This window comes from Miscanthus floridulus, chromosome 1 (genome assembly GCF_019320115.1).
Source record: "Miscanthus floridulus cultivar M001 chromosome 1, ASM1932011v1, whole genome shotgun sequence".
NCBI lineage: Eukaryota > Viridiplantae > Streptophyta > Magnoliopsida > Poales > Poaceae > Miscanthus > Miscanthus floridulus.
Window position 1 is genome coordinate 204,125,096 of NC_089580.1, and position 142,295 is coordinate 204,267,390.

General features: G+C 47.3%; 7 protein-coding genes and 1 pseudogene across 7 annotated transcripts in view; 5 read left to right on the top strand and 3 right to left on the bottom strand.

The window, feature by feature from the left end:
- Positions 1-31,032: 31,032 nt before the first annotated feature.
- On the bottom strand, positions 31,033-32,907 carry LOC136470477 (uncharacterized). Its single transcript, XM_066468316.1, has 4 exons — positions 32,664-32,907; positions 32,355-32,549; positions 32,091-32,240; positions 31,033-31,490 (listed from the first exon to the last, which is right to left on the bottom strand). Exons 1-4 carry the CDS (start codon positions 32,905-32,907, stop codon positions 31,033-31,035), a joined length of 1,047 nt encoding a protein of 348 aa, XP_066324413.1.
- Positions 32,908-49,049: 16,142 nt separating this feature from the next.
- Positions 49,050-54,761, top strand: LOC136451123 (SUMO-conjugating enzyme SCE1). The gene is made up of 5 exons (XM_066451874.1): positions 49,050-49,207; positions 49,312-49,395; positions 54,021-54,173; positions 54,253-54,366; positions 54,477-54,761. The coding sequence occupies exons 1-5, from the start codon at positions 49,139-49,141 to the stop codon at positions 54,537-54,539; spliced, it is 483 nt and encodes a 160-aa protein (XP_066307971.1). The 5' UTR covers positions 49,050-49,138; the 3' UTR covers positions 54,540-54,761.
- Positions 49,404-53,993, top strand: LOC136451120 (uncharacterized). Its single transcript, XM_066451867.1, has one exon. It carries the CDS (start codon positions 50,130-50,132, stop codon positions 51,222-51,224), a length of 1,095 nt encoding a protein of 364 aa, XP_066307964.1. The 5' UTR covers positions 49,404-50,129; the 3' UTR covers positions 51,225-53,993.
- Positions 54,762-59,330: 4,569 nt separating the features above from the next.
- LOC136509942 (transmembrane 9 superfamily member 11-like) lies at positions 59,331-61,438 on the bottom strand. The gene is made up of 2 exons (XM_066504527.1): positions 59,888-61,438; positions 59,331-59,789 (listed from the first exon to the last, which is right to left on the bottom strand). Exons 1-2 carry the CDS (start codon positions 61,436-61,438, stop codon positions 59,331-59,333), a joined length of 2,010 nt encoding a protein of 669 aa, XP_066360624.1.
- Positions 61,439-64,631: 3,193 nt separating this feature from the next.
- LOC136509953 (phragmoplastin interacting protein 1-like) lies at positions 64,632-66,348 on the top strand (annotated as a pseudogene).
- Positions 66,349-113,461: 47,113 nt separating this feature from the next.
- On the top strand, positions 113,462-117,638 carry LOC136509963 (B-type cell cycle switch protein ccs52A-like). Its single transcript, XM_066504543.1, has 10 exons — positions 113,462-114,202; positions 114,451-114,573; positions 114,654-114,758; positions 115,274-115,453; positions 115,606-115,668; positions 115,767-115,961; positions 116,636-116,737; positions 116,818-116,880; positions 116,967-117,035; positions 117,128-117,638. Exons 1-10 carry the CDS (start codon positions 113,606-113,608, stop codon positions 117,185-117,187), a joined length of 1,557 nt encoding a protein of 518 aa, XP_066360640.1. The 5' UTR covers positions 113,462-113,605; the 3' UTR covers positions 117,188-117,638.
- Positions 117,639-132,304: 14,666 nt separating this feature from the next.
- LOC136451130 (homeobox protein knotted-1-like 3) lies at positions 132,305-139,404 on the top strand. Its single transcript, XM_066451884.1, has 6 exons — positions 132,305-133,356; positions 133,493-133,613; positions 137,953-138,143; positions 138,259-138,390; positions 138,693-138,826; positions 138,953-139,404. Exons 1-6 carry the CDS (start codon positions 132,979-132,981, stop codon positions 138,954-138,956), a joined length of 960 nt encoding a protein of 319 aa, XP_066307981.1. The 5' UTR covers positions 132,305-132,978; the 3' UTR covers positions 138,957-139,404.
- A 657-nt stretch (positions 139,405-140,061) lies between these two features.
- Positions 140,062-142,295, bottom strand: part of LOC136451137 (uncharacterized) — a 3,137-nt gene continuing 903 nt past the window's right edge. Inside the window, exons 3-8 of the mRNA XM_066451892.1 lie at positions 141,925-141,981; positions 141,748-141,829; positions 141,227-141,322; positions 140,991-141,115; positions 140,889-140,907; positions 140,062-140,788 (exon numbers count right to left, since the gene is read on the bottom strand). Of these exons, the coding sequence (XP_066307989.1) occupies positions 140,408-140,788; positions 140,889-140,907; positions 140,991-141,115; positions 141,227-141,322; positions 141,748-141,829; positions 141,925-141,981 (760 nt within the window). The 3' untranslated portion in view covers positions 140,062-140,407. The remainder of the gene's footprint in view (positions 140,789-140,888; positions 140,908-140,990; positions 141,116-141,226; positions 141,323-141,747; positions 141,830-141,924; positions 141,982-142,295) is intronic.

Genomic DNA, 142,295 nt, shown 5'->3' on the forward strand with positions numbered 1-142,295 from the left:
ACAAGAAACTAAGCTTGGTGTAATCCCCCAGACAATCGTGTACTCTATGTTGGGCATTGCGTTCGCGTACTTACCAGCGTCCGACACTCGCGGTGGCATCCTCATCGCAGGGCGCCAGCCGGATGTGCACTTCTCGGAAGTTCTAGTCGGTTGCTACTCGATCACGCTCTCGGTCGAGCTTCCCAGTCCTGCAGGTGATGGACCGATCAGATGGTGGCTAACCTCCGTGTATGGGCCGCAGGAAGACGCTGACAAGATCCTCTTCCTTGAAGAGCTTGAAGCCATCAGAGATACATGCCAGGGTCCATTGGCGATAACCGAGGACTTCAACTTAATCTTGAATGAAGCTGACAAGAGTAACGAGCGGATCGACAGAACCAACTTGCGTAGGTTCAGAAGAACGGTGGCGGCACTGGAGCTACAGGACCTACATCTTCATGGTCGGTGCTTCACATGGAGCAACGAAAGAGAACATCCGACGCTAGTCCGCCTTGACAGAGTTCTAGTCTCCATTGACTGGGACACTCTGTTCCCAAATGCACATCTACGCGGGTTGAGTTCTACTTCTGATGCATCAGATCATGCCGCCTTACTGTTGCAAACGAACTTGGGCCAAATGAGCAAGGCCCGGTTCCACTTCGAGCTCTTCTGGCCCAAGTTCGATGACTACATCGATGTCGTCCTGGAGGCCTGGAAGCGACCGGCAAATATACAGGACCCGATGTTGCGCCTCGACGCGATGCTGCGAAGCCTGGTTCGTGATCTGCAGCGACGGGCGGCGGAAAGAATCAGCGAGATCAAAGCACAATTGCTCATGGCGAGGGAGCTGGTGCTACGACTGGACTCCGCCCAGGAACGCCGGCAACTCTCCGAGGCGGAGAACGGGCTTAGGAAACGTTTGAAGATGAGATGCCTGGGGTTATCGTCGTTGGAGCGGACCATGGCCAGGCAACGCTCACGAGTCAGACAGCTAAGCGAGGGAGACGCCAACACCGCTTATTTTCATCTCATCGCCCGAGGAAGGAAACGGCAGAACTTCATCCCGGCCCTTTCTGTGGACGACCATATCATCACCGATCATTGCGGCATGGAGCTAGCTCTGCACTCGCACTTTGCTGGGGTGTTCGGTTCAGCTGCTAGAGGGGGGCATTCGCTGAACTTCGAGGCTCTTCGCTTCCATCAGCTAAGCTTGGAGGACCAAGACGCGCTCAGTGCTGACGAAGTCTGGGCCGCAATCAAAGCAATGCCAAGCGATAGAGCTCCAGGGCCGGACTGCTTCACAGGTGCGTTCTACAAAACGGCCTGGCCCGTCATCCAAGTGGAGGTCATGGAGGCAGTGCATGCGTTCGAGGCTTCGAGCAAGGGAACACCAGGAGCATGGATCGGCTAAACAACGCTCTGATTGCACTTCTACCAAAGAAGGTCGGCGCCAGCTCACCATCAGACTTCAGGCCGATCACAATGATCCACAGCTTCCCAAAGCTAGTCTCCAAGATCCTTTCCCTGCGACTCGCGCCAAGACTGACCGAGATGGTGAGCAGGAACCAAAACGCCTTCATCCGAACCCGCTCAATCCATGACAACTACAAATATGTACAACGTGCAGCAGTGCTAATCCGGAAGAAGAAGGTCCCAATGCTTTTGTTGAAGCTGGACATTTCAAAGGCATTCGACACGCTCTCCTGGCCCTTCCTGGTGGAGGTCCTGCAAGCGCATGGGTTCAGCGACAAATGGTGCAGCTGGATTGAGACACTACTCAGCACGGCTTCATCGCGGATACTACTGAACGGACACCAAGGTCCGTCCATCAGGCACATGAGAGGGGTACGTCCGGGCGACTTACTGTCCCCAATGCTTTTCATAATTGCGATGGACGTGCTGCACCGCTTGTTCCACAAGGCTGCACAGGACGGAGTGCTCAGGAGGATGGCACCGCCGGAGATCAAGTTCCAATGCAGCCTGTACGCCGACGACGCCATACTCTTCATCCGCCCAACTATCCATGAGGTTAATGCTGTAAAGGAGATCCTGAACATCTTCGGTCAGGCATCGGGGCTGCACACCAACCTAGCCAAATGCTCAATCACTGCCATCTATGGAGGTGAGGACACCCTCCCTGAGATAGTGTCCATCCTTGGCTGTCAAGTGCAACCCTTCCCCATCATGTATCTGGACCTGCCGTTAAGCACGCGAGCAATCCCGAAAGCACATTATCAGTCCCTGGTCGAGGCTGTTGCTAGGAAACTACCACCGAGTCACGGCACGTTAATGGCAAGGAGCGGCAGATTGGTTTGGGTCAAGTCCGTGCTCCGGGCAGTTCCCATTTACGCCATGATGGTAGAACATCTGCCACCGTGCGCAAGAAAGGATCTAGATGACATCTGCAGAAGGTTCTTCTGGGCTGGAAATGACCAATCGGTAAGAGGGAAATGCATGGTAGCATGGCAAACCTGTTGCAGGCCGACGCAGCTAGGAGGACTGGGGATTAGCGACCTCAGGCTTGCTGGTTTTGCTCTTCAGACGCGATGGTTATGGCTGCAGAAGACTGACCATGATCGAGCATGGAGCCAGTTGCCGATCCGAACATCCAAAGAAGTTCAGGCCTTCTTCAAAGCTTCAACGTTCACAAGACTGGGTGACGGACAGACGGCACTGTTTTGGGAGGACGGATGGATCGATGGCCAAGATGTCTCCACCATCGCCCCATATCTCCACCAGAGAGCACCTCAACGAATACGAAGCAAGCAAACCGTCAGTGATGGGCTTCAAGGCAGAGCCTGGGTGCGCTGCATATCCGGAGGGCTCTCAGTGCAAGAGCTGACAGACTTTCTTCATCTTTGGGCAATAGTTGACAGCATCCAGCTCTCCGATCAGCCGAACAAGACCATCTGGCGCTGGACCGCAGACGGGGTCTACTCCGCTAAATCGGCTTACAATATGTTGCACATCGGCTCAATCACGATGCCCGGCCATAGGTTGATCTGGAAGACTTGGGCGCCTCTTCGAGTAAAGATCTTCCTATGGCTTGCCATGAAGTGCAGGCACTGGACAGCCGACAGAAGGGCGAGGCATGGTCTTGACTCTTGAGGCCAGGGAGCTATGCTACCTATGCGACCAAGGTCAGGAGACGATTGATCACATCATCGCCGTCTGTCCTCTATCCAGGGAGGTCTAGTTCCCTGTCCTGCGAGCGCTGCGGCAAAATCTGCCGGCGCCCTCACAAACGGCACTAGCCTGGTGGCGCAGCCTACGGTCCATGTTCACTGGAGACCGGAGAACCGGCATGGACTCTCTCTTCGCCCTCGTCTCCTGGCAGCTGTGGAAGGAGCGGAACGCTATATGCTTCCGGGAAGCGACAGCGACGGTAACCGACCTGCTGCAGATCATCAAAGCCGAAGCCGATCAGTGACTCAGGTGGGAGCAAAAGGGTTGAGGGCTCGGGCACAGGGTTAGCTAGCCACATGTTTGTCTTAGCACAGGAAAGTTTGTTTTCACAATGTAGCGTGTAAAAAAAACTAACGACGGGGAGCGGCACTCGTGTATTTCAAACTCTATTCCTTCTAATACAATGATACGCACACTCGTGCGTATTCGAGAAAAAAAAAGTGTTTCCTTTGTTTACAAAATATAAGAAAGGTTGGAGGAGGATGCACCTAATGCTAGGACTAGGAGGAGGAGGCAGGCACGGGGGCACCACATGTGTGAAGCGAGGAGCTTTTCGGGCGTCACAACTCACGAGTCACAGGCAGCAAGGGTTGTGACGTGCCGTGGGCCGACAGCAAGCTGTCCATGCTGCGCAGCTCGCAGGTGCAAGGAGCCAAGGAGTCATCCGTGCATGGTGGTCTGTGGTCTCGCTGCTGCGACTGATTTTGCCCGTGGCGGCACGCCGGTCGCCGGCCCTCTGGCGTCACAGTTCATGGGAAGCAGCCGGGCACGCAACGCATTTGGCAAGGGACCCTATTTTCTTTTTAGAGTTCAAGGGATATTTTCTCACCCAGGTCAGATGCTGTCCAGTCCACTAGGCCACTAGCCACAGCAAGCAGGCAGGCACCTTATCCATTGCTCGCTGTAGCCCATGTTTAGTTAAAAAAAAAACTTCCCAAAAAGTGCTACAGCAGCCATCACATCGAATCTTGCGATACGTGCATAGAGCATTAAATGTAGACGAAAAAATAATAATTGCACAGTTTGGTTGGAAATCGCGAGACGAACGTTTTGAGCCTAATTAGTCCATGATTGAACACTAATTGTCAAATAAAAACGAAAGTGCTACAGTAGCCAAATTCCAACTTTCCCCCAACCAAACACGCCCGTAAAATCTGTGTGCGAAACCCATGGACGCCATTCTCCTCATGGCACAGTATTATTTTCCAAGGCAGTGTTCGGCTGGCTGGCCAGCCACCTCACGAAATTACTGTTCACGTCCTGCCAGAATATTATTTTTCTCAAACAACAATCAACTGAAATAGTATTTTTCAGTCCTGCCCACCAGACGCCAACTTGTTGGGCAACGAACGAAGGCGTGTCGACGCCTTGGCATTAGTTGCCAGCCAAACGAGCGAGAGCGAGCAGCGGCATGACGAGCTGGGCCGCGCCATGCCCACATGCGAAATGGAAGATACTCCGTATACCGTATATACTAGAGGCCACCATGACTCCGGCCGAGGTGTGGCCGTAGATCCAACACGACGCCGAAAGGACGACAGCGCGAGAGCAATCGATTAGGTCTCTCACCACACTTGCCAAGTTGCTACTCCATTCCGCCATCACACTTGCCAAGTTGCCACCCGGCCGTCCCTGCATTATTCCCAGCCTAAGCGCTGTAGGATACATGCGCGTCAGCGAAACATCACATCGGACATGGATTTTTTTTTAGTTGTGTATCTATGTTTTTAGTTGGATTCGTATTACGCACTGGGATGTTACAGAATGCTGATATAAACTGGACACCTAGGATTTGAACCCACGTTCGGATAGCTACTCGATTTGATTTATATCAAATATTTATTATTTGCATTTACCTATGGTTATAAGAGAGAAAAAAATCATCGTACAAGCTAAAGTAGCGATCAAAAGCATATATGCATGCATATACACGCTTCCTTTGGTTCCCGCCCTCATGCGCTCGAGCCTAACACATCCCTATTTTTGTCTTGGTTCGGATGTATTCTTACTCGTACAAGTTTTGACAACATTATTCGTGCATGGTCCTCTTCTAGCACATCCTGACACAGTTAGTCATGCAGCCTGTTCGTTTCGGTTTATACGATCGTAGATTATAAGCTGTAACAGTATTTTTCTCTCACATCAAACCAGCCAGCAGTACTTCTGGCTTATAATCCACGATCGTTTCAGCCGAAACGAACAGGCTAATGAGACTCAACTGGCTAATTGCTTGTTCGGTTGCTCTGGATTGAGTCACTGAAATGATTTCAGCTGGAATTTGTTCACTAATTTGCATAGTTTTGAAAAGCTCAAATAGTTCCCGGTTCAAATCCAGGGCAACCCAACGTATAGCCTAAGACAACTTATAAAAAGCACAAGAGGAAATCTGAAAACACTTAACACTTGCAGGTGCTAGATGGTACTAATGAAGAAGTGATTTGCTGGGTTATCTTCCATGCAAGTTTTCACGTAATATATGTCAAATCAAAATAACATATAGCATGACTTAGAGACTTATTTTATTCTATGTGGAATACATATAATAATATCGGATATATACCATGTACGGATCGGAGGGAAATTATTCGGGATACGAAATGGAAGACAATGAAAAACGAATTTACTTGCTGCTGTTTTGAAACAGATGCAGAGATCTCTAAACATAGCTCAGAGCCTCAGACAGATGCGAACAGTTGACAGTTGAATACCTGTTTCATCAGAAACTGATTGGCAAATATGTCTTGCAGACTACAATTAGGGCGCGTTTAGTTGGCAAATTTTTTTTGTTTTGGCTACGGTAGCACTTTCGTTTGTATTTAACAATTAGTGTCTAATTATGGACTAATTAGGTTCGAAAGTTTCGTCTCGCGATTTTTCACCTAACTATACAATTAGTTTTGTTTTTCGTCTACATTTAGTACTCTATGCATGTGCCGCAAGATTCGATGTGACATTTTGGGGTGAAAATTTTTGAAATGTAAACTGGGCCTTAATATACTCGTTGTACTAGCAATTAGCTAGCGGGTGTTTCCCAGGTTCATGCATGAGCTGCAGTCTGCAGCCGCAGGCGCAGGCGAGGCCGGGTCACCTTTGTCGCTCGCTGCGCCTGCGCCACTCCTCGTGCCCGACGATCCCACGCCACAGTTTCGCGCGTGGGCGGTACCGGTGGTGGGCCGCGCGCACGACGTCGCGGGGGTGTCCAGCCGTCCAGGCCAGGGGCGGGACGGGAGCCGCGTGCAGGCGGACGCTGCTTGATTGGCCTGTTGCCATCGCCGGACGCCGGTGTCAGCTTCAGTGCGAGTCCCTGTCCTCGCCAGGTGGGGGAGAGGGGAGACAGGAGAAGCCACCCAGGGAGGAGAGGAGTGTCCAGTCTCTTTTAGTTTCGCTCAAATTTAGTTTATGCTGATGCTTATGCTGATTTATTGTGAGAGAAAAATATTGTTCGTTCGCTAAAAAGTACTGCTGAAGTATGCGGAACTGATTGGCTCTGCCGCGTACTTACTCCATATTTGACAGACTGAAAAAAAAACTTACTGTACAGCTATACGAGGATATCATACCTACAACTGTCATGATTATTGTCTGCCAGCGACTGCATGATTCACCTCCTGAACTTTAATCGTTGACCCATCAAATGTTTAGATACATGCATGGAGTATTAAATATAGACTAATTATGAAACTAAATGCACCGATTAAGACGGTTTTGCGAGACGAGTTTTCTAAGCCTTATTAGTCTATGATTTAACAATATGGTACTACCGTAAACATGTGCTAATGATGAATTAATTAGGCTTAATAAATTTATCTCGTGGGTTACTGATGGATTCTCTTATTTGTTTTTTTTATCAGTATCCGAACACCACATGTGACAACCACATGTGTCGTCCCTGGTCGAACACCCCAGCCCTAGGAAGTTGGAATCGGTTGCCATTACTCGCTCGCCGCAGCAGTACCAACCCCGTTCGCTAGGAGGAATTTGGAGGGAGCCTCGTTTGCGTGCCCTTAAATCCGGCTTACCCGCTTCTTTTTTCATCGGAAACAGTATTTTCCTCTCACAAATTCCTCCAGATTCATCCAGATCCCTTCAAATTCCTCCTAGCGAAATAAACGTGGCCGTCCCTACCATTTCAGGCTTGCAGCTATGCGCTCCTGCTACAAAGACTACTACTACGGAATACCTGATCCGACACCTGTTGTAGATAATTAACCTGTTCGTTTGGGCTTGTTTGATTTATAAGCCGTACTTTTTTAGCCAACGAATAATTTTTTTCTTACACCAAATCAGACAACGGTACTTTCAGTCATGGCTTATCAGCCAAACGAGCTCATGCGAACATGACGAATTGCTTCCCGCTGCAAGCAACCAAGCTGCAGAGGCAAATTAAGGCCGGTACGGTCAGCCACCGAACACTAACGGCGTGTTTGGACTGAGGAAGGCACCAATCCAAAATCACCCGAACCTAGATTATTTGTTTGGTTTGCAGGTCGAGTTGAACCAGTCTGGTACCAAACTGTCCTCTACAGTGTTCCTCCTAGCGTAAGTTTGCAGCCTGTTTGGTCTGGAGATTGGATCGGTTCCACATGGATTGGTCAGGCACTGGCTCATCCGAGCGATTAGTGTTAGAATTGATCTCATCTATCTTAACCCAACGGTCGAGACGGACCCTTTGACCGCGTCCTGATCGGGGACGTCCAACCAACTAGTGGCTGGTAGGCCCCCGTCGCACAGTGCCTATAAAGAGGAGTTGGGGTAAACGGCTCGGGATACGAGGTTCACCGCCGCCACAGCCCCACTGTCCTAACCCTAATCCGATCCAGAGGGTGGCACTATCAGTGGCGGGAAGCGCCACTGCCTCCACCACCACCGATCTCCACAGCTACACCAAACGTCGCTGCCCTAGCGCAGATCATCACCGGCGAACCAGCGAAGGCAGGGAGCTCCTCCAACCCCTCCGACGGTCAGATGTTCCTACATTTCCCTCTCTCTCTCTCTCTCTGTCTCCTACTCCCTCTGAATCTCTAAGTCACTAATTATCCCAAATACAAATAAACACCCACTGAATCTACACCTAGACGATCTAAAGAATATAACAATGGTATCGGAGCCGCCGATCTAGTGTGTGGATCTTGTCAGGGGCAAGAAATCGATTAGAAAAGAAAAGATAGACTAGATCCGTTCGGATCTAGACAGAGAAGGGGTCAGCCGAACCCTAATCCTACGAAGAAGAAGAATAGTCTCTAACCCTAACTGGGTGAAGACGGAAGGGGCTCGGCTTCAAGACCGCTTGATCCGAACCCTAAACCCGCGACCAGATCTCGGGGAAAGAAATAGAAAGAAAAGAGAGAAGAAGGTGATTCAAATCGACCCGAAATTTCACCAAACCCTAACCCTAAAATCCCTAGTCTAGTTTGTAGATCTAGATCGGGGACAGGAAAAGAAAGAGAGAAAGATTGACCGATCCGGATCGGATCGGGAAAGAACAGACCGTAACCTTACCCCTAACTGTGATCTCGAATCAAGAAAGAAAGGACGGATTGGAAGGGGTTTTCTCCTACCTAGGGATCCCCTGCGCCGTCACCACCGCCTGTCGTCGCACTGGACGCTGCGCGGGGAAGTGGAACATCGCCGACCGTTGTGGTCACGCCGCCGCGCGGCCACGCCTCGGGCTCGGCGGTAAAGGGCACCACCACTAGACCGCTCGACGACGGCGCGTCCACCTCGCGGTGGGCGCGCGCACCGGCGAGGGGACTGGCGGCGGCGCCGCCACCGACTCCTCCTCTGATCGGCCATTGGGCCACTGCTGCTCCTCTGAGTGCGGCACGAGAGAGAAAGGAGGAGGGGAAGAAAATAGAGGGGGGGGGGGGAGCCGCCACTGGGACCACTCCAGGCGGCGTCTTCCTCACCGGCTAGGACGGCCGCCCCGACCAGCGCTGACGGCAACCACGGCTGCCGCGGCTGTCGTGTGAGGCGTGCGAGAGAGAAGGGGAACGGAGCAAATGGACCTAGGGTTTGGAGGGGTGCGGCCGGGGTGGGGGTTTTTAGCCTCCCAAAAATGGAGCTCGACCGTCGAATCTAGATTGACGGCCAGCGTTGCTCCGGGCCGAATAGAGCCCAGGCGGGCAAGAGGAATCCCGGCCTAGGCCCAGGTTGCGGCCTGGGCGCGGGGGAGACGCCACGAGCACCACGCGCTACTGCTACTTGCGGGCCGCGCGTGGCTGTAGCAGCTGGGCCGCGGGCACTGCTGCTGCTGGGCTCAGGGCTACACAGTGCTGGACCGGGCCAGAAAGCACAGTGATGATTAAGAATTGTTTTATTATTTTTTCAGAAGCAAATTTTGATGATTTCGTTCAAAGAATGATTTAAAATCTCTGATAATTTTGCACCAACGTGTTAGAATTTTCAAAGACTAGAAAAGTACAGAAAAATGCTTCTAAAAAGTAGGAAAAGAAATTTTGTCAAGTTTCCGCTGCAAAGTTAAAGGATTATTGTCTTCTAATTTGAAGAGCAGTTACAGTTATTCAGTAAATGATGAAAAGTTTATCCTCCAGTTAAAATTAGAACCAGCTAGAAAATTTTTAATTGGAGGAATAGTCGGTTGATAGTTAAGATAAATTATAATATTGTTATTTTCTGACCAACGTTGATGATAACAATATTATAAGTTTATTTATGCGTTTAAGTTTAAAGTTAAATTATGGTATTGTTATTTTCTGACCAACGTTCATGATAACAATATTATAATTCTATGAGTTTTATGTTTAAAGTTTAAATCTCTGATGAATTTTGCATCAAAGTGACCAATTTTCCAGAGAAAAGATAAAGATCAAGAAATGCTCTTAAACTAGAGAAATGTATTTTCATGTTTCCGCTGCAATGAAGTTGATTGTCTTCTAATTAAATTTGAACCAACGGGAGAATTTAATTTTGAGGAGCAGTTCTATGTTTTCAAGATTATTGAATTTCTATACGTTAATTCCATTTCTGTCCAACGGTGATGTGGAATTAATGTAGAAGAATGTTGTTTTATTCTATTTCTGCCCAACGGTGATATAGAATAGAACATAATGACTTAGAGAACTTTAGATGTTAGCACAAAATGACTTAGAGAACTTTAGATTGAATAATTTGCATGTTTTTGTGACTAGGTAGAGATGTAGAGTCGTGGGTAGTCTTGATGCTTTGTTCAGATAGGTTTTGGTCCATGAGTCGGCTAGATGATATTGGGCATGTGCATTTGCAATATTGCAACTAAACTCTTAAGATTAGCTTGGGCTCCATAGTTCTCTGTTTTGTGCAGAATTAAGTGCAATCTCCATGTGTCAAGGAACCTTAGATATTAAGTGCATCACATATAAATATCAATCTTGTCTCACACATGTAATCTCTTCTCTTTTGTGCAGAATCAATAGGCGGCATCAAATAATCAGCCTTAAGATCCGGATTTGTCGCAGTGGTTCCAAGGGCATCCGCGGTGATTGCATTTGCATTTGTGGCTTATTGTGACTTGTGATGATGGTTTATTATGCCTGTGATGATGGTTTATCGTGAAGTGTGATGATGGTTTATTGTGAATTATGATGATGGTTTATTATGCCTGTGACATATAATTATACCAGTGATGATGGTTTATTGTGAATTGTGATGGTTTATTGTGAATTGAGAGGGGTCCGTTATACGTGACAGATTAGTAAAAAAGGGGTTTGTCGCTTTGCCGAGTGTAACACTCGACAAAGAGATGCGTTGCCGAGTGTCAAGCCAAAACACTCGGCGAAGAGGCAAATTTCTGTTATTCTAGGAACCCTCTTTGCCGAGTGTTTTGGCTTTGCCGAGTGTATTATACTGGACACTCGACAAAGTGACCATAAAATCTGGCCGTTGCGCGCTTGTTTGCCGAGTGTTTTGGGCGTGACACTCGGCAAAGTGTCTAAATATTGCCGAGTATTTTTGCGTTGACACTCGGCAAAGTTTAGAAACTTTGCCGAGTGTTTTTCCGTCGTGCACTGGACAAAAACACCGTTACCGTGCCATCCCGTTAACCTTTTTTTGCCGAGTGTCCAAGACACTCGGTAAAGAGCTCTTTGCCGTTAAATGTACGTCACGTGCTCTTTATCGAGTGTTACACTCAGCAAAGCCTTTGTCGAGTGTTTTTGGGCTTTGTCGAGTGTCCCTAGCACTCGGCAAATCTATTGTATTCCGTAGTGACTGTGTGCCTACAAGAAACTAAGCTTGGTGTAATCCCCCAGACAATCGTGTACTCTATGTTGGGCATTGCGTTCGCGCAGTTCGCGTGCTTACCAGCGTCCGACACTCGCGGTGGCATCCTCATCGCAGGGCGCCAGCCGGATGTGCACTTCTCGGAAGTTCTAGTCGGTTGCTACTCGATCACGCTCTCGGTCGAGCTTCCCAGTCCTGCAGGTGATGGACCGATCAGATGGTGGCTAACCTCCGTGTATGGGCCGCAGGAAGACGCTGACAAGATCCTCTTCCTTGAAGAGCTATAAGCCATCAGAGATACATGCCAGGGTCCATGGGCGATAACCGGGGACTTCAACTTAATCTTGAATGAAGCTGACAAGAGTAACGAGCGGATCGACAGAACCAACTTGCGTAGGTTCAGAAGAACGGTGGCGGCACTGGAGCTACAGGACCTACATCTTCATGGTCTGTGCTTCACATGGAGCAACGAAAGAGAACATCCGACGCTAGTCCGCCTTGACAGAGTTCTAGTCTCCATTGACTGGGACACTCTGTTCCCAAATGCACATCTACGCGGGTTGAGTTCTGATGCATCAGATCATGCCGCCTTACTGTTGCAAACGAACTTGGGCCAAATGAGCAAGGCCCGGTTCCACTTCGAGCTCTTCTGGCCCAAGTTCGATGACTACATCGATGTCGTCCTGGAGGCCTGGAAGCGACAGGCAAATATACAGGACCCGATGTTGCGCCTCGACGCGATGCTGCGAAGCCTGGTTCGTGATCTGCAGCGACGGGCGGCGGAAAGAATCAGCGAGATCAAAGCACAATTGCTCATGGCGAGGGAGCTGGTGCTACGACTGGACTCCGCCCAGGAACGCCGGCAACTCTCCGAGGCGGAGAACGGGCTTAGGAAACGTTTGAAGATGAGATGCCTGGGGTTATCGTCGTTGGAGCGGACCATGGCCAGGCAACGCTCACGAGTCAGACAGCTAAGCGAGGGAGACGCCAACACCGCTTATTTTCATCTCATCGCCCGAGGAAGGAAACGGCAGAACTTCATCCCGGCCCTTTCTGTGGACGACCATATCATCACCGATCATTGCGGCATGGAGCTAGCTCTGCACTCGCACTTTGCTGGGGTGTTCGGTTCAGCTGCTAGAGGGGGCATTCGCTGAACTTCGAGGCTCTTCGCTTCCATCAGCTAAACTTGGAGGACCAAGACGCGCTCAGTGCTGACGAAGTCTGGGCCGCAATCAAAGCAATGCCAAGCGATAGAGCTCCAGGGCCGGACTGCTTCACAGGTGCGTTCTACAAAACGGCCTGGCCCGTCATCCAAGTGGAGGTCATGGAGGCAGTGCATGCGTTCGAGGCTTCGAGCAAGGGAACACCAGGAGCATGGATCGGCTAAACAACGCTCTGATTGCACTTCTACCAAAGAAGGTCGGCGCCAGCTCACCATCAGACTTCAGGCCGATCACAATGATCCACAGCTTCCCAAAGCTAGTCTCCAAGATCCTTTCCCTGCGACTCGCGCCAAGACTGACCGAGATGGTGAGCAGGAACCAAAACGCCTTCATCCGAACCCGCTCAATCCATGACAACTACAAATATGTACAACGTGCAGCAGTGCTAATCCGGAAGAAGAAGGTCCCAATGCTTTTGTTGAAGCTGGACATTTCAAAGGCATTCGACACGCTCTCCTGGCCCTTCCTGGTGGAGGTCCTGCAAGCGCATGGGTTCAGCGACAAATGGTGCAGCTGGATTGAGACACTACTCAGCACGGCTTCATCGCGGATACTACTGAACGGACACCAAGGTCCGTCCATCAGGCACATGAGAGGGGTACGTCAGGGCGACTCACTGTCCCCAATGCTTTTCATAATTGCGATGGACGTGCTGCACCGATTGTTCCACAAGGCTGCACAGGACGGAGTGCTCAGGAGGATGGCACCGCCGGAGATCAAGTTCCAATGCAGCCTGTACGCCGACGACGCCATACTCTTCATCCGCCAACTATCCATGAGGTTAATGCAGTAAAGGAGATCCTGAACATCTTCGGTCAGGCATCGGGGCTGCACACCAACCTAGCCAAATGCTCAATCACTGCCACCTATGGAGGTGAGGACACCCTCCCTGAGATAGTGTCCATCCTTGGCTGCCAATTGCAACCCTTCCCCATCAAGTATCTGGGCCTGCCGTTAAGCACGCGAGCAATCCCGAAAGCACATTATCAGTCCCTGGTCGAGGCTGTTGCTAGGAAACTACCACCGAGTCACGGCACGTTAATGGCAAGGAGCGGCAGATTGGTTTGGGTCAAGTCCGTGCTCCGGGCAGTTCCCATTTACGCCATGATGGCAGAACATCTGCCACCGTGCGCAAGAAAGGATCTAGATGGCATCTGCAGAAGGTTCTTCTGGGCTGGAAATGACCAATCGGTAAGAGGGAAATGCATGGTAGCATGGCAAACTTGTTGCAGGCCGACGCAGCTAGGAGGACTGGGGATTAGCGACCTCAGGCTTGCTGGTTTTGCTCTTCAGACGCGATGGTTATGGCTGCAGAAGACTGACCATGATCGAGCATGGAGCCAGTTGCCGATCCGAACATCCAAAGAAGTTCAGGCCTTCTTCAAAGCTTCAACGTTCACAAGACTGGGTGACGGACAGACGGCACTGTTTTGGGAGGACGGATGGATCGATGGCCAAGATGTCTCCACCATCGTCCCATATCTCCACCAGAGAGTACCTCAACGAATACAACGCAAGCAAACCGTCAGTGATGGGCTTCAAGGCAGAGCCTGGGTGCGCTGCATATCCGGAGGGCTCTCAGTGCAAGAGCTGACAGACTATCTTCGTCTTTGGGCAATAGTTGACAGCATCCAGCTCTCCGATCAGCCGAACAAGACCATCTGGCGCTGGACCGCAGACGGGGTCTACTCCGCTAAATCGGCTTACAATATGTTGCACATCGGCTCAATCACGATGCCCGGCCATAGGTTGATCTGGAAGACTTGGGCGCCTCTTCGAGTAAAGATCTTCCTATGGCTTGCCATGAAGTGCAGGCACTGGACAGCCGACAGAAGGGCGAGGCATGGTCTTGACTCTTGAGGCCAGGGAGCTATGCTACCTATGCGACCAAGGTCAGGAGACGATTGATCACATCATCGCCGTCTGTCCTCTATCCAGGGAGGTCTAGTTCCCTGTCCTGCGAGCGCTGCGGCAAAATCTGCCGGCGCCCTCACAAACGGCACTAGCCTGGTGGCGCAGCCTACGGTCCATGTTCACTGGAGACCGGAGAACCGGCATGGACTCTCTCTTCGCCCTCGTCTCCTGGCAGCTGTGGAAGGAGCGGAACGCTATATGCTTCCGGGAAGCGACAGCGACGGTAACCGACCTGCTGCAGATCATCAAAGCCGAAGCCGATCAGTGATTCAGGTGGGAGCAAAAGGGTTGAGGGCTCGGGCACAGGGTTAGCTAGCCACATGTTTGTCTTAGCACAGGAAAGTTTGTTTTCACAATGTAGCGTGTAAAAAAAAACTAACGACAGGGAGCGGCACTCGTGTATTTCAAACTCTATTCCTTCTAATACAATGATACGCACACTCGTGCGTATTCGAGAAAAGAAAAGGTGTTTCCTTTGTTTACAAAATATAAGAAAGGTTGGAGGAGGATGCACCTAATGCTAGGACTAGGAGGAGGAGGCAGGCACGGGGGCCACACATGTGTGAAGCGAGGAGCTTTTCGGGCGTCACAACTCACGAGTCACAGGCAGCAAGGGTTGTGACGTGCCGTGGGCCGACAGCAAGCGGTCCATGCTGCGCAGTTCTCAGGTGCAAGGAGCCAAGGAGTCATCCGTGCATGGTGGTCTGTGGTCTCGCTGCTGCGACTGATTTTGCCCGTGGCGGCACGCCGGTCGCCGGCCCTCTGGCGCCACAGTTCATGGGAAGCAGCCGGGCACGCAACGCATTTGGCAAGGGATATTTTCTCACCCAGGTCAGATGCTGTCCAGTCCACTAGGCCACTAGCCACAGCAAGCAGGCAGGCACCTTATCCATTTCTCGCTGTAGAATCTGTGTGCGAAACCCATGGACGCCATTCTCCTCATGGCACGGTATTATTTTCCAACTTGTTGGGCAACGAACGAAGGCGTGTCGACGCCTTGGCATTAGTTGCCAGCCAAACGAGCGAGAGCGAGCAGCGGCATGACGAGCTGGGCCGCGCCATGCCCACATGCGAAATGGAAGATACTCCGTATATACTAGAGGCCGCCATGACTCCGGCCGAGATGTGGCAGTGGATCCAACACGACGCCGAAAGGACGACAGCGAGAGCAATCGATTAGGTCTCTCACCACACTTGCCAAGTTGCTACTCCATTCCACCATCACACTTGCCAAGTTGCCACCCGGCCGTCCCTGCATTATTCCCAGCCTAAGCGCTGTAGGATACATGCGCGTCAGCGAAACATCACACCGGACATGGATTTTTTTTACGAGTAGTTGTGTATCTATGTTTTTAGTTGGATTCGTATTACGCACTGGGATGTTACAGAATGCTGATATAAACTGGACAGCTAGGATTTGAACCCACGTTCGGATAGCTACTCGATTTGATTTATATCAAATATTTATTTGCATTTACCTATGGTTATAAGAGAGAAAAAAATCATCGTACAAGCTAAAGTAGCGATCAAAAGCATATATGCATGCATATACACGCTTCCTTTGGTTCCCGCCCTCATGCGCTCGAGCCTAACACATCCCTATTTTTGTCTTGGTTCGGATGTATTCTTACTCGTACAAGTTTTGACAACATTATTCGTGCATGGTCCTCTTCTAGCACATCCTGACACAGTTAGTCATGCAGCCTGTTCGTTTCGGTTTATACGATCGTAGATTATAAGCTGTAACAGTATTTTTCTCTCACATCAAACCAGCCAGCAGTACTTCTGGCTTATAATCCACGATCGTTTCAGCCGAAACGAACAGGCTAATGAGACTCAACTGGCTAATTGCTTGTTCGGTTGCTCTGGATTGAGTCACTGAAATGATTTCAGCTGGAATTTGTTCACTAATTTGCATAGTTTTGAAAAGCTCAAATAGTTCCCGGTTCAAATCCAGGGCAACCCAACGTATAGCCTAAGACAACTTATAAAAAGCACAAGAGGAAATCTGAAAACACTTAACACTTGCAGGTGCTAGATGGTACTAATGAAGAAGTGATTTGCTGGGTTATCTTCCATGCAAGTTTTCACGTAATATATGTCAAATCAAAATAACATATAGCATGACTTAGAGACTTATTTTATTCTATGTGGAATACATATAATAATATCGGATATATACCATGTACGGATCGGAGGGAAATTATTCGGGATACGAAATGGAAGACAATGAAAAACGAATTTACTTGCTGCTGTTTTGAAACAGATGCAGAGATCTCTAAACATAGCTCAGAGCCTCAGACAGAGGCGAACAGTTGACAGTTGAATACCTGTTTCATCAGAAACTGATTGGCAAATATGTCTTGCAGACTACAATTAGGGCGCGTTTAGTTGGCAAAAATTTTTGGTTTTGGCTACTGTAGCACTTTCGTTTGTATTTAGCAATTAGTGTCTAATTATGGACTACTTAGGTTCGAAAGTTTCGTCTCGCGATTTCTCACCTAACTGTACAATTAGTTTTGTTTTTCGTCTACATTTAGTACTCCATGTATGTGCCGCAAGATTCGATGTGACATTTAGAGGTGAAAATTTTTGAAATCTAAACAGGGCCTTAATATACTCGTTGTACTAGCAATTAGCTAGCGGGTGTTTCCCAGGTTCATGCATGAGCTGCAGTCTGCAGCCGCAGGCGCAGGCGAGGCCGGGTCACCTTTGTCGCTCGCTGCGCCTGCGCCACTCCTCGTGCCCGACGATCCCACGCCACAGTTTCGCGCGTGGGCGGTACCGGTGGTGGGCCGCGCGCACGACGTCGCGGGGGTGTCCAGCCGTCCAGGCCAGGGGCGGGACGGGAGCCGCATGCAGGCGGACGCTGCTTGATTGGCCTGTTGCCATCGCCGGACGCCGGTGTCAGCTTCAGTGCGAGTCCCTGTCCTCGCCAGGTGGGGGAGAGGGGAGACAGGAGAAGCCATCCAGGGAGGAGAGGAGTGTCCAGGCCTTGTTCTCTTTGCAAATTTTTGCAACCTGATGAATAGTACAACTTTTGTCTTATTTGGCAAATATTGTCCAATCGTAGACCAACTAGGCTCAAAAGATTCATCTCGTGATTTCCAACTAAACTGTGTAATTAGTTATTTTTTTTACCTACATTTAATACTCCATGCAAGCGGTTAAAAATTGATGTGATGGAGAGAGAGTGAAAAAACTTGGAATTTGGTGTGCATCTAAACAAGGCCCCAGTCTCTTTTAGTTTCGCTCAAATTTAGTTTATACTGATGCTTATGTTGATTTATTGTGAGAGAAAAATATTGTTCGTTCGTTAAAAAGGACTGCTGAAATATGCGGAACTGATTGGCTCTGCCGCGTACTTACTCCATATTTGACAGACTGAAAAAAAAACTTACTGTACAGCTATACGAGGATATCATACCTACAACTGTCATGATTATTGTCTGCCAGCGACTGCATGATTCACCTCCTGAACTTTAATCGTTGACCCATCAAATGTTTAGATACATGCATGGAGTATTAAATATAGACTAATTATGAAACTAAATGCACCGATTAAGACGGTTTTGCGAGACGAATTTTCTAAGCCTTATTAGTCTATGATTTAACAATATGGTACTACCGTAAACATGTGCTAATGATGAATTAATTAGGCTTAATAAATTTATCTCGTGGGTTACTGATGGATTCTCTTATTTGTTTTTTTTATCAGTATCCGAACACCACATGTGACAACCACATGTGTCGTCCCTGGTCGAACACCCCAGCCCTAGGAAGTTGGAATCGGTTGCCATTACTCGCTCGCCGCAGCAGTACCAACCCCGTTCGCTAGGAGGAATTTGGAGGGAGCCTCGTTTGCGTGCCCTTAAATCCGGCTTACCCGCTTCTTTTTTCATCGGAAACAGTATTTTCCTCTCACAAATTTCTCCAGATTCATCCAGATCCCTCCAAATTCCTCATAGCGAAATAAACGTGGCCGTCCCTACCATTTCAGGCTTGCAGCTATGCGCTCCTGCTACAAAGACTACTACTACGGAATACCTGATCCGGCACCTGTTGTAGATAATTAACCTGTTCGTTTGGGCTTGTTTGATTTATAAGCCGTACTTTTTTAGCCAACGAATAATTTTTTTCTTACACCAAATCAGACAACGGTACTTTCAGTCATGGCTTATCAGCCAAACGAGCTCATGCGAACATGACGAATTGCTTCCCGCTGCAAGCAACCAAGCTGCAGAGGCAAATTAAGGCCGGTACGGTCAGCCACCGAACACTAACGGCGTGTTTGGACTGAGGAAGGCACCAATCCAAAATCACCCGAACCTAGATTATTTGTTTGGTTTGCAGGTCGAGTTGAACCAGTCTGGTACCAAACTGTCCTCTACAGTGTTCCTCCTAGCGTAAGTTTGCAGCCTGTTTGGTCTGGAGATTGGATCGGTTCCACATGGATTGGTCAGGCACTGGCTCATCCGAGCGATTAGTGTTAGAATTGAGCTCATCTATCTTAACCCAACGGTCGAGACGGACCCTTTGACCGCGTCCTGATCGGGGACGTCCAACCAACTAGTGGCTGGTAGGCCCCCGTCGCACAGTGCCTATAAAGAGGAGTTGGGGTAAACGGCTCGGGATACGAGGTTCACCGCCGCCACAGCCCCACTGTCCTAACCCTAATCCGATCCAGAGGGTGGCACTATCAGTGGCGGGAAGCGCCACTGCCTCCACCACCACCGATCTCCACAGCTACACCAAACGTCGCTGCCCTAGCGCAGATCATCACCGGCGAACCAGCGAAGGCAGGGAGCTCCTCCAACCCCTCCGACGGTCAGATGTTCCTACATTTCCCTCTCTCTCTCTCTCTCTCTCTGTCTCCTACTCCCTCTGAATCTCTAAGTCACTAATTATCCCAAATACAAATAAACACCCACTGAATCTACACCTAGACGATCTAAAGAATATAACAATGGTATCGGAGCCGCCGATCTAGTGTGTGGATCTTGTCAGGGGCAAGAAATCGATTAGAAAAGAAAAGATAGACTAGATCCGTTCGGATCTAGACAGAGAAGGGGTCAGCCGAACCCTAATCCTACGAAGAAGAAGAATAGTCTCTAACCCTAACTGGGTGAAGACGGAAGGGGCTCGGCTTCAAGACCGCTTGATCCGAACCCTAAACCCGTGACCAGATCTCGGGGAAAGAAATAGAAAGAAAAGAGAGAAGAAGGTGATTCAAATCGACCCGAAATTTCACCAAACCCTAACCCTAAAATCCCTAGTCTAGTTTGTAGATCTAGATCGGGGACAGGAAAAGAAAGAGAGAAAGATTGACCGATCCGGATCGGATCGGGAAAGAACAGACCGTAACCTTACCCCTAACTGTGATCTCGAATCAAGAAAGAAAGGACGGATTGGAAGGGGTTTTCTCCTACCTAGGGATCCCCTGCGCCGTCACCACCGCCTGTTGTCGCACTGGACGCTGCGCGGGGAAGTGGAACATCGCCGACCGTTGTGGTCACGCCGCCGCGCGGCCACGCCTCGGGCTCGGCGGTAAAGGGCACCACCACTAGACCGCTCGACGACGGCGCGTCCACCTCGCGGTGGGCGCGCGCACCGGCGAGGGGACTGGCGGCGGCGCCGCCACTGACTCCTCCTCTGATCGGCCATTGGGCCACTGCTGCTCCTCTGAGTGCGGCACGAGAGAGAAAGGAGGAGGGGAAGAAAATAGAGGGGGGGGGAGCCGCCACTGGGACCACTCCAGGCGGCGTCTTCCTCACCGGCTAGGACGGCCGCCCCGACCGGCGCCGACGGCAACCACGGCTGCCGCGGCTGTCGTGTGAGGCGTGCGAGAGAGAAGGGGAACGGAGCAAATGGACCTAGGGTTTGGAGGGGTGCGGCCGGGGTGGGGGTTTTTAGCCTCCCGAAAATGGAGCTCGACCGTCGAATCTAGATTGACGGCCAGCGTTGCTCCGGGCCGAATAGAGCCCAGGCGGGCAAGAGGAATCCCGGCCTAGGCCCAGGTTGCGGCCTGGGCGCGGGGGAGACGCCACGAGCACCACGCGCTACTGCTACTTGCGGGCCGCGCGTGGCTGTAGCAGCTGGGCCGCGGGCACTGCTGCTGCTGGGCTCAGGGCTACACAGTGCTGGACCGGGCCAGAAAGCACAGTGATGATTAAGAATTGTTTTATTATTTTTTCAGAAGCAAATTTTGATGATTTCGTTCAAAGAATGATTTAAAATCTCTGATAATTTTGCACCAACGTGTTAGAATTTTCAAAGACTAGAAAAGTACAGAAAAATGCTTCTAAAAAGTAGGAAAAGAAATTTTGTCAAGTTTCCGCTGCAAAGTTAAAGGATTATTGTCTTCTAATTTGAAGAGCAGTTACAGCTATTCAGTAAATGATGAAAAGTTTATCCTCCAGTTAAAATTAGAACCAGCTAGAAAATTTTTAATTGGAGGAATAGTCGGTTGATAGTTAAGATAAATTATAATATTGTTATTTTCTGACCAACGTTGATGATAACAATATTATAAGTTTATTTATGCGTTTAAGTTTAAAGTTAAATTATGGTATTGTTATTTTCTGACCAACGTTCATGATAACAATATTATAATTCTATGAGTTTTATGTTTAAAGTTTAAATCTCTGATGAATTTTGCATCAAAGTGACCAATTTTCCAGAGAAAAGATAAAGATCAAGAAATGCTCTTAAACTAGAGAAATGTATTTTCATGTTTCCGCTGCAATGAAGTTGATTGTCTTCTAATTAAATTTGAACCAACGGGAGAATTTAATTTTGAGGAGCAGTTCTATGTTTTCAAGATTATTGAATTTCTATACGTTAATTCCATTTCTGTCCAACGGTGATGTGGAATTAATGTAGAAGAATGTTGTTTTATTCTATTTCTGCCCAACGGTGATATAGAATAGAACATAATGATTTCAAAGTTTAATGAGCATTATTGTTGAATATTTTTTCAGACAAAAGACCTCCATGCTTTCATTCTTGAAGGCGGTAAGAGAAATGAGCTGGGTACTTATGACTCAGATGATGAAATGCCTAAGGGCAAGTTATGTATGAAAGAATGCCATTATTTAAGAGACTGTGTTCTCTTTAAAGAATGGCTTCAAAAGAAAAGAATTCTAGGATATTGATCCAAGAAAAGAGATAGATCAATGAGAGTCTTCATTGAGAAATGTCTTTTATGTACTCTCTATGAAGAAGAACTTATTTTTAGTTTCACTTATGAGAGTTGTAAAAGTCATATACATGGATTAAACATGTGTTAAAAGAATATTTGGATTTATTTCTGAATTTGATGATTGAACACGAGCCAATCCTGGCAATTATGAACGTTCAAGGGAATTATCTCGCATGGCGGGAAAAGGTTGTGATAGTACCCGCATGGCGGGAAAAGTTTGAGAAAATACCCGCATGGGGGGTGAAGTTGGCATAGTACTTATCCCGCATGGCGGGAGAAGGATATGATGACTCATGTGCTCTAAGTGTATTCCGCACATGGAGAGAAGTTTGGGGTAGCTCTTATGCTATCCTAGAATTGACCGTACACTCTAATTGTGTCATGGTCATTAAGTACTCAATGAGTTTAAGAACAAAAGAAAGTTGCATGTGAACCAAAAGATAAGAATGATATGCAAGTGTGACTTGCAGAAGTATTGATAATAATAGACTATGTTGAGTTTTGAAGTGTAATGAGGAAAATATACTCCCAAACGAATTTTGTTTGCATGATGTAATCATGTGGATGAAGTAAGTAATCAAAGTTTCCTCATTCACAAGAGTTCTGAATGTTTCGAAATTGTGGTAGAAAAGTCCATACCATATTTCGAGGGGAAGAAATGTAAGATTAATTAAGAAAGACAATTAAGAAAGATACTTCCCCATACTTCAGATAATGCAATGCATACTATGCATTGAAGGTAAAAGTGATCTATAAAAGATGAATGTGATCGTTGAGGGAGTAAGACGGTCATAATAACGATACCCCTAAAGTAAAGAAATAGCTAAATTCCTGGACTTTTTATAGTTCCGATAGGAAGATAGCATAGTCGGCTAGTATCCATACTGGACGAGTTCAGAGTTATCAAGGCGGTGCTAAACGCACCGTATGAGTTTTTTAGCGGATTAAACCCAAAATAAGAAATTTGAAGATACACAATCTTTACAGAAGATGGAGTAATCTAGGGGAGCATGGTATGTAGATACCTAAGGCTTGAATAGAAGTGAGATTACATATCCACTACAGTGTTTTTAAAGCAACAAATTGCTTTATACATGCTGATATTGTATGACATATATAACACCAGATGTTAGCTCTTAAAGAAGATAAATAAGTAAACAAGGATCTTGTGATACAGGAGGCTATAGAACAATTGCCTTTTGACAATGAAGAGTAACAATAGCCCCATATGAAAGAAGTGCCACGAGGCCCAGAAGGTCTCAAAGAATAAGAAAATCAGATATTTCTGGTGACTAAGGAGTCAATGTTAAGAAAGAAATTCAAATGGAGAGTAATTCCACCTCGTTTGAAAAAGCCATGAGTGGCGTTCACTCGTCTAAATGGCAGGAAGCAAAGGAAGATGAAATGAAATCGATAAATACCAACGATGTTTGGGACTTAGAAGAAATTCCTAATGGAGCCAAAACAGTAGGCTGTAATGGGTCTACAAGAAAAAAGTGACTCCAAAGGGAATATAGAAAGATATCCAAATGGTATATTGAAAGCTATAAAGAACCACTTATGGCGAAATGATTTACACAAAGAGAAGGAATAGATTATAATGAACATGCAAAGATTCTTTTAGAATCATAATGGTGTTAGTGGCACATTACGATTTACAGTAATATCAGAAGGATGTAAAGACACATTCCTCAACGGAGATTTGTATGGAAAAATTTACATGGCATAACTCAAAAGGTTTTATCATGAAAGAAAAAGAACATAAGGGATGTTGCCTAAAGAAATCCATTTATGGATTAAAGCAAGCTTCAAGACATTGGTACTTGAAGTTTGACAGTACAATAAGAAAGTTTGGGTTTTAAAGAGAATGTAGAGGACAATTGTATTTATGCATAGTTTAAACATGGGAAATTTATTTTCCTAATCCTGCATGTGGGTAGCACCTTACTCGCTAGTAATGGTGTTAATCTACTGTTGGAGAAGAAGCAGTTCTTATCCTCAAGTTTCAATGAGAATGGTCTTGGTAAAGCATCATTCGTTCTAGGAATTGGAACTTACCGAGATAAAAGGAAAAGGGGTATTAAAACTATCTCAAGTGTATACTTAGAGAAGATTATAAAGAAATAAAGTATATATGTGAATAAACCTACGTCTGTTCCTATAGTCAAGAGTAATAGTTTTGGGAACTTTCAGTGTTCCAAGAACCAATGTGAGATCGAAAGGACGTCCTATATGCTTCAGCTGTTGGAAGCTTAATGAGTGCTTATAAGTAAGAACTTACCCTGACATAGTTCATGTATCCGGTATGTTTTGGTAGAAGTCCAGTCCAGATATAGATCACTGGAATGGAGTTGAGAATGTTTTGCAATTATGCAAAGATTTATAGGCCTCATGGTGAGTAAAAAAGAATAAGTACTCTCAAATAGTTATGGGTATAAATATTAAATTTTGGTGAGATGTTTAGTAAAACTCACATAGTAGCTAACACTCGCAGTTGGAGTTTTATTGTGGAAAAGCTCCAAAGAAACAGTTATGGTGTCATCAAAGATGCATACCCACAGTATAGCTTGTTATGAGGCTTAAGGACAGGCGAAATGGTTAAAAGAACTTACACCCGAAATTGATAATGGTATACAACAGCAATAACCATTGAAGAAGTTCGCTCCTATAACAACGGGTCAAGTGTGCTGCCAAACACATTGACGTTAAAGTTATACGTTGTGAAGGAGAAAGTCCGAAATCATACTGAAAGTATTGAACATAAAAGTAACAAGCAAGTGCTTGCGGATCCGCGTACAAAAGACTTACCACCCATTGTGTTTAGAGAACACACAGTCGACATGGGTTTATGGTATAGCCTATGATTTTCGGACAATAAAGGGCCCAAAAGTTAAAGAATCTGTTTCAGAACAGAGACGTGTATTGTAGCTGTTAAGTCTATCGACGATTGACCATGACGATGAAGCATGCTCTATGCACTAATCCGTGATGGAACAAATAAAAGTGAAAGGGATTAAAGTCAAAGTTTAAAGTTAAAGTATGAGTTGAGATCAAGGGGAAGAATGTTAGAATTGATCTCATCCGTCTTGACCCAACGGTCGAGACGGACCCTTTGACCGCGTCCTGATCGGGGACGTCCAGCCAACTAGTGGCTGGTGGGCCCCCGTCGCACAGTGCCTATAAAAAGGAGTTAGGGTAAACGGCTCGGGATACGAGGTTCACCGCCGCCACAGCCCCACTGTCCTAACCCTAATCCGATCCAGAGGGTGGCACTGCCAACGGCGAGAAGCGCCACTGCCTCCACCACCGCCGGTCTCCACAGCTACACCAAACGTCGCTGTCCTAGCGCAGATCATCACCGGCGAACCAGCGAAGGCAGGGAGCTCCTCCAACCCCTCCGACGGGCAGATGTTCCTACATTTCCCTCTCTCTCTCCTACTCCCTCTGAATCTCTAAGTCACTAATTATTCCAAATACAAATAAACACCTACTGGATCTACACCTAGACGATCTTAAGAATATAACAATTAAGCTGCTTTTGGTTCACGGAAACACCGCATGTGGAATAGCTTCATGACGGACGAGTTGATGACGTGCCGCAAACCAAACGTCTTAGCTAGGCTGGGATAATTCCGGACTGCTTCATGACTTAAACCAAACACGCTGTTGGTGGACCGACTGATTCCTCAAAAAAGCATCGGACGACGCGGCTCCGACCTCTGATGGACGAAATGATTCCCGATGTAGTGGTGCCGCAATCCAAACAAGCTGTAAACATTTGACCCTGTGATTGTGCTCGGTTCAGCTGGCAGTGTCTACGCTACTACACCTGCACCGGCCTGGGCACCTCGGCGCCGACCTGGCAATTAGGCAATAGCATGCCTACAGAGTACACACAGGGAAGGCTGGCGACCGGCGTTACCAGCGCTCCAGCAGGGAAGAGCACCTCTATCGAAGCCGAGTATTATACGTACGTCCGACGCCGTATTGCTCTCCGGACGAACGGCCCAGTCTGTTCTAAAGCCCAGGGCCTGCTCAACCGCTTGCAGTCTGCGTGCGAGATGCCATATTGGGCCTGTAGGGCCTACGGTACCGTGCCGGTGGCGTGGTCAGTTCCTTCAGCTCAGCCCGGCTCTCCTACCTCGCGCTCTCGACCCATGTGTCATGGACCACGTATGTCTTACCACTGGTGCCCGCTAACTTATCAGTCATGGTATAGCGTTTCTCTCTCACAACAGAACAATATTAGTCGGCTTATCAGCCGCAAAAAACCATCAGACACAAAAGAAGGGGAAAAACTAACCTTTGAAGCTTCAACAGCACGGGCTAATTATACTCCGCAAAAATTGACAGAATACATGTAAAATCAAGTCGAGAAGGAAAAAAGCGGGGAGGGGGGGGGGGGGGGGGGGGGAGTTACACTCGCCTAATTGAACACCAAGTACATCTATTTCTTTTTTTTTACATTTGTATTTTCAGTCAAAAAGAATTAAGAAGGTAAGTTAGATGTACAAAATGATGATAGCTAAAAGGATAAAATGTTTTTGTTATGAATAAGATTCTATGGTATTCAGTGAGAGGACTGCCAAAATATTTTTTTGCATATTTTAAATAGTATATAGATATTATTTTGTCTAACATATACGTTGTAAAAAAAGATATTTATGGTGAATTTATCAATCCGATGTTTTGACACCATTTGAAAGAGGCCGTTTATGGTGATCTATGGAATGTTCGTTGCAATTACTACTGCATTGTTGCTACACAACAATATCCGAGCGCAAATTACATTGCAAGTAAGTTCATAGTCTTGAACTGGACTCTACACTGATGACATATCTAATATTTCACTCCTATTTTTTATACCAAACTAGCAAATATGCTTGTATATTATAATAGGAAATTCAGCTTGTTGTGTGGTTGCCTGAACGATTGAGATCTATTCGACTATCGAGTCAAGCATTCTAATTTGTCTTAGAGTTGAACTTTGCACCAAGTCCGAACGTGTGCTGCTCTAACTCATGAGAGCATGGAAGGCTTGGAGATTTATTCAACTCTCGTGTCATGCACCCAATTCGTCTTAGGGTTGGACTACGTATTGTTGTTCATTTATGGGGGTTTTCCCTTTTATTTTCTATTGGAAAATGAAGAAATGAATAATAATAAAATAATAAAATAATAAAAAGGGAAGAGAGCTAACCGTGCTAGGCCACTCAAGGCCCATCAGGCCGAGCAGCCCATCCGGCTAGCAGCTGACCTTTTCCTCTCGCTGGGGCTCCTGCGGCGGCCGCAGCTTGTGCGCATCAGCGTCAGCAGCATGCTCGCCCTGAGGAGCACGCTCGGCCGAAGCTTGCGCGCATCCACGCGATGCGCTGGACCGGCTCCTCTACTTCAGATGGGTGCGGCTCTCTTCGTTTTTTCCTCACCTGAGGCCTTGTTTAGGCGATTTTTTTTTGGAAAATGGTACTGTAGTATTTTCATTGTTATTTGGTAATTAGTGTCCAATCATAGTCTAATTAGGCTTAAAAGATTCGTCTCGTGAATTTCGTCTAAACTGTGTAATTAGTTTTATTTTTTATTTATATTTAATGCTTCATGCATGCGTCCAAAGATTCGATGTGACGGGGAATCTTACAAAATTTTGCAAAATGAAGTGCAACTAAACAGGCACTGAAACCACGGCTTCTTCCACTTGACACCTCTCTGAAATCCACCACAACTCCGACGGAGCTCTGACCGATTCCAACCGGGATCGACGTGTTCTCTTGGGGCTCGTACCTCTGGTCGTGCGGTGCCGGCTCTTCTGGCTGGTGCCCGGCGCGGCGACTTAGGTCCCCTGGTTTTACAATTCGTCAAGGTCTATGAGTGGTGCTGCATGGCATTCGCGTACTAGCGCGGGTGTCGCGTTCGTCGAACTCTGTTCGGTGACCTGTGAGTAGGGTGAAGATGGTACGGATATTTTCCGACCGTATTCGAGACAGAATCCGTTTAGAGGGGTTCAGATCTGTCCATATCTGAGTCTGGGTATTCAACATCCGACACCGTATCCGTATCCGAATACTCAAATCGTATATTTATGGTGTTGATATTAAATCATATCATATCCGACGTGGTTGACACTATCCGTATTCGAATCCGAATCCGGACAGAAATATAAAAACAAATGTAACATCAGTGATATCCGTCCGTATCCGATCCGTTTTCATCCCCGTGTGGTACCGGTAGTGGTGGTGCTGTGGTGTTGTGCTGCTGGTTCTGACCGGCGGCGTGCCGTTGCTATACGTGCGCCTGTGTGGTGCCGTTCTGCTTTGTTCTGGTGCTGTCAACCGTGGCTTGGTTCCTGGCCTCCCTACTGCGCGGTGTACCTATGCTTCTTGGGTTGGTGCCGTGGACGTCACCCTCGGCTCCGACAGCGGCTCTAGTATCTCTGTCTACCACCCGCCTTGTAGGCTCGGACGTGAGCGGCGGAATTGGTTTTCTGGGACAGAACCTTGTGTTCGCTTGAGCCTGTCTTCCCATGTAGACAATCTACGTGCTGTGAGTTACCCGTTGCTCCTCTCGGTTTTCAGTTCAGATATTTACATTTGTGCAATCTGCTAGTACTGTGTTACTTGGGTGTGATTGCAATTGCGTGGGTGGATTAAATTGCTTGATGATACAATGCGGTGTAGTGAGACAACGTGACAGTCAAGAGTTTTAGAGTGTTGATTATTTTCAGCATTGTCTTATTACCTGCCTAGTATTTTTTATCTCTGCTGTTGAACTGATTACTTGCTGATAAGTTAGTTAAACCTGTGAGCATATAACCTGTGTTACTTTTAATATTTGGGTATTGTTCTAAAACTTCAGTAACCTGATACTCGATTATATTGCTGTTTTTCTAGGCATTTAATCTTTGGTCTAAAAACCATATAATTTGCTAAGGAGGACTGTCACGTTCAACAAGCGTTTAATCTTTGATCTAATAACCCTATAATCACCACAAACGTTGGAAGGCTACCTCGTGCAGCAACCCGCTGATTTGAGAGCAAATATAAATAAACAAATATATTTATGTTGTTTATCTGCCTTCTTCATCTACATGCCATTTTTAATGTTGATATGAGCCTGAATAGCTGTATTTATTCTATACAAGCTTTCGAATACCTCCTGTGTATTTATATCACATTTTTATATGGCCTTTCTCTAAGTAATATGCTTGTTATATTTGGAATTAGATTATTTAATTTATTTAAATATGTTGGAAGCATGTCACTTATATCTGCAATATTACAACACGTATCACGTTTGGAGGTACGTTGTTCTAACTCATATGGACATAAAAGTCTGGAGATTTGCTTCAATGATTATGTGTCACACGTTTCAATTCGTCTTAGGCCAGTCCTAGTGGAAGTTCTATTCTTGTTCATTAAAATCACACATCATCAGCAGAGGGGTGAGAGGAGATGAGTTTCGTCCAAATAAAACTCGTTGCGCACGGTTACCAACGCATTGAAAATAGTTAAACTCTACTGGAAGCGTTTTGTTTTACCTCCACGTGTTGGGAACTAAGTGAAACTCCACCGGGAGCATTTTGTTTCATAACATCATGCAACCATTAAATGTGTATGTCTATAAAAACAGTATAATGAAAATCTAGCATTGAGAATGGTCTTAGACTCACAAGCAGCTTGGTTCAGCGCTTTTCGCCTGCAATGATCAACAGCGCCACCACCTCACGTTGCTTGGTGTTTGGTTGAGCTAGTAGTCTAGTACGTAATCTATTATTGGAGGGACCCAATACGGGCCTGTACAACCCGATGCCGCTGTTAAGGGCCTGTTTAGATAGGCGGTTTAGCCCCTTGCCAGGATTGCTGGATGCACCCTGCTCATCAGTCTGTTCGGTTGGCTGGTTCATATCGTTGCTGGTTCGTGAAGAAGTACTGCTGGTTGGTTTGTGTGAGAGAAAAATACTATTCTGGCTGAAAATTTACGATCGTTTACGACAAGCCACAGCCAAACGAACAAGCTTTGGTTGCCTGTTTAGGCCTCTTAGTTAGGCTTAGCTAGTGCAGGGAGAGCCCCTTAGCCAGGCTTAGTGGAAACGCAGAGATCGGTCGTTCTCCCGTAGCTAGGCTAGTCTAAGCCGCAGAGGTGAATCGCGTCACCTCCAATTCACCGACTCGCGCCGCTCTCCTCCGCCGCCGGTGCGATCTCGTGTTGCCCGCCGACGCCATCGACGTGGGCTCACACCGCTCTTTGCCATCGCCGGCGCGAGCTGCAGCGACCCGGAGGAGCGATGTGGGCTCCCTGCAGCAAAAGGGACGCGGACGAGCGAGGTGGGCTCCCTGCCATCACCAACGCTGGTGGATCGTGGTCGAGCCCGCCACCGCCTCTATGTTGCCGGGGAAGAAGATGGAATTTGCGGCGCTGGGGAAGAAGATGGAGTCCGCGGCGGCGCACGTGATGCAGACTACTGCCCCAGTCTTCTTCTACGTCCTCATGTTCTCCCACGCGGCCGAGTTTTCCTGCGACACCACCAATACGACGGACCAGCAACGTCCTCATGTTCTCCGGCGCGGATGTCCAGTCCTGGGCGCTGCGCGTGCGCGGCAACGCGCTCTGGGCCGACGACGTCAATGCCACGGCCAGGGCTTCGTGGGAACCTCGACGGCGAGGACGGGGAGGACGACGCTGCAGTGTCCATGGTGACAGCAGAGGTGCTCACTACATCCAGATGGCGGAGGTGCCCGTGACATGTTCGACAAAATGCCTCAATGAGATAACCTTACCTGAATGGAGATGAGGTGACTGTATTCGAGCAATCCAGTCAACCAAACATGATATGAGTAAGCCAGACTTAGCTAAGACAGGGAAACCAAACAACAGCACCTTGCATTGGAAGAGCCTCTCTTGTGTTGCCCTGACTTAGTTGGCTAGCCAAGCCAGGTCTAGAACGCAAACCAAACGCACCCTAAACGATTACGCTTGAATTCTCATTTCTCAATCCCACGTGCCGTTACTTTATCTCACTAAACAAATCTGACAAGTGATCCCATCATCTATTCCTCCCGCAATTCATTTCCATTCTCATTGTCATTACCAGTTTACCTACCAAACACTACCTGCCAGTCTCAGTGGGAGCACCGGCGGACCCAGGATTTTTGCATAGGGTATGCGCCGTAAAAAAAAATTCTTATACAATTCGGTAAACCATTTACAATTCGGTAAAACCATATTATAATTCGGTAAAACGACGTCAAATCTTAATATAAATTGTTCAAATGAAATACAAATACTTTGAAATATAACAATAGGAGACTTACAATATTACTTGTTTATCCGCCGCTTTCTCAATGACATGAATGTCTCCATTATATCATCTTCATTAACTTGGAAGAAAATATCCCGCTCAATAAATGTGACTAGACAATCATCCAAAACAGTATCACCTATCTTATTCCTTGACTTTGTTTTCACTATAACCAATGCAGAAAATACCCTTTCAACACTCGCAGTTGCCACTGGTAAAAGCAATATCAATTTGAGAAGCAAGTACACCATATCATACACTTTGTGCCTCTTTGTTTCAACAAGCTTAACTGAGAGATCAACAATGTTATCTAGACCTTGGAAGCTAGCATCTTGTAGCATGTCATCAATATAATTATCAAGTTGCAATTCAAGTTTTAACAAATCATTGTTGGAGAAGTCCTTAGGATAAAATTCAGCCAATCTACGTACCTTCCGTGCATCAAAAGAAGCAAAGGAGTTGGAAGGACTGAAGGCTGACATACAAGAGAGTAACTCTATATTGATCTCATCAAACCGATTATCAAGCTCTTGATTAATTTGATCAATGACACCAATGTATACTTCTCTTCAGAAATGGTCATCATTTGTTTGGTTTTGGGCACGAGCATATCGTGCTGATTTTCCATAAGGCACATAAGCACCATCCATAGCAGGAACTTCAACACCATGTTTAATACAAAAAGAAGTGACCTTCTAAAGAAAATTATCCCAACCATTAGACCTCAACTCCTGCATTCTGCTCTTTGCCACATTAACAAGTGAGATTGCATTAAGAATATCTTGATCCCTTCTCTGCAAGCACTCGGATAACTCATTTGTATATCCAAGAATAACATACATTAAGTGCACAAAGAAAACAAACTCAAAGGTTTCAAATGCTCCAAGCACAAAATGTATCTTTGTCCAATCTTCCTTATATGTATTATCAGCACCAAGTTCAATGAGCACATCATGAATTGAGGAATATATAGTGATGATGCTACATATAGTTTTGTAATGAGAGCCCCACCGAGTGTCACCAGGCCTAGGCAAACCCATCTCTTGATTTAATCCACTCCCTGATTCAAGCTCACCACACTCTAGTGCTTTCTTGACATTCTCAAGCCTAGCATTTCGAAGCATATCATGACGCTTGCAAGAAACCCCAACAATGTTCAACAAGATAGATACTTGATCAAAAAAAGTCTTGCAGTCAATATTTCCTTTGGCAACAGCAACAAGAACTAGTTGGAGTTGATGTGCAAAGCAATGAATATAATAAGCGGAAGGTGATTCTTGCATGATTAAAGTTTTGAGCCCTTTAATATGTCCTTTCATATTGCTAGCCCCATCATAACCTTGACCTCTAATCTGCTGCATACTCAATCCATTACTAACAAGTAAAACTCCAATTGCTTTCTTAAGTGACAAAGAGGTAGTATCGTCTACATGAACAACTCCAATAAAGTGCTCACATGGCCTTCCAAGTTTATCAACATAATGCAAGCAAAGAGCTAGTTGTTCTTTATGTGATATATCAGTAGACTCATTAGCTAAAATTGCATAGGGCTCATCACCAAGTTCCTCAATTATTTTCTTTCTAGTTTCTATGGCACAATAGTGAATAATTTGCTTTTGTATCTTTGGGCTAGTCAAAGTGCAATTACCTGGTGCATTGTTCAAGACATACTTGTTCACTTCTTCACTATTTCCTGCAAGAAACTTTAAAAGTTCAATGAAGTTGCCTCTATTGCTAGACTCTTCACTTTCATCATGTCCACGGAATGCCAATCCTTGATGCAAAAGAAACTTGATACATCTAAGTAAATATGTCAATCTTTTCTTGTAAAGACGAAGCTCCTCCTCACTCCACTTGTCAATGTTATAATCAATTGCTACCTTGGGATTCATAAAACCAATGTACCTCTCTTGAGCTGCTTTATGTGCCCTAGAACCAGAATGTTTGAGAAGTGTTGTGTTTCCTATATTCCAATTATTCCATCCATCAACAATAAAAGTTTTTGACCCACTGCCCTTCTTGAACAAGTAGCATTTGAAGCAAAATGCAGAATCCTTCTTGACACTATATTCAAGCCACTCATATTTATACAACCATTGTATACTGAATCGACAAGGTACGCCTCCAATGTTTCGGTATGGAAAATCATGTATATAAGGTTTGCAAGCACCTTTATTAATATATGCTCTACGGATTGCATCTTGATCATTAATAGGATAATCTTCAATGGGCAGCCTTTCACCTAGATCATATGGTAGGCGATTGTCGATGTTTCACCACCGATAGCCTGCCACGGGGGTCCTCGGGGCAGTATTGTTCGGGCTTCAGCGTATGCAGAACTCGACGGTAAACGCAAGAGACAGTCGATTTATCCTGGTTCAGGCCCTCGATCGTAGATCGAGTAATAACCCTACGTCCAGTCGGCGTTAGCCTTTTACGTTGGATTGATTGTGATATGTTGTGTTGTACAATTGTTGTCCCTTTCTCTCAGGAGCCCTGCCCTCCTTTATATAGTCAGGAGGCCAGAGTCCTAGTTGGTTTACAATGAGATTTCCTAGTAGGATTACTTAATAGTTTTACTACTAAGATTACATGGGAAGAATCCTAGTTGAACTAGATCTTCTCTCTCCCTTGCGGGGTATCCTGTGGGTCCCGCATCGACAAGCCCCCGAGCACTTCATGGTTGAGCTCTGAAAGTCTCGCTTTGCTCCTTCAAATCTTGTTGAGTAGGAACAAAATGTCATCCGAGTGCTTTCTGGAGTGAAACCTTGTAGCGCTTCTTGGGATCTTCGAGTGGTGAGTGCTTTTTGAAGAAAAAGTACATCCATCTGGTTGTAGCCCCCGAGCCTCTTGCTATTTGGAACAAGTAGCTGGAGGATCTTGTCTTGAAGTTGCTCTGATTGTTCGTCGAAGTGGCTCGTTCCGGGTTCTTTTTGTCATAATGTCTTGAAGTGGTCTGCGTTGAGGAAGTCTTCTTTTGGTGACGTGCGCTTTTTCGAAGAAAAAAGTGCACTCACTGAGTGTAGCCCCCGAGCCTCTTGCTATTTGGAACAAAAAGTTGGAGGGTCTTGATCGTTTATGTTGTTTGAAAATTTGTGTTCTGAAGTAGTCCCCGAGACTTGGATTATGTCATCATCCGAGTAGTTTTTGCGGCATCTTTCCGAAGCGGCCCTTTAGTCTTGGATTAAACCATCATCCGAGTAGTTTTGTGGCATGCAGCCTCCGAGCTTATGTCCGGGTTCTTTTTGGGTGGGTGCAATTTTTCGTAAAAAAATTTTCGTAAAAAATTGCACTCACTGAGTGTAGCCCCCGAGCCTCTTGCTTTGGCTTGCAACAGTTGGAGGGTCCAGATTCTTGTCTTCAAAAAATTCTGGGGCTATGTATCCCGCAGCCCCGTGCTTTCTCCGAGTTCTTCTCTTTAAAAAAGAAGTCGGATGAAGAGTCTTGATGTGTCATCGTCGTTGTAGTCTTGAGTTTCTTGTACTCTTGGTCCTTTGTCTTTGGTTCCGAGCCCCCGAGAGTAGTTGAAATGAAGGCCGAGCTCCCTAGCTTAGTGTTGATTAAGCTATGATGCTGGCCGAGCTCCCGAGCGTATATCCGTGTTGTTTTGTTCAGGAAGAACTCGGATGCGAGGTCTTGGTGTATTCTTTGATAGTCTGCTATTGTCAGATGTAGTTGTATGGTGGTGGTTGAGTGTAAATGCCTTTTGTTCATGGGTTGTACTGTGCTGGTATATTCTTCCGAATATGCCCGTCTTCGAGTACTGTTTCCTCTCGCCTGAGTCATCCATTATTGAGTCCTGTCTTTTCACTGTGTCCTTTGTTAGGCTTATTTCGTTGGTACTCCTAGTCCATGTGCGCCGCTCCTTTGGTCTATAAATACTGTCCCGGAGTGCTTGTTTTCACCCATTGGACATTCTGTTGAAACCTTCGTGGTCATGAACATGGTAGTTTGTGAAGTAGAGCAGCCCCCGGGCACATTCTGTAGTTCCTGTGTGTCTTGTCGTAGCTGGAGGAAGTCTTGTGATAGGGATTAGAGGTAGGCTAATCCCGCGACAGCATTGTGCCAGGATGTACGTGGTGGTAGTTGGAGGAAGTCTTATGATGTGGGCTTCGTTTCTTCATCTGGCAGTTCTGGGTTGATCCTCGTCGCCTGTCTTGAGACTGTCTGGTGCAGATCAACACCATATCCAGCATCACATCGGTCTTGGGTAGACAGATGCCCGCCGGCCTTCTCTGCTCCATGTTGCCTTGCCGTGCTGCCAATTTCCGCCTTGGGTGCACTGCGTCCGTCCTTTGAAAAAAATAGTGTAGCTGATGGCGGTTTATCCTTCCGAGTAGCAATTTGGGACACGTAGTCGTTCCAGAGCCTAGTCGTGTCCATGTTCCTCTTTGCTACTTTGCTTTTCGTGGTGCCGAGTTCGTTGGGTCTTGTAAGATTTGTAATCTTCTACTTTTGAAGTCGCTTGTAATGTAACGAATCTTGTCTTCTGAGTCGTGTTTTACTTTTCTGTTGTGTTCCCTGTCGTTCATGAGATTACCGAGTTCTTTCTTAAATAATCGGGTTCTTTTGTTCCTTGTGAGGTAGCCCTTTCTTTCTTCATTCTTTCTTCTTGGTTTGACGGGTTGTTCTTGTAGCGATCTGATAACCCTACCGTGGTGCTGGACGGATAAGTCTGAAATCTGCCCGTTGGTTTGTACCGTTGTGTGGATTTGTGCCCTCCGTCGTTTTAGCTGCGTCGGTAAATGGACCGTTGCGTTCCCACACTGTGTTTTAACGGGCCTTGTGGGCCATTTGTATCACTGAAAAATCTATTTAAAGACCTTTTATCTTCCTTTCCCTTGCTGCCCAGCTCTTGCCTTTAAACCCTAGCTTTCAGAAATCCACCGCCGTCATCGTCGCCGTCACCCGAGAACCATCATCCTAGCTTCATCTTCTTTAGTGCCTTTTTTGCTTCTGCCAGTTCATGGGAAAGAAGAAAACCGCAAGCAAGTCTCAGGCGACCTTCATGGACGAGGAGTCATCCCTTTCTTTGATTGAAAACTAGGAGTTCGTGGCCATGAGGACTGCTCAGAAGGTTTGGCCGGCTCCAACAACAAGCGAAGACCAGCTGCGCGAGCTCGTTAGCGATGGCTTGATCCAAAGCAAAGTCATCGCTGAATGGAGAGTTTCGGGCGAGCATCGGGTTCCAGCTCCGGGTCCTGGTGAGATTGTCCTCTTCGTTTCCTTTGTCCGCGCCAGACTTTGCCTTCCTGCTTCCGCTTTCCTTCATCAGTTTCTTGGTTATTACGGGGTTAGTCTGAACCACCTAACCCCCAATGCCGTTCTCCATCTTTCTGTTTTCGTTCATCTTTGCGAAGCTTTCCTTGGAATCCCTCCTTCTCTGTCTCTTTTTTGCTTTTTCTTTCGTCTGAAACCTCAACCCCGCCGTGAAGAAACCAGCGTTCTTGGCGGTTGTGGGATTCAGTTTCGTCAGGGTCTCAAAATTAAGTTTTTTGACTATGACCTGGTCGATTCTATAAAAGATTGGCGTGCCGAGTGGTTTTATGCTGCCAATTTGATCCCTTCCCTTGTCGTCCATTCCGGATCTGGTCCTGTGGTGAATGACCGATGGGACAAGAAGCTTGAGTCACCTGCTAAGATTCAAGTGATCCAGCCACTCCTTGATAGGATTAGCATGCTGAAACAGCAGGGTTTCACCGGCTTTGGTATTGTCTCAAGCTTTCTCCGTCGCCGGATTCAGCCTTTGAAAGAGCGGGAGCATCTTGGCTTTGAGTATTCTGGGGCCGAGGATCCTTCACGCATGGTCCCAGCTCTTGAGCTGACCGGTGAGGAGGTACTCGAGCGTCTCCAGAAGATGCTGAAAGGAGTGAGCGTCATTCCTCCTGCTGTCTCCGAGTTCTCAGCCAACAACCCGCCCCCAACTGTGAGTTGTCTATCTTTTTGTTTGAGTACTTTATGTACTCTTGCTGCATCCGTTCTTGCTTAGCTTTTCTTTGTCTCAGTGTTTTATCCTTTTTCGTAGGAGCTTGGGTGGAACTTTGTCGACCCGGTCCCTCTTGATGTTCTCCCCGCCATGGTGGAGACTGGGGATAAACTTGCTGGAACTTCTGCAATTAGTAAGTCCCAAACCTCTACCGCCCTTCCTGGGGTTTCTTCCGGATTTGTTGATGTATATGAAGAATATGTTCCTCGTCTAGTCCCTCGCGGTCCTCGCAGTGTCCCGAAGAGGGGGCGAACGGATGTGTCTTCATCTGGCCTGCCTGTCTCCAAGAAGCCTCACAAACCAAATACTCCCTCAGGTACTCCAGTTGTTGCTAGCATGCTCTTAGGTGAGCACATTTAATACTCTTTGTTCCTTTATTTTCCTGTTTCTCTCTTGAACCGAGTACTTTTTATCCTCTTTTCAGTAGGTGCTCTGGTTTCCTTGGCTGAGGAAGAAGAGGATGATGAAGTACCCCTCATCATGCGGCGGTGAGTTGTTTTTCATATTCATGTTGCATTGAATTTCTCTCCTTTGTCTTGACTTTTAGTCTTGAACTTTTTGAAGTAATCGGAGGTCAGGTGTGAGTTCTTCTGAGGCTCCCGTGCTGACTTCTTCTGAAGCTCCGGTGTTAAGTTCTTTGGTAGCCTCGATACCAAGCTCTACCGCTCCTCCAGTGCGGAGTTCTTCCACGGCTCTGCCTCCGGCTTCTTCCGCGGCTCCGTTGTCGGCTATCTCACTCCCGTCGCCGGGTGGCGCGGATGTTTTCGCCGTCGTGGTTCCCCCTGCGAGGCCTTCTCTTGGCTTCGCAAGGAAGAAAGTGGTTGGGTGAGTAGATTCTAGCTTTATCTTTTTGGCTTCTATCTTTCTTCCTCTGGTTCTTATCGGCGCTTCCTTTTATCACTTTTCAGTGTTTCGTCTTCTCTCATTTCTTCATCGACTTCTTCTCTGCCTTCCGCCGTGCCAACGAGTTCTGAGCCTCAGGACTCACAACATTTTGTTGATGAAGTTGCTGCGGGGGCCTCAGAGCTACCTGGCGAAGCTGTGGACTTGGCCGCTCCAGAGGTGACTGTGGCCGTCGCGCCAGGTCCTTCTGAGGGTTTGGCTCTGGCTTCCCTGGAGGTTGCTTTGGTCGCTCCTTCTTCGCCCCGGCCGGCCTCTCCTTCCCCTTCTCTTGCTTCCGGCGGTCCCTCTTTTTCTAGTGACGTGGTGCAACAGTTCGACGCCACCCATCGGTTATCGGAGCTGACCGCAGCCTGGGGGAGCTTGTCGACCCTCGTGACTTCTTTTGGTGAAAAGCTCCAGGTAGGTTTTACTGCCACTCCTCTTTCGCATGCTTGTTTTTCTTCTGTCCTTATGCCTTGTTTCTCTTTGCCTCTTTTTGCTCAGTCCTTCTCTCGTGATCATTCTGGCTTCTTTTTCTCATCTGAAAATGAGAGAAAGTTGTCTTCGGAGGTGGATGCTCTGAAAGCCGATCTCGACCTTCTCCGGGCTGAGTTGGAGACAGAGCGTCAAATGCACCAAAAGGAGGAGAAGACCCTTCGTGCCCGGGTGGTGGAGACGGAGAAGCAGAGAGATGCCGCGGTGGAGTCCGTGAAGAATGAATGCAAAGGTGCTGCGGGTTCTGCCTGTTTCTTCTTGTATTTTGACTTCTCTTTTTTGCTGACTTGTTCTTGGGTGTCTTGTCTAGTCCTCCGAGTTGAGAAGCAGAAGCTCTCGGAGAGTATTGAAGAAATGAAGGCTCTTGTCCGCTCTAGTCATAATAAGGCTGAGGAGGTAATTACTCATGCTGAGGAAGAACTCGCCCTTGCTAAGCTGATTAGGCGTGGAGATGACAGAGATCTTGTGCAGGCCCAAAAAACTATTAAAGGCTTGTCCAGGAAGCTGGCGACGGCTACCAAAAATTGGAACGTTTTGTGAAAATCTTTTCGTTCAGTAGCTGATGTTCTCCGGACTCCAACGGATGACGGGCAATCTTGGGCGCAGTTCATTCCTCAGATTCCGACTCGTTTTCAAGAGTTCGCGAAGAAGTGTGCTCAAGTATGTACCAATAATGTGCTGGCCCAGGTCCGGGTCCTTGCTCCGGAGGCGCCTCTGTCCAAGATAGCAGAGGAAGCTAAAAGCCAAGAATACCTTGATGCCGTTGAGAGGATGGAGCCTGAGGTCGAAGGTTTAGCCAGTAGGGTTGTAGACAGTCTAAATATTGATATTTCCCTTCCTGATGACAATGCCTGATCCGATTGACCAGTCCCTTGTAATATTACACTCCTCTTTAAATGAAGATTCTTTTATTTTCGTTGATGTATTCTTTGCCTGGGTATGGTCGAAGTTACTTGACTCGCTGAGTACTTTGTCCCATTTTCGTCTCTGCTCCGCAAACGACTCTATGCGTTATCCTGACGAGACCCCTCGATTTGTCGAGTACTTTTCTTTTCTTCCTCTTTTGTGATTCGTCGAGTGCTTTGTCCACGCTATGACTTGTTAGATGTAAGTCTTTGTGTTGACAACCTTTCGTCTGTGCTATGTAAAGACGACTCGGCGTGAAATGTTGCTTTGACAGCTATCGATGTTTCACCACCGATAGCCTGCCACGGGGCCTTTCGTCTGCGCTATGTAAAAACGACTCGGCGTGAAATGTTGCTTTGACAAACTTTGGCATCCGAGTGCTTTTTTTTTGAGTGGCGCTTGTGCTTTTCTGAGGAAAAAGTATTCCTATCTGGATGTAGCCCCCGAGCCTCTTGCTTTTCAGAACGAAGAGCTGGAGGGTCTTTTGAAGCTCAATTTCGGTTGCTCTCGGCCGGGATGCTCATGCATGTCTTCAGCCATTTTGCTTTTTGTTTCGGGTGTTAGCTTTTAGCTACCCTCATCGGCGGGCTCAAGCGTCTTTTCACCTATTTTGCTCTCGGCCGGGATGCTCAGGTATGTTTTCAGCCATTTTGCTTTTTGTTTCGGGTGTTAGCTTTTAGCTACCCTCATCGGCGGGCTCAAGCGTCTTTTCAGCTATTTTGCTCTTGACCGGGATGCTCAGGCATGTTTTCAGCCATTTTGCTTTTTGTTTCGGGTGTTAGCTTTTAGCTACCCTCAACGGCGGGCTCAAGCGTCTTGTCAGCTATTTTGCTCTCGGCCGGGATGCTCAGGCATGTTTTCAGCCATTTTGCTTTTTGTTTTGGGTGTTAGCTTTTAGCTACCCTCATCGGCGGGCTCAAGCGTCTTTTCTGCTATTTTGCTCTCGGCCGGGATGCTCAGGCATGTTTTCAGCCATTTTGCTTTTTGTTTCGGGTGTTAGCTTTTAGCTACCCTCATCGGCGGGCTCAAGCGTCTTTTCAGCTATTTTGCTCTCGGCCGGGATGCTGAGGCATGTTTTCAGCCATTCTGCTTTTTGTTTCGTGAAAACAACTCGTTGGAAGTCATGACGAGACATGCTGTGGATGAATATCATCTTTATTGATCATGAATATAAACTAATACATATGTTGTCGAAGAATATCATGTTGGTCCCTTGTGGCTTGCATATCTGTTTTATCTTGAGTTGTTTTTACGCGTAGAATCTTCTTAGCTGGCTGATGTGCCATGTATTGCTGACTTCTTTTCCATCTTCGGTTATTAACTTGTATGTGCCTGGTCCGGTGACTTTTGAGACAATGAACGGACCTTCCCATGGACTGAGTAGCTTATGTCGTCCGTCAGTCTTTTGTATCCTTCTTAGCACTAAGTCTCCGACTTGCAGTGATCGAGGATGGGTACTCTTGTTGTAGTGTCGTCTTAAACCTTGTAGGTATCTGGCTGATTGGAGGGTAGTGTTTACTCTGACTTCTTCTGAACTGTCGAGTTCTAATCTTCTTGTGTGTTCTGCTTCTCCTTCATCGTATTGTTCTATCTTTGGTGATGTCCAGATCAAGTCGGCAGGCAGTACGGCCTCTGACCCGTAAACTAGGAAGAAGGGTGAGTAGCCTGTTGCTCTGCTTATTTGAGTTCGTAGCCCCCACACTACTTTTGGTAATTCTTCAATCCATTTGGACCCATAGTCCACTAGTTCTTCGTATAACCTTGGTTTTAATCCGGCTAGTATGAGTCCATTGGCCCTTTCTACTTGTCCGTTGGCTTCTGGATGTGCAACAAACGCATAGTCTATACCGAAACCACAGTCTTGTGCCCAGCTTTTGAATTCTATAGCTGTGAAGGGGGAGCCTAGATCTGTGATGATTCGATTGGGCATGCCGAAGCGGTGCGTAATGTCTTGGATGAACTCGACTGCTTTGGTTGCGCTGTACTTCGCAAGTGGTTTGTATTCAATCCACTTGGTGAACTTGTCGATTGCTACAAAGATGTACTCGAAGCCGCCTTTCGCTTTCTTTAGGGGTCCTACTTGATCTAACCCCCAGCAGGAGAAAGGCCAAGCGGGTGGGATGCAGATAAGATTGTGAGCTGGTACATGGGCTTGTCTTGCAAACATTTGGCAACCTTTGCATTTTCTGACAAGTTTTTCTGCGTCTTTCAAAGCTGTTGGCCAGTAAAATCCGGTGCGGAATGCTTTGCCAACCAGTGTTCTTGAAGCGGCATGATTTCCATAGCATCCTGAGTGTATTTCGTCTAGGATTTCTTTGCCTTCTTCAAATGAGACACATTTTAGGAGTACTCCTGATGATGCTGCTCTTCTGTAAAGTCTATCTCCTACTAGAACGTAGTTTTTGCTTCTGCGAACAACTTGGGTGGCTTCTGCTTTATCTACTGGCAATTTATTTTCTTTGATATAGTCGATGAAAACTTGGCTCCATGAAGTGTTGATTACCAAGATCTGAACGCTTTTAGCCTTAATTTCAGGGTTTGTCTCACCGGGTTGTTTGATAGAGGGAATTGATAGCTCTTCTATGAATACGCCGGGTGGAACCTTCGCTCTGTCTGATCTGAGCTTGGCAAGGACATCTGCTGCAATGTTGGAATCACGCAGGACGTGTAGAATTTCTAATCCTTGGAAATGTTTTTCGAGTTTCTGTATTTCAGCACAATAAGCACCCATGTTTTCTTTGGTGCAATCCCAATCTTTGTTGACTTGGTTGATGACTACTGCAGAATCGCCGTATACGAGTAATCTTTTTATTCCGAGGGTAATTGCCACTCGTAACCCGTGGATGAGGGCTTCATATTCTGCTTCGTTATTTGTAGCTTGCCACAATATCTGAAGGACGTACTTGAGTTGTTTTCCTTCTGGAGAAATGAGGAGGACGCCTACGTCGGCTCCGCCTAGTTTGAGTGACCCATCAAAGTACATCTTCCAGTGATCAAGTATTGTATCTGATAAAGGCTGTTGAATCTCTGTCCACTCGGCCACAAAATCGGCAAGGGCTTAAGATTTGATTGCTTTCCACGGGGTGAAATTGATGTTAAGAGCTCCGAGTTCAACTGCCCACTTTGATATACGTCCCGTCGCATCTCGGTTGTGTAAGATGTCTCCGAGCGGGAAGTCTGTCACCACGATAATCTTGTGGCTTTCGAAATAGTGGCGGAGCTTGCGTGAGGTGATAAGTAGAGCGTAGAGTAGTTTTTGTACATGCGGGTATCGGATTTTCGATTCAGATAATACTTTGCTGATGTAGTATACGGGTCGTTGTACTTTATACACGCGTCCTTCTTCTTCTCTTTCTACGACTATTGTCGTGCTGACCACAGCAGTAGTCGCCGCAATGTATAGCATCATATCTTTGTCTTTCCTTGGGGGTGTGAGAATTGGTGAGGATGTGAGGTATGCCTTAAGTTTCTTGAAAGCTTCGTCGGCCTCTTTTGTCCACTCAAACTTTTCTGTCTTCTTTAGCAGTTTAAAGAAAGGTATCCCCTTTTCGCCGAGTCTTGATATGAAACGGTTGAGGGCCGCCATGCATCCTGTTAGTTTCTGCACATCTTTGATGCTTCTGGGTGGGCCCATCTCTGTTATAGCTCGAATTTGCTTGGTGCTGGCTTCAATCCCGCGCTGACTGACCAAAAATCCGAGTAGTTGTCCCGAGGGAACTCCGAATACGCATTTATTTGGGTTCAACTTCCATCTCCATCGCTTCAAGTTTTCGAAGGTTTGCTTTAAATCTTCAATCAGAGTGTCTAGGTTCTTTGTTTTCACTACTACATCATCCACGTATGCCTCCACATTTTCACCAATTTGATCCCCAAGGCAAGTTTGGATAGCTCTTTGATATGTGGCGCCAACGTTCTTTAGTCCAAACGACATGGTTTTGTAACAGTAAGCACCGAACGGAGTAATGAAAGACGTCTTGCTCTGGTCTTGTTCTTCTAATGCGATCTGGTGATACCCTGAATAGCAATCGAGAAAGGATAATAGTGCAGACCCTGCTGTTGAGTCGACTATCTGGTCAATGCGTGGTAGCCCGAACGGATCTTTTGGGCAATGTTTGTTGAGATCTGTGTAGTCGACGCACATGCGCCACTCGTCCGTGTTCTTCTTCTGCACAAGGACCGGGTTAGCTAGCCAGTCTGGATGAAGGATTTCTCTGATGAATCCTGCTGCCATCAGTTTTATGATTTCCTTTTTGATCGCTGCCTTCTTGTTGGGTGAGAATCGTCGTAGTCATTGCTTTATAGGTTTGGAGCTTTCATTAACATCAATTCTGTGCTCAGCCAACTCTCTTGGGACACCTGGCATGTCGACCGGCTTTCAAGCGAAGATATCTTTGTTGTCCCAAAGAAAGTTGGTGAGCGTGAATTCCTATTTTGCCAAGAGGTGAGCACTGATGGTTGCTGTCTTGGAGGTATCGCCGGTGCCCAAGTCGATTTGCTTGACGTCGGCTTCTTTTGGTGGTGTGATGATGCTGGGCTTTTTAGTCGGTATTTCTAATTCTTCTTGGCTCATCTCCACAACAATTGTGGCTATTTCTTTTCTTCCATTGTCGGCTTGTGCTTTGGCCGCAATTTGGATTGCCTGAACGTCGCAGTCAAAAGCACACTTCAAATCGCTTCGAAGAGAAAGGATACCGTTGGGTCCTGGCATCTTAAGCAATAAGTACGGATAATGTGGTATTGCCATGAATTTTGCCAGTGCTGGGCGTCCGAGGATTGCATGATATGACGAATCGAAGTCTGCGACCTCAAATTTGATAAACTCTGTTCGGTAGTTCGAAGGAGTTCCAAAAGTAACGGGTAAAGTAACTTGTCCGAGTGGCATGGCTGCTTTGCCGGGTACTATTCCGTAAAAAGGAGTGCTTGTTGGTGTAATCATCCCGGTGAGTTGTAGTCCCATCTTCCTTAGTGTTTCTGAAAAGATGATGTTGAGTCCAGCTCCCCTGTCGATTAGTACTTTGGTGACAGTCATACCGGCAATAGTTGGGTCTAGAACTAGTGGGTAATGGCCTGCGTTCCCTACGCTAGTCCATTGGTCTTCTCTTGAAAATTGGATTGGATATTGTGACCAATTGAGATATCTTGGTGTAGCCGGTTCTGCCGCCATGATAGTCCGTAGTGCTAGTTTTTCTTGATGTTTGCTTTTGCAATCCGGAGCCCCTGAGAATATCACTGCTACCGTTCCCCTGGGTTTTTGAAATCCTTTGTCCTCGTGGTTGTCTTCATCTTTCTTCTGATTGTCCTCTTTGGTGTTCTCCTTACAATCTTTTCTTGTGTATCGATTATTGAAAGTGTAGCAGTTTCCGATGGTGTGTCTCCCATTAGGGTGCAATGGGCAACATATGTTTTCAATGTCATTATATCTTCTGGGTTTGAAAAACTTCTTTGATTTGTCGGCCATTGCCACGGTATTGTCTGGTCTATGTTTTCTTTCTTGAGGTCTGCTATTTTGATGATTTTGCCTGTCCGGGTTGTCCTGGTTGCTTCTATCCGGGAACCTTTCTCGTGTTTTTTCTTCTGCAGTAATCATTTTTTCTACTGTTCGTCTGAACTCTTCATTGTTTCTTGGATTTTCTTTGCAGAAGTCTTGAAATTGCCACCTAGCCATGATTTCGTGAGAGAAAGCTTCAATTACTTCTCGTTCGGTGATGTCATGCACTTGAGCCCGCAGTTCGCCGAATCGTCGATAGTAATTTCTAAGACTTTCACCCCCCTTTTGCTTGAGTCCTTTCACTTCTGCATGAGTGATCAGGTGTGTGATGATACCCGCGAAATTTTCACAGAAAGCTCTTTGCAAGTCTTCCCAAGTTCTGATCGACCCTGGGTTCAATTTATCGAACCATTGGAGGGGCATCGTTTCCAGTGCCATGGGAAAGAACAAGGTTTTGATATCATCGTCTCCTCCGGCTAGTTCAATTGATTGTGAATATATTCTGAGCCATTGTCTTGGTTCGGTTTTGCCATCATACTTGGAGTGGTTAGACGGTTTGAATTTGTGAGGTAATCGTACTAATGCCAACCTGTTCGCAAAACAGGAGAATCTGTCGTGCGTTCTGGCTTCTTTGAATTCGAATTCGGCTCCTTCTTCTGGCCAAGTGTTGTTTTGATGGGAATAAGTCTACGAGGCTGTCTGGGTAGGCACCCTACTCCTGGTCTTCCTTGGTTGTTCAAATTGGTGGCCCCGATTATGTTCCTTCCTACTTTCTCCGTTATGGCTTCCGCCTGGCCCAAGTCTTTCGAAAGCGGACTTCCTTTGATTTTGATCTTCTTGCCTGCGGGTTGTTGATCTGGCGGGTAGTCTCGATCGGGCTCTCTCTTCATGCGTTCTTGGGATCGTCGACCGGAGCAAGTCCTGGAGCTATTCGTACTTCACTCCGTGATGTGAAGTTGCCCTGAGTTCTTCTAATGCTTCTCGAATCTTATCGTAGGGTGTATTCACCGTGCGTCTTTCTTCGGCTTCTTGTTGTGATTTTCTTTTATCGTATTCGGCCAAATCTGACTCATATTTGATCCAGGCTTCTCTGCGCTGCCTAGCGCGGTGTTGGCGCCCTTGCTTCAACTTGTTTTTCCTTTCTCTAGCCTGTCTCTGACTCTCGGTTTCTCCATCGTAGCCCTGGGCAAAGGGTGATATGTTGGACTCTGATTCATCTGATGACCTGACATCGGGTGCTTCTGGGGGATTTAATGGTGACCGAGGACGTCGAACCATGAGCACCTCCCGTGCGTGAGCCATTCTGTTATTGGTGTTAGTTTTCATACTGTCGGAGTTGCTGATGACTTCAGTAGGCACCTCGATGTCGCAGATCGAGTCTCCTTCTTGGTAAGGTAGAATAGCTGTTGTTGTTGTGCCGACTAGTTGGGTTCCGCTATCTTCAGGAACGGAACCTGGCCAGTGGATGATACAGTCTTGCGATGTTATCGTTAGCACGAGACCCTCCTGAGCTCCTGTCAGTGGTATCCCAAGCATTGGATTGAGAGACCTTTTGAACTGTCCCTGATAGGATTTTGTCGTGTTGTCGAGCCCAAATGGAAAAGAACTCGACCTTTTGAAAGAACTCTGAGGATAATCCGAGTTGTTTTGGGTTGTGCTCTGGAATCTTGCCAAAAAAGAACTCGATTTCTTGAAAGTACTCGAATAAGACTTCATCTCGGACACGGAGCTTGAATTCGAGTCGGATGTGCGTAGCCGTGAAATCTTATTCGAATCGGATATTATGAGCTGCGCGAATCTTCTAGTGAGCTGATCCATCGTAGTTGTTGAAAATAGGAAATTCTTTATGATGATCCGGATCCTTGAGGAGATGGCTTTGAAGCCTGCCGTAGTTGTCCGCCTCGCAGATCCATGAGCCGAAGATGCAAGTTAATCCCGTCGGGAAGATCATGTTATCGAGGTCCATCGAGCTCTCGGATGCAAAGTCGCTGAAAGCCCCTACCTGGCACGCCAGCTGTCGATGTTTCACCACCGATAGCCTGCCACGGGGGTCCCCGGTGCAGTATTGTTCGGGCTTCAGCGTATGCAGAACTCGACGGTAAACGCAAGAGACAGTCGATTTATCCTGGTTCAGGCCCTCGATCGTAGATCGAGTAATAACCCTACGTCCAGTCGACGTTAGCCTTTTGCGTTGGATTGATTGTGATATGTTGTGTTGTACAATTGTCGTCCCTTTCTCTCAGGAGCCCTGCCCTCCTTTATATAGTCAGGAGGACAGAGTCCTAGTCGGTTTACAATGAGATTTCCTAGTAGGATTACTTAATAGTTCTACTACTAAGATTACATGGAAAGAATCCTAATTGAACTAGATCTTCTCTCTTCCTCGTGGGGTATCCTGTGGGTCCCGCATCGACAGCGATTGATGTCATACGCCGGCGGCTTTGATGCGGGCGGTGGTGGTGATGCTAGCGGGGGCGAGGGCAAATGATCTGCAATTTCTTCAACTTGTACTCTATCTTCTTCTTGATTCTGCTCTTCCACAATATTTTCATCCGGAGGTGGGTCAATAGCAGCCGCCTTCTTTGCTGCTTTCTGAAAAAGGGATCAAATGTCTCCGTTTCTTTTCATAATTCAAGACTCAAGAGTTCTAGAAAAAACACTCGCCAATTAGCAAAACTAACGATCGGAAGAAACCTGGAACTGAGGAAGGACGGGGATAGACGGGGAGTATCACCTGAGGAACTAAGGAAGGACTGGCGATCAGTCTTGTAGGCGATGGCAGCAGTCCAGGGCTCCAGGCCAGGCGAAGCGACGGGCGATGCCGATGCGCCGATGGCAGCAGTCTAGACTCGACGGGGCGACGGGATCGACGGTAGTCCAGGCGACGCGCTATCTAACCTGCCTTCGATCGATTTGGAGTTGGGCCAGCCCAGCTGCACGCGCACGGGAGGGAATCCGCTCCGCGTGACCGCGTCAGTTGCAAATACGAAGGGCACCGGACGCCGGACGACTTGTTTTTTTTTTAATTTTTTATTTGTATTATGTATGGTTGACGGGTGGCCCACAGGGTGGTTGGTGGACCACCCTGACCACCCACTAGGTCCGCCAATGAGTGGGAGTATTAATCAGAGTTTCATTTGTATTTAATGAACTGCCACATAAGTATTTTTTGATGATGTGGCAAGGCTTTTAAGAAGAGAGAAGTGAGTTTCATGAGAATAAAAACTCTTTTGGCACGAATACCAACTCTATATGACTCAAGAAATTTAATGTCTGAAACTATAGAATAAAACTTTCCATTGAGAATGTGGTTTCATCCATGTTTTATTTTATTCTACATAACGTGGCAGTCTTGGACACAATGCCATGAAACTCTCCACGGAAACTGGCCTTAGAGTCAGACACCGTATTATGTTTGATACTCGCTGCTCTAATTTCTATGGACGCCAGAGCTAAACCACACATTTTTATGAAAAAATTCTTTTGGAAGTAGATGTACGGCGGCTCCGCCATAGAATGTCAAGCGGCGAGATAAGAGGGAAAAAGGGCAGAAACAATTTTGCCATGAAATTTCATGCCGCACTAGTAGAATCTCAACCGTCGAGATAAAAGAAAAGAAAAGAAAAGAAGAATCTCAAGCGGCAGCAATTCAAGTCCAAGTTCGTCTCCTCCTCCGCAGGAAATTCTGCACACGCTGCTATCGATTCGGTTCCACCATGGGTCCACGTCCATCCTGGGCCGTTGGGCCACTTTGCAGATTCGAAAGCAGGAAAATGGCGTGGAATTCGAACCTTGGACTCTTCCGGCGCATCGGGCCGCCGGCCCCACTCGGCCAGCTGGAGCACACCGTCACCGGCGTCGGCTCCGGCTCCACCTAACGGCAACGCTGACTGCCACGAAAGCCACGGGCGAGCACGAGACCCGCCGGTCGGAATCCAATGCGCCGAGCAACAGGAAAGAAAGCGGGATCGCCCTAACCGTCTCTGCGAGGTGGGCCCAACCTTAGCCTCTCCAAGCAAGAAAGGAACGTGATACCCGCGCGGGCGTGGTCCCCACCCCGCAGTGTGATAGCCTGATAGGAACACGGACCCATCGCGCGTCACGCCTCGCCTGCCCCCGTCGCAAACGCCACCCGCTTCCCTGACACGCTGACCCCGCAAGCAAGCGCCCTACTGGAGCCCACTCGCCAGGGAAAAGACGCAGGAAATTCGGGTAAGAAACACGAAAAAGGAAAAAAAAAAGGAGGGCGTTAAATACGAACGGCCCGGGCGAAGCGGCACTCTATTCGCGCAACCGCGTAGGAAGCCCAGTCCCCAAACTCCCCAGCGGAGGAAGAAGAGCCGCCGCCGCCGCAGCAGCCGTAGCTATGTCGGGGGGAATTGCCCGCGGCCGCCTCGCCGAGGAGCGCAAGGCCTGGCGCAAGAACCACCCGCACGTACGCGCCCCTCGATTCTCCCTCCGCCCTGCCCTGATTCCGCTTTGCTGTCGCCGCCTGGCCGGGTTGTCTGATCTGTTCTGTTTGCTGTGGTGCTGGCGCAGGGTTTCGTCGCGAAGCCGGAAACGCTGCCCGACGGGACGGTGAACCTGATGATCTGGCACTGCACCATCCCCGGCAAGCAAGGGGTAAGCGACCTGCGCTCAGGAACCCTAGCTATGTCTTGAGCAATCGGTGCTGGATCGGGGCGGGTCGGTGCCTACCCCTCCAGCTGCCTACTGTTTTTATCAGATCAGATCCCTCGTATGGTGAACAAGTCTTGTGTATATGTAGTAGCATCCAGTATGTACCGTGGCGTTTTCAGTTCCTTCCTTGTGTGCCATGAGTTTCAGAGTATGATTGGGATGATTGGGGCATTAGTCCATAGGTTCAGTGGACTTTGTGTATCGTAATCTGATGCCATTAAATTAATTTTGAGGGTAGCTACATTGTTTTCACCGTATTGTATAGGTTCTATATATGACGCAGGTACATTTTTTTAGGCTTTTTCCTGTGTGCCATTATGAAAGATGCTCCATTCCTACATGCCACTAAAAAGTTCACACGGACCCTGGTGCCATGACGCTAAACTTTCTTGTCCTCCATGCCATTCCGTTCGCCTTCTGTTAGATTTCACCCGTTTGCTAGCCCTGACATACGGGCCCGACCAGGGAAAATGTCCAGAATACCCTGACATATGGATCCTCGAGCCCAATTTCATATGTTTCATTTCCGATTTTGAGGTTTTGGGTGGTGGGGATTCTTGGGCTCCCTTTGCTTTTGTTTGACCGACTCTGACTTGGGAGTGTGTGCTGCTGTCGTTAGCTCACTCCCCACCAGAGACCACGCCTCGGTCGTCGGCTGCCGCGCCGCGCACGCGACGATGCTGGTCCCGACTGCGTCCGGACCCTGCCTCTCCTCCCCGGCTCCGCCGACACCCACGTCCACAACGGCGCCTCCTCACCTCATCCGCCTCCCTCACCTCACCACCCACCCCCGCGGGCGCCGGTGCCAGTGTCGTGCCAGGCCGCCGAGAGCAGGACCGGCACCCACGCCTCCACCGGTGCCGTCGTCTCGGCCGGCGAGGGATCGCGTGATCGAGTTCGGCAAGCACAGGGGCCAGATGTTGGGCACGCTGCCGCCGTCGTACCTCCGGTGGGTCGCGGCCGAGCTCGACTACGGGGACACCGCGCCATGGGCGGGCCTCGCGCGCGACGTCCTCGACGACCCCGTCTACGTCGACCGCGTCGAGTGGGAGCACGCGCACCGCTTCCTCCGCGGCGATGCTGACGGCTACGACTACGCTTTTGACGACGGCGGTGACGGGCCGCTCCAAGAGATGGCCGAGCGCTTCAGGTGGGACCTATCTGACGAGGAGGGGTGGGGCCGCCTCGACTTCCACCTCCTCGGCACATCCTACGGCGGTCGCATCCCAAGGAAGGGCGCCCGGAAGAAGCAAAGCAACAGCTCCACCGGTGGCGGCGCCAAGAAGGGCTCCCTGTTCGACGCCCCGGACGGCGCCGGGGGGAAGCGCGACGAGAGGAGGGAGCGGGTGCGAATGAGGAGGGAGGAGCAGGTGAGGACGGCCAAGCGGCGCGTGCGGGAGGTCATCCACATCGACGTGGAGGCCGCCTCAGCTCCGACGCGGGCGGCGCAGGCGCAGGCGCTGGTGCTCTCGAAGAAGCGGTCACTGTCGTCCCAGGCGGCGCTCGTGCGGCGCCGCGCCTTGAGGGCCGGGTTCCGGCGGCGTTTCCCTGGCGTGCGGCTCCGGCCGTGGGGCAAGTTCGCGGCGGAGATCCGCGACCCGCCCCTCAGGGGCCGGGTGCCGCGGAAGAAGACAGAGAGGCTCTCGCCCCGGCCCCGGCGGCGGCGGCGGCGCCCGCATCGCTGGATCCACAGACGGTGGACGGCCCCACCCTGGTCTGCCTGTTCGCGGCGCCGACCTCCGTTCTCCATTATGCCGCCGACGAGGTGCTAGCCGCACCCGCCTTGCCGGCGTTCGAGTTCCTCTATCCTGAGGCATGGCGTTGGAGGGGCAGGAGCGCGACGTGCGTGGGGAGGGATTGGGAGAGAATGGGGCATTTTGTACATTTTCCCTGGTCGGGCCCACATGTCAGGGCTAGCAAGCGGTGGAAATCTAACAGAAGGCGGACGGAATGGCGTGGAGGACAAGAAAATTTAGCGTCATGGCACCAGGGTCCGTGTGAACTTTTTAGTGGCATATAGGAATGGAGCATCTTTCATAATGGCACACAGGGAAAAGCCCCCTTTTTTGTTAAAGTTATCATGTAGTTCCCCCACTGCCATGGCCTGAATTGAGCTTTCGTTTCCTTATAGCTCACTATGACAAAAAGGTGGTTTCTTTATCGTGGGTTGAACTGTTAACACCTTGCTACACTATTGATCAATTTGAATGCTTGTTCTGCATAAACAAATTTGTGGATGAGTTGTCTATTTGCTTCAGATGAATTGTTCATTTTTGTTAACTACAGTTTCATACTACAGTCGACTGGGATACACTTCAATTGTTGAACTGGGAGTTAATTTAAGTTTCAACTAAACACAGGCGGTTTCTTTGAATATTGTTGTGTTCATATGTTTCATTTTTAATCTGTACAGTTGTCTTTATTTCTGTAAAACTAATATGTTGAGAAAAATGGCATAGAATGCTAAAACCCAATAGAAAAGGTTGCAATTTGGTTTAAGCTGCCTCTTAAGTAAGTTCTTGAGAAGTTTGTGGTAGGCCTAATGCTGTAAATGATGGTAATGTTTGATCTTTGTCTTTGGTTGCTTACTAAATGGCACCTCGAATTTTGGATTGTGGGGGTACCACTCTTAGTTTAGGTTTACTAAACTTTGTTGAAAAATCTAAGTAACATCGGTGTTCTTTAGTCGAGCAAGGGTTTTCCAGCGTGCATATTGATCATTGTAATTCTACTAAATTAGTGAGTCCTGCCAGCCAGCCAGCCAACTTGTAGTGAGACCTGAAGTCTGGTCATAGGAAATCCAATTTTGGCTCATTTGCTCTTTTTACTATCAAGTGTGAGCAATGGAGGTACAACTAGGTCAAAATAGGATTCTTTTCTTTTGATGAACTAAATTGTTTGATTTACTTTGCCTCGGGGACATAGCTATAGTATGGTTAACCAAGCTGCTCAATCATATTTTTCGATCGAACAAGATGTCTGACGAGTGGAGAAGTATATTGGTACCGATCTACAAGAATAAAAGGGATATTCAAAGTTGTACTAATTACCGGGGAATTAAGTTGATGAGCCATACTATGAAGCTATGGGAGAGAGTTATCGAGCATCGCTTGAGAGCAATAACACGGGTCTCTATGAACCAATTTGGCTTCATGCCCGGAAGGTCAACCATAGAAGCCATTTTCTTAATAAGATAAGTTATGGAGCGGTATAGGGAGAAGAAGAAGGACCTACGCATGGTTTTTATTGACTTGGAGAAGGCGTGTGATAAAATACCAAGGAATGTTATGTGGTGGGCTTTGGACAAACATAAAGTCCCAACGAAGTACGTTGGGCTCATTAAGGACATGTACAACAATGTTGTGACTAGTGTTCGAACAAGTGATGGAGACACGGATGACTTCCCGATTAGGATAGGACTACATCAAGGGTCAGCTTTGAGCTCTTATCTGTTTGCCTTAGTGATGGATGAGGTCACAAGGGAAATACAAGGGGACATCCCTTTGTATATGCTTTTCGCGGACGATGTAGTGCTAGTTGATGAAAGCCGGATAGGAGTGAATCAGAAACTGGAGTTATGACGGGAGACTTTGGAGTCCAAAGGTTTTAGACTCAGTAGAACTAAAACTGAGTATATGAGATGTGACTTCGGCACTACTACTCGGGAGGAGAAAGATATTAGTTTGGAAGATCAAGTAGTGCCTAGGAATGATACCTTTCGATATTTAGGAGCAATGCTACAGAGAGATGAGGATATTGATGAAGATGTTAGCCATAGAATCAAAGCAGGGTGGATGAAGTGGCGTTAAGCATTTGGTGTCCTATGTGACAAAAGGGTACCACAGAAGCTAAAAGGCAAGTTTTATAGGACGGTGATTAGACCTGCTATATTGTATGGCGCAGAATGTTGGCCTACGAAAAGACGACATGTTCAACGGATAAGTGTCGCGGAAATGCATATGTTGCGTTGGATTTGCGGTCATATAAGAAGGGATCGAGTTCGGAACGATGATATACGTGATAGATTAGGGGTAGCACCAATTGAAGAAAAAAGCTTGTCCAATGCCGGTTGAGATGGTTTGGACATGTCCAACGAAGACCTCCAGAGGCACTGGTGCGTAGTGGAATCCTAAGCCAGGATAGTAACGTGAAGAGAGGCAGAGGAAGACCGAAGTTGACTTGGGTAGAGGCAATAAAAGAAGACTTGAAAGTATGGAATATACCCAAAGACTTAGCCTTAGATAGGAATGCTTGAAAAACAGCTATTCACGTGCCTGAACCTTGATTGCTTCTGTTGGGTTTCAACTCTAGCCTACCCAACTTGTTTGGGACTTAAAGGCTTTGTTGTTGTTGTTGTTGTTGTTGTTGTTGTTACTTGATCTCTGTATTGGATGCTTTTAATTCTTTGTTTCAGGTTATATCTTTGAATTTGTGCAAGGCTAGGATTCACCAACTTTAGTTGACAGTTGTTTGCATATTATTGTCATGTGTATGTTTATCGGAGCTGTCTGTAATAAGATAGTGCAGTTTGAATATTTAACTGATTCCCATCTTTATTTCTTTTGCAGACTGATTGGGAGGGTGGATACTTCCCTCTCACCCTTCATTTCAGTGAGGATTACCCTAGCAAGCCTCCCAAGTGCAAGTTCCCTCAGGGTTTCTTCCACCCAAATGTCTATCCTTCTGGAACAGTCTGCCTTTCGATCCTTAATGAGGACAGTGTAAGCTTTGCAATCATTATGTAGTCCTGTGTGATGCTGTACAGATTTCATGGCCTTACCGTTCCTTTTTTTTTGTCAGGGTTGGAGACCAGCTATTACTGTTAAGCAGATTCTTGTCGGGATCCAGGACTTGCTAGATCAGCCAAATCCTGCTGACCCTGCTCAAACAGATGGCTATCACCTTTTTATCCAGGTTAGTTAAAAGTGATGGACCACAACAAAGATATTGTTTGCCCAAAACCTTACTCAGTTTTGAAGGTCAGATAGCCAATCATGTTTGTAACATTTTATTTGGCTTTGCAGGATCCTACAGAATATAAGAGGCGTGTTAGACTGCAGGCGAAGCAGTATCCCGCCTTGGTCTGAGAATTTCGCCCTACTAGGGATCCATGCTGCACATCCGCATAGTTGGTTGCTAGTATCTTGAATGGAAGACCAAATGTAACATGGTGCTTTGAGAAGTACCTATCGTTCTTGTGAACTGTGTCTTTTAACAGTGCTATTAACTGTTTGGAGCGTGTGCTTTGCGAGATGATGTCAAAACCTTGATGTCTGGTTATCAAGAATTGATGTGTGTTGTCTGACAAATCTAAATCTATATCTGTTGGATACCCATTACCTATATTCAAATCCTTATTTGGGTAGGGTGTTGGTTTTTTTATCCAATTGAAATAGCTAGTGGACGATATGGGAATCCTTATTATTTTGGTTTGGTGGTGTGGTGTTATCCAATTGAAATGTGTAGGGGACGGTATGGGAAGTAGATTATCTATGGCTAAGCTAAGCCTTTCGCTGAAATCATCAATTAGCAGAAATATAGGGATCAAGTAATACAATCATCTATTATTAGAAATATGTAGATCAAATAATACAACTATATATTATTAGAAATATGTTGATCAAACAATACAAATTTTGTTTTAGTTGTTTTTATTAGATCCACATGTTTATCTTACTGAGTTAGTGAAAATCCTAGGGTGAGAACATGACATTCTTAATTTTAATTTTATTGTCCTTTTGTTTTAGAGCCTACATTTAAATCTAGCCGTACCTGTTTGCATGAAGTAGCTGCCCATTATAAAAAAAATCATCTCTAACTAATTTTAGTCAATTTTGATAAAAAATTTATGGTGTGGATGAGAGTTTTTTTTTATTTTAGGATCTACATTTAAATATAGACGCACCTGCATGAAGTAGCCGCTATCATACCGAGTTATCTTTGAAAAAAACAATTAAACGTGAGAATTTTATTTCTAGGTTTCAGCTTTTGACATGTAGATCTAGTTGTTAATTTGCATAGAGTTGCAAACTATTGTAATCAATTAATCTAAGCAAGTTTTAGTCAATTTCAATAAAATTTAAGTTGTGGATGTTATTTCCAGGGGTACAGCTTTGACATAAAACTTACACACATATAGAGCACGGATATATGTATAAAATGGTAGAATAGAAGCTAGTAGTTCAACAAAAAGCAATAAATATGAATAAAATTAATCGTTATCCAATGGGTATGGATAAGATTAGGGATGGTGAGAAATAGATAATGGTGATATGGGTTTGAATCATGGACAAGCATGAACTTGATCAACCCTTCTAGCTTCTAGGTATTAGGTTTATTAAAACTTGCTCAGGTTTCCTCGTATGAGAACATTGGAAGCATTGGTTGCTGAAATATGTTGAACTGTTGATGTATGTTTTCTAAAAAAGACATCAAGCTTTTTAGAAACTAACGTGCGGTTTACTTTACTTGGGTTGATGCCGCTGCCACCTCCCACGTATCGCCGCACGACCCTCTCGGCTCGCCATCATCGCTCCTCTACATGCAGGATTATTAACTTTTCATCATTATTAGGATTGGCACCTCCTCGGATAACAACTTTACTATTACCCTTACATTTTTGCAAGCATAGAGAGAAAAAGTTTACAAATTTACCATATTTGCTCGCGTGGCACGCCAGCCACGCACGCCAGCATGAATACGAATCAGCGGGTCACGTGAAATATCCATCCTGACCCTCCCCTCTTCCTGATCCACTCGTCTGCTTGCCCCATTCTCCCAGATGAACGCCATCTTCCGTGGGTGGTGAAGATGATTGATAAGTTGCTACCTACCGTTTGCATCTCACTACCTTAGTACGTACTGTACCTTCGTATTTGTTTGCTGTCATTGTGACCTTTGATTTGTGTTTCCCATTCATGTAAATGCCATTGGGGATTTCTCGGGATGCTCCCTCTTCTATTTATCGCCTAATATTTTTTTGGTTTGATTTTTTTCAATGCCTATATAAATTATGACCGAGATATTTTTATGGTATATTTAGTCTGCATATTGATAGGCCTGGATATCGAGCCAGCTCGGCTCGTTACAGCTCGGCTCATTAATATACTGGCTCGATTCGGCTCGTTATACAAACGAGCCAGCAGAGTAGCTCGGCTCAACTCGCTAAAAAGCTCGAGCTAGCTCGTTTGGCTCGCGAGCCAAATCTTAAAAACACGATAACACCAAACTCCTTCGCAGATTGAACACTTATCTCCTTGAAATACTTCCAACAACCAGCCCTCTTTCCTCTCTTTACCTTGGTCTTAGAAGGAGATAAATGAATACCAGCCCCAGCCTTCAATTTCTTCCGCCCTCTAGCTGCCTTTGAAGAATTTGACAGCACGCTTACATCATCTCCATCCTCCTCCTCCTGACTTTCATCATCATCTGACGGCATGCTTACAGATATAGCGGTAGCATCATTCATGTCAAAGTTCTCTCCGCCATCCTCATCCTCCGCCAAAGGCTCCATGTGCTGCTACATAGATTACATACATGTCAAAAATCGATTTTGCTGCACAACTAGCGTACAGACTACGGTCTACGGAATACACAAATCACATATGCTCACATGAATAAACATAAATATATTGGCATAGTGGCATCCTGCACGGTTGCACATGTTCACACGAATCACACACATGACACATTCTAGGCTACATCTCCTACAGATCAAAGCATCAAGAAAAATACATACCGTGTCTGTTTCTACTGATATGGAGGCCGATGGAGTAGTGGACTTTGTGGCTACGGATCCTCGACCACGACCGCGGCCACCACGATTGCCTATCGAGGGCGGCACCATCTTGTGTTTGCTCCTCGATTCAAGACTTGCCGCCACCGGAGGAAGCATCCCTCGGACCTCTTCCTCATCCTCCATGACCAACTCGAGCTCGGGATGGGATGGGGCAAGCCGGCGAGCTACGTGTGGAGATGGGAGACCAGAGAGGAGCTGCGTGCCTGCGTGCGGTGCGGTGCGGCCGAGCGCGTGCGGCGTGCGGCGGCTCGGGGTCAGGGGTCGGGAGGGGGACGGGAAAAAAACGTGACTGTGACTACGGTGGAAGTGGAGTCGACTGCCTGCGTGCTGCGGCTGCTGGTGTGCTATACTGCTAGTGCTATATAAGGTTAGGGTTTCACGAATGGGCTGGGCGAGCTGCCTAGGGATGTATGGCCATATGGGCCGACCCAATTTCAGTTGCTGGCTTGATAATTGACTGGCTCAGTATGGCTCGCGAGCAGCTCGTGAGCTGGCTCGAGCTGGCTCGTTATAAACTGAGCTGGCACATTATAAAACGAGTTGGCTCATTATTAAATGAGTCGAGCTCGAGTCAAGCCATTAACGAGCGAGTCGAGCGAGCTAGCGAGTTTCGAGTTTTTCGTCCAACCTTACATATTGATGCAACTTAATTACTTATGGTATGATTTAAAAATAATATTATTCCACATTTTAGTGGGAATTTTATTACTCTTGAACAATTCTGCAAAATCATTAGTGCTCAGTTTTCTTAAATTTATATTTATCGTTACATATGCACCTTTTTTCAAATACAAAGTTACATTAGTTTGTTTTGTTGTTCCAAGAACCTTCATGCATATAGTAATGACATCTGGATGACATTTGCTTCACTTTTGACATTGCCTATGGTTTCTTCTTAATTATGTTTTACCTTCTCCTGTAGTTTTGTGCAAACCTCAAAATGCTAGCTTTGGGGCCACAAAGGAGTTATTGGATGATGACATCGACGATGAGCAGGAGGCACAAAAGATGGGGTGGAAGTGGAAGACTGTCCAATAAGAAGCTGGAGCACATGATGAAGACAGCATACCTCAAAGCCAATCTGAACAGGCCTGATTGTAGAGTTGCTTGTGATTTTGTTTGACAATTGTGTATACAATATTATTATAGTTATATGCTACCGAGATTAAGTTTTGTTCGTCTAATATTATGTAATATTACTCTTGGATATATTTAATAACAAACAATGGCGAATCAGATTTTGTAATCGATCCTTAAAACAATATTTGCATATTTACGTTTTTTAGAAAATAAAGCATTATGATTTATATCAATATCAATGTATGAAGCAATTCTTTGATGAACCTGTTGAAATTAAGACCGTGGACAAGGTGCCCTTGGGCCGAGATGTTCTAGTAGGAATGTATATTTAACTTTTTTTTATACGATGCATGTTGTTTGATTATTGGTGTGTATTATGTGCCTTTGGACTTGTGATGCCGTATTGTTCTCTTGTTTCTTTGTGCGAGTTGAAAATATAAGCTATCTTTCTCGCGTGAAAAGGAACGATGAGACATCTCTGTTTTACGAAAAGGTTCAGAGTTTCAGGATGGATCAAGCAAAGTCGTGGACTTTGATTCCCGTAAGACCATGAGATCTTAAGCAAGGCGAGGTCAAACTGATAGGCCGTAGCCTCATTATTAAGAAAGGTAACCAAAGTTGTGGATGGTAATCTTAAGCAAGGGGAAGTCACACTTAACATAGTAAGACAATTTTAATTTATGACAGTATATTGATTGTTTCAGTTTTACATTATGGCTATCCTACTACTACAGTTTGATGACCTGATTTGAATGTGCAGTTTCAACAATCTAATGTTAGCGAATATAGCTAGCTTGCAGCCAAAAAATCATTTCATTGTTGATTGCCATAAAATGTTATCTTCATGTTGTGGCCATTCAAATTCAAGAAAAAAAAATTATCACACGTACTATTTAGAAGAAAAAACTTATTCGACAAAGTAAAAGAAGCATGACACGTCCGGTCACCATAGCACATGGGCTACGGCGGCAACTCAACTTGTACCGTCGTACGACACGAATCAGTCCAGCTTGACGGTGGAGAATAGGTAGTGGACGAAGCAGAAGGACGCGCCGAGTCCGACAGCGCCGGTGGCGAGCATGACGGCGAGAGCCATGAGCAAGGAGTAGCCGACGTAGAGCGCGGCAGAGACGGGCCCGGCGAGGCTGTGCAGCTCGAATACCAGGTAGTAGACGGCGTAGCCCAGGGTGTAGAGCGCGACGGAGCCGGAGGCGAAGAAGGCGCGCCACCACCACCGCCAGTCCTCCACGCACAGGCCCATGTACGTGAGCACCACCGACACCTCGGCGCACACCGTCACCAGCAGCGCCAGCACCACCAGAAGGAACCCGAACACGTAGTAGACGCGGCCCAGCCACAGGCTTGACATGATGAAGAAGAGCTCGATGAACAGCGTCCCGAACGGCAGGGTCCCGGCCACCACCACGAACAACCAAGGCGAGCACTGTGCCGCCGGCACCTGCCATGCATCATGCATGTATTTAATTTTGGCAATGTCAGCAGTAACATTCATACCCATGCATGCTCTTCAAAGAAGAAAGAGCGAAGGTTAATTACCTGGCGGGCGACCTTGTTGGTCTTGACAGGAAACTCAATGTGGCGAACGCGGGAGGCGAGGAGGCCGCCGACAAGGGTGAGGGGCACGGAGACGAAGAACCACAGGAGGAGGATGACGACGAACAGCAGGAACGGCACGGCTCCGGTGCTTCCGTTGTACCAGAGCACGCAGTTGAGCACGGTGAACACGGCGAACCCGAAGCCCGGGAAGGCGAACGACGCGCGCCACGCCACGGACTTCCACCCGGCGGCGTCGCCCTGCCGAACCGTCTTCCAGAGACTCACGGCCGTGTACCCGGCGGCCACGCCTAGGACGAGGTAGAAGCACAGCATGCCGGTGACCAGTGCGCCGCGGCACGCGGGCGACATGAACCCGAGCGCGGCGAAGACGATGGTGACCACGCCCATACCCAGGATGCGCACGCCATCGCCGACGAGAACGCAGAGGAGCACCGGGTGGCTGGGCTCCCGGAACACGTCGCCGGCCACGAGCTTCCACCCGGCTAGCTCGTCCGCGTGCGTCCCGGACTCGCTGCCGCCGAGCTCCTCGTACTGCGCGAGGTCGCGCCGCACGGTGCGCAGCAGGATGACGAGCACGATCGCGGCCAGGAACGAGACCACCACGATGGAGTTGAGGATGGAGAACCAGTGCACCTTGGCACCGCCCATCTCGAGGTACGCGTCCCAGCGCGACGGCCACTCGATGCCGCTCTCCACGAAGGCCACCTCGTAGGAGAAGACCAGCGGCCTGTTGTCCTGCACGCGCATGCTCACCACCGACGGGTCGCAGCCGGCGGCTGCCTTGGAGGTGATCTCGTCGTACATGGTCTTGTTCTTGACAGCCGCCGCGTCGTGCTCCACGCTGCACGGGACGACCTCGAACCCGACGACCGTGTAGCCGCTGCCCTCCTTGCCGCCGGTGAAGCTGAGCAGATCGGCCCCGTCGGCGGTCGCCATCAAGGTCTCCGCCCTGGTGGTGGTGTTCTGCTTGTTCACCAGCACGGTGAGCTTTATGTGGTTGTACACGTAGTACTCGCCGTCGTCGGCGCAAACACCGACTGGGAAGCCGGTGGACTGGAGGAGCACGTCGGGAGCGACCGGGTTCTTCACGTAGCGCATGACAGGGAGGGTGTCGAGGAGGAGGTTGACCTGGTAGGCGTCATCGATGCGGGACTTGATGAGCTCGGCGGTGCCGGGGGACAGCGGGTCGGTGCGGCAGAGGAACAAGGGCGTGGCGGTGTTGTTGAGCATGGAGAAACGGTACGGCGACGTCTCGATGCGGTCGCCGAGGAGGAGCTCGCCGAGGCTCTCGGCGGCGTGCCGGGCGCCGTGTTGCGGGGCGCAGAAGGGAAGGGAGTAGTAGGGGTAGGGGAGCTTGGAGGACGGCGAGGTCAGGGAGTTCACCTTGGCGGCAAGGGTGTCGCCGGGGCGGTACCGCTGAGGATAGCTGCCCGGGAGGTAGAATGCAGCGGCCGGAGAGTGCCCGGAATGGATGAAGAGTATGAGTAGGAAGGCAGTGATGGTGGTGGTGGACGTCCAGAGAGAAGCCATGGCTGTGGCCTGTGGCCTTCCACTTCCAGGTGGAGGACAGGAGGAAGCGATCGAGCTGCTGGACTGGAAGGCGATCAGCTGAATGTGTTCTGCATTGCATGGTGTTCTTATGATGACTAGTGCTTTGATTATGAACCAAGAAAACTAGAAAAGTGAACAAAGTTTAATGCAGCTCAACTCAAAGTGCTCAGTAGTCAACTGATGAGACTCTCTTAGAGCGAGGCTAATAGTACAGCTGGCTGCTGGTTGTATGGAAACTTACAGCTAATCTATTAGTCCACTCATATAATAGTTAGTTGGCTTACAATACGCTTGTCTGTCTCACAGAACTTTTTGGTTCTTGTGCATAAGCTTACAACTCGCTTCTCTTCTCTCTCCTCCCCTCTCCTCCACGTCAGCAGACAGCCCACTTACTACCCCTTATTATACTTGCTCTTCGCCGAATTTGAACATTATATAAATCGAGCCCAAGTTAACACTGTGCCATCACTCTTAGCTATGCTCATAAATCGAGCTCATGGCTAATCTATGAGCATCAACATTCGAGTTCGTGCTCCCATGAGCAACCAGACATTTAAGGACTACGGAAGACAGTGAGAGAGGCAAAACATCTCCACTCGGCCGTTGTTACAACTCATGCCACCAGCCTTTTGAAATTCTCGTTTTTTCTCGTACATCCCCTTGCAACTTCACATCACCTTCTTGCTTTCTTGGCTGCGTCACCTGCCTCCTCAGTTTTGTCCGAGAAAGTAAACTGAAAGAAATAGAAAATAAGTTAGCACAAGTTTTAAAGAACCTTTAGTGACATGTTTTAAGGTAGTACTTATCACTTTGTGTTTAGCAAGAAATGACTTCAAATCTTGACGACGGACACAGTAACCCATCATGCCATTGAATACACCATGGTACAGACCAGCGCAATCAGATTGATCGTTTATAATCTTGTCTCCAGAAAATCCATTGGTCGCCACCATCCCATGAATCTCCAAAAACTTCATAGCGTAGTCTGCTCGGTTGGCTGGTTCGTATCGTTGCTGGTTCGTGAAGAAGTACTGCTGGCTGGTTTGTGTGAGAGAAAAATACTATTCCGGCTAGAAATTTATAATTGTTTACGACAAGCCACAGCCAAACGAACAGGCTGTTGGTGGCGTCGTATGTCCAAACATTGTGAGAGACCTGTCCTGGGGCCAAAGACCTGCACCTCTGTGACGGCCAACCAATGAGAGTAAACTTGCTGAGCTCGGTAGGATCCGACGGAGACAACTTGATCGCAGGGTGTCTAGCGCTGCATGTTTCTTCTTTGTTTCCTTTGAGTTAATCAAGCTCAACTTCCAAAACTAGAAGATCTAGCTTTGTGTCCACGACAACAGCCCATGCTTAGTGTAATGCTCCTATCACGGGCGGAAGGCATCACACGGCTACGCATCTGAACGATCTCGGACTAATGGCGCACGCAATGGACATCAAATCAGAACACTCTATTTAGATCTTCGATGCTCCGGCTCATCCCAAAAGTGAAAACGTCATCCATGGAATGAGCACTTGTCAAGATCCTTAGTATGTTATACTTCACTGTGACTGCAAACCCCGTTGAATACCTTTCTCCCGTGCCAGCCGTGGTGGCATCTCTCGAAATCTCAACACCTCTAGCAGTTTCATTTTCTTCATAGTCGTCGTAAATTGATACTACTTTTCTTCGCAGCGGGTACACAGAACGGTTTTGATTGAATTTTATTCATCTTGGTAGGCGCCGCAAAATTTGCTCTTTTTTTAGAACAAAACCTTATTATAAAAAAATACGAAGCATCTTTACTCCAGCGCCTTAGGCTCATGTGTAGAGTGCTCTGTCAGCTTTGAATCGTGAAGAATCGGTGTTAAGTTTTTAGTGCGACGAACAAACAACAGGCATGACGAACTGTGAGACGGATTGTTTACCACACAATTATATGTTCCACGGTGCATCAAACAAGTATAGCAATACCAATAATTTATCTGTTTACATAGTATAATAGGCAGACAGCCTGTTCGCTAGTTGGTTACAGCCAGCCCAAACCAGCCAGTCAACAGTGTTTTTCTCTCACAACAAATCAGCACCAGCCAGCTCAAACCAGCCCAGAAACCAACCAGCGAACAGGCCGAGAGTTGGTGAATTAGCCTCTAGCTGAATTGGTCAGTTGACTTGAGAAGCACTTCTCAAATTCTAGGTTTGACGGGTGGGGCAGGGGTTTGAGAAGTTAAGATTGCAAATAATTTTTCTCTAGTTTTTTTTATGAGTTTAAAGGAGGCACCAGCACCAAACCCTAGTTGTGGGTTTGTTAGGCCAGTCTCAATGCAAGATTTATTTTAGTCTTTCGCTGGTCCCACCTGTCTATCTCTCGTTTCCCTCTCTCTTCCCCCACCGGAGCCACGGCCGACAGAGGTCACGCCCACGGCCGGCGTAGGAGCCCGAGCCCGGCGGAGCCGCGCTCGCGACCGGCGGATGAGCTCACGCGCGCGGCGGAGGAGCCCGCGGCCGGCGGAGGAGCTCGTGTGCGCGGCGGAGCCGCGGGGAGCTCGCGCGTGACGGAGGAGCCTGCGCCCGTGGCCTGCGGAGGAGCTCACGCGCGACGGAGGAGCCTGTGCCCGTGGCCGGCGGAGGAGCCCGGGATGAAACGAACGAAGGTTGTCAGTGGGGGTTTCACCCGGTTTTCAACGTTACCGCTCACTCGTTTCGTCCCATGAAACGTTTCCTTCTCTCTCTTCCTCGGTTTTCAACGTTATCGCTCACTCGTTTCGTCACATGAAACGTTTCCTTCTCTCTTCCTCGATACATACACCGCACAATCGTTTTGTCCCCATGAAACTTTTCTTTCTCTCTCTTCCTTGTACATGCAAACCTCTATTTCTGCTGACGTGGCATCCTATTTAATGTACATGAAACCCCATAAAACCTGCATTGAGACTGGTCTTAGCAACCGGAAACTTGGGGGAGAAGAGAACTATAATTGTTTGTCTCTCTCTCACCACTCACTATATACGGCTCTTCGCTTGGTTTATAAGCCGTATTTTTTCAGCCAACGAATAATATTTTTTGCTCATAACAAATCAACCCACGGTACTTTCAGCCATGGCTTAGACTCCATTCTGGGCCGGAGATTCTGAAACTGGGCTGGCGATCTCGAACGGGCCGAGCCTGGTCTTCTCGAGCACCTGTCGTTCTTCCTTCAGAGAGAGAGAGGTCGGAGCCATAGGGGAAGCACCGAAGCAGGGCTGACAGGTTTGCGGCTGCGGCGCAAGGACGAGCCGCCGAGAGGACTAGGGTTTAGCCATGGCGGCCGAGGACCAGACTCCTTCTACCAAGCCCCGCCCCGACAAGGCAAAGAAGCGGAAGAAGCCCAAGAGGGACAAGTGGGGCCAGCTTATCGCCGCCACCGCCGCTGAGGAGCCGTCGGTGGAGCCGGAACAAGAGCACCCGGCGGGGGAAGTTGAGGCGGCGGTACAGGTGGAGAAGGCGGAGGAGGAGGTGGCGGCTGCGGCGGCGGAGGTCTATGAGCCCGGCAAGGTGGTGGCGAGCGGCTTGCCCTACACGACCACCGAGGCGGACATCCGGAAGCTGTTCGAGTTCTACGGGCCCCTCCAGTCGGTGCAGCTCTCTCGCTTCCCGGACTCCGGCAACTTCCGCGGCCTTGCCTTCATCTGCTTCGAGGTCCATACTCCATACCCACCACACTTCCTTCTGTAGGCATCGCAGTACTGCTTTCTTCTTGATGCTGAAGTAGTAATTCGGTGGTGATAGAGTAAGAATTTGTTGAAGTTGCCATAGAGACGAGAAATGGTGTGACGCTTGCTGGATACTGTTGAATTGCTATGCTGCCATGATCGACTAGGATGCTGCTCTGCTCTTATCTTTGGTTTTGTTAGTTCCTGATCCAGTGGTCCTCTATTGTATTCCTTGAGTTTCTGTGCAGCATAGATCTATGTATGTGATGCCTGAATTGGAAGGATGCAAAGCTTTTAATTCCAGAACCTCTGTTATCATATTTTCCATCTGTGAAGATACTTAGTTTTGTCTGTTTATTAGTGGTCATGGGAGATGAATTTGGTTAGTATCTATAAAAAGAGTTCAAAGCTGAAGAAACTTGCAAAGTTGGATCTTGCAATGTCTGCTATTTCTTGTTATCTTTGACAAATCTGATTTTATTTGATTATATCATTGCAGTCAGAAGAAGATGCAATAAAGTCTCTTGAGCTTGATGGATTCAAAATGTAAGCTTTCTAGCATGCATATATCGATTCCTCTGGCACACTGGCCAAAATAGTTTTTCACTGATATACTCTGGTATATATATTACATGTACAGTGGCAGCAGATATATGAGGGTTGAAAGGTGCAGAGTGACGGCTACCTCAAATAAGAAAAGGAAGGCAGAGTTCCAAACGGATCCCAAGAAGTCCGAAGGCTGCCTCTCGGCATATGTTGGCAATCTCTCATGGAATGTCACTGAAAAGGACTTGTGAGATTTCTTCGGATCGTCGAAGATTGCATCAGTAAGGTTCGCCATTGACAAAAGAACTGGAGGTTCTCGTGGCTTCTGTCATGTCGATTTTCAAGACGACGAGTCGCTCGAGAAAGCCGTAGGAATGAATCAGTCTGAACTGCAGGGTAGGCCTGTCAAAGTCGCGTATTCAGTTCAGTAACAGGGGCTGAAGAGCGATGATTATCCGTCACCAGTGGTTTGTACCAGTGAGCTTGTAGTGTTATGGTTTCGCTCCCTCAGTTTTGGCTTAAGCTTTTCGCCGCTTGAAACAAGATTTTTGAAATGAAATCCATGATGCCAATTATTGCACCAAACATATGGCAAATGTAACCCTTGTGTAACGAGTTTTGTAAACCTGCCTCTCTTGGTTTTGTCCCTGAATGAATGTTTTTGTCCGTTTTTTTTTTTTTTGAGCAAAATGTTTTTGTCAGGTGCTGTACTTGTTTGCAGTGCAGGACATTAGAGGGCCCATGTGGTGGAGCTTGGGCCGGTTCTAGCTCCGTCTCCAACATATACATTGTAGTAAGGCCCCGTTTAGTTGAAGCCAAAAACCAAAAATTTTTGCATAGTATCCGTCACATCAAATCTTGCGGCACATGCATGGAGTACTAAATGTAGACGAAAAAAAAAACTAATTGCACAGTTAGCCGAGAAATCATGAGACGAATCTTTTAAGCCTAATTAGTCCATAATTGGACAATTTTTGCCAAATAAAAACGAAAGCGCTAGAGTAGCCGAAAGCCAAAAATTTTCGGAACTAAACGGGGCCTAATATAAGCCGATGAAACTATTTTTTTTCTTGGCCTGCTCCAACTCCTCCATGCACTATTATATCAAGGTTACCTATATGTTGTAGTGAGCCTATGGTAATGAAACCAACTAACCCAAACATGCATTTGGAACACGCCTTGTGCTGGTCCATTTGGGCGTGCTTCCAGCATATGATGGATTGGGATCACCGATCGGCTGATGGTTTTTGTGACCGGCTGTTTTGTTTGAGAGAAAAACACTATATCATGACTTATAAACCGGGCTGATAAGTTCAAACGAACAGGGCGCGGCAGGATCCATTCCAACCTGACCGGCTTTCAGTTCACTAGGACTGCAGGAGCGTTCTCTGGTCCAAGCTGAGAAGGCCTGCCTTGTCGGTCGCCACCCTGCTCTCCTCCGGCGATCATCGCCGACGGCTGACGTCCTGTAACAGCTCTCGACAATCTCATTGTACTGTACTCGTCTGCAGGGGACGCCAACCTGGGACACTTCACACCTGTGCTGCTGCTGGCCTAATTGCTCCTTGAAGTTTGTATGTACGTTTGTGACCTGTTGGGCATCATTGCGTTTGCCCGATCTGAGCAAAGAAACAAAGGTGCGCGACGACGACTCGGCACATCATAATGCTGGAGTGCACGGCCGGCAACCCTCGTTCGACGGCACGAGCGGGTCACGGTCATTTGATGAGCGATGACCCACGACAGAGCGATGTGCTGCGCTGCTCGCTGTTGCTGGCCCATTTGGATGGCCAGGCGTGCGTGCCTAGGAGCTAGGACCAGGAGGCGGCGGCGGCGGCGGTGGAAGCTCGCCGGCGTTCTCAGGGGCCGGCCGGAAGAAGACACGTCACACGGTATAAACTGTCGTGTAAGCACATTCCCCCTTTGCATATCTTTTTACACAAGAAGAATAACGGAAGACATGTTTACAGACAGCAGAGGACCGCAGGTACAACAGTACTAGTCGATGAAAGTAAACTGCACATGCAGTACGCGATTGGCCCATCATTTTTTCTGGTGGCTGGGGCCCATCTATGCCCGGCACCGTCAGCGACCAGCGGCAGGCAGGCTTTAGAGGTTCCTGACAAGATCATGTTGGAAGGAAGCGAGATGCCCGTGACTGACGTGTTTATATTTATGCCTCCCACACGCGGCCGGGACGACGCGACGCGATCCATCCATCGATCGGTGGTCGGGAGATGGAAAGGGGTCAAGATCGGTGGCCGACGCGACGCGACGCCATTTGCAGCGGCGCGACGCGTCCACGTCGGGTGCAGCTAGCTCGGTGCGTCGTGCGGGCCCGCCTCAGGTTCTCCCCATCCGTGCGTCGCGTCCGCCGGCCCACGCGCCAACAGTCTTGGCAACTGGCGCCCCGTGCGTCCCCGTACTCCCGTCCCGTCCCGTCCCTACTCGGCGGCACGTCCACCAACACCAACAGCAGGCGCCAGGCGGGGCCGTCCGGACGGCGTCGCGGAACCTTGGCGCTAGCTGTGCCGTGCCGCTGAAGACTGGAGGAGTGAGTGGTCACCGCACAGGCCGGCCGCGCTAGTAGCACTAGCAGATCGTGCCGTGGGTTTCCAGAGGCGAAGCTGACGGGATCACGATTCACATCTCTTGGCAGCTGCGCTGCGACGATCAAGATCTGAGCAAGTGTGTGCGACGATTGCAAAGAGAAAAGGAAAGGGGTCAAGATCTGCGAGTTGTACGCAATTATATATACTACTAGTATTCGCGTTTCGTGATATGTTCCCCATCTGTGAAGATGCCATCATGCCGCTATGCTTGCTATGCAAACTTTCTTTTTTGTTTCGGTCTCTTTTATGTAGGGATGCTGGAAGCAAACATGCAACCGCCCGCGAGAGCCCACTCGGTCCGCCCCACTACGCTTGATGAAGTATGGAGACGGATCCTGTTTGTTTTCCTTCTACATGTAGCCTGCATCAGCCATGCCTCCTCTAGTCAGGCTGGTGTGATACAGATCATTATTATTTAGTTGTCTTAATCTGCAATGACAGGATGCATAAAAAGAACTGCATTAATTGTCTGTTATTTAGTTGTCTTAATATAATATGCAACACCAGGATACATAGAGCATTCCATCTATGCTTGCGACATAGTACATCGTCGCGCTCTCAAGTGCACGCTCACACTACCCGCACGACCTGGAAACACCTGCCTGTCAGGTTGCATTGCGAGGCGTCAGCTGCATGTGTCGGGCCAAACCCAGAGTTTTCTTAGGGATGCAGGACTTGTTGTTCATTAGGGCACTTCTAATCCAGGAATCATCATAGTTTCTATGGATATTAATTGTACTGTCACCTAAGCATTTTGCTGATATGGCAAGGTAGTTATTGAAGAGAGATAGCAAAAATCATAGAAACCGGGTCTAAGTTAGAAACTATGTCTATACGAGAACTAAGACATGAAGGGATGTGATTGGTAGAGAATGGAGAGAGAATATATGTGATTGGATAAAAAATTATTCTGTAGACCATGGTTTCTACATGTAGTGTCTATAGAGATTAATAAGTATAGAAACTACATGTAGTTTCTAGCATTGGGACTGCCCTTAACCCATAAATAGGCTTCATTAATTTTAAGAGTTGCCTATATATCCTGCAAAATTAAACTTATTTATGGGTTCACGGACAACCCACATTGCATCTCTAGTTTTCATACGTGATTTATGACCATGAAGATATTAGAGGACGAACAAAAAGGCTGAATGTAGAAGAAAACTTAAGGAGCACAGGTCTATATAGTTGGCACAATTTGATAAAGTTGTATGTAGTAGGGTCAAACTCACGGAAGAAAATTAGGTGGACATAGGACCCAAACCCCTCCCATAAGCCACTAATGTTGGGCGACGCACTAGAAAATTAGACGCTTGTTGGGCGACGCACTTGGAGGCTATAGTCAAGGACATGTGTGTAACACCCTCGGTGTTACGCTGTACAGACTTTAGCTAAAACACTGCATGAGCATCATATTTATGTGTAAATATATGAAATATAATGTGTAACTCAATTTCTGTGACTCGAAACGTTCATCGGAAATGCGAAACGAATGTTATAGTTCATGTCGCGTTATGTCACTTAGGGTTCTAAATAAATTTTTATTGAACGAGAATGCTATAGAACGCATATACGAAACTTTAATAAAGTTTGTAGTGTAAGCTTCGTAGGTGGCGGTGAAATACTTGCGGTCAAGAACGGGATTCGTTAGATAGCTTACTTAATAGCTTGGAAATTGCATTTGACGCAAAACCGTTTAAGATAGCCGAAATTCCAAAGTCGTACAACGCTTTGACGAGGCTAGGTTTGGAAATTTTTGTAGACGAATTGGATTAAGAAGTAGTGTAATTTCATGGTTGGTTTTAGTAGTTTGACGTACCATCTCGAGCGTAAAATAGGTGGTGTAGCTACTGGATCATCGAGTAGGATTTTTGAGCAGCTTTAAAAAGCGTGCAAGGCACATTTTTGAACGGTGGCAGCGTCTGGCTGCGGTCACCGTGGCTTGGCCGGTGTCGCTGCAGGCAAACGCGCACCGCTGCCTAGGCCGCACCACCGTTGCAAGGCCCTGGCACACGGCTCGCGCGCACACGCGCACGCTGGGGCCCAGCGAGCCTGGCCGCTCTGCCCGCCGTCGCGTCCGCCTGAGCCATTCTGCTCGTCATCGCCATCGCGTCGAGCAGCGTCCACGGTCGTGCTGTGCTCCGACCGCCGCTCGCACGGCCACAGCTGCCGCTGACCATTCACGGCTGCACGCGCGTGGGCTTGCCCCGCCCGCCTTCGCCATCACGTCTGTGCCGATGCGACGCCACGCTTCTGTCTTCCTAGTCCGGTGCCAGCCATCTAGGTGCGCAGGGTCGAGCTGCCGTCGCCTTGCGAGTCAAGCCGCAGCGGTTGCACGTCGTCGTGCTGGTCTTGTACGCTCACGTGGAGACATCACCCGTCGCGCTGCCGTCCTTCCCCATGTAGTGATTGCGCCACGCCACGCTCCCCGTCACATCGCCTTGAATGTCGTCGCGTCGGCCAGCCAAGCCGCACCAAGGCAAACCCGTAGAGCTGGCCCTATCCTCATAATTGCACGCGTCTAGAGCTTGGTTTGGAGTCTAGCATCACGCCAAGACTGCCACTGTTGTGGCCGTACGATGTCGGGGCGTCAATTTGAGTTTTCCCCATCACCGGCCACCATAAGACTGAGCTCAATCGTCCATCTAATTAGCTTTGCGTAGTCCACCTCTTTCCAATTAACTGTGCACCCAACTAGCCCTGTTAGTTAGCCAGCGATTGGAGTCATCCCGGTGAGCTTCCATCCTACAGTGAGGTAATGTGGGGCATTCTCCTCGCGGCGGTCCGCCATGGCCGTCGATGTGGGTGCTCGGCCAGGACGTCGCTCTGTGCTCCATTGTTTCAATTGAGCGGTGCCTTTGCGTCATGTTGACCTGGTTGCCTCGCTGAAAGGTCCTTGTGTGGTTTTGGTAATTGAGTGACAACCTAGGTGGACTAATTGTGTTTATGTGAGATACACTAGTGATTAGTCCACAGGTACATATGTGTGAGCAACATATGCCATGAAGGTGAAAATGGCTTGGAGATGTTGCAAAGCTCACACATGTGATGATGAAGGAGCTCATTACACATAAGACATGACACTGAGTCATGTGATCAAGGTGGAGAAGATCAAGACAAGACTTGGCTTGATGGACCGGTTGCAAGCGTGAAGGGCAAGTCGGAGGCTTTGGAGCGATGGACCGCGTGGCGGTGAAGCTTGAGCAAGACTTGGCGCCGATGGACGAAGGCAACGGTGAAAAGCAAGTGATGTCAAGATCGATGAACCAATATGATCACGTGATGATATGAAGTGGATCATATCATTGTTGATCATGTTGGTGCATGTGTTGCATCGACATTGGAGGAGATGGAATGGAATGCGCAAGGCAAAGGTATAACCTAGGGTATTTCATTTCACCGGTCATAGGTATGTAGAGAAGTTTATGACTGGGTTTAGGATAGATGGCCGTACTATCAAGAGGGGCAAACTTGTTTGCATATCGGTCATCTAGTGCCACTCGAGTGATCTAACTTTGCATTGTCGCTAGGATCGAGTGGCGTGGCAAGTTGAGTGGCTAACACCCTTGAAAATGTTTGTGAAAATATGCTAACACATGTGCACAAGGTGATACACTTGGTGGTTGGCACATTTGAGCAAGGGTGAAGAAGATAGAGTTGAAAACGAGTTAGTCACGCTGGTTACAGAGTGACCGGACGCGTCTGGTATGGTGACCGAACACGTCCGGTATTTGGCGACGTACTCAGCGACCGGACGCGTCCGGTGTGAATCAGCAAATCGGTGTTTGGTGGAACAGTTGATCGGATGCTGGTAGCGTTCGGTTGTCTGTGGGTGCTTACTGTACTCGACCGGACGCTGAGGCTCAGTGTCCGGTCAGCTTCTAACTGTCGCGTCCGGTCGGCCCTGGAGGCTTACTGGACTCGACCGGACACAGCGGCTGAGCGTCCAGTCGTTTTGGTGTTGTGCGTCCGGTCGTCTTGTCAGAGAGCCGTTGGAGGCAACAGTGGGACATGTGGCTGTCTGGCAGCTACCGGACACGTCCGGTATAGCGACCGGACACGTCCGGTATTCACGATCGGTGCGTCCGGTGCAGCGTCCGGTCGACCCAAAAAACGGCTAGTGAAGGGGTAACGGCTCTATTTGTTCGTGGGGTTATAAATAGGAGCTATGGTCGGCTTTTGGCCAAGAGCTTTTGAAGAGCTGAGCACACTAGAGCCTTGGTGGCTTGTGTAGTAGTGCTTGGGAGCCCTCCATCTCACATATACTTGATAGTGATCATTCGATTATGTGAGAGAGCGATTCTAGTGCGATTGCATCATGAGGTTGTATCGAGTGGCACTAGGTGATCGAGTTGCAAGCCGGTGGTGCTTGTTACTCTTGGAGGTTGCCACCTCCTAGATGGCTTGGTGGTGGTCTCCGTCGAAGCCCGCAAGAAGCTTGTGCGGTGCTCTGGAGAAGTGCTTTGTTAGGGGCATTGTGCTCGCCCCGTGGGAGCCGCGAAGAGCAACTTTAGTAAAGCGTGTCATTGAGCTACCCTCACTTCTGGGGTAGGTTCTTGCGGCGCTCGACGTGCGGGCTTGGCGGGTGATGCCAATTAGCTACCGAACCACCAAGTGAGCGGTCGACACAACGGGGACTAGCGTGTTGGCAAACACGTGAACCTTGGAAGAAAAATCATCGTGTCAACCTTGTTTTTCCCATTGGTTTGCATCCCCGTTATACAAGCTTGCGATTATTTTCATATACATTAAGCTTGTGTTGTTGCTCTTGTAATTAGTTAGCTTGTGTAGCTTACTAGTTACCTTCTTGCTTGTGTAGCATAGAAGTAGCTCCCTTGCGTGGCTAATTATGTTTGTGTAACCTTGTTAGTCACTTTGCTTAGTTTATGTAGCTAAGTATTTGCGCTCTCTAATTTGGCATTGGTTGCCTTATTATTGAGCATTGCTAGTGAGCTTAGTTGGCTTTGTGCTTTTGCTTACTAGCATGTGTAGGAGCTCCCTTGTTACTTAAAGTACTAGTGGCATAGGTTTGTGTGACCTTGCTCCTAGAATTGGTTAGGTGAGCTCTAGCTAGCCTGGCACCTTTGTTGCTTAATTAGTATCGTTGGAAGGTGTCAGAAAACATAGATAGAGGGGTGTAGTCTTGGCTAGACCGATCGTCTTAATTCCGCACTTGTTTCGGTTAGCTGACGCAATTAATTTTAGAAAAGACTATTCATCCCCCCTCTAGTCCGCCATCTCAACCCTACAAGTGGTATCAGAGCCCGGTCTCTCATTTATGGTCTTTACCAACCCGAGAGGATGGCGAACTTTGGGCTAGAAGTTGTTTGTGACACACACATTTTTGATGGCACACATTATGCATGGTGGAAACGTCATATGCTTGATCATTTCCGTGATTTGGGTCCCAAGGCGTGGTGGATCATTGTTGTTGGTTTTTCTCGTAATGCTTTGGATGAGGACAACCTAACCCAAGCATAAGAAGATTGCTTACAACTTGATCATCGTGCTCTTTATTATTTAACGTGTGCCTTGCATGATGATGTTTTTAGACGTGTGTGGGACTTGAAGAATGCTCATGATATGTGGATGGCACTACAAGCCTTCTATGGTGATTCCTCCACATGGGATGATGGCAAATTCAAGAAGGAGGATGAGCCTAAGAAGGAGGTGCATGAGTGTGTCGAGCATGATCACAATTTGGTGATTGTGAAAGATTGCTCCACCTCATGGTCAAGTGATGATGATGATGATCGATCCACTACAAGTTCACTTGACAAGGTTGATGATGATGCCACAAGTGTTGCAAGTGATGATGCTACCCCATGCACACTTATTGGTGATGATGGTTCATGCTCAAGCCATGTTGAGGATGCTACTACAAGCTCTCCAACTATATCACCACATTGCTTCATGTCACAAGGTGACACCAAGGTAACAAATGATAATGTGGTTGATCATGGTGATTCATATGATGAGCTTGTTAGTAGACTTGCTAGCATGACCATGTCTTTAGAAAATGAGAAAGCTAAAACATTGAAATTAGAAAATGAAAACTCATTTCTAAAGAACTCTTGTGAAGAACATAAGAAATTACTTGATGCTTATAAATCTTCACATGATGAGCTAAAATTGAATCATGAGACACTACTTGCATCTCATGATGAATTATTAGAACAACATGCTTCTCTCATTAAAATGTTTACAAAGAAACTTAAAAATAATGAGAGCTCATCACATGGATCAAATGATAAATCACAAATTGTTGCTAACCCTTGTGATGTAGGCAAGAAGTATGTATCCACCTCTTGTGATGATTTATTAGATATGCCATGCTCTTCACATATAGATGCTTGTTCTACTTCCATGTCTTGTGAGACTAACATTTTGAAGGAGAACATTGAGCTCAAAAGTGAAGTGAAGAAATTGAGCAACAAGTTAGAGAGGTGCTACAACTCAAAAGTCACCTTTGAGCACATGTTGAAGACTCAAAGAAACTTTGGTGACAAGAGTGGAGTCGGCTTCAAGACTAGCAAAGTCAATCATCAAGAAAGCCGCAATGACACAAGTGGCATTGGCTTCAATAAGAGCAAGATCAAGGGCAAAAGATGGGGCAAGAGAAGATATGAAAGAGAAATGAAGAAGCAAGAACAAGAGAAGCTCTCTCATTTCATGTGCTTCAAGTGCCATGAAGTGGGACATCTTGCAAATGGTTGCCCCAATGAAGAAAAGCTCAAGTTGAAGAAAGAAGAAGAGAGGCTAAGGCATGTGAAGTGCTTCAACTGCCGCACTTGGGGTCACCTTACCTTAATGTGCCCAACCAAGCAATTGGTAAAGCAACTAAAAGAGCCTCAACCAAAGCCACAAGTTGAGCAAGAGAAGACACCCCAAGAGCAAATCAAGATCAATCATGAAGATGGTGGTGACTTGATGATGAAGAAGAAGAAAACAAGAAGGCGTGGAAAGGCAAGGCATCTAATGCAAACTCAAGATGCCAAGATGATGAGCAAGAATGAAGATGATAAGAAAGATTATTCTCACATCAAGTGCTTCAAGTGTGGAAATATAGGACACTTTGCCTCTAAGTGTCCTACCAAGCTTGAGAAGAAGGCTCAAGCAATCCATGAGAGGCAAGGCAATGAGAAGCACCACATGAGCAAAGAAGAGAAGGCTCAAGCAAAGAGAAAGTGCTACTCATGCTGGGAAAGGGGACACACATCACATTCATGTCCCCTAGGTGATATTTCTAAGCCTATTTCAATTATTGATAATAATATACTTAAAAAGGATGGTAATAGTTCCTCTATGGTTGCTATTGCAAAACATCCCGCTACTCATACTAAGGCATTGCCTAAGTATATTGCTCCTAACTTGAGAGGACCCAAAATTATTTGGGTACCATCAAAAAGTGAATGATTGTTTGTAGGTACCATCGGCATTGGAGACTTGATTCAATTGATCTCACATTGTTCATCATATGTTGAATCAAGTTATGAAGCTTAGTGCACATCCAAACCCAATGCCAAGAGAAAATTGAGTGAAGTCCAAAGTGCTATCAACATACATGTCGGTGCATAAAGTGACCAACTAGTAAATATTTATAGTTTTGTTGTACGTTGTGATCGGAGGTGGCCTAGCACTTAATGACACAGGATTTATACTGGTTTAGGCAATGTGCCCTACATCTAGTCGGGGCCAGTCGGCGACTTTATTCCTGAGCCCAGGTGCTCAAAGTCTGTAGTGGGGTTACAAACGAGAAGAAGAAAGGAGGGGGTATACAAGAGGTTCGAAAGGCTCCGACCAGAAGGGTTGCGGTTGGAACTCGGTGGTACTGCGGTTGTAAGGGGTTGGTGTCGATCTAGTGAGTCTGAGCTTCAAGAAGTCAATCTCCTCTGGTTGGAGGGAGCGCATTCCCTTTTATAGATGAAGGGGATGGCTTTATAGGTGAGAGGGGGAGAGTACAGATATTTCTAAGTCTTGCTGCCTACGGTGATGAAAACTGGATAATGGTTGAAGCCACCCAATACTGTTGATGTTGCTGTAGGATGTCAGATGTGTACGAAAGGTCGAGCTATCTTCTTCAGGAAGGATGACGCCGGTACCTGCAGAATACTTCTGGATGCCTAGTGGCATGTGAGGAGCTATGCTATGTTCACCCGGTATGGCAAATCCTGGAGCCCATACCACAATCGGTGTCTAGAGACACGCGGAGGGGGCTTACCATATGGGAGTTTCTAGCAGCCCCTACAATACTTTGTGTCAGGATGGCTACAGAGCACTACTTCATGCAGGGTATGGTCCCTGGTACAGTGGTGTTGACTTGTGAGCCATGCCTTGCCTTTCTCCGCACGCCTTCTGGTTCTTTCCGAGCGGGCATCCCCGATCGGATGGTCCCCAGTCGGCCCTTAGTGCGCCGGTCGGAGAAGAGCGGTGAGCAGGCTTCCCATGAGCCCCGGTCATGGGGTCGGAGCCGGAGGCGGTCCTCAGGTCAGGCTTTTCGAGTAGAGGCCGTGCAGAGGCAGCCGGGGCCTGACGCTAGCACTTCGATTGGAGAGGCCGTTTAGAGCCAGCCAGCCTAAGCTAGCGCCCCGGTCAGAGAGATGGGCCGAAGCCGGTCTGGGCCTGAAGCGAGTGCTCTGGTCTATTGGTTTTAGACTTTCGGGCCGATCCAAAAGAAAGAAAGGCCATTTTCCTAGGCTGAGCCCTGGCATGGAAGCCGGTCCCCGAGGGACCCTAGGTTTATGAACCCGACAGGAGCCCCCGAGCCCCCGGGCGATTCGGACAGAATCGTCTGGGAGATTTTTGTCTTGCCGGCGGGTGCACGCGAGCGCACCCGCGGGTGTAGCCCCCGAGCCCCAGGTGGCTTAGGCTAAACCAGTTGGGGGTGTTGTCTCAGCAGGCGTTTATGCATGTTTTTTAGTTTAAGATGGAATTTTGTTTAACCATGGCGTCGTTGTGCAGCCGAGGTGTTTTTAAGCGCGGGGATTGGATTGAGACAGAACTTAACGATCCCAGCGTCGGAGTGCACCAGGGATCGGACGAGGAAGTTTTTAGTTTTCAAAACAAGCCCTGGCATCGGTGCGCGCCATGAACTGAAATAACTTAGTTTCGGATGCAACAGAGTTCGATCTTTGGCGTCGGTGCGCGCCGTGGGATCGGGTAAGGTGGAGTCGTGAGTAGACCTAGGCGTTGGTGCTCGCCGTGGATCGAAAGAGTTAGTTTTAGTTAGTGAAGCCGTCTGAAGCTGTTATGCGAGTTAAGGAGTCACGGTCCCAAGAGCCATAGCCGGATGTCGCCGATCCTGTCGACGCGAGTTAAGGAGTCATGGTCCCAAGCCGTAGCCGGATGTCGCCTATCCCGTCGACGCGAGTTAAGGAGTCGTGGTCCCAAGCCGTAGCCGGATGTCGCCTATCCCGTCGATGCGAGTTAAGGAGTCACGGTCCCAAGCCGTAGCCGGATGTCGCCTATCCCGTCGACTTGAATTCGGAGTCGTGGTCCCATGGCGTTTAAACCCCCGAGCCTTATCGGGCCTTCGTGGGGGCTGTGAGTCATTTTTGCGCTACCCTATCCGATTCCTCACAACTGGAGGGGCTAAGTTTTGTCGCATGTCCTGATCGCTCAGGCTCGAAGACTAGCTCGGTGAGCTCGCTAACGGGTGTGATCGAGTGGAATCCGGGTCCGTCGTTCGTGACGGGGTCGGCATAGCCCTCTTATGGCATTCCATTAATCCTTTACCTACAGCCCAACAGATACCTAGGTCATTCCATAGACCAACCCAGGTGGCCTGACGGCCTCCCCTCGATGGAGATTCTGTGGGCTTGAGAGGTTCAGGATCGAACGAGAAGGTTGAGATGACCCGGTTTGCCAGACCGGGCGAAGGCCGCATGGTGCTCATCTACGGTTTTCTCTCCTGGCTCTGTTTGGTTGCTCATGTCGAATGAGGCAAGCCACCGCTTCGTGGCACAACATGGCACGTTTTGGTGCATTTCGCTGCACGTGTAATGCTTAGTTCTCGAGCCCCCGGGCGGTTCATGCCCTAACCGTCCGGGGGGTTCAGGCGTATGAGATGAATGTGCATATGAATGTATGAATGATTTGTAATGAAATAGAGGGGCTTTGATGGTGTTTTACCTTGAAGACTAGAGCGACGGGGTTCGAAGAGCTCCAGTCAGAAACGCCCATCCGAGACCTACGCTTGTCAATTGTGGGTTAGCTCTCGTGTGAACAGTTTTGTATTTAATGAACACATGCTTACCTTGATGACCTGAGAGACGGGGTTCGGAGAGCTTCAGTCGGAAATGTCTGACCGGGACCCGTGCTTGTCATTCGAGATGGAGTCAGCATGGCCTGCATGGGGTGCCCCTTCGCTTCCTACCTGTATCTCAGGTGCTTATCCAGAGTGAATCGATCGACTCAGGAGGCCGGTTGATCTCTCCTGGGTGACTCGATCGACTTAGGGAGGTTTGGTGGTCTCTTCTGGCAAAGATTCCTCACTCTTCCTTCTTCGTTCTCACCGAGAGTGCCTATATGCTGCGGCGGTTCCTAAGTGAGAGGAAGAGTGAGCGAGGAGGAGGACTTATGGATCCTTTTGCAAACCCAAAGCGTGATGTCGGATTGGAGGTGAATGTCACCCCGGTCTTGGCCGAGCCAGATGCCACGTCGTCGGGAAGTGAGCAGCTTGAGCCTTTGTCGGTTGCACCATCGTCGGATGTCCCCAGGCCACCCCAGTAGCATGTAAAAATAATAGTAGTTTAGTGGAAGCGGATAATTTTAAATTTGTGGGGGAAGCCCCCATATAAAACGTTCATGTGCTTAACAGTTTATAATGGTATTTTGTTTTCTGTGATGGAGTCATTCTGTTCGGGGAAGCTTGTTCCCTTCCGTTCCTTAGTTTCTCCTTAGCATAATTTTGTTTTAAATTTCTTTCTATTTCGTACCTGCCCATTTGTTCTGTAGGTCGCAACTTTGCGAGCCTGGGGCATGGCCCACGAGGCTCGGCCGGTTGTAGCCATAGGAAAAGGCGGGGTGCAATCAGTCGGAATGTTCTAAAGCAAAGTTATGTAAGGTAAAACAAAGGAACGAACTACCCCCTCTTTAGGGTAGGAAGGAATTTTCCATATAGCAGTAAACAAAACAGAGAGGTAGTACTCAATATTTGTATATTTATGGAGCCCCCGAGCGACCCGGGTTGAAAGCATTCGGGCGGGGGCGCTCTTATAGGAGCATGTGCTTTAATTGAAGGTGTTTAGACCGGTTTCTAAGGGAAAAAACGACGTAGCTGTTCAATGTTCCAAGTGTTGTTGAGAACATTGCCGTTGTTGTCCTCCAATCGGTAGGTGCCCGGTCAGATTACTTTGGTTACCGTATAGGGTCCTTCCCAGGGTGGAGAGAGCTTGTGTTTTTCCTTTGTTGATTGGGTCCTTCGTAGCACGAGATCACCGACTTCGAGAATCCTTCCTCTGATCTTCCTTTCATGGTACATGCAGAGGGTCTATTGATAGCGAGCGGAGCGGATGACAGTTGTCTCGCGGGCCTCTTCGAGCAGGTCAACTGCGTCTTGTTGAGCTATCGTGGCTCGGTCACGGTCGAAAGCTTTTACTCTCAGTGCGCCGTGGTCGAGGTCGGAGGGCAACATAGCTTCCGCTCCGTAGGCCAGGAAGAAAGGTGTGAATCCCGTGGATCGGTTTGGGGTCGTTCTTAGGCTCCAGAGGATCGCTGGGACCTCTGCAACCCATCGCTCGACGTGTTTGTTGAGTCGGTCGAAGATGCGCGTTTTGAGTCCTTGGAGGACCATGCCGTTGGCGCGTTCGATCCTAACCGTTAGTTCATGGATGTCTGACCGAAGCCTAATCGATTCTGATGCCATATCCATTGCTGAAGTCTTGGAACTTCTTCCCAGTGAAGTTAGTCCTGTGGTCAGTGATAATACAGTTACCGAATCGGTAGATGATGTCAAGGAAGAATTTGACCGCCTCTTCCGAGCGAAGATTGGTGATGGGCTTGGCCTCTATCCATTTGGTAAACTTGTCGACTGCTATGAGTAGGTGAGTAAAATTGCCTGGACCTTTCTTGAGAGGTCCTACCATGTTGAGGCCCCAGACCGCGAATGGCAGGTGATTGGGATGGTTTGGAGCTCTTGTGTTGGCAAATGGGTTTGCCGAGCGTAGAACTAGCATCCTTCGCACCTGCGGATGACCTCCTCTGCATCTTGTAGTGCGGTGGGCTAGTAAAAACCTTGGCGAAAGGTTTTTCCAACCAGGAACCTTAGGGCCGCATGATGCCCGTAGATCCCGAAATGACGAGGACGCACTTCATGAGTACTCTTGACGGACTCCGTTTGTAGAGTTCATTACCGAGCATGACAAAGGTCTTAGCGCATCGAGCGATCTGTCGGGCTTCGGTTCTTTTAGGTGGGAGAACCTCCTCGAGGAGGTAGGCGAGTAGCGGTGCTCGCCAATCGGTTTGATTGAGTGCCAATACAGCGACGTCCGCGGGTGACGTAGTTATAGAGGTACTGGGGTCAGAGCCCCCGAGCGCTGGCTAGCTATCGGGGTGTGTCTAGGTCGGACCTCCTAGGATGCAGGCGGATGGCTCATGGGTGTCGTTGATGAAGATTCCACTAGGGGCGGATCTCGCCTGGCGGCCAGTTTTGCGAGGAAATCGACTGCGGCGTTGTCCCTTCGAGGGACGTGATGCAGTTTGATTCCCTAGAATTTGTCCTTGAGCTTACGCACCTCTTGGCAGTATGCTGTCATGAGGGGACTTTTGCAGGAGGATTCCTTCATGACCTGATCAATGACTAGTTCCGAGTCGCCGTGGACATAGAGTCGCATAGCACCGAGCTCGATGGCGATGCGTAGTCCATTGATAAGGGCCTCGTATTCTGTGGCATTGTTTGAAGCCGAAAAGTGGAGGCGGATGGCGTAGCAGAGCCTACTCCCATCTAGGGAGATCAGAACCACTCCAGCCCCCGAGCCGGGCGCCATTACGGACCCGTCGAAGTACATTGTCTAGTACTCGTGGGAGACGTCCTAGGCCGGTAGCTGGACCTCCGTCCATTCGGCAATAAAGTCCGCGAGAGCCTAAGACTAATCGCGGTGCGGGGGGCATACCTGATGTCATGGCCCATGAGTTCAAGGGCCCACTTAGAGATTCGTCCCGTGGCGTCATGATTGCGGATGATGTCTCCGAGTGGGTATGAAGTGACGACTGTGACTTCGTGGTCGGTGAAGTAGTGTAGGAGCTTCCTGGTGGCCATTAACACGGCGTATAGGAGTTTCTGCACCTGGGGGTACCGGACCTTGGGGTCGGTAAGCACTTCTCCAACGCAGTATACGGGTCGCTGCACTTTGAGCTGGTGTCCCGGTTCCTCCCTCTCTACGACCAGGGCGGCGCTCACCATATGGTTACTTGCCGCGATGTAGAGGAGGAGGGGTTCTCCCCGCTTGGGAGCGACGAGGATTGGGGCCGATGTTAGGAACGTTTTGAGGCTTTCAAGAGCCTGCTGGGCTTCCTCAGTCCAGACAAAGGCGTCCATCTTTTTGAGGAGCTTGTAGAGCGGCATCCCCCGTTCACCGAGCCGGGAGATGAAGCGACTTAAGGTAGCTAGGCAACCGGTGAGTCTCTGCACGCCCTTGACGTTGTGTATGGGGCCATGTTGGAGATGTCCATGATCTTTTCAGGGTTGGCTTCGATGCCGCGCTCGGATACAATGTATCCCAGCAGTTTCCCCTTTGAAACCCCGAAAACACACTTTTCGAGATTCAGCTTGATGTTGAACCTTCGGAAGTTCGTGAATGTCACGGCCAAGTTTGCGATCAGGTCACAAGCTTGAGTTGTTTTGACCACTATGTCATCAACATAGATGGCGATCATTGGTTTTGGCAGCTCGGCCTGATCGGGCTGGTCGAGCGGGTCGATTTGGTCAGCGAAGCATTGCTGCATGCACCTTTGGTAGGTGGCGCCAGCGTTCTTCAGGCCAAAAGGCATGGTTACATAGAAGTATGAACCATACGAGGTGATGAATGAGGTTGCGAGCTGATCGAACTCTTTCATCGCGATCTGGTGATAGCCTGTGTAGGCATCCAAAAAGCAGAGGATTTCACAACCCGAGGTGGAGTCAATTATCTGGTCTATGCGTGGTAATGGGAAATGATCCTTTGGGCATGCTTTGTTGAGTCCAGTATAATCGACGCACATTCTCCACTTCCCGGTCTTTTTTCTGACCAGGACAGGATTGGCAAGCCAGTTGGAATGGAAGACCTCTCTGATGAACCCGACTGCCAGGAGTTTGGCGATTTCCTCGCATATGGCCCTGCGCCTTTCATCGTCGAAGCGACACAGGCATTGTTTGGTGGGTTTAGAGCCTAGGGTAAGGCGTAGTGCGTGCTCGGCAACCTCCCGGGGTATCCCTGGCATGTTAGACGGCTGCCATGCGAAGACATCACGGTTGTCGCGCAGGAAGTCGACGAGCTCGCTTTCCTATTTGGCCAAAAGCTGGGTCCCGACCCGGACTGTCTTGGTTGGGTTGGTGGGATCGACACCCACCGCCTTGGTTTCCTCGAGCAGGCGGAAGGCCATCGAGGAGGTTGGTTTGTTGCAGTCTGGGACTGCAGGGGTTAACGACTCCCCGAGCTACAGGAGCTCAGACGAGTTGACAACCGCGGTGGCGAGCTCATAGTGCTCGCGGTCACACTCGAAGGCGTGTGAAAAGGTGCTACTCACTGTGATGACACCGTTTGGTCCTGGCATCTTCAGCTTGAGGAAGGTGTAGTTGGGGATCGCCATGAATCTTGCGTAGCATGGCCACCCCAAAATGGCATGGTAGGACCTCGGAAAGTCTACCACTTCGAAGGTGAGGACCTCCGAGCGGAAGTTGGCTCGGCTGCCGAACATGATGGGCAGGTCAATCTGTCCGAGCGGGTATGCCTGCGCTCCCAGGATTACCCCATGGAAGGGGGAGCCCGCCGGGAGGAGCTCTGATCAGGGGATGCGCATGGCATCGAGGGTGTCGACGTACAGGATGTTGAGACCGCTGCCCCCATCCATTAGCACCTTGGTGAGGCGCTTCTTGCGGACAATGGGGTCAACAATGAGCGGGTAGCATCCTGGTCTCGCGACGTAGGAGGGATGGTCCCTCTGATCAAAGGTGATTGGGGATTCCGACCAGCTAAGAAAAGAGGGGACGGCTGTTTCGGCGGCGCATGCCTCCCTGTAGTGTACCTTGTGCTGGCATTTGGACCAGATGGTGTCGGATCCGCCAAAGATCATGATGCACTCCTCGGGTTTAGGGAAACCATCCCTGTCCTTGCCTGCTGCACTACCCCTCCTGACTACTGGCTCCTTGCCGTCCCCTTCCTTTGGCGTGTCGGCCTGTCAGAGGAAACGTTTGAGGAGCTCGCACTCCTTGTAGAGGTGTTTGACGGGATAGGCATGATTGGGGCATGGACCATCCATGAGTTTGTTGAAGTGGTCAGGCAGTCCCTATTGGGGCTGCCTGGGTGCACGATCAGCTGTGGCGATCAACGTGGTATCGTCCATCCGGCGCCGATCCTTCCTGTTCTTTTTGCCCCTCTGAGTGGAGGGGCCTTTGTCTGGATCCACGCGCTTAGGCTTGCCTTTGTCCCGGCCTCTGTTGAAGACTGCTCCAACTACCTCCTCGCCAGAGGCATGGTTGGTGGCGACGTCGAGTAGATCGCGGGTGGTGCGGGGTTTTAGGCAGCCAAGCTTGTGGATCAGGGACTCGTAGTTTGTCCCGGAGAGGAAGGCGCTGATGACATCTGCATCGATGACATCAGGGAGGGAGTTACAACATTGGGAAAACCTATGGATGTAATCCTGTAGGGATTTGCTGGGCTCCTACTGGCAGCTCTTGAGGTCCCAGGAGTTTCCCGGGCGGACGTACGTCCCCTAGAAATTCCCAACGAAGACCCTCTTGAGGTCAGCCCAGTCACGAATACTATCATGTGGAAGGAATTCGAGCCATGCCCGAACATGCCCCCCTACGCAAATGGGAAGATATTGGATGATGAAGAAGTCATCATCCACTCCTCCAGCTCGACAGGCGAGCCAGAAGTCTTCAAGCCAAATGCCTGGGTTTGTCTCCCCGGTGTATTTGGTGATGTTGGTGGGAGGCCAGAAATGCTGTGAAAATGGCGCTCTCCGGATGCGCCGGCTGAAGGCCCATGGCCCCAGGGCCTTAGGGCTGGGGCTCCGGTCATCTGGCCGACGATCGCGCCTAGGGCGCGTTTCTCCGCTTCCCTCGATATTCGGCTAGGGTTCATGTCGCCTGCTACCGTATGGCGGACGTCGTTACCGTGTTGGGCTCGACAATGGTTGCTAGCGACGCTACGAGCATCCTGGTGCGGTCGGTGTGGAGCAGGCGCCTGGTTGGACCGTGGCACGGCTGCCACTCCCCGAGCCGAGCCTGCCGGTTGTGGTGGCGAGCGAACGGATCAATCCGATTGGCGCATCCCTATCCCCCCGGTGGGGAGAGAGGGCGAGGGTTGGAGTCGCGATGCGGAGCTTTCCGCATGTTGGACGGCGGCAGCCTCTACTAGAACCCGGAGGTTCCGGTAGACTGCCCGCTCCTGAGGGTCGACGGGCTTGGGAACACCGCGGAGAAGCATTGCTGCAGTAGCGATATTCTGAACCTAATGAGCGTGACCCAGGCGCCACCCGCCAGGCCAGGCGCGTGGGGCGCAACGTGCTGTACCGACAGCGCCGATGTAGACGGTGGCTGATTCTACCGTCGTTGTCGTAATTCCTCAGCGTGTGCTTGTGCAGACGTGAGGGCTCCCACACGTGGGTCTGGAGGGGTGTGAGTTTACACAGACTCTGCAACCACCTGCGGTTGTCGCAGAGCGTCCGCCATAGCGCACTCCTAGGACGGATAGTGGTGGGGTGCCATGTCATCGATGCTTGAACCGTCGCTCTCGCCATCATCATCCAGAAGTTTGTGACGAATGGCAGGAACGAAGCCTACTACTCCCATGAACTCGGACGTGAGGGGGGACGGTGCCAGCATACTTCGGAGCCCCCCAAGCGTAGGCGTCCGCGGAGGACACAAGGCCATAGGGGAACCGATCGTATGGCGTTTGTGGCATGGGCGGTACATTTCCTCCGGGTGACTGGTGAGAGATAGCAAATAAAGAGTGAGTAGCACGCATATTACTTACAGTGGGGTTTGAGCAGAGAGTTTGCTCAGAATGAAGCGCAGATGCTGCGCCGTCGAAGTCACGCGTCCCGGAGTCGATGGAGGACGTTCCTCCAACGGATGCCAGGTCGCGAGCCTCCTCGTGGAGGTGGAGTACGCTGAGCCGGTTGGCGATGAAGTCCAGGCTCCCAAAGCGGAAGGCCTGGAATGGCTCGAAGATGGGTGGAACCCGCATCCCGACGGGCGAGACTGCGGGGAACTCCAGCGAGCCAAAACGAATCATATCGTCGGAGCCCGCCACGGCGGGAGTGGCAGAAAAATGGGCCATTCGATGACCAAAAGATGTTGAATGTACAACGTCTTCCCCACGGACGGTGCCAACTGTCGGTGCAGAAAGTGACCAACTAGTAAATATTTGTAGTTTTGCTGTATGTTGTGATCGGAGGTGGCCTAGCACTCAATGACATAGGATTTATACTGGTTCAGGCAACGTGCCCTACGTCTAGTCGGGGTCGGTCGGTGACTTTATTCCTGAGCCCAGGTGCTCGAAGTCTATAGTGGGGTTACAAATGAGAAGGAGAAAGGAGGGGGTATACAAGAGGTTCGGAAGGCTCCGACCGGAAGGGTTGCGGTCGGAACTCGGTGATACTATGGTTGTAAGGGGTTGGTGCCGATCTAGTGAGTCTGAGCTTCAAGAAGTTGATCTCCTCTGGTTGGAGGGAGCGCATCCCCTTTTATAGATGAAGGGGATGGCTTCATAGGTGAGAGGGGGAGAGTATAGATATTTCTAAGTCTTGCTGCCTACGGTGATGAAAACTGGATAATGGTTGAAGCCACCCAATACTATCGATGTCGCTGTAGGATGTCAGATGTGTACGGAAGGTCGAGCTATCTTCTTCAGGAAGGATGATGCCGGTACCTGCAGAATACTTCTGGATGCCTAGTGGCATGTGAGGAGCTATGCTATGTTCACCCGGTATGGCAAATCCTAGAGCTCATACCACAATCGGTGTCTAGAGACACGCGGAGGGGGCTTACCATATGGGAGTTTCTAGCGGCCCCTACAATACTTTGTGTCAGGGTGGCTGCAGAGCACTGCTTCGTGTAGGGTATGGTCCCTGGTACAGTGGTGTTGACTTGTGAGCCATGCCTTGCCTTTCTCCGCACGCCTTCTGGTTCTTTCCGAGCAGGCGTCCCCGGTCGGATGGTCCCTAGTTGGCCCTTAGTGCGCCAGTCGGAGAAGAGCGGTGAGCAGGCTTCCCACGAGCCCCGGTCGCGGGGTCGGAGTCATGGGGTCAGAGTCGGAGGCGGTCCTCGGGTCAGGCTTTCCGAGCAGAGGCCGTGTGGAGGCAGCCGGGGCTTGACGCTAGCGCTCCGATCGGAGAGGCCGTTCAGAGCTAGCCTGAGCCTGAGCTAGCGCCCCGGTCGGAGAGATGGGCCGAAGGCGGCCTAAGCCTGAAGCGAGTGCTCCGGTCTATTAGTTTTAGACTTTTGGGCCGATCCAGAAGAAAGAAAGGCCATTTTCCTAGGCCAAGCCCTGGCGTGGAAGCCGGTCCCCGAGGGACCCCGGGTTTATGAACCCGACAATACAAGTGCTATAATTCAAGTTGTTGGTGATTTATTGGATATATTTGATGACTTGCAAATAATTGAGTTGAAGCTTGCTAGTTGGATGATCATGAGCTAACCAAGGTATATCTCTTGTTGATCATTTCATTTGGGTGCATATGAGTTGATTGAATTGGATAAATATGCAATGTTGCTTGCTATGAGATGATTGAATGGATAATTGATTAGTAATCAAGTTTGGATTGATTTGTGTTGGATGAATTCATAAGATGACATTTAGTAAGTGGATTGAATGGATATATGTCTTATGGAAGTATTCAAACAAGTTAGCTTCAAGTTTGATTCATATTTGACGAAGTATAGCTCAATTGTTGAAATCTATCCTATATTGCAAAATCTGAGCTAGCTGTGATCTTAGCCATGTTTGAGCAATCAACACTTATTGGATTGGCATAAAAATTAGTGTACATGCTCTAGACTTATGGTATAAGATGTTGTAAAATTTTCATGAGAATTGGATAAGAAATGCTTCAGTTTTGGAGTGGATCTTGTCAGCTATAGTGCAGCAGTTTTCAGCATGTAGCAGTGGTGGAAGAATTGAAATATGGCAGCAATCTAGAAGTCAAATGAAGCTTAAATTTTTACAGCTGCTATATAACTTAGTATTTCACACCTCCACCAAATTTAGTGGTATTTGGATTTTTACTTTGGGAGATATGCTTATTTCTTTGAAGGGTACAAAATCTGTCAGAAAAGTGACAAATGTTGGATTGATCTAGAGTAACTTTGATTGAAAGGTCCTTAAGTTGGAAACATGTTTACAAGTGTTTGAGGTACCTAAGTTTGGTTTTGAGATGATCTAGAAGCATGACAAGCAAAGAGTACAAGGCTATTTGATTGTGGAGTGTACTTTGCACACATTCGGTACTCAAATTGAAAGATCAAGATCAAACTCAAGATGAAGTTAAAGTTTAAGTTCTAGTGACTATTGGAAATCATTTGGTAGAAAGAAAAGGACTTAAACAAGAAGAAAGAAAATGACTTAAAGAAGGAATCAAGGTTACTCACCAAGTTAAGTCCATCACTTGGATCAATCAATCAAGTCATTTCAAGTGAGTATCAAGAATGATTCTTGGAGAGAGGTGATGAGGACATCGCCACGCTGGACACACCGACGCCATGGTCTTCCCCAAGTTGCAATTCGTTCCCAACTCAGCTGCCACGTCACCCTCGGATTCAGCAGACACGTCGTCACTGTTTCGGTCATAACTTCCTCATACGACGTCGAAACGGGCCGTTCTTGGATGCGTTGGAAAGGGGACGACGACGCCGTCGTTTTGGATCTGGTCCCAGCTCCAGAAGGTCCGTGGATCATTCTGTGTGACCACGACAAGGTGCTGCGTCACCTATTTGGGCCAACTTGGCCATGTATCGCGTCGGGCCTTAAGCCCAAGTTGTGGGCGCCCAACCCCTGGCCGTCCCCAACCCTAGGTCGAGTCTTAGACTATAAACACAGCTGCTGCCGCTGCTACACAACTGGGTTTTGTTTAGAGTTTAGTTTTCCATCGAGAAACTGAATCGTTCATTGTAACTGTGGTGACAAATCCTTTTACAGTGATCCAGGGCCCCCGTTCTTGATCTCCTCCACTGTGTCGATTAGTCCTTTGGAACCGAGTTCTTGAACCCTCTATTGATATTCGCGTCATTCATATTTGCAATTTTAGATTGCGTGTTTTACCTTCTTGCTTGTGCTCTTCGATTCGCTTGCAGGAAAAGCCTTCTTGGCGAGGTCAATCAAGTTGTGCTTGGTTGATAACCAACGGAGCGGTGGTGTAACGGTTGCAGGGTTCGAATCGTGTCTGATTTGAAGCCGGATCGCCAACGTCGAGATCTCCACAAATCGAACTTATCGGCTACCTCTCGGAAGATCGGGCCTGTACTCATCAATTGGTATCAGATATTTCAGGTTTACCACGAGGTATAATCTCGTTTGCCTTAGATTCATATTTGTTCATTACCTAGAGTCCACAAAAAGCCCAAAAATATTTCAATTTCCGCTATCCTATCGCCCTTTGTGCCTTTGCAATTTCGTTTCAGATTCGTGTTGTTGAGTTTGTGTCTATGGTTGAGTCTTGTTGCTGGTTTAGGATTGTGTTCGTGGTCGTAGTTCAATCGCCCGTTGCTGTGATTTTGTTTTCCGCCGCTATCCCATCCACCGTTCCCAAACAACAAGTCGAAGCCACCACATTACTCGACTTGCCCCGCTAGCCGCCTTGTGTAACTTCTCGCCGCCGCGCAAACCCTAGATAGGTTGCCAGCCACTCTTATTTTGCCTGCATCGCAGCCCTCCTTACATCATCAAGCGAATACCTACTGCTGTGATCGGTGTTAGAGTTTAGGGACGCTTTGCCCTAACTGCCGCCGCCGTGTTGTGCCTCCCGGAAAACATACCTTGAGATACCTTCGGTAAAACAGGCATAACTTTTCGCTCGTTTATCAGAAAAATTTGAAATTTTTTCAGCAGCTTCTTGACACCATTTGGACCCGACCCAAACTCGGCTTCGCCCTATTTGGTTTTGTCAAAATTGCCAAAAAAATTCAGGAAAATAAAGAAAAAATAAACACAGCAGCCAACTTCCGAGAGGTAGCCGGTAAGTTCGATTTGTGGAGATCTCGACGTTGGCGATCCGGCTTCAAATCAGACACGATTCGAACCCTGCAACCGTTACACCACCGCTCCATTGGTTATCAACCAAGCACAACTTGATTGACCTCGCCAAGAAGGCTTTTCCTGCAAGCGAATCGAAGAGCACAAGCAAGAAGGTAAAACACGCAATCTAAAATTGCAAATATGAATGACGCGAATATCAATAGAGGGTTCAAGAACTCGGTTCCAAAGGACTAATCGACACAGTGGAGGAGATCAAGAACGGGGGCCCTGGATCACTGTAAAAGGATTTGTCACCACAGTTACAATGAACGATTCAGTTTCTCGATGGAAAACTAAACTCTAAACAAAAACCCAGTTGTGTAGCAGCGGCGGCAGCTGTGTTTATAGTCTAAGACTCGACCTAGGGTTGGGGACGGCCAGGGGTTGGGCGCCCACAACTTGGGCTTAAGGCCCGACATGATACATGGCCAAGTTGGCCCAAATAGGTGACGCAGCACCTTGTCGTGGTCACACAGAATGATCCACGGACCTTTTGGAGCTGGGACCAGATCCAAAACGACGGCGTCGTCGTCCCCTTTCCAACGCATCCAAGAACGGCCCGTTTCGACGTCGTATGAGGAAGTTATGACCGAAACAGTGACGACGTGTCTGCTGAATCCGAGGGTGACGTGGCAGCTGAGTTGGGAACGAATTGCAACTTGGGGAAGACCATGGCGTCGGTGTGTCCAGCGTGGAGTTGCAACAACTTGGTGAGTTCAGATTTGGTTGACAAGCTTGGCTTGACCACACGACAACATTCGTATCCATATAAACTTCAATGGTTCAATAATAGTGGTAAGACTAAGGTAACTAAATCAGCACGCATTAGCTTTTTCACAGGCTTTTATCATGATACTGCTGATTTTGATGTTGTCCCTATGCAAGCTTGTTCCATTTTGTTAGGTCGACCATGGGAATTTGATAATGATGCTTTACACCATGGTAGAATTAATACATACACTATCATACATAAGGACAAGAAAATTACATTGCTGCCTTTGTCTCCTACGGATATTATTAAACATGCTAATGAGATCAAAAATAAACCTCCAACAGACATTGCTAAAAATAATGGGATTAAGTTAAAAGGAGGTGCTTTTCTTGCTACAACTCCTGCTACTACTGAGTTATGTGATAATCCTGATGCACCATGTTATACTATATTTTGTCAACCTTTTATGTCTGGTGCATTGCCTGCTGTCACTAATCTTTTACAGGAGTTCGCTGATGATGGGATGGAGTCGAGGATGACTCCAATTCTACAAGGAGGGGATGATGAGGACGTCGCCAAGATGGAGTCGAGGACGACTCCAATTCGAGAAGGGGAGGATGATGAGGACATCGCCACGCTGGACACACCGACGCCATGGTCTTCCCCAAGTTGCAATTCATTCCCAACTCAGCTGCCACGTCACCCTCGGATTCAGCAGACACGTCGTCACTGTTTCGGTCATAACTTCCTCATACGACGTCGAAACGGGCCGTTCTTGGATGCGTTGGAAAGGGGACGACGACGCCGTCGTTTTGGATCTGGTCCCAGCTCCAGAAGGTCCGTGGATCATTCTATGTGACCACGACAAGGTGCTGCGTCACCTATTTGGGCCAACTTGGCCATGTATCGTGTCGGGCCTTAAGCCCAAGTTGTGGGCGCCCAACCCCTGGCCGTCCCCAACCCTAGGTCGAGTCTTAGACTATAAACACAGCCGCCGCCGCTGCTACACAATTGGGTTTTGTTTAGAGTTTAGTTTTCCATCGAGAAACTGAATCGTTCATTGTAACTGTGGTGACAAATCCTTTTACAGTGATCCAGGGCCCCCATTCTTGATCTCCTCCACTGTGTCGATTAGTCCTTTGGAACCGAGTTCTTGAACCCTCTATTGATATTCGCGTCATTCATATTTGCAATTTCAGATTGCGTGTTTTACCTTCTTGCTTGTGCTCTTCGATTCGCTTGCAGGAAAAGCCTTCTTGGCGAGGTCAATCAAGTTGTGCTTGGTTGATAACCAACGGAGCGGTGGTGTAACGGTTGCAGGGTTCGAATCGTGTCTGATTTGAAGCCGGATCGCCAACGTCGAGATCTCCACAAATCGAACTTATCGGCTACCTCTCGGAAGATCGGGCCTGTACTCATCAAGAGGTCACTTCTCCCTAGTGAAGGGGCTTGCCGCCTATGTGTAGGTGAACCAAGTGTGGTACTTGGAAGGCTAACATGGAAGTGGTGATCCTAGGAACATTTGAGATGCTTAGTTGAAGCAATCAAAAGGGTTGATCAAGAAAAGCAAGCAACACCCAAAAGAGAGGTAGTCATGATATTTCAAGTAGTATTCTCAAATTGATGCTCTCATGCAAGCAAAGATCAAAAGATAAAGCAAGCCAACCACAATAAGAAAATGCACTTGATCATAAGTGGTATTCATTTCATATGGGTGAAGAATGGAATTCAATATGGTATCTATTGGTCTTCACCAAGCTTATAATAAGACTTCACATTACTATTGGAGTAATGAATTGGAATCTATGTGATATCCTCTACTCCAACATAGCAAAGGTATCATTGTAATGTGCATGATCATTTCATCCCTTACTAGTATGCGGTTAGTGCATATAGCACATGCTTCATAGGATCATGCATAACAAATGAATGCTTAAATTCATAGCCTACCACTATTGTTTGAATGATTACTTGATCTAGTGGTTAGTACATGAATTTGTTCATAAGCTAGTGAACCCAAGTACTTGACTCAATTTGGATTGCTAACAAGTGACAAGTACAACATTGGCAAGATAACCCTTGCAAGAGGTGTGAAGAAGCTTGTCATTGGTTCAAACCGGACTTGGAAGCTTAGGCAAATCAATTTAGTTCAAGTCAATCATAGAAGCTCATGATAGTGATAAGAGTACAAGCATAAGACAACAATGCAAATGGATATCTAGTTTGTTTGCTTCAAATGGTATCTAGACTCAAGTATTTTATCAAGAATCTACAAATGATGTCTAGATCAACTCACAAGTGATATCCTATAAGTGGTACTCATAAAGATAGCAAATGTTCAAGAAATGGTTTTTATTGAAAAATCCAACAAGTGGTTCCATACTAGAAGATTCTTTCAAGTGATTTCACATCGACACATAATATCAACCATGCAAGACCATGGTTCCACAAGTGATCCTCAACCTTAAGTGATCATCTAATGAAGAATGCATCCCTCACCTACAAGAGCTCAAGTGTATCAAATGGATGACCCATGCTATCACATAGGGGGAGGTGTACCACAAATTGATATCAAGATCAAAGATCCTATGTGTGGTATCTCAAGAAACCCTACACAAGATACAAGTGGTATCTTCAAGTGGTGTCATTCCACCAATCAAATGATGTCCATAAAAATGCAAGATTCAAGCATCAACCATCTACCCCAAATGCATACCTTTGCATCAATGAGAAGCACACCTTTTATGGAAATTGGTGACAAAGGGGGAGAGATTGTACAAAGATATGAAAGCTTTGAGATTAAGATTATACAAGGGGGAGAGATAAGATATAAAAGCTCAAAGAAGTAGAGGTTGGATATGGACATGGACAAAGAGGGAGCAACATTGAAGAAAAGAGATGGATCAAAATTCTTGGACAAAAGAAGCACACAAGTAGGGGGAGCAAGCTCACGAATTTTGATTGATTGCATTTGATATGCGCATATTCATGTGCTTGCTTGCATTGCATAAGCTTTAAAATTCAATATGCATGCTTGTGTGGTGTATGCTAGTTGTAGAACTTGAATGGTGATTTGATAACTAGCATGCATAGGATGATAGCTAGACACTTGGTATATTTTTCAAGTAATGCTAGTACATTGCTTTTAATGTTGATCTCACAAAGGTATCTAGTGTCTTTATTTCCAAGTGATATCTAGCTAACCATGGTGCTAAGGATAAACTTAAAGGTGCAACTCCGATTGGTACACGCTTCAAAGGTTTATTTTATACACCTTAGCATCATTTTGTAGTAATTACTCTCCCACAATTTTAATCTATGCATATGTGCAACCTTCAAATCAAACACTCTAGCACATATGTAGGGAGAGCTAATACTACCATTTTGGGTTTGTGGTACTTGTCCAAAATCATTTTCACATGGTAAAATTGCTTGGGTAAGCAACATGAATCCAAAAGAGCTTAATTTCCATATCTTTGTAGAGTTGTCATCAATTACCAAAAAGGGAGAGATTGAAAGGTCCTTGTATGGTTTTGGTAATTGAGTGACAACCTAGGTGGACTAATTGTGTTTATGTGAGATACATAGGTGATTAGTCCATAGGTACATATGTGTGAGCAACATATGCCATGAAGGTGAAAATGGCTTGGAGATGATGCAAAGCTCACACATGTGATGATGAAGGAGCTCATTGCACATGAGACATGATATTGAGTCATGTGATCAAGGTGGAGAAGATCAAGACAAGACTTGGCTTGATGGACCGGTTGCAAGCGTGAAGGGCAAGTCAGAGGCTTTGGAGTGATGGACCACGTGGCGGTGAAGCTTGAGCAAGACTTGGCGCCGATGGACGAAGGCAATGGTGAAAAGCAAGTGATGTCAAGATCAATGAACCAATATGATCACGTAATGATATGAAGTGGATCATATCATTGTTGATCATGTTGGTGCATGTGTTGCATCGACATTGGAGGAGATGGAATGGAATGCGCAAGGCAAAGGTATAACCTAGGGCATTTCATTTCACCGGTCATAGGTATGTAGAGAAGTTTATGACTGGGTTTAGGATAGATGGCCGTACTATCAAGAGGGGCAAACTTGTTTGCATATCGGTCATCTAGTGCCACTCGAGTGATCTAACTTTACATCATCGCTAGGATCGAGTGGCGTGGCAAGTTGAGTGGCTAACACCCTTGAAAATGTTTGTGAAAATATGCTAACACATGTGCATAAGGTGATACACTTGGTGGTTGGCACATTTGAGCAAGGGTGAAGAAGATAGAGTTGAAAATGAGTTAGTCGTGCTGGTTACAGAGTGACCGGACGCGTCCGGTGTGAATCAGCAAATCGGTGTTCGGTGGAACAGTTGATCGGATGCTAGCAGCGTCTGGTCCAGTGTGACCGAACACGTCTGGTCGTCCGTGGGTGCTTATTGTACTCGACCGGATGCTGAGGCTCAGTGTCCGGTCTGCTTCTAACTGTCGCGTCTGGTCGGCCCTAGAGGCTTACTGGACTCGACCGGACACAGCGGCTGAGCGTCCGGTCGTTTCGGTGTTGTGCATCCAATCGTCTTATCAGAGAGCCATTGGAGGCAACAGTGGGACACGTGGCTGTCTGGCAGCTACCAGACACGTTCGGTATAGCAACCGGACACGTCCGGTATTCACGATCGGTGCATCCGGTGCAGCATCTAGCGCTACGCCCGGTCGACCCGAAAAACACCCAATGAAGGGGTAACGGCTCTATTTGTTCTTGGGGTTATAAATAGGAGCTATGGTCGGCTTTTGGCTGAGAGCTTTTGAAGATCTGAGCACACTAGAGCCTTGGTGGCTTGTGTAGTAGTGCTTGGGAGCCCTCCATCTCACATATACTTGATAGTGATCATTCGATTGTGTGAGAGAGCGATTCTAGTGCGATTGCATCGTGAGGTTGCATCGAGTGGCACTAGGTGATCGAGTTGCAAGCTGGTGGTGCTTGTTACTCTTGGAGGTTGCCACCTCCTAGACGGCTTGGTGGTGGTCTCCATCGAAGCCCACAAGAAGCTTGTGCGGTGCTCCGGAGAAGTGCTTTGTCAGGGGCATTGTGCTCACCCCGCGGGAGCCACGAAGAGCAACTTTAGTAAAGCGTGTCATTAAGCTACCCTCACTTCCGAGGTAGGTTCTTGCGGCGCCCGACGTGCAGGCTTGGCGGGTGATGCCAATTAGCCGCCGAACTACCAAGTGAGCGGTCGACACAACGGGGACTAATGTGTTGGCAAACACGTGAACCTCGGGAGAAAAATCATCGTGTCAACCTTCCTCTTCCCGTTAGTTTGCATCCCCGTTACACAAGCTTGCGATTATTTTCATATACATTAAGCTTGTGTTGTTGCTCTTGTAATTAGTTAGCTTGTGTAGCTTACTAGTTACCTTCTTGCTTGTGTAGCATAGAAGTAGCTCCCTTGCATGGCTAATTAGGTTTGTGTAACCTTGTTAGTCACTTTGCTTAGTTTGTGTAGCTAAGTATTTGCGCTCTCTAATTTAGCATTGGTTGCCTTGTTATTGAGCATTGCTAGTGAGCTTAGTTGGCTTTGTGCTTTTGCTTACTAGCATGTGTAGGAGCTCCCTTGTTACTTAAAGTACTAGTGGCATAGGTTTGTGTGACCTTGCTCCTAGAATTGGTTAGGTGAACTCTAGCTAGCCCGGCACCTTTGTTGCTTAATTAGTATCATTGGAACTTGTCAGAAAACATAGATATAGGGGTGTAGTCTTGGCTAGACCGATCGTCTTAATTCTGCACTTGTTTTGGTTAGCCGACACAATTAATTTTAGAAAAGACTATTCACCCCCCTCTAGTCCACCATCTCGACCCTACACTCGCCCGTGTAACAGTTTTGCCGACGGAGCAGTAGGTCACCGGGGACGCTGTCGCCACGCTTGTCGTGAACCAGAGGCACCCCATGCTCGTGGCCAACCACTTTGCCGAGCCCCGTGACTTTGTCCAGGCCGTCCTTCACATATCTGGTGAGGATCCTTAGCTCCTAGGGTAGAGGTAGAGTCGTTGGGCTAGGTTAATTCATCGGCGCCGATGTCACCATGGCCAAACCCCGCCATGGTGCGTGGCCACACCTCTGTGCGGCACCAATCATGGTGTTTATTACTTCTATCAAATGTGCTTGTCATGAGGAGTGTCGTGGTGGTAAGGATTGCTGCCGAGGAGGTCTGTGCTTGTCGGCGTTAGGCCGAAGGGGCCGCGGCCTCTGTTAAGTTCTGGCCAGGGATGTTGTAATGTTAATTCGAAACAAGACGAGGGGGGTTAGTGAGAGCGTAAGTGAGATAGGGGAATAGTGGAAAGGACTGCGGGTTCATTTAGTTGAAAGTCGGGGTCTCTTTTGCATAATCGTCAGCGCACGCGTGGGCCTCCCCATGTTGGGCAGCTGTCGCGCATGGGCCACGCCGGTGTGCTGCGTGTGCGCGCTCGGGATCCTGGAGTGGGCCGAGCCGCTCGCTCGCGGGCAACACTAAGGAATTCGGTTTTTCATTTTCCAGTGAATTAATAAATGTTTATTCAATTTAGTTTTGAGCTAAACTTTGAAAAATGATAGCAAATGTTGTAGGTATCCAAAAATAGTGAAACAAAATTTGTTAGGTTCACAAAAATGCCATCTATCTGTTGGTGTAGTTAGTTTACAGTTAGCTATGATAATGATAGAGTCATAAATTCAATTTAGAAAGCTTAGTATTATGTAGCTCAATATTTGTAGGAATTTTTGTGGCAAATTGGTGATAGCTTTAGCCATGAAATTTTTACAGTAGTCTAATTAGATTATTCTGTGCTCACTGTAATTTTTGTAGCACTAGAGTAGAATGATAAATAAAGTAGCTAGTACTCATTGTTTTATCATATATAGAGTAAATCGGTATTAAGAGTAAGAATACATTTAGTTGCTAAGATAATATATGTCATGCTTCATATTTGTTAGTGGTAACAGTAGGTAACTTAGCACCTTAGTCAGAAGAACTAGCTTTGTAGCTTGGTAGATGTATTTTCATTTTAAGAGTTGTTGTTGTCGTATTACTAAGTGTTGCATCATCATTTCATGCATGTAGATCATGAGTTGGTAGAGTTCATGCCTGTGGACGAACAGGACTACGAGGAGATTATTGAGGAGTACGAGGAGGAGGTTCTCGTATAGGAGGGAGCCTTGGAGCTATTCGTTGCTGACTTTGTTGACCCACCGCCTGCCCAAGGCAAGCCCCGGTGCATAACCCCTATTTTTGAATGATTATTGAATATATATATATGATGTGCATTTACGTTATAGGCATTTTTTGGAAACTACATACATAGATATATCTACCTATGAGTCCTACTAGTATAGGCCGAGTTGTTGCTATACTTAGGATTTCGGTAGCATGAGTAACCTGCCATTACTCACAATAGGTGATAATTATGATCACTCATGAAAAAATGGTGGAAAGGGAAAATGTTGATTGGGTATTGGTGTGTGTAAGAGGTTGTGTCCGGTGGCCAACAGGGCATAGCTTGATTACACTTTTTCCCTGTCTGTGTCAGTTAAGGATTAGCTGTTGCATTAGGCTCTAGGCAAGTCACAGATTTATTATCCCGAGCGTATACTTGGGTATGGGCGTAGGTAAGACTTGTTGCTCTCTTGTCATGGGTTCCGACTCTTTTTGGACCGACTGATTAGAGGTGGAGATGGTGGAGGTCCTTGCACCACACTGAGTCCGAGACTCAGGAGCAGGAGCTTGGAGTCCAAGTTTGGACAGGGACCTCGACCCCATGATAGGAGGGTGATGGGTTGGTCCTGCTTGTGCCTGGGGTACAAGCAGGGCGTGTGTTTTTGGGGTACCCAGCTGAGGGCATTGATTCGTGAATTGCCAACATTTCAGTACGGCTTGTCTATGGTCTATCACCATAGTAAGAACTGAAAGATGGAAGGTGATGAAATGGAACTGATTGCTCAACTCTTGCTTGAAAGTAGAACAGGTGCTTACATAGAATGGCTAGATAATAAATTAATCATGGCTACTAATAATAAGATAAATAAGGATCCACTATTAGCATTGATTTCTACAAAAAGAAACCCAGCAAACCATAAAGCTTTACATATCCCTTGGAGTCGGGAAATTATTCCCATTAGTCGGATAAGCCTTGCGAGTACATTGTGTACTCAGGGTTTATTTACCCCAGTTGCAGGTTAAACTTGAGGAGTACCCGTTGTGTGAAGGATTCTTCTGGTAGGCACAGATGGATCCTTTTTCATTATTGCTATATGTTTATTATCATTCCTCTATTTAATATTCCGTACTCTGAATTTGGCAATGTAATAATGAATTTCTAAGAACTCTGGATGTATGAAATGGATTAAGTATGGTAACTTGTTCTCATTGTTGGATCCATGGGGAAAATGGATATCTTTCGGGCTCTCTCTTGGGGCGTGCCCGACGGAACCCACTCGTTGTAACTTGTTTTCGGGGTGCTTAGTGTCTGGTGAAAGACGAGCGCCTTCGTAAGTGCGTTATTTTGGACGGTTCTGCCACAGTTGGTACCAGAGCCAATAATGAGTTTACGAGTTCATCACTCTTTTCCAAAACTTAAAAATTTGACCAACAAAGGTTTTGTGAAAAGTAGGATGCACTAAAATTATGTAAATAAGTATAAGCCCTAGCAATATGGTCTATCTAGGATAGCGGCACTAGTCTTATCTAATCAGTTTTCTGCAGGTACACTAACTTACGTTACGTAAGAAATCGCTTAGCATATGGAAAGTGAGTGTGCGAGGTGCCAAAATTTTGCGAATGCTGCTATATTCCGACTTGAGTGAGCGTACATGCCGATACATGCATCATGATAATAGAATCTTGCTTAAATTAAAATTTCTACACGCATAATTGGATTAGTAAATTGATAGGATATATTAAAAGGAATGCTTTAATAAATGCCTTATCATTCTTGATCTAGAGGGTTGTTCTAAATGGATGGTTCCTATCTATTACAAATGAACCTGAGGTCCGGTCGCGGTAGCACTAGTGCTGGGGTGGGCCACGGTCTTCGCGAAGGCCAAGGTGAAAGTGGCCGGGCCAATGAGCATGACGGAGAGAGCCATGAGGCTCCACTTTTGGCTCCTCCTTCTCCGCCACCACCACCTCCGATGACTCACGCAGAGATGATGGGGGGAAATGATGGCTACTCGCTGCGAGTCAGCCCATGCCATGGAGCTGTTGGCACAAGCTATCGATGGCTTCGCCCGTGGTGGTCATGGGGGCAATGGTGGTCATGGGGGTGGAGCCCATGATCTTGGGGGACCCTACTCTTATCAGGATTTCCTCAAGACCTATCCACCCACGTTCACACGGATGGCTAAGCCTTTAGATGTGGAGCATTGGCTTCGCATTCTGTAGCAAAAGTTTCTGTTGCTCACTGTGACTAATGAGCAGAAGGTGCGCTTTACAGCGCAATAGTTGTTGGGGTCCGCAAGTGCATGGTGGGATACCTTCAATGCCATGTAGTAGCTAGATCACCGGGTGACCTGGCAGGAGTTCACCGCTGCATTTAGAGAATTTTATATTCCTGCCGGTGTTCTCAACAGGAAGCTGACTGAGTTTCTAGACCTGCGGCAAAGGAGTATGTCCCTGATGGACTACGTCAATAAGTTCAACCACTTGTCCTAGTATGTTGGAACTCATGTGGATACAGACGAGAAGAAGAGGGACTGCTTCTATCACGGCATCTCTTGTAGCTTGCAGAAGGAGCTATATACTGGGAACTATCAGGCCTTTAGGGCAATGATGAATGCTGCCATCGCCATGGAGGGCTTGTAGTAGGATTCCCAGGTGGAATGGAAGTGCAAGCGGGTGGCTACAGGGTCTTCTAGTCACCCCCATACTCAGAAAGTACAGGTTGTCAGGCGGGTGCCCTATCAATTTTTAGGCAGGCATTCATTTTGATAGTCTTAGCAGACTTTTTAGGCTCCTTCCACATAGTACCATGCACCTACTCAGCAGGTGCCACATCAGCAACCCCAAGGGCAGCAGGCCCCACCTCGTCTAGGACAGGGAAACAAGCCGAGTGCTTGTTTCAAATGTGGCAAGGATGGCCACTATGCCTGAGAGTGTCCGCAAAACCAGCTGGCCCAGTCTGCTCAACCATCGGCTAACTCCAGGCTAGTCAAGTGGACAATGATTAAGAAGAAAGTGCCAGTCAGCCGATCTGGACAGGTGAATTTCACAGAGGCTGAGCAAATATTGCAAAATGAACCGGTGATGGCTAGTATGTTCACCATTGATTCCAATCTAGCTTATGTGTTATTTGATTCTAGTGCATCACATTCATTTATGAGCATGGGATTTGTAGATTGGCACAATATACCTATTATGGCTATACCATTTGCCTATAGAATTCATACTCCGGGTGTGCAAATGTGCATCAATACTTGGACGGACACAGTGAGCTTAGTATTAGCCACTCACACCTACCGTCTCTAGTTCATGGTGCTGCCTAGGCAAGGCATTGATGTAATTCTTGAGATGAACTGGTTGTGGGTGTATGGGGTAGTCTTGGATTTGAAGCAGAGAATTGTCGAGTTACGACTTCCTTCTTCTGAGGATAGGATGTCTCTTCTTGTACCCTCAAATCCAGTCTTACCTGTTGCTGCTCATGCTGAAGCTTCTCCTGATCTTGCCTCTATTCCAGTAGTATGTGAGTTCCTAGATGTTTTTCTAGAAGATCTACTTGGGTTGCCATCGGACAGAGAGGTGGAATTCTCCATTGAGCTAGAGCCTGGTACTGCTCCTATCTCTCGATGCCCATACCGTATGGCCCTAAAGGAATTGGTTGAAATGAAGAAGCAGTTGGAAGAGTTGTTGGAAAAAGGGCTTCATCCATCCTAGCTCTTCACCATGAGGTTGTCCAGCCATTTTTGTGAAGAAGAAGGATGACACTCCTTGGATGTGTGTGGATTACCGCCCTCTCAATGTGGTAACCATTAAGAACAAGTATCATTTACCTCGTATAGATACTTTGGTCGATCAGCTAACTGGTGCCAAGGTGTTCTCCAAGATTGATCTTCGTTTAGGCTATCATCAGATCAAGATTAGACCATAAGATATATCAAAGACAACTTTTTCTATTAGGTATGGGTTGTATGAGTACCTAGTAATATCTTTTGGTCTCACCAATGCTCCTGCATCCTTCATATACTTGACGAATTCAGTCTTTATGCCGGAGCTAGATAAGTTTATTATGGTATGCATTGATGATATCCTGATATATTCCAAGAATGATGAAGAGCATGCCCAACACCTTCGTATAGTACTAGCTTGATTGAGGGAACACAAGCTATATGCTAAATTCAACAAGTGTGAATTCTGGTTAGATCGAGTGCAGTTTTTGGGGCATGTTTTGACACCTGATGGTATCTCTGTTGGCCCTAGCAAGGTACAAGATATGCTAAATTGAAAGTCTCCCAAGTTAGTGCACCAGATTCGTCAGTTCCCTTGGTCTAGCTGGGTACTATCAGCGTTTTATCCTGGATTTTTCCAAGATAGCACAGTCGATGACCAAGCTGCTCCAAAAAGAAGCCAAGTTTGATTGGAGCCTAGCCTGTTGAAAGCTCTAGTTTGGTTTTGGTTAATTGATGAAACCCTAAGTGCTAACCTAGTTTATCAAGATGATTATGAGATAGGTAGCACTACTCCAAGTGATGAAGCAATGACGAAGATCATGACAATGGTGATAGCATGGTGATGATCAAATGCTTGAACTTGGAAAAGAAGAAAGAGAAAAACAAAAGGCTCAAGGCAAAGGTATAAAATGTAGGAGCCATTTTGTTTTAGTGATCAAGACACTTAGTGAGTGTGATCACATTTAGGATAGATAGCCGTACTATTAAGAGGAGTGAAACTCGTATCGGAATACGGTTATCAAAGTGCCACTAGATGCTCTAACTCATTGCATATGCATTTAGGATCTAGTGGAGTGCTAACACCCTTGAAAATATTTGTGAAAATATGCTAACACATGTGCACAAGGTGTTTGCAGGGTTGAGATGGGTTTGGGTCCCTCTCTCCCTCCCGCCTCGCAAGCTCGGCGAGATTCGGCGCTTTTGGAAAGATGAAATGTCTATTTTCTATTGCGCCGGATGCAAAATTCTTGGTGGTTGGCACATTTGAGCAAGGGTGAAGAAGTTAGAGTTGAAATGGAGTTGGTCGAAATGATGTTGGCGTCGGTCTACTGACCGGACGCTGGGTCACTCAGCGACTAGACGCTAAAAGGCTGCGTCCGGTCGAACTGTCAGACGGCACAGTGGGTAGGGTTGAGCACCGGACGCTGGTCTGCGTCCGGTCAAGGTGGACCGGACGCGTCCGGTCGAAAAAACATGCCTCGGGGAGCTTACTGGAAACGACCGAACGTTGGGGCTTCAGCGTCCAGTCAGTTTTGACCGGAGCGTCCAGTCAGCTTCGTAGCCGTTGAAATCTGACGAACAGCGTTTGAAGCTGGTGACGCGTGGCATCCATCGGGCGACCGGACGCTGAGGGCCAGCGTCCGGTCGGTATGACCGGAGCGTCCGGTCAGAGCGTGTTTTGCCCAGTGAAGGGGTACAACGGCTCTATTTGATGGGGGCTCTATTTATAGCCCCATGGCCGGCTCAAGGGATAACTCTTGCACATTTTCATTGACATAGCAACCTTGTGAGCTTAGCCAAAGCTCTCCCACTCATCTCCATCATTGATCCATCATCATTGTGAGATTGGGAGAGAATCCAAGTGCATTGCTTGAGTGATTTCATCTAGTGGCACTTGGTATTTGTGTTGCGCTGTGGATTTCGCTTGTTTCTCTTGGTGGTTGCCACCACCTAGACGGTTGGAGCAGCGGTGAAGGATCGGCATGAGTTGGTGATTGTTCATGGCCGTCTTCGGTGATTATGAGGGGAGTTGTACCTTCCCCGGCGGAGCGCTGAAAGGTAACTCTAGTAAATTGCTCGTGTCATTGAGTTACCTCACTTGTGGGCCAGTTCTTGCGGTGTCCAATCATGTGGACGAGGTTTGTGAAACACCTCTTAGCCGCCGAACCACCAAGTGTTGGTCGACACAACGGGGACGTAGCGTGTTGGCAAGCACGTGAACCTCGGGAGAAAATCGATTGTCTCTCTTCTTTGTCATTCTCCCGGTGATTGGCTATATATTCATCTTGTGATTGGTTCATCCCCTACACGTCGGTATAATCACTTTACTCACTCATTTACATTCTTACAAACTACTCCCTCCATCCCAAATTGTAAGTCATTCCAAGAATCTTGGAGAGTCAAAGTTTTTCAAGTTTGACCAAATTTATATAATAAAATAATAATATTTATCATACCAAGTAAGTATCATTAGATTCTTCATTAGTTATATTTTCATATTATACCTATTTGATGTCATCAATCTTTGTGTTTCTCTCTATAATTTTAGTCAAACTTGAAAAAGTTTGACTCTCCAAGATTCTTGGAATGACTTACAATTTGGGATGGAGGGAGTAGTTGATACAAGCTCTTTAGTGTAATTAGAATTGAGAGCTTGCTTTATTATTTACATTCATCTAGTTGAGCTCTTTAGAGTAGCAAGGTTGAGAGCTCTTAGTGAGTAATTACATAGCTAGTTTGTGTGCCTAAGTATTCATTGTAACTAGAATTGTTGGATAGGTGGCTTGCAACCCTTGTAGAGCTAGAGCAAGTTTGCATTATGCTATTTGTCATACTAATCAAATTGCTCTAGTTGATTTGTAGATTTTTAAATAGGCTATTCACCCCCCTCTAGCCATATTAGGACCTTTCACCTGTGAAGAAGCCTTCTAAGCTTTGAAGACATTTCTGACCACTGCTCCTGTCTTGGCCCAACCAGATATTGACCGACACTTTGATGTATATTGTGATGCCTCGAAGATGTGGTTGGGATGTGTGCTGATGTAGGATGGACGTGTGATAGCTTATGCTTTGCGCCAACTGAAAAAGCACCAAGTAAATTACCCCACCCATAATTTAGAGTCAGTTGTTGTGGTCCACGCTATAAAAATTTGGAGGCATTATTTGTTGGACAACAAAGTACATATTTTTATAGATCATAAGAGCCTCAAATATATTTTAACTCAGTCTGAGTTAAACATGAGGCAAAGGAGATGGTTGGAATTGATCAATGATTATAGCTTGGAGGTACATTATCACCCCGAAAAGGCCAATGTGGTAGCTGATGCCTTGAGCCAAAAGTCATATCAGGTTGAAGAAGTACCTTTGTCTCTCAACCATGCAGAGGTACTGACTCACATTGCCTTAGTCTCAGAATTGCTTGAGTAGAATATTATGGAGCAAAGGCAAGATACTTTAGAAATTCCTTACATCAGAAAATTGATTGCCGAAGGGCATGGCCCTCACTTTAGTATTGATGAGCAAGATGTAGTGAGGTACAAGGATAGATTGGTGGTTCCACCAAATGAGGAGCTGAAAAGGAAGATTTTGAATGAAGCTCATCATTCAAAAGTGTCTATCTATCCGGGCAGCAACAAGATGTATCATGATTTACGCCACTTGTACTGGTGGTCCAACATGAAGCAGGACATCACCCAGTACATCGTGGAGTGCAACACTTGTGGGAGAGTTAAAGCAGATCATATGCATACTCCGGGATATTTGCAGCCCTTGCCCATTCCTATTTGGAAATGGGAAGATATCTCCATGGACTTTATGGTGGGTTTGCCCTGCACATCCAAGGGCTATGATTCTATTTGGGTCATTGTGGACCATCTAACTAAGTCTGCTCATTTTATCCTGGTGGACACCAGATATGCAGCCAGGAAGTATGCTCAGATATATTTTGATCGGATTGTGACCCTGCACAGAGTTCCCCTTACTGTCATCTCTGATAGAAGGTCAATTTTTGTCTCTTATTTCTGGAATCAACTGCAGCAATGTCTTGGTACTCATCTCCTTAGAAGCTTAGCATATCATCCACAAACTGATGGCCAAATAGAAAGGGTGAACCAGGTGCTTGAGGACATGTTGAGAGCTTGTGCCATTTTTTCCCTAAAAAGTGGGATGAATGCCTGAAGTTCACTGAGTTTTCTTACAACAATAGCTATCAGGAGAGCATTTGTATGGCACCCTTTGAAGCTCTATATGGAAAGAAATGTAGGATATCACTCAACTAGGTTGAAGTGGGAGACCATGGGTACTTTGAGCCTGATTTCACCAAAGAGGCTCAAGAGCAAGTAAGCATTATTCAAAGTCACTTGAAGGCAGCTCAGAGCCGACAGAAAGCTTATACAGACAAGCGAAGAAGGCCCTTGTAGTTTGCAGTTGGGGATTATGTGTACCTCAAGGTGTCTCCTATGAGAGGGGTGCATTGGTTTGGTGTCCATAGCTAGCTAGCCCCTCGATATGTGGGTCCTTACAAGGTGTTGGAGCAGTGTGGCCTAGTTGCTTATCGTCTCTAGCTTTCCGATATTTTATCTATGGTACACAATGTGTTTCATGTATCGCAATTGAAGAAATGTTTGTGGGTTCCTAATGAAGCTGTGGAAATTGAAGGACTTCCCCTCTAGCCTGATTTGACTTATGTTGAGCACCCTGTAAAAATCCTGGATGAAAAGGAAAGAGTGACAAGGAACAATGTGGTGAAGTTCTACAAGGTGCAGTGGCAAAACCACTTAGAGGATGAGGCCACATAGGAACAAGAGAGCTATATATTAAAGCATTACCCCCACCTTCTCTCTGGTCCTAATAGGTAGTTGTTATGTTGAAATGTATTTCCTATCTCCTTCCCACACTAGGCACATGAAATCTTAGGTCGAGATTTTATTTTAGGGGGGTAGATTTGTAACACCATCGGTGTTACACTGTATGGTCTTTTACTAAAACACTGCATGAGCATCATATTTATGTGTAAATGTAAGAAATATAATGTGTAAATCAATTTCTGTGACTCAAAACGTTCATACGAATGTTATAGTTCATGTCGCGTTATGTCACTTAGGGTTCTAAATGAATTTTTATTGAACAAGAATGCTATAGAACGCATATACGAAACTTTAATAAAGTTTGTAGTGTAAGCTTCGTAGGTGGCGGTGAAATACTTGCGGTCGAGAACGGGATTCGTTAGATAGCTTACTTAATAGCTTGGAAATCGCATTCGACGTGAAACCGTTTAAGACTTAGCCGAAATTCCTAAGTCGGACAACGCTTTGACGAGGCTAGGTTTGGGAATTTTTGTAGGCAAATTGGATTAAGAAGTAGTGTAATTTCAAGGTTGGTTTTAGTAGTTTGAAATACCATCTCGAGCGTAAAATAGGTGGTGTAGCTACTGGATCATCGAGTTGGATTTTTTAGCAGCTTTAAAAAGCGTGCAAGGCACGTTTTTGAACGATGGTAGCGTCTGGCCGCGGTCACCGTGGCTTGGCCGGTGTCGCCGTAGGCAAACGCGCACCGCCGCCCGGGCCGCACCACCGTTGTCGCGCCTTGGCACGCGACTCGCGCGCACACGTGCACGCTGGGGCCCAGCGAACCTGGCCGCTCTGCCCACCGTCGTGTCCGCCTGAGCCATTCTGCTCGCCATCGTCGCGTGTCGAGCTGCGTCCACGGTCGTGCTGCGCTCTGACCACCGCTCGCACGGCCACTGCTACCGCTGACCCTTCATGGCTGCACGTGCATGGGCTTGCCCCACCCGCCTTCGCCATCACATCTGCACCGATGCGATGCCACGCTACTGCCTTCCTAGTTTGGCACCAACCACCTAGGTGCGTAGGGCCGAGCCACCGTCGCCTTGCGAGTCAAGCCGCTGCGGTTGCACATCGTCGTGCTAGTCTCGTATGTGCACGTGGAGCCATCACCTGTCACGCTGCCGTCCTTCCCCATTTAGTGGTTGCGCCACACCACGCTCCTCGTCATGTCGCCTTGAATGTCGTTGCACCGGCCGGCCGAGCCACGCTAAGGCAAACACGCAGAGCCGGCCCTATCCTCGTAATTGCGTGCGTCTGGAGCTTGGTTTGGAGTCTAGCGTCGTGCAAGACTGCCATTGTTGTGGCCGTACGATGTTGGGGTGTCAATTTGAGTTTTCCCCATCGTTGGCCACCATAAGACCAAGCTCAGTCATCCATCTAATTTGCTTTGTGTAGTCCACCTCTTTCCAATTAACTATGCACCCAACTAGCCCTATTAGTTAGCCAGCGATTGGAGTCATCCCGACGAGCTTCCATCCTATAGTGAGGTAATGCGAGGAATTCTCCTCGCGGTGGTCTGCCATGGCCGTCGAGGCGGGTGCTCGGCCAGGGCGTCGCTCTGTGCTCCATTGTTTCAATTGAGCGGTGTCTTTGTGTCGTGTTGACTTGGTTGCCTCGCCCGTGTAACAGTTTCGCTGGTAGAGCAGTAGGTCACTAGAGACGCTGTCGCCACGCTTGCTGTGAACCAGAGCCACCCCGTGCTCGTGGCCAACCACTTTGCCGAGCCCCGCGACTTTGTCTAGGCTGTCCTTCACGTATCTGGTGAGGCACCTTAGCTCCTAGGGTAGCGGTAGAGTCGTTGGGCTAGGTTAATTCACCGGCGCCGGTGTCACCATTGCCAAACCCCGTCGTAGTGCATGGCCACGCCTCTGTGCGGCACCAATCGTGGTGTTTATTACTTCTATCAAATGTGCTTGTGATGAGGAGTGTCGCGGTGGTGAGGATTGCTGCCGAGGAGGTCCGTGCTTGCCCGCGTTAGGCCGGAGGGGCCGCGGCCTCTATTAAGTTCTAGCTAGGGACGTTGTAACGTGAATTCGAAACAAGCTGGGGGGTAGTGAGAGCGTTAGTGAGAGAGGGGAATAGTGGAAAGGACTGCGGGTTCATTTAGTTGAAAGTCGGGGTCTCTTTTGCATAATCGTCAGCGCACGCGTGGGCCTCCCCATGTTGGGCAGCTGTCGCGCATGGGCCACGCCGGTGTGCTGCGCGTGCGCGCTCGGGATCCTGGAGTGGGCCGAGCCGCTCGCTCGCGGGCAACACTAAGGAATTCGGTTTTTCATTTTCCAGTGAATTAATAAATGTTTATTCAATTTAGTTTTGAGCTAAACTTTGAAAAATAATAGTAAATGTTGTAGTTATCCAAAAATAGTGAAATAAAATTTGTTAGATTCACAAAAATGCCATCTATCTGTTGGTGTAGTTAGTTTACAGTTAGCTATGATAATGATAGAGTCATAAATTCAATTTAGAAAGCTTAGTATTATGTAGCTCAATATTTGTAGGAATTTTTGTGGCAAATTGGTGATAGCTTTAGCCATGAAATTTTTACAGTAGTCTAATTAGATTATTCTGTGCTCACTGTAATTTTTGTAGCACTAGAGTAGAATGATAAATAAAGTAGCTAGTACTCATTGTTTTATCATATATAGAGTAAATCGGTATTAAGAGTAAGAATACATTTAGTTGCTAAGATAATATATGTCATGCTTCATATTTGTTAGTGGTAATAGTAGGTAACTTAGCACCTTAGTCGGTAGCACTAGCTTTGTAGCTTGGTAGATGTATTTTTGTTTTAAGAGTTGCTGTTGTCGTATTACTAAGTGTTGCATCATCATTTCATGCATGTAGATCACGAGTTGGTAGAGTTCGTGCCTGCGAACGAACAGGACTACGAGGAGATTATTAAGGAGTACAAGGAGGAGGTTCTCGTATAGGAGGGAGCCTTGGAGCTATTCGTTGCTGACTTTGTTGACCCACCGCCTGCCCAAGGCAAGCCCCGGTGCATAACCCCTATTTTTGAATGATTACTGAATATATATATATGATGTGCATTTACGTTATAGGCATTTTTTAGAAACTACATGCATACATATATCTACCTATGAGTCCTACTAGTATAGGCCGAGTTGCTGCTATGCTTAGGATTTCGGTAGCATAAGTAACCTGCCATTACTCACAACAGGTGATAATTATGATCACTCATGAAAAAATGGTAGAAAAGGAAAATGGTGATTGGGTAGGGATATGGTTTGGGTATTGGTGGGTGTAAGAGGTTGTGTCTAGCGGCCAATAGGGCATAGCTTGGTTACACTTTTTCCCTGTCTGTGTCGGTTAAGGATCGGCCGTTGCATTGGGCTCTAGGCAAGTCACAGATTTATTATCCCGAGCGTATACTTGGGTATGAGTGTAGGGAAGACTTATTGCTCTCTTGTCATGGGTTCTGGCTCTTTTCGGACCGACTGATTAGAGGCGGGGATGATGGAGGTCCTTGCACCGCACTGAGTCTGGGACTCAGGAGCGGGAGCTTGGAGTCTAAGTTTGGATGGGGACCTAGATCCCATGATAGGAGGGTGATGGGTTGGTCCTGTTTGTGCCTAGGGTACAAGCGGGGCGTGTGTTTTTGAGGTACCCAGCTGAGGGCATTGATTCACGAATCGCCGGCGTTTCGGTACGGCTTGTCTACGGTCTAGCACCGTAGTAAGAACTGAAAGATGAAATGTGATGAAATGGAACTGATTGCTCAACTCTTGCTTGAAAGTAGAATAGGTGCTTATATAGAATGGCTAGATAATAAATTAATCATGTCTGCTAATAATAAGATAAATAAGGATCCACTATTAGCATTGCTTTCTACAAAAAGAAACTCAGCAAACCATAAAGCTTTGCATATCCCTTGGAGTCGGAAAATTATTCCCACTAGTCAGATAAGCCTTGCGAGTATATTATGTACTCATGGTTTATTTACCCCTATTGCATGTTAAACTTGAGGAGTACCCGTTGTGTGAAGGATTCTTCTGGTGGGCACAGACGGATCCTTGTTCATTATCGCTAGATGTTTATTATCATTCTGTTGTTTAATATTCTACAATCTGAATTTTGCAATGTAATAATAAATTTCTAAGAACTCTAGATGTATAAAATGGATTAAGCATTGTAACTCATTTTCATTGTTAGATCCATGGGGAAAATGTGGAGCTTTCGGGCTCTCCCTTGGGGTGTGCCCGACAGAACCCGCTAGCTGTAACTTGCTTTCAGGGTGCTTAGTGTCTGGTGGAAGATGAGCGCCTCTGTAAGTGTGTTATTTTTGGTGGTTCTGCCACAATGTGGACCCGCATGCGAGAAGCTAGTTACGATGAATGACACGTCCCTTTGTATCGAACGTGTGAATTGGTTGTCTAGCCACACGCCAACAATCAGTAATAAAGGTGGTTGGGGAGACAAACATGGCTAAGGAATTCTTAGAACATCTCTAAGGGACTTTCTATATTGAAATCATCCCAAAAGATTTACCATATAGCTTTGTAATCACAATTCTGCCGTCCCTCCGCCCCCGCCCTTCTTCTACGGTAAAAAAACTCACAGCAAAAAAAGTTTGTAATGGTTCGATTCCACCGCCGCAAAGGAAGAAATCAAGCTAGTAGAAGGAGAAAAAGGAGTTGGAAAAGACTCTAGCTAGAGTGGCCTTCGTAGTCCTCTAGAGCTGACCTTCGCTGGGTTACTCGTAGCCCTCTCAACGGAGAGTAGGTCTCGACGAAGGCCAAACTTTGGTAAAACATATCGCGTGTCTCGATCTCTCTCTTTACATTTGTCATTCATGATCTTGTGTGTTGCTTGAGCTTGTATACAGGTTACCTAAAGGTATCAGCAACTACGTGAAAAGAAGAGATCGAAAGGGAAGAAGAGGGGAGCTGACTTGCACAGCCCGTGTATACTGGACACGTCCGGTATTTCCTACCTATGCTAAAATTATTCATTCTCTGTTCTAACTCTGTGGTTGCAGGGTTGTATCTTGTATACATATTCAATACACCTTGTTTACCCTGTTGGCTTACTCATGAGGGGTTTATTTATCTGACTAGGAGTTTTCAAGTTTGAAAACTCTAACACTAATCGTTTCCGCATTTTGAAGGGTTGAATTTTTAGAAACACCTATTCACTCCCCTCTAGGCGGCATCCTCGGTCCTTTCACGGACGTCAAGATAATTCACTTCGCCTATCTTAATCTGTGGCTCCCGCATCACCCCTGCCCGCATGGGTCCCTGCCCGAGAGTCCGTGTCGCCCGGATGCCAAGTATTATTCGCTCCGCCCCAGCTTAATGGCGAGTCCGGTACATGAACCCCGCATGCTCTCGTGTCGCACCGCCCACATGGGTCCGCGTCGAGCCCCACCTACCCACAAACAAATCATGCCTCCACGTGCGCCCTAGCTCCAGCCTGCGTTGACGGCGGCGGGAAACTGCGACCTATTGCTGTGCGTAGTCCCAGCGTACGCTGGAGCACGCGTCTCGTCATGGACGCGGGCGACGCGATGCTAGTATGTGCTTGCGGCGGCCGCGGCACTCGCCTCACTCTGCGACGTGCTCGCCGTGTGCTCTGCTTCGCCCACGCGTGCGTGCCCTAGCTCCAGCCTATGCTGGTGACGATGAGCAACTACAAACGCTTGCCCCACTCGCCCGTCAGCGCATGCATGCCCGTGCGCGTGTGCTTGCGTGTCTGCGCCCTGCTTGCCTCGTGCGGGTGTGGTCGCGCGTCTACAACCCGTTCGCCCTCCTATGACAGCAGGAACGAAGGAACAATATGTCGTGAGACAAAAGGACGCACCTCCTGATCGCACATAACAGACGAGTCTGTTGTGTGGTGATTCGCTTGATGCCCGCATGTAACCATGTGGCCCATTAGTCTACCACGTCCACATAGAAGAAGGAAAACATGAAAATTTTAGAAATAGTTTAGGGTCCAAATATAAAAGTATTTATTAGATTATTATTATTTTTTTAAATATAAAATAATAAAACACACAAAATATTTTAAAAATAAAACCAATTTTATTAGGTTTCTATAAACCAAATCTACACGCGATATAGGTCATAAAGATTATAAAATATGCTTTAGGTAATGAAATTTGTATATTTCTTAATATGTTCGTCGAAACAACTTGTCATGTACATCGTCATAGACATGGATAAAAATTTGTTAATATGTTCGTCTAAACCATAAGACACGTGTATCATTGTACACATAGATACAAATTCGTTACCCCATGCAACGCACGGGTATATATCTAGTGTTTAAAAAAGTTTGGAATAGATTCTCTAGACCACTCACTGTACCATATACTTTATCCGTTTCAAATTATATGTGACTTTGACTTTATTGGTATATCTATTTTACTATGTATATAGATATAATAATATGTCTAGAAAAATCAAAGTGATTTATAGTTTGGAACCAAGGTAGTTAAACTATCCTTCTCACTCTTCATTAATAAAGAGGTTGCGAGCTCTCTAAATTTAATATATGATAGTTCTTTTATATATTTTTATACAATAAAGATTATGATAACTTATTGAACGGGATAGAACAAAATTTGTTTGGAGAGTTTTGTCCTATTTGTTTGGCTTATAAGCCATATTTTTTCAGCCAACGAACAATATTTTTCTCTCACAACAAATCAGCCAACAATACTTTTAGCCATGGCTTATCAGCCAAACGAACAGAGCATTTGTTAGAGTCCCGAAAGAGAGAAAGCTATCATTCTCGCACTTTTGTTTAGAGAGTTTGTTAGATTCACGAAAGAGATATACATAATAAAGAGAATATTAATGAAATGGCTTACATAGGAAAACACGAAGATTAGAAAAAGAAAAAAAAGGTCCCGCATTAGATCTAAACATGTTTATAGAGACTCTTTGGATTAGCGCATAAGATGCCTTTGGCTTTTCTTTCCTGTTCGATTCGATGTGTTTCTTAATGCGTGTGGAAAATGCAACATCCAGCGATGCGACGAAGCGGCGACTCCTTGGTGTCAGTACCAGTGGTACCACTTGGTGCAGCGAGGAGAAGATCTTAGGCACGTGTAAGCCTGTGGACGCAAGCAGCAGCTATCATTAGGATCGGATTAAAAACCCCTATAAATTCTCAACTAACAAAAGAACAAAAACGGAAGGGATACGATCCATGAGGCGAAACAAAAGCAAGGCTCGTTCCCGGAATAAAAGAGAAAGCCAAGGGTGGATGGAGTAAAAAAAGCGAGTAGTAGAAATAACTCCCCGGGGCCGAGGCGAGGAAGAGGCGGAGGAGGAGAGAGAGAAAGCGCGGGGGCGCGAACGGAAGCAAAGCCTTAGTTATCCACCCACCCCGTCGCACTCGCACCGCATCCCCCCCGATCCCCAATTCCCATTCTCCACGACACCCGCCCATGGATCACCACCTCACGCCGACGCCGCCGTCGCCGATGGAGAACTCCGCGGCGGGGCCGTCCTCGAAGCCGCCGACGCCGGCGTCCACGCCCAACTCGCGCCTCGCCTCGGCGCCGTCCTCCCGCCACTCCGCCACGCCGCCGCACGCGTCAGCGCCGGCGTCCGCCCCGACGCCGGCCTCCCGCACCGTCTATAGCGACCGCTTCATCCCCAGCCGCACCGGATCCAACCTCGCGCTCTTCGATCTCGCCCCCTCGCCCTCCGCCGCATCCTCCCACGAAGGCTGCCCCGCGGCCTCGTCCGGATCTGCGCCCGCCGCGTCGCCCTACTGCGCGCTCCTCCGCGCCGCGCTCTTCGGGCCTGACACGCCCGACCGTGTCGCGTCCTCGGCCACCGCGTGCTCGTCGTCCTCCTCCCCGGGGCCGTCGCCTGTGGGCACCCCCGCCACCGGGAACATCTTCAGATTCAAGACGGAGGTGCGCCGGAGCGCCAAGAGGGCTCTTTTTTCGGGAGAGGAAGAGGAGGACGCGCTGTTCCCCGGCATTTTCACCACGAGGGGCGCGGGCCCAAGGAAGGTTCCAAGGTCGCCCTACAAGGTGAGAAGGGGAATTGGATTTGGTGCTTTCTTGATTGGGCCTTCTCTGTTTCCTGATTTAGGTTTCTTGGGTTCTGTTTCTTGAGCTAGCCTCTGCTGCTTCTTGGGGGCGTGAAAGATTTGACATGTCGCCAATTGCATTCTGAAATGCTGAAAGAGACGTTTTTTTCACGAACATAATGCGAAATTTGTAGTCTTTGTGCCAACAATTTTGTGTCTTTGCGCTAATTTTCTTGCTGTTGCTTGTAGGTGCTGGATGCGCCCGCTTTGCAGGATGACTTCTACCTCAACCTCGTCGATTGGTCTTCACATAATGTCCTCGCTGTTGGGTTGGGCAATTGCGTTTACTTGTGGAATGCATGCAGCAGCAAGGTAAGCAACCGTGGTCATCCTTAAGGTATATCATCACTGAGAATTGAAGATGGATTGTTAACAGATTTATCATTGTATAGGTCACCAAGCTTTGTGATTTGGGGGTGGATGACAATGTTTGTTCTGTGGGGTGGGCGCAGCGCGGCACTCACCTAGCTGTAGGCACAAATCAAGGAAAAGTTCAGGTTATGTCCCATTCTTACCTTGAATATAGTTAGATGATATGTTCACAATCCATCAAGTGTTGGATGATATCTAAATCCCTTTTAGTGCAATGTATCATCAAGAATTACAGCTGTATGCAGCACATGGAATAAATTTGACAATTTTGCAAAACCAGCTCAGGTGCAGACAATGTACCTTTTAGCACTTAGTATATTGATTGGTTAATTATGGTAGTCGATCCTTTCGATTGACACAAAAACCTTCTGTGTAAAACCTTAATTGTTTTATACTTTTTATGGAAAACCTTAACAATTGTAAATGCCATTCTTCTATATGCTCAAACCTCAAACTCGAATCAATTTTATCCGGTTTTACTCTTGATTTAGAACCGCCCTTATTCCTGTAGGGAATTGATTTATAAATTTGTAGAAAAAGTCAAATGAGCATTCTGTTAGCATTCTGCATTGGTATGTAGAATTGTTACTTTATGAGTATCTGCAAATCTGATTATCATGTTACATTTTATCTTATGTAGATCTGGGATGCAACTCGTTGTAAAAGAATAAGAACGATGGAAAGCCATCGCATGCGTGTAGGTGCTCTTGCATGGAGTTCTTCATTGCTTTCTTCTGGAAGCCGTGACAAGAGCATCCTCCACCATGATATCCGTGCTCAAGAAGATTATGTTAGCAAGCTTACCGGGCATAAATCTGAGGTAATCTATTCATGTCTCCTTATAATATGACTTTTTTATATGTATTAGTGCATCAAATTTCTGATGATCTGGCAAGTATATACATTATCCTAGTGAAGCTTCAGTTTTCTATTTCGGTAACACATGAATTCCTAATCTCACATATCTTCCAGGTTTGTGGACTCAAGTGGTCTTATGACAATCGTCAACTTGCATCAGGTGGCAATGATAACAGAGTAAGATGCCTGTCCATATGTTCCTGTTAGTTTGGAATGCATTGTTCTTAGGATTCCACATTGCTGTTTTCCCATACTAATATTTCCCCTTTGTCCAGCTTTTTGTTTGGAATCCGCATTCAGTACAACCAGTACTGAAGTATACGGAGCACACAGCAGCTGTCAAAGCTATTGCCTGGTCACCTCATCTCCATGGCCTGCTTGCATCTGGTGGAGGAACCGCAGATAGATGCATACGATTTTGGAATACGACCACAAATACACAGTTGAGCTGTGTGGACACCGGAAGCCAGGTAGTGTTTTCAATGTGTCAATACCTGCAATCCTTGTTTATCTCTCATCTCATCATTACAAAAATTGCAATCATTGACCTGTGTGGACACTGGCACCTTGGTAGTTTTCAATGTGTCAATACCTGCAATCCCTGTTTCTCTCTCTTCTCATTATTACAAAAATTGCAATCATTTTCTGAAGAGTATATCACATTAGTCCATTTGTAACTATAAGAAAATGAAGAAAAATATTACTCCATAGCATTGACGCTTGAGGTTTAAATTGCCAACTAAAATTTAAGTTTTAAGTTTAACCAATATATGCTAGAAGCCAAAGTTGCACTGTGAAATATCCAAATAGAGGAAAACCACAACAATGACAACAACAAAGCCTTTTAGTCCCAAGCAAGTAGGGGTAGGCTAGAGCTGAAGCCCACAACATGCAGCGCCAAGGAAAAGAAAGTGAAAATGAAAAAAAATATATATAATGCATCAATAATAGAAACAGAAAGGGAATCAACCAAAAAGAAGAAAGCTCCTAGACATATTTGCTTTCACTTTTGATTCTGCTTGAGATATTCACAGACCTCTCAGACCACTGTGAAGGCAGGCAAATTTTTGTATAAAATTGGGGGAGGGTAGGATTGGACATCTTGTTTGCTTTCAAATACTAAGGATGCTAAATTTCTTGACAGGTCTGCAATCTTGTGTGGTCAAAGAATGTAAATGAGCTTGTTAGCACCCACGGGTACTCTCAGAACCAAATAATTGTTTGGAGATATCCAACAATGTCGAAGGTATGGTGCAATTTTATTATTCTGAAATTATGCTATACTTGCTTGCTTGTATTAATTCCATTCCCCTTTGGTATTTGCAGCTTGCCACTTTGACAGGGCATACATACAGAGTATTGTATTTAGCTATTTCCCCTGATGGCCAGGTGAGTCTTGGTGATCTGTTTCTGAGTTCTGTTTAATATACCTAGCATATTTGTTCTCACTGCCTTTCCACTGTTGATATCAACAGACCATAGTTACTGGTGCTGGTGATGAAACACTCCGGTTTTGGAACGTGTTCCCCTCTCCAAAGTCCCAGGTACTTGAATCAATCTGAAAATATGATTCCGTTGTGTATGTTATCTCATTTCTCATATAGCTTCCTAAGCTTTGTTCATGTTTGTCTTGCAGAGTTCTGATAGTTTAAGTTGCATTGGGGGAACATCATTTGTTAGAAGCTACATCCGGTGACACAGAAATGTATTTTTTGCTGGGCTCGTAAGATTATTGCAGCATATGTTGATGATCAACATCATTCCATTTGCAACAACCATGTCACCAGGTCATCAACCATCAAAGGTAGCCGAATTTTTGAGATGCATGATGCAATATGGTGAACTGGCCTGCGAGAATCCGGGCATGTCTCTTTAGCTGACAGTGTACATATTTATCAGAGCAACGGCCTTGTAGGAGCGAACACATTGTTCCAACTGATAAGAATACGCCCTTTCATTTTTGCTCCTTTTGCTGGTCAAACCTCGACCCGAGCTGTTTCTGTAGTGTGCTAGCAGTTAACCTATTTGAAACATTTACTGACCTGTGACGCCCATTTCATCCATGTGGGCACGGTGTAAAATGAGAACACTTCTGGTTCCAGATTCTTTCCTAGTGTCTTCAAAAGGAGGGCTGATTTTGCCCTGAATTGGCTTGTTTCACAATAAGAGAATCAAGAAACGTTTGTTCATTGTTTATTGATATATGGATACCAAGACAATGTTGAACTTTCTGCATATTTTGTCACATGACTTATCTTTGTAAAGTGATATCCAGCTTGTAATTAAGGCGTAAAATACGAAACAGAGAACAACAGCAGCAATCCTCATGTACTCGACCTGGAACATTTGAAAAGAGCGTAATCGAAGAACCTTTGAAGGATCGATGCGATCGCCACTACAGGTGCTGAGCCTAATCAAAGAAGAAATTAGACTCGTCACAAGAGCTACCGGGTGTCTTGTTCTATCCCAATGATTTTACTTCGTTTTCTGTGCCTGTGTCTGTGTGTGTCTTCTTATATGTAATCTCGGTTTGTAAAACATCGATTTGCTCTTATATGATATAGCAGCGCTCCTGCTAATTTTTCAAAAAAAAAGAAAAGAAAAAGAAAACAGATTCTGTATTTGGAGCCACCGCAGATATCTCTCATCAGATCAGAGTTGCCTCGGCTGCAGGCAGAAAAAACAGATTCTGTATTTGGAGGCACCACAGACATTTCTTCATGTGCATCCTTTTGCTTGACGCTAGGGTGAAACTTACTGTCGCAGCTACTCCCAGAACAACCGACTCTGAAAGCACCTGCAGTTGAACCCCAATCACCAACTCTATAGTCAGTCGCCACGGCATATAACCATTAACAATAATAAGGTTATGCTCTGAAGTCTGAAGTCTGCTTGGTTCTGGTCCGACGTCGCGGTCGGATGGCAGTGGCACGGACCTCCTCTTGGAAAGGCAACACGGAAATGGAGTTTATCTGGGTTAGCTGCTAGGTTTCTGCGTGTCTGAGGTAACCACCGTAGTACTTTGCGGGTTTGGAAGCGATGGAGAGCACAGACGACAGCACAGTGCTCAACTAACAATATCCCATGGCGGCCATTGCCCCATGCATCGGCTAGCTTTCTCCTTCAGTCTTGAGAGACATCGCCGGACCGAACTGGACTGGACCACCAGGAAAACTACAGGAGCAAGCCTCTCATCAGCAATCAACTCGTGTTAACGATCGAACGCATGATTGAGTAGAGCGACCGTCAGAAACGAGTCGAAGTTTTTCTGCTGCTGCACCTGTCCGGCGATGGAAGAGAAGGAAGCGTCGTCCCTATAGCCTTTTGACTCTGCCGTCAGGCAGGCGTCAGAGACGAAGATTCAGTGCCCGGCTCTGGTTCTCTTGCTATGAAACATGACTGTCAACGAACAGTACCGATAGCCGATCACGGTGATGTGTTCACGAATGGTCTTGTCAGTAACCTGCCAATAAGGAGAGGAAGCTGCAGCGAAAACGCCTGGAAGCACCAAGCAGCCAGCCGTGATAGAAGTGTCCAGTGTCCAGTGTCCAATTGTCTGTGGGCCGACGTGACAAGGTGCTGAGGGAGGCTAAAGGCCCAGAAGGAGTGGACAGATGGAGTAGCGTCGAAGCCCGGCAAGAGGAGGAGGGCTGACTGACCCCTAAAAAAGAAGGATTGGTTGGGGCCGGCCGGGAGAGCTTGGCAATGGCAGGAAGGATGGATGGATGGCTGTAGGTGGACCAACCAGGCGATTGGGACACTTGTACTCCTCCCCAACAGACGCTTCTCTCTCACCAACCGGAATTATTTATTTCTCCACAATCTTGGGTGCCCCTCCCCTCCCCTCCCCAGACGCGTCCACGCACGACGCTAAAATTTTTCCCACGAACAACTTGCAGCTAGCGTTGTGCGTACCCACTCAATTTCCTGCAGAAGCAGAAGCAGAAGCAGAAGCAGCTGTGTGTGTTTGTTTACACTTTACACCAGGTCAACAAAGTGGTCGAGGACTTTCTCGCGAGATGCTGTGATTGTCAAAGCAAGCAAAGAACCAGAGACATCTGACTCCGGACGCTGCGCATCTTTCCTTTCTTTTTTTTATTCATGTTGAACTAGGGGCCTGTTTGGCCCTTTACTAAAATTTAGCTACTGCCATCTTTCGTCAAATAGCCCCAACTCTGCAAAACCTGAAGATTGATTTCAAAGTGGAGCTTCAGCTTTTGCTGCATGCCGGTCTGCTGCATGCCGGTCTGTTCTCCCTGTCAGTCTCAGCTTGTTTCAACTTATTCTCTCTCACAGAACACTATTAAATTAATCGAAATCAGCCAAAATAAGTTCGAAATGTGACCAGCCGAACACTATTCCTCCCAGGTTTAACCAATGGATAGCAAATCTTGTATAGCCTGGTTTCTCTCAGTGCTGTTTTCAGTTTTCTATACCTCTTTCTTTGTTTCTTAAACTGCTGTTTAGGCTTCAGTTAGGCTTCTTGTTGTAATCTTTGTGCTGTACTGTTTTGAACTTTCTTTTTAATAAATTTCAGTATCTGTTCCTTCAAAAAAAATTAGCTACTAAACTTTAATCACTTTAGCTACTAAACCGCCAAACAATCTGACTAAAAATGGATTAAAGTAGTTTAGTCACATTAGTCACCCAAGAGTAGCTAAAAGTGGGCTAAAGTGCCCAGTGGAAAGGGCTGCCCCTCATTATTATTGGTCTCCCACCCTGATTTGGACATTCAATAGAGGTAGTTTGGTCTTTGTTGAACTGCTTTAATGATCTTTAGTCACTTTTAGTCACTGTAACCAAACAGATCGTGAGAAACCAAACGGGGCCTAGGTGTGATCGGACTGGAGAATGAAGGAACCTGCAAGTAACAGTCTAACAAACCAAGTACCGCATGAAGCAGTTGAGGTACCAAATGGAGGCTCTGCACCGCACGGCAGCCATCCCTTGGTTGCTGAAGCTACCTGGAAGAAAGAAGAAGAAGAAGAAACAACCCGTGCGTGCTACGTCCTCTGTTCTTTCTTCCCTTGACTTTTGGCAAAGCTTCAGGTCCTAGTGTCCTACTACTACAAAAAGAAGAAGGCTCTCTGACGCTGCTTCTTTGCCTCGCACAGACTACTGCCATGCATGCATATGATGCATTGATCCAAAGCCCAGCGCTTGCTTTATTCCGTCCGGCCGGATTTCGCCTTGCCCGGCTTTGTTCTCCGTCTTTCTGACCCTTTTCGGCACGCATGCGTATAGTGTAGGGATGTAGTGGTACTCGCTAACGACTAACCACTTGGACAGGTCCCCCGTTGGTGTCGTCTACCTGCAGCCACTGAGCCACTCCCACTCTGCATGCACTTGTGACTTGTGCACGAGCACCATACATACTACTAGTAGTTGTAGCTAGGTATATGTAGCAGGTGTAGCTAGGTTTCTCGATCGGTCCAGACTTTGAGAGCTACGCATGTGTTAAGTTTGGATGAATCCTGAAAGCTGAAAAAATAGGGTCAAGTTTCCTAATCATGAATCTTGAGATGTTTACGTGCAGAAGAGTGCACGAAAGGCAATAATGTCCCAACTCCCAACAGCACCACAGCCTGTCAGCGTGTTCGGCTGGCTGGCTGGCCTTTTTTTTTCTAGCCGAAGCAGTATTTTTCTCTCACCAAATTATAGTATGAACAGTGTTTTCCAGCTGCTACAATACAAATTTAATGCCAGTCGAACCCTCTCTGTGTTTGTTGCCTGCGAAATAGTCCTACTGAGGTAGAAATGGAGTAGAATCGCAAAGGTTCAGTCACATTCAGGGAAACAAAAACAGAAGAGCTGCTTCTGCTTTGTGGATGATGGAATCGATCGGGAGCTGATCGAGCTTTTCATGATTTCATCACTTGGGTGAGGCTTGCACATCGTACGGCCCTGGCGACGACGTGAAGAACGCGTAGTACACGGTACACGTGTCCCGCAGCCGCGCGCAGGATCCGGATTCCGATGGCCCGGCGGCTCGCGTCGACGACGTTGCGGAGTGTGGACTCGACAGGGACCGGCCCGCCGTGGCGTGGAAATACAAGGGAGAAAGGTTGGCCGTCAGGGCACCTGTCCACGTGCAGTATCAGTTTGTATATGATGATTCAGAGGGAGATGAGATATGGCAACTGGATGATTGCCTCATTGGAAGGAAGACTACTTGAGCACGCATATAGTGGTGTAGCCTCCCTTTTTTTTTCTTCGCTCGACGTCACTGGTGGTCTGTCTCTGGTAGCAACAGAAGCCGTCAGTCGTTTTCCGCAGTTTATTGCTAGGAGTTGCTATACTTACAGGTTACACTTAATTTTCAGGGAGCAATCTTAGACAACCAACTAGTATAATTAAAACAAATCACAAGAGATGGTTTATATTTTTGGTCTATAGTCAAACAGTGACAAAATATACGCGTGTTGTCTGAACAACAACAGAAGATCGAGCACCTGAAATATGAGACAGGTGCAGTTTAATTACTTTTGGAGAGCATTGGCATTGAAGCTAGTATCTCTGATGAAGCTCGAGAGCGAGGAGAGAGCCGGTGATCAGTTAGCTGATGATCATTTGTTTGTGTTCCATGCATGGCTTGCAGCGGAGACGACGAGACGTCATATACACATGTGGGCATGTGGCGCGCCGGCGCAGGTCAATCATCTGCCTGCCGGTGCCGCACGCGTGACCCTGGCGACGTGTACACGCGCGAGCCCGGTGATTCGCCGAAAACAACAGTGGCACGGACCTCTGCTCCGGGGGAGGCAGTGGCAGTGCAGGGAGGGTGAGGGTCGCGCGCTTTGGGTTGGTCCGTCCGGAGCCGTGGCGTGCGTGCGGCGGCACCGACAGGCCGCGGTCGCGACAGCTGTGGCGTGCCGGGGCTGGCGGGCTGTCGCGGAACTCCAACGACCAACCCCACCCCAACGCGTCGCAGGCCCCGGCGGGGCGGGGGCTTAACCACCGCGCGGCTGCCGACTGCGCCCGCGCCCGCGCCCACGCGCCCGTGTGTGGACCAGTCGGTTGGCTGTTTCGTATCATCGCTAGTTCGTGAAGAAGTACTGCTGGCTGATTTATGTGAAAAAAAAAATACTATTCTGATTAAAAATTTACGATCGTTTACGACGGACCACAGCCAAACGAACATGCTGCAGCTAGCCAGCCAGCCGCTACGAGCCGAGGGGGGCCGGCCAAGGCCAACCCAAGGCAAGGCAACCACCGGACCACTAGCTCGGTACCGCCCGCCGACCGCGCGTGCCCCGCCTGGACGCCTGGGGAATATAGCCTTGTACTTTGCGGATTCGCTCGCTTCCGGTCACGACTGGACTGGATCGCTCTGCGCATCAGCCGCCTCAGGTCCGTCCGTCCGTGCTCCTCCGATCCTTTGCCTGCTAGTGCGACTATTGGTCCCGCCGCCGGCGACGCTAGCTAAAGCGTGCAGGCTGCGTTGCAGCTGTACGTACAGGACCGCTAGTGTCGTGTCGTGTATGTACGCGTCGTGTCTCTCTCCGTCCGTACGGTAGCAGGTCCGTCCGTCCGTCCGTCGCGCTGAAAGCTAGCACAGCCACACGCTCGATCGATCGGTTGCGCATGCTCAACGTCCGGCCGTGGCAGTGGTTAAGGCCTCTCCTGCCGCGCGGGCGCCCATTCCGCTGCACAGTCGCCATTACGCTCAAGAATCTCATCACAAAATTAAAGGCTCTCGTTTCAGGTTGCGCTAGCCAAGGGCCTGCTCCGAGTTGAATGCCTCTATTCTTCTAGGGGTATGCGACGTGTCTATTGGCAGCACGTCTATGTGGTGACTTTATAAATCTCAACTTCTATCGGCTTAGTCTTTTGGAGCTGTTCATATGGATGATTTTATTATCTAATTGTGCTTTGTATGATTATACTATATACTCTAAAAAGTGTCGCTATATAATTCGTGCTGGTCAAACTTTCTTAAGTTTGACTAGGTTTATAAAAAATATTAGTAACATTTATATCTCCAAATAAGTTTATTATGAAAATATATTCGATGATCTATCTACTGATACTAATTATATACTATCAATATTAATATCTTCTTATATATATTGGTTAAAATTAAAAATATTTGACTTCTCAAGAAGCGAGGATGTTCCTGAAAATTACCATTTTTATTGGGCAGAGGATGGAGTAGAAGATATTAATAGGTATATATGACAATAATTATGTTATATTATTCTTATTATAATAAATAAAAATTATAAAATTATATTAGTCTAATCTTTGTTGTAATATGTTAGGGGGGATGGCCCCTGCCAACACCCCTGGGTTCCGCCATTGTGTCTCTAAGAGCAGCTCCAGTATACTCCAAAACTGAACCGTGGGCTACGCCAAACAAACCAAGGTTGTCATGGCCAAAATGAGAGGAGAATTGTGACGAGCCAATCATCCACGGGCATGATCTTCTTCGGGGCAGCGCCGCTGGCGCCAAAAGCAGCCCCGGCAGGGCGGGGTCCGACAGGGCCATGCCACGGCCGCCTTCGGCCAAGGTAGCCATCAGGGTAAGGCAGAGGATGCTGGCGAAGGCCCTCATCCTGAACTGTCACACTTCGCGGTTGGACTTGGACAAGTGGCAAGGACATCCACAGGACATTCCACACAAACTCGTCACGCCGACGGGTGACCCCGGCGCGACCACAGGCGAGGACGTGGCTGCGGCATGATGTTGGAGGCCACTACCGGCATCAGGGGCAGACGCACAAGGAGCGAGGCATGTCCCCACTCAAATTCTGGGTTTACAAAGAAAATATACCTTCTTTGGTGTAGGTATAAAGGTCCATGGATAACATGCCGTCACTGAGATTTTGTGCTAGTTCCGCCCCTGTTAGCAAAGGTGGGGCTTGGTTTGGGGCTGGTGCTGGATGTTGACCGGCTCATATAGGCTGACTGGCTCCGGGAGGTGTTGTATTGTAGTATGTAACATACTAACATCCTTATATTTTATAGACCTCGCCTCGTTTTTTTTTAACTCTAACCACGTCCACGTCGCCCAATAAATTTATAATAGAACTTCATTCCGAGTTAGGTATAGTTAATATCTGGGTTCTCTCTTGGTCTGTAACTAGAGCAGACTCTTCGATGTCCATGTTAGATCTATGATTTGTAAATTATATTTAGTAAGTGGTTTAAATATTTATCATATGGTCCAAATTATTTAAATAAAATGAATCATCTAAATACTTATAATGTATTTGTAGTTCTGGATCTAAAATTGTTACCTTTGAGACCACTAACATATAGCAGCGCATTTTTCTTTAGCTAAATCACAATGGGAGCATCCGGAGATGTCTAAAACTGGTCTCTCATTGTTTGCAGCCTCGAATGATTTTGGTCATTAAGCTCGTGCTGGTCATTAAGTGAAAGCTCTAGTTTGGTTTTGGTAAATTGATGAAACCCTAAGTGCTAACCTAGTTTATCTAAGTGATCATGAGATATGTAGCATTATTTCAAGTGGTGAAGCAACGGTGAAGATCATTATGATGGTGATGCCATGGTGATGATCAAGTGATTGAACTTGTAAAAGAAGAAAGAAAAAAACAAAAAAACTAAAGGCAAAGGTGAAATTGATAGGAGCTTTTCGGTTTAGTGATCGAGACACTTAACGAGTGTGATCACATTTAGGATCGATAGCCGTACTATTAAGAGGGATGAAACTCGTTTCGAAATGCGGTTATCAAAGTGTCACTAGATGCTCTAACTCATTGCATATGCATTTAGGATCTAGTGGAGTGCTAACACTATTGAAAACATTTGTGAAAATATGCTAACACATGTGCACAAGGTGATACACTTGGTGGTTGACACATTTGAGCAAGGGTGAAGAAGTTGGTGAAGTGAATGAGGTGATAGTCACTTAAAACAGTGACTGGACGCCGGTCACGTGATGACCGGACTCGGGGGAGCAGCGTTCGATCATTTATAAAATCAGTGGTGTGCTCGGGCTACTCTCGGCCTGAGACAGGACGCAGGGTGACCGGACTCTGGCTGAACACTGTTCAGCGTCTGGTCCTGCTGACGTGGCGGCGCGTAGAGAATAGGAGGAGCGGACGCACCAGCGCGTCCGGTCATGGTGGACCGGATGCGTCCGGTCATGATTTTACCTCTCTGGAACCTTACTAGAAACGACCGGACTCCAGTGATGGAGCGCCCGGTCACTTTAAGCAGTGCGTCCGGTCGCAACTTAACACGTGGTGCGAAATAGACTAGCCGTTAAGATCGGACGCTCAACATTTGAGGCTGATGACACGTGGTGAGCATCGGGCAACCGGACGCTGGGGTCATGCGTCCGATCAACCTGACCGGAGCGTCCGGTCAACCCGTGTTTCACTGGACAGAGGAGCCAACGACTCTATTCGTGGAGGCTCTCTATTTAAGCCCCATGGCCGACTCAAGCTCACTCTCTTAGCCATTTGCATTGACATAGCAACCTTGTGAGCTTAGCCAAAGCCCTCCCACTCATCTCCATCATTAATTCATCATCTTTGTGAGATTGAGAGTAAATCTAAGTGCATTGCTTGAGTGTTTGCATCTAGAGGCACTTAGTGTTCGTGTTTCGCTGCGGGATTCGCTTGTTACTCTTGGAGGTTGCCGCCACCTAGATGGCTTGGAGCAGCGAGGATTGTCGAGCGGAGGTTGGTGATTATCTCTGGCTTCGATCGTGGTGATTGTGAGTGGTTCTTGACATTTTCTTGGTGGAGAGCTAAAAGGTACTCTAGTGGATTGCTCGTGGCTTGTGTGATCCTCATCTTGTGTTGTTGTGCGGCACCCTATTGAAGGTTTGGCGTGTGATGCCAATTAACGCGTGAACCTCCAAGTAAGTGAATCGCCACAACGAGGACTAGTTTGTCGGCAAGCAAGTGAACCTTGGTAAAAAATCATTGTGTCATCATTTGATTTTGAGGTGATTGGTCTTTATTGGTATTTATTCTTGTGATTGATTGGTTCGTTCCTCGACTTGTCGGTATAACCATCTTGCTCTCTCTCTCTTTGCATTACCACAAACTAGTTGTCAAGCTCTTTAGTGTAGCTAGTCGTGAGAGCTTATTAGTTTGGTTAGTGTGGCTCTTTAGTTAGCCTTTGAGAGCACACTAACTTAGTGTAGTGACATAGCTATTGTGTGGATAGAGATTATAGAAACTAGAATTGTGGTAGGTGGCTTGCATTTTTAGTAGGCTAGCGTAACACTCGCTTCGCCTCATATTTGTCTAACCGGTTTGCTAAGTGTTGTTGTAGAAATTTTTAATACGCTATTCACCCCTTCTAGCCATTAGGACCTTTCATTAAGCACAATGGTATTTTTTTCTTCTTCCTAGACCTTGTATTTGGATGCTCTATTTATTCTCGGCTGTTTGATTATCATAAAATCTAACGGTGCATATTTCTATTTTTCCTATTAATCTCATAATATATATACCTTGTGTACAATTGTATTTTGGATACTCCATTAATCATCATGAAATCCAAGGTTGTATATATTTTTCCTGATTAATCTCCTAATTTATTAGCGTTGCATTGAAATGGATAATTCTATTTAATTATTCCCGGTTGTTGTAACACTCCGGGTCCGGCACACGGCACAGGCCCACTCTATCGAAGGGTGGGCACCACCTACGTAGCAATCTGCTTGGGCTTTCGTCCTCGCTTCGAGTAAAACGGTTAACCGAAGGTTACTATGCGTTCTTGGTCTGGTTATTTAAGCTGGTTCGACAAGCTCAGAATTCACGGCATGGTACTAAACTTCTGGTAGCTACAGTAACTCGAATTCAACCCAGACCAATTCATCGTTATAGCTACAGTAGCCCGACCCAACCACAATTCGGCCCCTGAGCTGGGTCTCACAGTTGTTAGATTATCATGAAATCTAACGAGGTATATTATTTTATTTTCCCCAGTACTCAATTTATTCTCCGTCATTAGATCATAAAATCTAGCTGTGCATATTTTTTCCAATGCTCTATTGATTCTGGGCCGTTAGGTCATCCTAAAATCCAACGATGAATAATCTTCTCTTTTTCTCTAATTAATCTCGTAATTTCTAGACTCTCTCGACAAACGTGAGAGCTCCTTTTGATTACGTCTATTAATATATAATAGATAGATAGATTCATGTGCACACACTTTTCCCCCCAAAATTAAAACAGAGGAGGAAAAGAAACCAATATTATATATGATAGATGGTGTCAACGAACGAGTCATGCATGAATGTATATATCTGAGAAAATGTGGGGTGCCAGGACTGATTCTCTCGGCACTGTACGACTGTACGAGATGAAAGCTTCGTTGGGTTTGTTCAGGGGCCGGGGGCTTTTGCGTGCAAGTTCAGCCGTCAATTTTCCTCGCTCCATAGTCCATCCATACATAAACCAAATGGAGAAGAAGAAAAACGAGGGAGAAGATGGAAGGAGAGCCGTTGCTGGGCGGCAGGTAAAATCGCCCCCGGGACCCGGGGACCATGCCATTTCCACCCCCACGCATGCACAAGCTAGCTCGGTGCAGGCAGCAGGCGCTGAGTGAGTGAGCGAGCGAGCGAGCGAGCGAGCGAGAGAGAGAGAGGCCATCCAATCCAATCCATTCATCCGCCATTACTCGACCGGCCACACGCGCCCAACAACCAGCGGAATAACCCCGTGCGTGCGTGCGAAACGTGTGGGGCTCGATTCTGCCATCCATCAAGTACATACCGATATGTGTGGGGCTCGATCTGCCATCCATCAAGTACATACCGATATGTACTTGATGGATGATCATCCGGCGAGGCGTACGTCGTCCGGCCGGCGATTCCATCCTCCTCCGATCCTCCGGCGAGGTGTACGCGTTGCACGCTGTAGCACGGCGCTAGCCGCTAGCTGTGCGTGGTCCTCGCTGCGCATGCGCTGCGTCCGTGCTCGCCGCCTGCTGCTGCGCGCGCTCTGGATGCTGCTGGCCCGCGTCCCGCCCGTCGTCGACGGGACCGCGCGCGTCTATCAAGCGTCGTGGGCCGTCGTCCGTCAAGGTGACCGCAAGTACACGCAGTACTACAACTCCGGCCGGCTCGGTCGGCCGCATGCCGCCCGATGGACTTGTCTGGCGACTCAACTGACTCGACGTCTCCGATCCATCGGGCCGGGTCGCGGCCGCCTTTTTAGCCGCCCAGCTGCCGCCGTCGCCGTAGAATCGTAGGCCACTGCCACGTACGCATGATTGCTTCTCTGACGATGCCCCTTAGTTGCGTCGCGAGCAGTAGCCGACGGGCGACGGCTGCACGTCTCGAGATTCGACAAGGGACAGTTTGTGTGTTGTCGAAAGTTTCAGTTGAGCATTGTACGTAGTAATGCGTACGTCACGCTGACCTTAAGGTACAGCTAGCTGGTGGTTACAAGGAAAAGGAAATTGTCTGAGGCCTCAGGCTTGGATATACAACTGCGGATTCTACTACATGAATCATGTAGAGACCGTATAGGTAAGACCGTAAGAACTTCTTACGGTCATTATCAAATTCAGATTGGCGTACTCTGAATACAAGTATATACAACAAGCGAACAATAGTGGCTAGATAGTACATCTACTAGAAGGCAGGAATGAAGAAGCAGAAGGAAAAGCTCGATTGGCCATTTTTTGGCGGGCCCCGTGGCCGCAGAACAGGCATCAGCTGCAAAGTCCGGGCACTGCCACCGTGTTCGGCTGGATAGTTCGGCTGGCTGCCTTGTTTTTTTTCTCCAGCTGGAGCAATATTTTTCTTTCACAAAATACGTATAAATAGTATTTTCATCAACAGTATTTTCATACCAGCCGAACACTCCGTGCGATAGTTGCTGGCCTCTACTGTCTCGTAGTACGTATAGTCTTGCTTCTTCCAACAACTAAGGCCATGTTTAGTTTTCAAAATTTTTTGCCTCATATAGTAAAAGAACATGTTTGGATATATGCATACAGTACTAAATAGAAGAAAAAAAACTAATTGCACAGTTTTTGGCAAAATCACGAGAAAAATCTTTTAAGCCTAATTAGTCCATAAAAGCCTTAAGTGCTACAGTAATCCCACATGTGCTAATGACCGATTAATTAGTATCATTAGATTCATCTCGTAGTTTCCTGATGGGTTCTGTAATTTGTTTTTTTATTAGTATCCAATCCTCCAACATTTTTTCGACACATCTGATGTGGCACCCTAAAATTTTCACCTCTCCAACTAAATTTACCCTAACAAAGCCATGGCTAGAGCACTGCCGCTTGTTGTAAGGTATGCTGTGGGTTCTACTACACGTGTGTAGTCGTACGTGGTGCGCTAGCTAGCTCTTTATTTCTTATCAGTGCAGCTTTCTGTTTGTGGTGTTTGGCGGAGCTAGCACTCGGTAGCGAAGGAGTGTTTGGTTTCTATGGACTAAAATATTTTGAACTAAAATCTGTATTTTAGTTGGACTAAACAGTCAAACACTTGGACTAAAAGTGAACTAAAATTCTTTAGTCCTTTAGTCCATAAAACTAGACTAAAATAGACTAAAAGGTGTTGAAGACATCCATACCTCTTATTTATTGCCATCTCTATCCATTTTAATTCAAGAAACCAAATATCATTTTAGTCCACTTTTAGTTCATGGACTAAGATGAACTAAATTTTTTAGTTCATGGACTAGAGAACCAAACAGGGCTAGTGCCGTTCACTTGTTTGTTGCGGTATTTGCGGTAAGCAGTAAATAGTCTATTTTACTTCTGTTTGGCTAATTTAATCGTTTACACACACACGCACGCATGCCGTTACAACAAAATGCCTCCGTATATAGAAGCAAGTATATATTATATGGGCATGTTTGGATCACAGGGCTAAAAATTAGCTCATCTTGTAAAAATAGGTTAAACATGAGCTAACTATGGACTAATAGACTCTAACCATCAATTAGCCCTCGTTAGCTCTTATTAGTCTAGAATTAGCTCATATTTAGACGTTCTAATTGGTATAAAAAACATGGACTAATTATTAGCTCTGCGATAAACACCCCTATGTCTTGTGTGGACAGAAAAGAATTTGTTATTTGTGTGCCGAATTTGTTATTTGTGTCCATCATTTGCCCAACATGACCACCTTAGCTACCATACACGCAATATATATACACACACACCACAAATAATATCTACTATTTGTATTCTAACAAAACAACAGATGCAGTGATGGGCAACGACGAACGTACTACACATGATTGAGATTGACCAATAATAAATTATAGCGGCGCGCATTTCTGAACGCGAACACAATAAGTTTTTTTAAATAATAATGAAACCAATACAATATGTACGCATGAGCACGCGTAAGGACCGGAAAAGCTAGCTAGCAGCAAGCAAGAGCGCCATATATACTAAGACCTTCTTTAGTCGGCGAAATTTTTTGGGAAAGGCTACTGTAGCACTTTCGTTGTTATTTGATAATTAGTGTCCAATCATAGTCTAATTAGGCTTAAAAGATTCGTCTCGTGAATTTTGTCTAAACTGTGTAATTAGTTTTATTTTTTATTTATATTTAATGCTTCATGCATGCGTCTAAAGATTCGATGTGACGGAGAATCTTAAAAAATTTTGCAAAATTTTGGGAAGGCACTAAATCAAAGTTATACAAACCCTAAACTGCAGGCAGCGTGTACGTCATTGTCCGTCTGTTGACTGTTACGATATGATCAGACGACAAAGCAGCTACAGCTGGCGGGCCCCGCCACGGCGACTCCACGCACACACACACGGCGGCCCGGCCAACTAATACCAGTATAATACGACTAAATTAATCCGATGCCGATGCGATTAACGCCTCTGATCCATCTGCTAATGCTTGCTTAAGTACCCAGCACCTGCCTGCCAGTAGTAGTACGTACCACCACCAGCATTATTCAGCTACAGCTGCAGCGGCAGTCTAAACGCAACAATAATGCAGACGATCGATCGATGGAGACGACGACGACCGAAAGGCGATGCAACAGCAGCAGGCAGCAGACGCCCATTCCCGGCGCCAACCGCAAGGTTGGTAGAGGCAACCGAAGGCCCCCATCCAGACGCCACCAAAAGTATTTCTTGAAACCAACTCCTAATTATTCAAATTACCAAATGGGATGGAGGAAGAAGGGATATGCGTGATTGTTTAATAATCCGGATAGATGGATTCTATGCGTGATTGGAACCACAATTATTGTTTAGAAGCCGTGCGTACATATCGTGTGACGTAGAAATTATTAAGTGCCGCTGTTTCATGTCAAGCTATACTACCTTCGATATGATGTGCTAATTGGACACCCAACAAAGAAAGGTGTAGCCTAATTGCACCACTACATCTACACATGAAAGATTGCGAACACTGATTCAGATGCACCTATGCATGTATGCACATTTAGCACGTTTTTTATTAAGAGGGAAGCAAATTAAATAAACATACAATAAAGAGGGTAGCTTAGGGCTAATAACCAGCCCTACAAATATGGTTTCCAAACCGATTACGGAGTAGTAGTACCACACATAACTACCTTACATTTTTTTCTTGCTTAATTAGCTTCCACACAGTAGTACCACCGCTGGTAGTACGACAAGTTAAGCTGTGCCCTAATTAATACTCTCTAGCTACAAGGTGCAATCTTTTCTCCAACGAAGAAAATCTAAATGCAAACACATGATCCATGTGAAGCTAATACATATTAGCTACATGTGCAACCTCCTATCCTATCCTCCTAAAGTTGTACTGCACTTTGCGTACCATATACACGTACCCCTCCGCCTACTCCTAGTAGAGAAAAACGCATTGGTGCAACTCTTTGGTAGCTAGCAGCTATAGGCAGGCACCTTGCTTTAGTTGTTCCTCTTCCTCTTTGGGCATGCTTAGATTCCAAAGCTTCACCACACACCCTCCTCTCCCCCACACCTCGACCTCCACTTCTTCTCTCTCATCTCACCTTTCTTTCTTACCGGCCGGCCGGCGCGCGGCTCTGCAATTCACCCGCCTTTTCTTTATCTTCACCACGATCTCCGGCCGCCGTCTGGCCTCATCATCTGGTCATCAGCTACAGTTAGCTAGCTGCTCTCGTCTCGGTCACACTAGCAGCTCTCTGCAGCGGCGCGGCTAGCTAGCTCTCCCGGCCGGCCCGGCCGCCTTTTTCCCCTGCCGTTGCCCCCCGGCTTAGGAACCCTCGAAAAGACGCCTCACCATCTCCTTCGTGTCCTTGCTAACTAACTCCCCATTAAATCCTTCTTCCTCCCGCTGGCCGTGGCCGCCCCGCCACCGCCCGCCCGCCCCAGTTGTTGCTTCATAAGCTAGCCATCGCCATATATACATACCCGACGACGCACGCGCGTGCGCAAACCAGCAGGAGCTAGCGAGCACCAATCGGGCCAAGAAGCCTAGCCAGCGACCGAGCAGAGCTGCCCCGGCCCGGCATCGCGCGCGTCCAATCGAAGAAGAAAGGGATCAGGGAGGGGAGGCCACATCGAGCTTGGCAAGACATCCAACCCTCGGTACATATGCAGGGCGGCGGCGGTGACCAAGCAGGAGGGAGCCTGGGCATGGACATGGGCGTGGGGTACGCTGGCGGCGGCGGCGCCGAGTGCTCGTCGTCCGCTTCGGCGGCGGCTGCGGCGGCTGCTGCTGCCGCGGCCGCAGCCGCCGACGCGGCGGAGGCGGAGGAGCGGCAGTTGCTCAAGGGGGAGATCGCGGTGCACCCGCTGTGCGAGCAGCTGGTGGCAGCGCACGTGGGGTGCCTGCGCGTGGCGACGCCCATCGACCACCTCCCCCTCATCGACGCGCAGCTCGCGCAGTCCAGCGGTCTCCTCCACTCCTACGCCGCCCACCACCGCCCCTTCCTCTCCCCGCACGACAAGCACGACCTCGACTCCTTCCTCGTACGTCCTCTGCTACCACTACTTCTAGCTATGCATCGTGCGCGCATGCATCTAGATTTCCAATTCCATCGAGCTGACTGGTTCTTCTTCCTCTGCATGCATGCATATGCATGGCGGCTCATGCATGGTGGTGCAGGCGCAGTACCTGATGCTGCTGTGCTCGTTCCGGGAGCAGCTGCAGCAGCACGTCCGGGTGCACGCCGTGGAGGCCGTCATGGCGTGCCGCGAGATCGAGCAGTCCCTGCAGGACCTCACCGGTAAGCAAGCTACATGTTTCATTAGCTATATATTACGTTTAATTTTCCCACCAATTGTCTCCTCCAAATTTCTGTTTCCTTCGTCCTTCCATTTCTGGTTGCATTTGCGCAACCTTGGGTGTTGTTTTCTCAAGATTTGCCTATCCGGTGCGCTGCCTTTTTCTCCTTGCTGCTGGTAGTTAGTTTGAATGACACCACACGCTCACTGTTTCTTTAGTTTGTTGATTGATGCATGCCTGTTGTGTGTGTGTGTGTGTGTGTGACTTGCTTGCGTCTTAAGGGTTTCCTCAATCCTAACGAAGTTGTTTAACCGTTGAGAGTATTGATGGTAAGATCGAGATACTAAGTAACTAACAATCTGCAGTGGCCCCGTTCGCTGGTCTGAACTTTGGCTGAAACTGGCTGAAAAACACTGTTCCGGCTGAATTGTTGTGAGAGAAAAACACTGTTCCGGCTGAAAAAACAAGCCGAACAAGCCGAACTTTAAGACAAGCGAACGAGGCCATTGTTGTATTCTTCTTCTCTATTAATACATGCCCAGCAAATTTCTTTCTGGTTGCTTTCCGGGAAAATATAGTTTTAGTATTCAACGAGCAACGGAATAAGAAATGTGCAAAATCAAAAGGAGTATACACGTAGTGCGTACGTACCTGGGCTGTTGAAGACCGGAATATAACATTTCAAATGCATGCAACTCGGTCGGATGGTGAAGTTTAGGCCCACGTAGCAAGCCTAACAGCCCAACTGTACATGGCAAGGACAGGAGAACTACTAAACCCTCGCCATCTCTATGTTAGGAAAAACAAACTGAAGGCACACATGAAAATTCATACTTTGAGCATAATTTTCGTACATGGTTTTTATTGGTTGTCAATGGTTATTACCCTGGTCGTACATAGTTTTTATTGGTTGTCAATGGTTATTACCCTGGTCATCCCTAAAAACAAAGGCCAAATTCCAAAATTTCCACAATAAAGCTAGTACCTAATAGTTCTTAAAAAAAAACTAGCTAGCTAGTACCCAATACGCGGTTAGTTGGTAATTAATACGCATGGGTATTAGCCCGAAGTATTGGGCAACCCATTAGTTGGTAGTAAAAATAGTATATGATTTATAGCGACCATTCGGAGGGCGTATGTATCTGTATGTGGTTTAATTTTCATGTTTCAAAGAAGCTACCAGGAGGTTTGGCATACATCGGTAGCAATGGAGGTATAGCATACACTGGCCATTTTTTTTTCAAAGGCTCGACTAAGAGCAACAAAATCATAAAAGTAGAATTTTCTTACCTCCCATGTATCAGGGGAAAAAATTGATACTCTGACGTTTTCAGCAGCAAATTTGACTTGCATATATATATATGTAGTTCAATTTTGCTGTGTGAATCCATCATTATCAAAAAGTGATCAGCTAGAGGTAGTATCATCGCCATGATTGAACATGAACTATCCATCAGCCCATCACCACCACATATACCCTTTATTTGTTACCTGACATGACCATGCTCTTGGTGGTCGTCTTCATATAATGAGAAGTCAGAACATATTCACTCCCTCAATTTACTAGTGCGACACATATATATAAGCTCAATTACGATCATCAAAAAATAAAAAGGCGATGCAATACACAACTAAGGAAAAATATGTTGTTCAATCCAATATATAACTTAGCAAGCATGGAAACATTATCTTTGAATTGTGACCCCTAGCTGATTATGTCATGTTGCGGGTGTTGAATTTTACAACGCTTATGTTGTTATAAAGGTTTTGATTTAGACTTTAGAGGCGCCACCATTTTACTGCACCTTTAACTTACTTCAGGATTATTGTTCTTTTCGACAACTGTTAATTTGATCTCTAGCTTCACCTGGACACAAACAATTCATGATCGATGGCATGACGTTTTTCTTAGATCTTCGACTTGGTGGTTAATTGCATAAACAAATTAAGTGGTCTAATTTTTTTTGCCCCCGCGTCGTCCCGACGGGCGGCTCTCCCAGCCCTCGCACCCGCATCCCCGCAACCCTAGGCGCCTGCGCCACCGCCAGAGCTGCCAGCCAGAGGCCCGGCGAGCAGCGAGGAGGGTGGCGGTGCGGCAATCTCGCTCTCCTCCTCACCCATCACTCTCCTTCCTCCCTCCTTTCCCATCCCGGCGAGGAGCGTGACAGGGCTTGCTCCGGGGTCCGATGGCCGGAGTGCTCGGCGGCGGGGCATGCCCACGTGGTGCCCGCGCCCTCTCCAACTGCCTCGTCCCTCCCTTGCTCTGGCTCCGGTCGGGCATGGCCGCTTTGGCCGGGCTGCTGGGCGGTCTCGGCTGGATCACGCAGGGGGAACGAGAGGAGGCTACTCCGGCGTGCTACGGTGACGACGGCCAGATCCCCTTTAACGCTGGCCAGCTGAGGCGCCCGCAACGGTGGCTCAGGTCGGCGGATTCGGGGTGCTGGAGGCCGAATCCGGTGTCCCTGGGGCCGACGGCTGTGCGGCATGGCGGAGTGGACAGCATGGAGCTGGCAAAGGTTGCTGTGGATCTTGCGCGGCATGGTTGATGCAAGGCTGGCTCGGCAGGGGTTGGGACGTTGGTGGGATGGGCGACTGGGGCTTCTTCTGATTCCGGCCCTCTTCTCCCCGCCATCTGTCTTCCCCCTTCCGCAGACTGGCTTCTCAGGGGGAGCTAGCCGAATTCGCTTGCTGTTGGCTGGCTTTGCCGGTTCTGGCAGGGGCGGACTCTCCGACAGGCTTCTCTCGGCATTTCTCCTAGCCGGCGTCCCTAGGTGCGGCGAGCGGGCGAGGTTGTTGCTGATCCATCGCCGCATCCTGCCTTCCAGGTAGGGTTCGGTCTCTAGCGGCGATGGTGTGGAGCTTACCTGAGGTCGGGGCGAAAGCTTGGACGACTACGTCTGCGGACGTCGTTCCCTTCTTGGAGGCGTCCTTTCCTATGTCGCCTCCTACCATACTGGATGTTGCAGGTGAAAACCATCCCTTGATGGGCTACCTTGTCGGCGTTTTTAGCGTCGTTTCCTCCTTAGAGGCATTGCTAGGCTTTCCAGTTCCACGATTGCTTCTTGCCGTCTGGCCATGATGATGCCCCAAGCTCTGTTGTTTGGTGATGCCCTGGTGTTTCTTTCTGCCCTTGTTAGTTGTTAGTAGAGTTTTTAGTTGGGTCGTTTCGACCAAGTTGGAGCACGTTAGTGGTGTGAGTTTTAATAGTTATTCAGTGGTTGTACCAAAGTTGTACAAGATGAGTGGAACACTCTCCTTGGTTGTATGGTTTTTTAGCCCAGTTTCTATTCAAAAAACTGGGCGGACACTTGCCTTTTTTTCTTTTCTTTGTCTAATAGAAATTGTGGCAAAACTTTTACCGTCCTTTCTAAAAAAAACTTGGTGGTTAATTCTAGATGTCTATGTTATCTTTTCCAACCTATTCAGTTTATTTCTTCGCATTCCATGCCCCTGATCGATCCTATCACTTGAGTTGAGTCAGTTTCCTACAATCTGTTCGTTTGACTGTGGCTTGTCGTAAACGATCGTAAATTTCCAGCCGGAACAGTATTTTTCTCTCACACAAATCAATCAGCAGTACTTCTTCACGAACCAGCAACGATACGAACCAGCCAACCGAACAGGCTGCTAGTATATAGCTAGCTCTTCCGGACATGCATGCACTATCTTTACTTTTAGAGAGTAGATGCAAAATTCCAAAAGCGCCTAGATCTAGCATACATGTGTGTTAGGCTGTGTTTAGTTCGTGAAATTTGGGAATTTGGCTACCGTAGCACTTTCGTTTTTATTTGGTAATTAGTGTTCAATTATGGACTAATTAGGCTCAAAACGTTCGTCTCACGATTTTCAACCAAACTGTGCAATTAGTTTTTTTTTCGTCTACATTTAATGCTCCATGCACGTATCGCAAGATTCGATGTGATGGCTACTGTAGCACTTTTTGGGAAAGTTTTTGGAACTAAACACAGCCTTAATTAGGTGCTTCTTCTTCCACAAAGCAAGTGGCCATATGCTCAGAGCTGGTACAAATGTCTACCTAGGCACAAGCTAGCTTAGCTAGCTAGCTGGTTCTCATGCACGTTCCGGCAACGGCGATTCATGCATGTCTATCTCGAGTGCACGTCCCAGAGCTTTCATTCACGCATTCCTCCGTACAACGTACACGTGTTTCTGTGGGTGTCCCGATCACGGATCACTATACTACTACCTGTGATTGTGATCCGAACTGATGGATGCAAACGATTGACGAGGAATTTTCCATGTTAACAAGGTCATTAACACGGTTTGTTTCTGGGAAAGTCATCGTTGCTGGCAGTCACTATTGATCTTTTCCATGTTAGGGGCGACGCTGGAGGAAGGGACGGGGGCGACCATGTCGGAGGACGAGGACGAGCCGCCGATGCTGGAGTCAGGCCTGGACATGGGCTCCGATGGGCACGACATGATGGGCTTCGGCCCGCTCCTGCCCACCGACTCCGAGCGCTCACTCATGGAGAGGGTCAGGCAGGAGCTCAAGATCGAGCTCAAGCAGGTTAATAAAAAAAATAAGAAGAGGAAGTAGAAGAATTGTGATATACTACTGCAAATAAAAGCGTGTGCATGCATATGCTTTAGGTTGATGTGAAGTCATGTCGAATTCGTTGCAGGGTTTCAAGTCAAGAATAGAGGATGTGAGGGAGGAAATTCTGAGGAAAAGGAGGGCCGGGAAGCTGCCTGGGGACACCACCAGCATCCTCAAGCAATGGTGGCAGCAGCACTCCAAGTGGCCATACCCCACGGTGAGTGCATTGTAGCTATCATGCATGCATACAAGAATGCAACCAGCCATCTACTGCTACTACCAATGCATACACTGATGGTGTGTGGTGTGGTGGTCGCCCTTCTTAGCTGTTCTCCATATATCCAACAACTTGCTGATGAAGCTTATTGCTTGCAATATATATATATTCCTCGTGGCACTTAATTAATTATGTGGTTGTTAAATGAGTTCTTGGGAAAGAAAGAAAGGAAAAGATATGTGGTTTGTAAAGTATCGTGTGTGCATATCCTAAAGATGGTATCATTTGAGTGGCTGGTACAGGAAGACGATAAGGCAAAACTTGTTGAAGAGACTGGCCTGCAGCTGAAACAAATCAACAACTGGTTCATCAACCAGAGGAAGAGAAAATGGCACAACAACTCCCAGACGTCAACCCTCAAATCAAAGCGTAAAAGGTGACCAATAATGTTCTCTCCAACAATGCATGATTACATATATACATCTCTCATGGAGTAAGTTAGTAGTAATATTCTCTGTAATTATATCCCTATGGTTTCTGACACAAATGCATATATCTGCAGGTGATGGAGAGCTAGCTGCACAATGTAATGCACACCTGCTGACACATATACCGACACGCTAATCAAACGAAGCTCGACGACCATGGTGACTCACAAAAATAAAGAGGATCGATCGATTCAACTGTATATCTAGTGATTAGTCAGAGGTGACAGGTTCATGACACACACACAAACACACGTACACTAGTCTGACCACTGGCATATTTGTTTCCTGTGATTTTTTAGCTGATGTGCTCAGAGCATACTTCATTCTTGTTATTATTGTATAGCCATAGTTTTCCCCCAGCGTACATACATAATCTGAGGATTAAAAATCCATCCCTTGTGCACATATATATAGTGATCTGATCTGACCATCATCTGCTGGCAGGAAGAAAAAAAAACAGAGGTTGCATTCATGTTTGTACCATAAGCTGCTGCTACTTTATTTGTCAACAATAATCTGTTCCATTCAGAAAATATGGTAGCTATGCCAATCATCATAACATCATATATAGTTGGCGCAATACAATTCAGAGTTTCAGACGGTTGCTATGTGGATCAGATCGGAATCTCTATCGCTGTAGGCCTTGTATAGATTAGGTGTACCAAATTGAAATTGGACAGCCCGGTGGAGATTTATTGAACGATTAGGCCTAACCAACACCACAAGACAAATTAAGGCTGGAGCAGCAAGCCTCTCATAATAATCCCAAAGTCTTCCGGCGCATAACGAGCGATCCATCGTCTACAGTTACATGATTACAGATATATACATCGTCTCTGATTAATGTCTCGAAGAGATAATTGTTATGCAACTTGTCAAATATTCCTATCGATTGATGCTGGAGCTAGCTACGTCTCAACCAAGGACAGCTCCGTTGAGACCTCGCTATCTTGGAATCAAACAGCTAATTGGTTTATCACGGGGGGGGGGAAGGACAGCTGGACAGAAGAAAAAAGATGATAATCCCAGACTGAGGGTTGCTGTCTGTCTATTCATCTCGTCCTATGATAATAACATGTACGAAAGGCACTGCTCCGTGCTCGTGCTCAGAAGCATTTCATTCCTTCACTCCATTATCAAACGTCATAAAAGTTGTGATTATCATACAGAGCAAATGAACTCACAACCACAACACTCATTCATGTTTAACATGACTCAGACAATCTTCAATCATTCATCGAAAACAGAAGACCAACCATCTCCACTTACGTTGTCACCAAATTCAAATACAGATTAAATTTCCAGTTCACTGCCATTCCTTATTCGAATAAGGATAAACTCAACACGATATGATCAACACAAGTCGTTGATGAGTTGACCATAGAAAATAGAAATATTGTTCACCGAATACCACCCTGAGAAGTAGCAAGAATTTGTCAAAATAACCTATAGCTCTACAACAGTCCTACTGTTTACATGTGCACGATATTTGGTTGCCTAGCAAAGGTATCTCTCCTGTCGTGTGCTCTTTACTTGCCAGGGTAACCTTGTGCTGGAGGGTAGGAGCCCTGTGCTGGAGGGTAGGAGCCTTGTGCTGGGGGGTAAGAACCAGGCGGAGGGTATGCACCACCCTGAGGGTAACCTTGAGCAGGTGGAGGGTATCCACCACCCTGTGGGTAACCTTGAGCAGGAGGGTATGCACCGCCCTGGGGGTATCCAGCTGGCGGATAACCTTGACCAGCAGGAGGTGGATAGCCACCATAAGGCTGCCCATATGCTGGTTGTGGTGCATATCCAGCAGGAGGCGGCATAGGCTGATCAATGCGTGACATTTGTTGCACTGGGGGCACTGCCATGGGCTGTGGGCCGAACTTTCCATCCCTCTTGTCCATTTCGACTTTGTGCTGCGTCTGCATTTGCATTTCAATGCCACAAGAAGGATACATAAGGGTTTGGTTCACAAGAGCCATGATCAGTAAGGTTGCAAGAAGAAATGGATGAATTATATACCTGCATACAGGCACAAACCCTGCAAAAGAATGTGGCATAGGATTATCAGAACTGAGACCTTTGCTATGGAGATTTGCAAGAAGAGAGTTAAGGGAGCCTTACGTCCAGTAGACCAAATCAGACAGACAGTTAAGGATCTGGGAAGCCTCTGAAAGCTCCTCGCTGCCAACAATAGCTGCAACTATAGAGAAGATGCAAGCAACTTGTTGAAGGCAGAACATGAAGCCCTGCAGTGAAAGGTGATATTCAGTCCAAGGTGACATCGAAGAAACAACAGGAACCCTCCACAGGACCTTGAATTGCATCAGACAGGAAATTTAAGAGGGAAGTGGGGTTACAATGATGCAGTTGTCGCACTGAGTTGTCTGTATGTTGAATTCATCTTGCAGCAAGAAGCGGGTTGATGCAACTGAATTGCCAAAGCAAAGGCACACCTGAAAAGAAAGAAGGCCTTACTTAGGTTAGAAGGTAGAGAGACAAAACATCAGAGGTTTTAATGTTAGAAGTGGGGCTTTATTACATCCATATTGCCCCAGTTGTACAATGATAGTGTATTGATTAAATAAAAAAGCTTGCCAGATAAAACTATCTGACCCTTTGGTGATCATTTTAGGCCTAATAATACAATGTGTTTTCAGGCATACCATGAATACATAAAACTGAGATCAGGAAATATGAAAGATTCAATAAGATCATTTTAAACTACAGGCATCAATAGGAACCATCAGTTATCGAGTCCACATAAGAAATATTAGACATGTTATACATGGAATTCAAGCACATGTAACCAAATACTAAGAAGTACAGTGCAAATAAACAGCAGGGTAAAGTGCAACTTGAGTGAGCCTTGTCCTTGTACCTCAGTTGCAAGACAGAACTCTGGGCACCGGCTCTCGCCACACTTTCCACTGCATGGCATGTAGCCAGCACAACAGACATATCTACACCACAAAGAAGAGGGACAGGGATAAGTAATGGGGTATTAAAAAAAAGTTCCAGTGATAACCATAACAAAACAGAATAGGGTGCACAGCACCTTGACATGTCATTGTAGAGAGCCCTTTTGCGAAGCATGTACGACACGCAAGGTCCACTGAACAGAAGCAGGAAAATGCAGCAGATTAACAAATGGGTAAAAATGTTCACACTTCCAAATGGTGACCGTGCCAACCAATGCAAGCACATTACAAGCCTTGTTACACATGTTAGACTAGCATCACATGCTAACAATGGAACGTGGTTAGACCCATCATACCATCAATGGAAATACAATAATCTTTAATTAGATTTAAACCTCTCTATTCAAACAGAAATGAAATCCGGTTATTCATACTCTGGAATGAACTTGAAGGCAGAACGGACATTATTGGTCAGAACTCAGAACCCATCAGAAACAAAAGACGATGC

Excerpts from the sequence above, each read along its gene's own strand:
- LOC136470477 (XM_066468316.1), bottom strand. The coding sequence starts at position 32,907 with ATGAATCCCAAGGTAGCAATTGATTATAACATTGACAAGTGGAGTGAG. Across the intron at positions 32,550-32,663 it reads TGTCTTGAACAATGCACCAG|CTAATGAGTCTACTGATATA; the intron begins GTAATTGCACTT and ends ATGCAATTTTAG. Across the intron at positions 31,491-32,090 it reads CAAGAAAGCACTAGAGTGTG|CCTTCAGTCCTTCCAACTCC; the intron begins GTGAGCTTGAAT and ends CTTGTATGTCAG.
- LOC136451123 (XM_066451874.1), top strand. The coding sequence starts at position 49,139 with ATGTCGGGGGGAATTGCCCGCGGCCGCCTCGCCGAGGAGCGCAAGGCC. Across the intron at positions 54,174-54,252 it reads CGATCCTTAATGAGGACAGT|GGTTGGAGACCAGCTATTAC; the intron begins GTAAGCTTTGCA and ends TTTTTTTGTCAG. Across the intron at positions 54,367-54,476 it reads GCTATCACCTTTTTATCCAG|GATCCTACAGAATATAAGAG; the intron begins GTTAGTTAAAAG and ends TTGGCTTTGCAG.
- LOC136451120 (XM_066451867.1), top strand. The coding sequence starts at position 50,130 with ATGCTGGTCCCGACTGCGTCCGGACCCTGCCTCTCCTCCCCGGCTCCG.
- LOC136509942 (XM_066504527.1), bottom strand. The coding sequence starts at position 61,438 with ATGGCTTCTCTCTGGACGTCCACCACCACCATCACTGCCTTCCTACTC. Across the intron at positions 59,790-59,887 it reads CCAACAAGGTCGCCCGCCAG|GTGCCGGCGGCACAGTGCTC; the intron begins GTAATTAACCTT and ends GATGCATGGCAG.
- LOC136509963 (XM_066504543.1), top strand. The coding sequence starts at position 113,606 with ATGGATCACCACCTCACGCCGACGCCGCCGTCGCCGATGGAGAACTCC. Across the intron at positions 114,203-114,450 it reads TTCCAAGGTCGCCCTACAAG|GTGCTGGATGCGCCCGCTTT; the intron begins GTGAGAAGGGGA and ends TGTTGCTTGTAG. Across the intron at positions 117,036-117,127 it reads TCCCCTCTCCAAAGTCCCAG|AGTTCTGATAGTTTAAGTTG; the intron begins GTACTTGAATCA and ends TTTGTCTTGCAG.
- LOC136451130 (XM_066451884.1), top strand. The coding sequence starts at position 132,979 with ATGCAGGGCGGCGGCGGTGACCAAGCAGGAGGGAGCCTGGGCATGGAC. Across the intron at positions 138,144-138,258 it reads TCAAGATCGAGCTCAAGCAG|GGTTTCAAGTCAAGAATAGA; the intron begins GTTAATAAAAAA and ends AATTCGTTGCAG. Across the intron at positions 138,391-138,692 it reads CCAAGTGGCCATACCCCACG|GAAGACGATAAGGCAAAACT; the intron begins GTGAGTGCATTG and ends TGGCTGGTACAG.